Genomic DNA, 121,896 nt, shown 5'->3' on the forward strand with positions numbered 1-121,896 from the left:
ATCATTAAAATAAAAAGAATGTCTTGTTGTTATTAAGATTGAGGCCAGAAGCAGCCGCATAGCACAGGGAGATCAGCTCGGTGCTTTGTGACCACCTGGAGGGGTGGGATAGGGAGGGTGGGAGGGAGGGAGACGCAAGAGGGAAGAGATATGGGAACATATGTATATGTATAACTGATTCACTTTGTTATAAAGCAGAAACTAACACACCATTGTAAAGCAATTATACTCCAATAAAGATGTAAAAAAAAGAAAAAAAAAAGATTGAGGTCAGGACCAAAATAAGGAACTTTTGCCAGATTGTAGAACAACCAGAGGGAGGAATCACCATTTGAATTTTTTTTTTATTAGTTTCTACTTTATAACAAAGTGAATCAGTCGTACATATACATCTGTTCCCACATCCCTTCCCTCATGCATCTCCCTCCCTCCCACCCTCTCCATCCCACCCCTCCAGGCGGTCACAAAGCACCGAGCTGATCTCCCTGTGCTCTGCAGCTGCTTCCCACTATCTATCTACCTTACGTTTGGTAGTGTATATATGTCCATGCCTCTCTTTCGTTTTGTCACAGCTTACCCTTCCCCCTCCCCATATCCTCAAGTCCATTCTCAAGTAGGTCTGTGTCTTTATTCCCGTTTAAAAAGTACCCAAAGCTGGCTTTTCGGGACCACACCCAAGCCTATAAAATGCTGACAGTCAGAAAAAATAAACACTTGCTACAGATTTAGCCCAAAGGCCCACACTGAGAAGGTAAGACTACACTAAGTTTCTTCAGGGTCCTTGGAAAAAGGTGGGACAATAGGAATTCAGAGATAAGAGGATGACCAAGAATCATCACCGGCCTTCCAGTCAGCACTGCACCCCATCCCATGCCTGGGCCTGGAGGGATCCTGAAGAAAAGGCTCCGACCCCAGCCAGTCCACGTGCTTCCAATCCAAGCAGCTCCAAACTATCTGAGCAAACCCCCAAGTCAAGTTTCTACCTTCTTCTCCCTCTGTGAACTCCACCATAAAGCGTTTGCTTATCTGTTCTCAAAAGTGCTATGCCTAAGGAAAGCAAGGTGATTTTTATTAAACAAATGAAGAGAAATCCACTCTATTCAAATCCATAGTTTACAACATGGGGGCAAATGTCAGCAGCGTACAGCAATCAGAAGAGTTTGGGGAAAAATCAGGCAGAACTCTGGGTAAGCAAGTGAAATAATGGACACTGAATGTGCAGGTCCCAAAAGACAAGAAAATACAATAATACAGTTAAGCCTTCCAAAAAGAAAAGCTACACTATTTGCCCCATTAATATAAAGTCAGGTTCAGCATGTTAAAAAAAAAAAAAAGATTATTTTCAAAACACAAAAACTCTTAGACCCAAAGGCAGGACTGAATAAGATCCAATATTATGTAACAACCTAAATGGGAAAAGAATTGGAAGAAGAATAGATACATGTATATGTATAAATGAATCACTTTGCTGTAACTAACACCACATTGTTAATCAACTAGACTCCAATATAAGATAAAAAGTACCATATGTGCTATGTAATATTTTCATGCTACTATCATTGCAAGGAAGTTTATGACTTGCTAAGTAGAGGCTACAGTCTACAACTCCAGCGTTTAAAGCATATTATTTTATCATCCCTATAGGTTCTACACCACTTCCAGACTCCATCCCACCCCACCCTGAAAATAACGAAAGGTGAAAAATATTTTCCTGGTGGAAATGGAGCCACATCTTAACTAAAGCACTGGAAATCTCTCCAAGGCCCTGACATTTTTATATTTATAGACCATGACAAAAGTCTCACCTACTTTTTAACGTCATTCAGTGTCTTAAACATCTTGATTATATCTTTAATGTGCCATTTACTCTGCAATAACCCACTGTACAAAAGCCAACTACCTTTCAGACAGAGGATAAGTACATAATAAATCCGCTTGCCATGATTATTTTTCCCAGCTCATACTCACAGCGAGCTCCTAAAATTTCGTGTTACTTTGTCTTTGCAACTCAGCGGCCGTTCTTCTCCTCCTCTTTTTGCTACTCCCTCCTGTCCACCCGACCCACCCAGGCGTTGCAGTGGCTCGCTGCCCCGGTGTTACCACTTCACTCGGCCTTGCTGCCGCCGTCCAGGGAAGGAAGAGAGCTGTCAAGAGTCTTGGAGCAAGAACATCTTTCTGGAGAAAGGCTCTTGCTCGCAGGGGTAGAGGAAGGCACGCAAGGGCCTATTTGCATATGCTTTTATTCCATTTCCACACCCTGCACGCTAACGCTCTCTGGAAAGTCCCTTCTCGATTCCCTCCTGGGCGCAGAGAAGGGGGAAGAGGCTGGGCCGGAATGGAAGGTTCCAGCCTGGCAGGGTCAGCCTCTCCCTGGGGAATAGCCTCAACCTCCCTCCCGCTGCCCGCTGAGTCTGGACCCACGGGCGGAGGCCCGGGACCCTCTGCACGCGCGCTGGGGGAGCCGACGACGCGCTCGGCCGGCGCGCTCTGGAGAGTTCTGAGCAGGATGCTCGTGCTCCGCTCCAGCCTCCCCCGGGGAAGTTCTGGTCAGGCGCTCGGTCCCGGGCTTCCTGTCTGTACTCTTCGCAGCCCTGCGGGGAAACCCCGAGAGCTCTAACCGCTGCCCAACGAGCCCGTCCACCTTTCAAGTACGCGTAGCTTGAGTTTCGGTTCAAACCTCAATTTAACGTTAACCATAAATAAGTAAAGAAAGAAAGAATGAATAAATAAATAACACGTGTGCCGGCATTCACTTAAAAAGAAAGAAAAGAAAAAGAGTGAGAAGAAAAGAAAAAAAGAGAATCAGCCTTTGGGGTCAAGATCAGTGCTGCAGATACACAAGGCCTGAATCTGTTTGAACAAATGGATGCTTTTAAACTGGCTGCTTGAAGTGAGCGCTGACCTGGCAGGCAGGAGACCTGGAAATGTTTTTCCTAGTACTTTTCTCTGAAATGTGGAGATACAAAGCTGCCTCACTCAGCTAAAGATAACAATAATAGCTCAACTTTAATGGGCTCTTACTATGCACCAGGCATTCTGCTCAATGTTTCACAGGCAAGGGCTTTCCTAATCCCACAGCAGCATGTCAGGGAGCCGGTATTATGATCCCCATTTTACTGAGAAGAGAGTTTTATCTCCCAGGAGGCTAGGGTGACTTGCCCAAGGTCACACAATTAGGAACTGCTGCCAGGGGTACCACCGTTTGCTGCTCCTTTTCCCAAACTGGAAAGGCCCTCCTAAACCTTTGGAATACACAATTGCAAAGGAAGATTCCCAGACAAGATAAATATACCCTCCCTACACTGGAAATTTACCCATGGACAGAAAAGAGCCAATTTTGCTTGGCTTTTTGCTTCCAAGCAGAGTTAGTCATTTTCCCTTACCTCCCCAGAAGGTGTTTGTTGCTCACCTTGCTGGGCTCCCAAAAGATTTGTTTGCCCTTCTACTATAGGTAACTTTTTAAAAAGCACATATTTATTGAACACTTATTATACGCCAGACACTGTACATACATACAGGTTCTTATTCAGTCCTCCCAACAACACCAAAAAGTATATCCTATTATTATCCCGATTACAAATGAGGCTCAGAGAGATTAAAAACTTGCCCAAGGTCACACAGCCAGAAATTAGCAGAGCCAGGGTTTGAACTGAGGTTCCCTCTCCTGGGATCTCTGAACCCCACGTGCTGCATTACACTGCCGCTGAAGGCGACCAACATCAAAACTCTATTTATGTGAGATTCTCTCTCACGAGAAAGGAGCTCCTTGGGAGTATGGGCCTGGCCCCAGGCATCTGAGTCAGCTCTGGGCTGACTTTTAGGCATTATGTAGCATTTTCTGAAACACTGGATGGATGAGAGGAAGGATAAGGTGACCAGAAGAGTTAAGTGTACTCTTTACCCATTCCACATTGAAGTAAGGAGTAAATGACCTATTTGTGAAGCTTTTACAAAGGGTTAAGAGCTACATCATGTCAATTAGTGAGATCTTATTTCAAGAAATCTGAAGTCATTTGGATCCATTAACTGGGGCTTGAAGCAAATGGAATAAACAGAAGGAACCCAGGCCTGGCTGGTTTCTGCTAACAAGTTCATTACCCAGTTCCAGTCAGTTAACTTGACTTCTGCATTCCCAAGGGCTCCTTCACAACACCTGGGGCTCCTTTGGTATGTTTTCTAGAACCAAGCAAGTGGATGCGCAGAGCCAGGATTTAAATAGCTACATGCCACCAGCTGTATGCACCTCCATTGACTATTACCTGGGTAAGAACAGACTCGAAAATCTTGAGCCAGGTCTTCATGGATAATATAGGAATTTAGCCTCATCCTTTTACAGTCAAAATTTATATCATTTTTGTTTTATTTTGTTGAGGGGGTGGTGAACTTAAACACCATTTATGGAATTTATGTGCCAGGCAAAGTGCTAGGCACTTTAGCTACATTCTCATTTAATGCACATAAAATAGGTGTTAACATCCATCCTACAGGTGATAATGTACAGATGACTGACTGAGGCTCAGAGAAGTTCCATCCCTTCCCAGAGTTACAGTTAGAAAGGTGATGCTGGGAGGAGGGGAATTTTTGAATGAGTATGAATCTTCCTGGGTGACAAGAACACTGCCTTTCCTGGTTTGGAGCCCCAAACTAACTAAATGCCATGCTACACTCTTTACAGGTGCTCATAAACACAAAAATTAACAGGATTACTGGGCTGGACCTAGTTTCTATCCAGTTACTTGGGAGGCAATGTGTACAACATCAATATGAAAAATTTTAAGCCCTGCATTGTTTTATTTTAAATCCAAGCAGGGCCACCCTTCCTTTTGAATAACTCACTCACCCATCCCCCACCCTCTACCATTGTATTAGACATTTCTAAATGAATCCATATCCCACAGGAAATATTACATAACGCAGTCCTTGATTTTCCACAAAACTGTGTTAACTGAAACTAATGTTGATATATAACTTGGCTTAAAGTTCATAAATTGATACAATATTATGATGTTATGTTGGGGAGGCATTTAATTAAACATATATTAGCTTTGATTTTATAGTTTTCTTTTTGAATTTTGGAGCTAGCCAGTTCTTCCCTAATGAGCCCTGGAAAAGCACAAATAGGCAAAATCCAGAGTCTCTGATATGTTACCTGGTTCCATGTTTAAGAGATGGCCTTGCTTCACGGTTCATGACGCACATACACGAAGCTTGAGAATCTTGCCACTGTCTGAAATATCACAGTGTGGGCTCAGGGGTACAAAAAGGTCATACTGGAAAGATGACCTCAAACGTGCCCCTGAGTACTTTAGGGATGTCTCCACCTGAGTTCTTTGGCCCTCAGACGCTTTGATCCAGTACTAGGAAACTGTGACATAGATAGCTATGAAAAATACCTCCAAGTGTCACGATGATGCTTGTGTTTCCAGCCCACTCAGTAGCTGAGATGCTTGGGGTTCTTGAACCCAGGAAATCCCCAATAAGACAGGCTCTGTTGGGGTGAGGGTTAGAGCTGGTGCCTCAAACAGCTTATAGTTCAGCTGGAGCCCAGAATGAGGATTCAACTCACCCTCCTCTCTGCAAGTTCAAGGGAGGGTTAGCTGTCCCTGGTGGACAGCCTCTATCCAAAGGAAAACCCAATGTCACCAAGTGCCCTTCGGCTCAGGTGCCTCATACAGAGCATGTGAGCAGCAGAAGGCCTCCAGGCTGCCACACCCCAGCTTCCCATCCCTCCATCGTATCGCAGGACTGTCTGGCATGTGTGCCTTGTCCAACATTTTTTTTTGGGGGGGGGTACGCGGGCCTCCCACCGCTGCGGCCTCTCCCGTCGCGGAGCACAGGCTCCAGACGCACAGGCCCAGCGGCCACGGCTCACGGGCCCAGCCGCTCCACGGCATGTGGGACCTTCCCAGACCGGGGCACGAACCAGCATTCCCTGCATCGGCAGGCGGACTCTCAACTACTGCACCACCAGGGAAGCCCTTGTCCAACGTTTTTAACTTTTCATTTGTGCACAACTGGTCTCTCCAACCAGCTTAACACCCTTCAAGACAAGAGGGAGTAGTAGAAAGAGCCAGACCATTAGACTCCAGCTGAGAAAAACTAACTTAGCTTTTACTGACTTCTAACACAACTGGGAATAACTCCTATCTGACAGGGGTGTGTTAAAGCTTAAATTTATTTTAAAAAAGCAGTAAAGTGCCAAACATAATACATGGTCCTTGGCACGCCCTGAAAATGACCGAGCAAAAAGATCACCTATTAAATAGCTTTGTATTTCTTGTATGGCCTTTCCCCAAGCTGGACCTCCAGAGAGCTAGTGCCCAGTGCAGAGATGGTACTACACTGTGACAGAAACAGGCAGGAAGATAATAATGATGCCCATTGCATTCCTGCATTCTCAGAGGCTGTTCCTGAACCTGAAAACCAAGCAGCTCTAAGGTGGGAACAACACAGTAGGCCTAAAAGAGCAGTAGAGCATCACCATCCCCAGATGTGGAAGACTGACACAATCGGACCCAGCAAATGAAGGAAGTCATCAATAATGTAGCAAAGATTTGGCCAAACAATGCTCATGAGTAAAGCTGTCTTAACATCAAAACACTGACAAGTCTAACTGTCAAAAACAGGGAGTTGGCGAAATAAATTATGGTGCATCTACCAAAGAAGTGTATTCACTCTACTTAAAGTGATGATGCCAACCTAAATGTCCATCGACAGAGGAATGGATAAATAAGATGTGGTATATATACACAATGGAATATTAGCCATAAAAAGGAACGAAATCATGCCATTTGCAGAGACATGGATGGATCTAGAGATTGTCACACAGAGTGAGGTAAGTCAGAAAGAGAAAAACAAATATCATATAATATCGCTTATATGTGGAATCTAGAAAAATGGTACAGATGAACTGACTTGCAAAGCAGAAATAGAGTCACAGATGTAGAGAATAAATTTATGGTTACCAAGAAGGGAAGGTGGGGTGGTATGAGTTGGGAGAATGGGACTGACATATACACACTACTACATATAAAATAGATAACTAATGAGAACCTACTGCATAGAACAGGGAACTCTACTGAATGCTCTGCGGCAACCTAAATGGGAAGGAAATCTAAAAAAGAGTAGATATATGAATATGCATAACTGATTCATTTTGCTGTACAGCAGAAACTAACACAACACTGTAAAGCAACTGTACACCAATAAAAATTAATTCTAAAAAATAAATTAAAAGTACAGTGATGATGCTAAAGAATGCTTCATCACAGCTTTTAAGATCTTATATTTTTAAAAGGGAAATAATACTACAAAAAGCTGTTGTCATGTAATTTCTATAAGAAAAAGTGAAAGCAACACACCAAGAAGAGTAGTTATGTACAAAAGGGAGATGGAACTACATGAGATGTTTCTTAAATTTTCTCATCTGTGCTTCTACATTTAAAAAATAATCCAAGTGTATTACTTTTATAAAAAGAGGGAAAGTGTTAGTTTGAGAGAGAGAGAAAGGAAGAACAGGAAGGAGGAGGAGAAGGAAAAAAGGGAAGGAGGGAAGGAGGTCAGCAAGCAGGGGTTCATAAACATCTTCCCACCAAGCTGCTTCCCATCTGCAAACCTTTCTGCTCTTCTTCCTTCAAAGCTTCTGCTGAGGAAAAACAATACCAGCCATGCTGCTAGTAAAAGATGCTAGATAAAAGCCCAGGAATATATACCCTATGGGTTAACAGAGTGTAAATATTTATGGATCAAAGATAAATGCAATTTAAGGGTAATTTTAAGCAAAAATTACTCTGTCTTTCTCATGAACTCCTAAAAGCATGATGGGACCCTGAAACTGCCCAAAAGCTTTCAACTAAGTGGAATGATCCAGAGCGATATAGGAACATCATCTTCTTCAAAAAGCATCCTGAGGACTCCCCTGGTGGCACAGTGGTTAAGAATCTGCCTGCCAATGCAGGGGACACGGGTTTGAGCCCTGGTCCGGGAAGATCCCACGTGCCGGAGCGGAGCAGCTAAGCCCGTGCACCACAACTACTGAGCCCGCATGCCACAACTACTGAAGCCTGCATGCCTAGAGCCCATGCTCCACAACAAGAGAAGCCACCGCAATGAGAAGCCCTCGCACAGCGACGAAGAGTAGACCCTGCTCACCACAACTAGAGAAAGCCTGCGTGCAGGAATGAAGACCCAATGCAGCCAAAAATAAATAAATTTATTTAAAAAAAAAAAGCACCCTGAGAAAAAATACAGATTACAGCAAATAGAATTAGGGAAGTGATTTTGTGGAGCAGAACTACTTTAGATCCCAACCTGGGTCTGGTAAAAACCATGGTGTAATGTTGAAGCAGCCGGTCCAGGGCCAGACTGACTGCCTATGTTGAATTTGTTTGCTTCCACTTACCAAGTAGGCAACTTACTTGATCTCATTCTGTCTCTGTTGCCTCATCCTAGGGATAGAAAAAATAGTAGTGCCTCAGAGGGTTTTCTTTAGCACTAAATGAGTTGGTACATGTAAAATGTTTAGAACTATGGCCAACATACAGTAGGTACTCAATAAATAAATAATTGATGATTCTAGTAGGCACTTACTATATACTGGCCGCCTAGCATCCACTTCCCTTCCAAACACTGCTGGAGATCTCCTTTGTGAAATCACCACTCCCCCATTCTCAACCCCGTTATTTGGATCAATGGAATTGATCCTATGCTCCCCTCCAAAAGTGGCTACTGATTGGCTTAAACCACACTTCAGAACAATGATGATTGGTTCAGGAAAGGGCCCGTGACCCAAGTCAGGGCAATGAAAGAGAAGCAATTCTGAGGCTCCTTGAGGAATCTCCAAAAGACACCCTCTCTCTCCCCCTAGATGATGTAGTATATGGATATTGGGTCTACAGCTGCCATGCCATTTAGCTACCATAAGGGGGGTCTGGAGCTGCCAGAGGGACTCATGTAAAAGCTGAAAATGAAGCCGTCATTTAAAAAGCTCTTGATGATATCACTGGATTCCCTGGATGGGTACTCACCTGAGGCTAGCCCTACTGCTAAACAATTCAGTTATGTGAAACAATAAACTGTCTATTACTTAAGCCAGTTTGTTTTAGCTTTCTGTAACTTGCAAATAAGAAGCACTAATCGATTCCCTTTTCTGAGATGAATAATCCTTTGCATTTCTTTCCCTGGAACCATGTTCTAGGCATTCTCTACTTCAATAAAATTTGAGTTGAGTCTCAGACCCTTTCTATGAAGAAAATGAAAGGAAACAAGCCTTCAGCTGCCTTCACCCTTTCCTGCCTCAACTATTTCAACCCACCCCAATTTTCAAGGTATCCTCCCAAACCAACAACACGACTTGAAAAATGGTCCAGGCATTTGGAAAAAGAAAAACAGTTAGTCAAATGCATGAAACTCTATGTTGTGTGCATATGTATCTTTTAATGTGGTAACTACCCAAGAAGGAAAACAAGAAATATGTATGTTGTAACATACTTAATCATTTTGATGAAATTCTACTACAGAATTGATGTTTCTGGGATTTTGCGATGAGCTACTTGAAGGACAGGGCACATTATCACACAGCTTTGAATCACCCCAGTACCCAGGCCATTGTCTCCCATCTAACAGATGACAATGATCACTTGTCAAATTGAAATGCCCATCGTGTAGGCTACACCCTGCTCAAACCACAACTACAACCATTTTTTGAGCACTTACTATCCACCAGGCGATTTGCTAGGCAATTCACACATATTGGCTTAGATAATTTACTTCAAAGCACATGTGCATAGTACAGTGAACTTCCATTCCTATTTATAGAGGAGGAGACAGGGTCAATTTGTCCCCGGGCCACGCAAGTAGTAAATGATGGCACGAAGATTAGATCCCTGGCCTAATATGTAAAAGACACATTATAGTGAAACACACATCACCTGAGTATCAGTAGAAGAACAAAAGGTCATGTGGTTACAAGATGTAAAGGTCAAGGGCAAAGAAAGGTGGGAGGAAGCATGATGTAGAGGGAAAAAGAAACACAAGCTCACACTACTCTGGTATGATTGAACTTCATGAGCTTAAATAAGACAAAGAATCATTCACTTGTTTGATCAACAATTACTCGTTAAGGTCTACTATGTGCTTAATACTTAGAAAACAATAGTGAGTAGGACTCCCAAGGTAGTGCAGTGGTTAAGAATCTGCCTGCCAATGCAGGGGACGCAGGTTTGAGCCCTGGCCGGGGAAGATCCCACATGCCACGGAGCAACTAAGCCCATGCGCCACAAGTACTGAGCCTGCGCTCTAGAGCCCTCGAGCCACAACTACTGAGCCCGTGTGCCACAACTACTGAAGCCAGTGCCTAGAGCCTGTGCTCCGCAACAAAAGAAGCCTGCACAGCAGACCCGATGCAGCCAAAAAAACAAAAAAACTCACAACAACTATATTTCAATAAAAGTTATTTAAAACTTAAAAAAGAAAACAACAGTGAATAGAACAAACATGGTTCCTCTCCTTGTGGAACTTGTAACCCCATGAAGAGCTTAGAAAATGGAAAGGCCCTTCAGGTTCACCTAGTCCAATTCCCCCTTTGACAGATGGAAAAACTGAGACCCAGAGATGGGGAGAGACTTGCTCATAGTTACACAGTGAGTTATAGTCAGTGGCCGAGCTGGAGTAAAGCCCAGCTCTTCATACGACCCACTGCAGTGCTTCACAGATAGGAAGAAGATTGCAAATTCCATGGCGGTCCAGTGGTTAAGACTTGGTGCTTTCACTGCCGTGGGCCCAGGGTTCAATCCCTGGTCAGGTAACTAAGATCCCACAAGCCACGTGATGCAGCCAAAACAAACAAACAAACAAACAAATGGGAAGAAGATTAACCACCTGCCCTCACCCCAAAGCAGCTCAGATGGAGTATCTGAAAGCAGCTGAAAGACATATAAAGATGTTCATTGCAGCACTTTCAGAAGTGGCATAACACAAAGACACATATACACAAACACACATATACACTGGAAACAACTTAAATGTGCTCCAAATAGGGAGTTGTTAAATAATAAACTATGGCACAGTCATATGATGGATGCTTTTGCTATTAAAAAATAATAATAATAAACATAAGTTTTATTGGCTTGGTCAGGAGAATGGCCACGGTGCTTTATGAAGCTTGGGGGGAAGCAAGTTACAGACTAAAGAGTATAACATAATCCCATTTCTTGTTGCTTTCTTGCTTTCAAGGAGAAAATGTAGATGTATTTATAAGTTTTATATACTCATGTTTAAACATAGAGAAAGATGTCAAAAGATATACATCACTGGGTTTTCTCAGGGGCTAGGAAAGGAAGACAGAAAGGACCATTATTAATTTTCTTTATATTCAAATTATATCATCTGACTTGGTACAAGCGTGTATACCTTTTATTTTTGATCATTCTTTTTTGAATAGGTAATATATTCATATGGCTCAAGATTCAAAAGAGACAAAAGCATATAGAGTAAAAGGGGTCCTCCATCCCCCTAGAGGCTCCAGGTTCCCATGGGCTATCGCTATCAGTTTCCTCCATATCTTTCAGACATAGTTGACGCAAAAACGGAGATCTCTGTGTGAATGCATGGTACAAACACTGCATCTTGCATTTTTTCACTTGACAATGTATCTTGTATATTCTATTTTCTCAGTCACCTCAGGCTGCTGTAACAGAATACCAGAGGTTGACTGGCTTAGGCAGCAAACATTTAGTTCTCACAGTGCTGGAGGCTGGAAATCCAAGATCAGGGCACCAGCAAGGTCAGGTACTTGGTGAGGACCCTCCTCCTAGTTTGCAGATGGACATTTTTTGCCATATCCTCAGGTGATGGAGATCAGAGAGAGGAAAAGTAAGCTCTCTCTGTCTCTACTGACAAGGGCACTAATCTCATGAGGGCTCCACTTTTGTGATCTAATTACCTCCCTAAGGCCCACTTCTAAATACCATCACATTGGGGATTAGGCTTCAACACAAATTTTGGAAGGACACAAACATTCAGTCCATAGCACATATCATATCCATACAGAACGAGCTTTCTTTCCTACAGTGCATTTATTTAACCTGCTCCTTACTAATGGGCATCTAGGTTGTTGCCTGTCTTTGCTCAAATGACCAATGCTGAAAGACTATTTTAAATTATTATTTTAAAATTACATCAGATCATGGCACTCCTCTACTCAAAAATCTCCAGTGGAACCTGTTCTCATTCAGAGCAAACATGAAAATCCATCCAATGGCCTACACGGCCCAGGGAAATGTGCACTCAACCCACCACCTCTCAGCTCTGGGACCTCATGTGCTGCCATCAGCCCTGCCCTCTCCAGTGAGTGACAAAGGCCTCCTTGCTGTTCCTCAGAGCTCTCCTCCCTACAGTCTCCATGGCTCACTCCTTCACCCCCCTCAAGGCTTTGATCAGCTCTCGCCTTCTCAAGGAGTTGCCCCACATTTTAAACAGCCCAACACTTCAGTACTTCCTGTCTTATCCACTCCCCAACATTTTTTTCCATAACATTCATCACCTTCTGACATACTATATAACTTTCTTATTTAGTATATTAGCGGTCATCCGTCTTCCCCAACTAAAGTGTAAGCTCCTCAAGGGCAGGAATTTGTGTCTGTCTTGTTCACTGATGTGTCCCCAGTGCCTCAAACATAGTCACTGGCACACAGGACAAAGTTAAAGAATGTTTGTTGATAAAGAAGATGTGGCACATATATACAATGGAGTATTACTCAGCCATAAAAAAGGAACAAAATTGAGTTATTTGTAGTGAGGTGGATGGACCTAAAGTCTGTCATACAGAGTGAAGTAAGTCAGAAAGAGAAAGACAGATACCATATGCTAACACATATATATGGAATTTATGGAAAAATAAATGTCACGAAGAACCTAGGGGTAAAACAGGAATAAAGATACAGACGTACTTGAGAATAGACTTGAAGATATGGGGAGGGGGAAGGGTAAGCTGTGACAAAGCGAGAGAGAGGCATGGACATATATACACTACCAAACGTAAAACAGATAGCTAGTGGGAAGCAGCTGCATAGCACAGGGAGATCAGCTCGGTGCTTTGTGACCACCTAGAGGGGTGCGATAGGGAGGGTGGAAGGGAGGGAGACGCAAGAGGGAGGAGATATGGGGATATATGTATACGTATAGCTGATTCACTTTGTTATACAGAGCAACTAACACAACAATGTAAAGCAATTATACTCCAATAAAGATGTTTAAAAAGTTTGTTGAATGAATAAATACGAATGAATTGCCCATGTGTGTGGGCATCTTTTATTACACACATACTTTTAACAACTAGAGTGAAGTAAAGTGTAGGGGAAAGGAAAGGCATATCGTATTTGGAGGAGGGAGCAGGGGAGTTATAGGTACGGACATTGTCTTTCAAAACAAGACCTATGCATATAACCTACAGCGTATTTCATGAGATGTGTTTGTGTCACTTTACACACACATCTCAGGCAATCCTCACAATGACCTGTGAGTTAAGTACTGTTCTTACCCCCTTTTAGGGTTGAGGGAACTTGGGCACAGACCAGTGCAGTGATTTGTCTAAGGTCACACAGAGGGAAGGGGGAAAGAATTCACAGCAGGGATCCAAACGCAGAGGCCTGGTTCCCCAGCTTCAACTCCAATTTCCGCTCAGGCCAGTGGCCTTTTAATGCAAGTGAAATCCTATAAAGCCACTAATAAATCACTCTAGTCCAAACTCCTTTACTTTCACAGATGGACACAGCATCAAGAGAATCGTGCACTTGTCCAGGCTGAAGACACAATGAGATTTAAGTAACTCGTTCAAGGTCACACTGCTCTGTGCAGCGGATTTGAATCCAGACATTCCTCATTCCTGAGCTTAGCCTCCAGCACCACACGACACAGCCTGCACTTGGGCCAGAATGAAGAAAAAATAAATTGGAGAGTTGCGTGCCTGTAAACACCAAGGAGCACCCAGGAGGTTCCTTGTCCCCAAGGACTCACATCAGCCACCAAAGCCACACTGTGTGCTCTCTGGAAAGTTCTGACTTACAAGGTTCTTTCGACAGGAAGTATTGCCAGCTCAGATCTTACCTAGATCAGTGTGGTGTCTGGGAGTTCTCCAAGCCACATCAACAGGGCACAGGACAGATAACACTAGGGCCAGCCGTGAAATATTAGCTAAGAGGCAGCTGACGGTCATCCTCCAGAACGTCCAGGGGTCTGAATGATGAGCAGTGTCAGCACACGTTAGGCCCCTGAGACCCACTGACTGTTGCTCTCCACATCTACCAGGACATCGTAAACCATAGTTCCATCTGGGCGATGCATCCTTTCAGGGCAGGGGGTAGCCGACATTTAACATGCTATCAACCCAGAGCAGGCTAATGAGTCTCTTGATGCTGCCTGTTTGCATTTGTGAAATAAAAATGAAGCACTGGGGCTATATTTGTTAATGGGTATCTGCCTAGCATTTCACTTACTTTAAAATGCCACTAGTCTGAGAGTTGGTAGACCTGTGTCAAGATGATATCAATTAGTTTCTGACAGGCAGATGACATCTCTCTGGGTTTCCGTTTTTTCACCTGTCAAGTGGGCGGTTGGCGTAAGGGCTGTGAATCTGGGCTCTGCTGCACTCGGAGTTCTGACTCTGGTCAATCCCAGGTCCGGGGACCCTGTTCTTTGTGCTGCCCCATTCCTCACTCCGGCCACTGTCACAGGCAGGCTAAGCCCAGGCTTTGGGTCTCAGAAAAATGCAGGGACACCAAAAAAGGAATGTCTTAAAAGCAAAAGATACTTCAACAAAAACCACTAGGTGGTCCCTGTGGAAAAACATCTGAACTTTTTTATGTTATGATTTTTACTAATGGTGTATGGCGGGGGACATCTTTCCATGTTAACCTTCCAATCTGACCCTGTTCTAAAAATGTAGACTATTCTGACTTCCTTTCTCCCTCCCTCCCTCCCTCCCTTCGAGAAATTCCTAAATACTTCTGTACCTTGCTCTCCTATTTTTAAAAGGGGAGAAACTGCCCAGAGTTACCTCTTAACGTGTACCTCTTACACATTTACATGTAAGGGGATACAGATCATTCACCGTGAGGGCAAAGAAGTGTGTGCAAGGGTATTCTTTTTTTTTTTTTTTTTTTAATTTTTGGCTGCACTGGGTCTTCCTTGCTGCACACGGGCTTTCTCTAGTTGCAGCGAGCAGGGGCTACTCTTCGTTGCAGAGCGCGGGCTTCTCATTGCGGTGGCTTCTCTTGTTGCAGAGCACGGGCTTTAGGCACACGGGCTTCAGTAGTTGTGGCGTGTGGGCTCAGTAGTTGTGGCTTGCGGGCTCTAAGAGCGCAGGATCAGTAGTTGTGGCACACAGGCTTAGTTGCTCCGCGGCATGTGGGATCTTCCCGGGCCAGGGCTCAAACCCGTCTCCCCTGCATTGGCGGGTGGATTCTTAACCACTGCGCCACCAGGGAAGCCCTGCAAGGGTATTCTTCACAGCATTGTTTGCAATAGCAAAATAGGGGTAATAAGCTAAATATCCGTCAACATAGCACTCGTTAAGCCAATCTCAGGCACATCCTTTCTGCAGAACACTAGGTACCCTTAAAGTGACTGCAGTAGATCTGCATGTGAGGAATGGAACATCCTCCAGAACCCACTTCTAAATGAAAACAAGATGCAGAGCAATGCACGGTAGGCTTCTATTTGTGTTTCTTTTAAAGAAGTCTATATTCCCATATGCTGATTTATACGTGGAATATTTCCAGAAGGATAAACAAGAAACTATTACCAGTGGTTGCCTCTGGGGATTAGACTAGGCGGCCTGAGAGGGAACGAAACTTCATTTTCATTCTATACGCTCTTGTACGATTTAATTTTTTTTATCACTCACATGCAGAGCTTCTATTTAAATAGACAAAAGGGTTGAATTTAGGTACCATATTGTTATCAATGTTAATGATAGAAGATAATGAAAGTTTATAATCTGTCAATACCAATTAGAAAGCATCCATTCATTTGAAAGACTGATGGAGCATTTACGATGTGCAAAGTGATGTCTCTGGCCACGCAGAGATGCCTGGGAGTGGCTGTTCTCTTTAGGAGCACGCAACAGGCACCAGCTCAAGCTCTGGAGAGAGGCGGGATAGACTCCAGGTGCACCAAGGATCCACCACGTCCTTGCTGGGCGGCTGTGGGAAAATCAGGTCACCTCCTTGAACCTCTGTCTCTTTATCTGTAAAATCAGGATATTTAAAGAACCGACTCCCCGCCCCTCAACCCCCAAGAGCTGTGATGAAGACTAAAGGAGATAAGGCAGGTGAGATGTTCAGCCCTGGTCCTTGTTAATGGTGATGCGCAGAGGTCACGGTTATGACAGCTGTCTTTCTCTATCTGAACTCCAGCCACTTGTTCTCTCAAACTCAGGAATGTCTTAGTGCTTGATAACCCACTATCCCTCCCTACCCAAAGATTCTATGTGAACTCAGAAGCGAAATAGACTCAGAGAGTAAGGGATATCCTTATTCTTAAGAAGCTTAGGGCTTCCCTGGTGGCTCAGTGGTTAAGAATCCGCCTGCCAATGCAGGGGACACGGGCTCGAGCCCTGGTCAGGGAAGGTCCCACATGCCACAGAGCAACAAAGCCCGTGCGCCACAACTACCGAGCCTGTGCTCTAGAGCCCAGAAGCCACAACTACTGAGCCCACCTGCCACAACTACTGAGGCCCACGCACCTAGAGCCCGTGCTCCACAACAAGAGAAGCCACCCAATGAGAAGCCCACACACTGCAACAAAGAGTAGCCCAGCACGCCGCAACTCGAGAAAGCCCACACACAGCACGCAGCAACGAAGACCCAACGCAGCCAAAAATAAATAAATAAATAATTTTAAAAAAGAAGAAGAAGAAGCTTAGAAGAAGAATCTAAGCTAAGCCTTGCAGGTTAAGTAGGCAGATTCAACAGGTATGGGGGGTAGGGGTAGATTTCTTGCTGAGGAAGCATTATGGGTGAAAGAATAAAGAAAAAAATGCCTGAGGAATGGCCAAGAGCCCAGTGTGAGTAACTCCATCCCTGGAGACCAGTGGACCCGTCAGGGCAAGGTTTCAAACGCTGTGATGAAAAGCTTCCAGAACAAAGTAGATACTGAAAGGTGAGGAGCAAGGGAGTTTCTCGACACAACACAGAGGTTACAAGAGTACTGGCAGTGAGAACGGAAAGGAGAAGATGGACCCTGACAGACCCCAGGATGTGGACTATCTAGGGTTTGGTGACCACTTGGATGTCCAGCTGGGGAAGATGAGGAAGCAGCTAAAGGCAAACTCCAGATTCCCAGGTAACGCAATAAATCTGAGCTCTCCATAACAGTTAGAGGGAGAACTGGGGGTGCATGTGAGTTTGTTTGACGTTGCCAAACATAATTCACCCTTTCAGTTTTAATTTCCAAACTATCAGATCTGAGCCAGCTTCTCTTTAATTCATCCAATAAATACTTATCGAGTATTTATTGTACATCAAGGACTATGCTATGAGCCAGGAATCTAACAGTAAAGAAAGTACAGTGCTTGATCTCACAGGCCTTAAAATCTACCGTGCAGTCCAGGCACGGTAACAGGCAATCACAACTGTGTTAGGTCAGTTCATGGCATGTTGGGATTTCAGGTAGGGGCACCTACTCCAAGCTTGGGTGGCAGTGAAGGCTTGGGAAGTGACTTCAAAGCTGAGAACAGAAAGAGAGGCAGGATTTAAGAAGAAAAAGATCCAGAAAAGAATATTCCAAGCAGAGTAGACAGCAAACATGATGATGGTCGCCAGGTCTGGAGGCGCTGAAGAGGTGGAGCATGGCTGGATGGAGACGGAGAGGTGGGAGAAAGGAAGCCACAGTAGGACCAGATCACGATGTAAGGTATTAGGCTTGCACGCACAGGTATCACTCTCCGGGCATTTCTCAGTGCCAGCTTGATGTAGCGCAAACCCTGCCCCTGCAGCTCTAGCTTGCACACTTTGGAGAATTGCGTCCGGGTACGTGGGCCTGGGAGCGTCTCCCCAAAGCCTGTGCTGAAGCACGAGTCTGGTCAATGAGTCGGAACCAAGTTTGGATTTGAAAATGATGACTTTGCTTTTAAAGTATCAGATTTCTAAATAGGGTTTTTTTTTTTTCAGCCCCATCAATGTCATGTGCACTGAGTTCCCCCTTTCACTCCCTTTAATAAAGCAAAAAAAAAGAGACAGAACTTGTGCAAAATTCACGTGAAGGTGGATACCCTGGTATGACGAGGTGGGACATTCATAAGTATATAACCTTGTCTGCAGATTTCTCCCATCCTCCATCTGACAATAATAACAATTTCCAAGGGCCTTACAACATTATCTCAATCTCAGGACACAGAAAGTAAGAGCCTGTTTTATTTTGACGTTGGTTCTGATGCTGGAAAATATTTTCTAACTTGCCCAAAGTCATCCAGCAATTTGTGGATCTAAAGGCAGGGCAGTTTGGTTTATTCCATTTTTCTACTTATCTTTCCCATTCTCCTCCTCGCCATTCACTTTTTCTTTCCTTTCCCACTCTCAGTTGCACATCACAGAGATGTACTTGTTTGCCTTAAGCAATGGACATAGGGCAGAAAGGGCAAGGAAATTAATAAGGTTGTTCATTCAGGGGAAGCTAAGACCCGCAGTGGGGCGGCAGGAAGAGCTGGAGCGTTCCACACGCTGGCCCTGGGTCCACAGAGGCCCCACAGACACGGCAGCAGGAGGTCCTTGCCCTCAGGTCTCTGCCCTGCCATTCCTGGGATTCAGTTGCTTTCAGGGAGTGTTATTCTCTCTCCTCCACTACCAACCAGCTTTAAAACAATGCTTCTCACATTTTGGTCCTTGGGACATTAAAGAGACATGACAATTAAGTGGAATTCATGACCTCAGGTAGGGTCCCCGGCTGGATAAAGCCACTATAAGGATAACTGGTGAGATCAGAATATGGACTGAAGATGAGATAACAGTATTTTATCAATGTTAAGTTTCCTGAATTTGATCATTCTACTGTGGTTGTGTAATACAATAGCCTTCATTTTAGGAAATGTACACTGAAGGACTTAGGAGTAAAGGGGCTTGGTGTAAATTACTCTCTAATAGTCCTGGGGGGAAAAAGCGTGTTTGTTGTTGGCAGAGTTGGGGGAAAATATGGCAAAATGTTTACAGTTGGTAAATCTGGTTAAAGAGCGTTCAGAAGTTTTTACAACTATTCTTGCAACTTTTCTTTAAGTTTGAAAATACATTTTAAGTTAGGAAGCAAAATTAATTTTTAAAAAGCCCCAAAATGTGGTCCTGGACCAGATGCATCCGAATCTCCCAGGGACTGGTTTAAAAATACTATACTAGTTCCCAAACCCCAACCCAAAGTAATGGAATCTGCACCTCTGGGGCTGAGGACTGGAAATGGCCTGTCAAATAAGCATCTGGAAAGAATGAAAAGAGCATCAGTGAGCTATGAGTCCCAAGGGTGGGGGGCGAGGGGGGGTGGGCAGGAAGAAAAACTATTTAAAGAAATAATGGATGAAAATTTTCTAAATTTGACAAAAACTATAAACCCAGAGATCCAAGAAGCTCAGCAAACCCCAAACACAAGAAACATGAAGAAAACTACAGGAAAGCACATTATATAACCTAATTACTCAAAATCAGTGATAAGGGAGGAGTGGTGGAAGCATCTGGCAAAAAAAGACTTTACCCACACAGCAACAAGGATAAGAATAAGAGCAGATTTCTCCAAGTTGAAAAAAAATGCAAGAAGAGAAGACAGTGGAGCATCTTTAAAGCAGTGAAAGAAAAAGACCTGCCAACCTCGAATCCGGAATAAAAACTTTTTCAGAAATACAAAAGCTGGAAGGATTCATCATCAGCTGACTCAGACTACAAGAAATGTTAAAGTTCTCCAGGCAGAAAGGAAAAGATACTAGATGGCAATACGGATCTACACAAAGGAATGAAGAGCACCAAGAAAAATAATATTTTCTTATTATTTAAATCTCTTTAAAAGATAATTGACTGTTTAAACAAAAATAATGAGAATGTAATATAGGGTTTATAACATGTTAGAAAGTACAAACAATAGCACAAAGGGTGGGAGGGGAGAGATGGAGGTATATTGTTCAAGGCTGTTACACAATATGTGAAGTGATATAACATCACTTGCAAGTAAACGGTGATAAGTTAAAGATGTATACTATAAACTCTAAAGCCACCACTAAAAAAACAGGGTTACAGCTAAAAAGTCAACAAAGAAGTCCATTTAAAAAAAAATACTCAATCCGAAAGACAGAAAAAGAGGAACAAAGAACACATGAAATAGAAAAAAAATAAGATGATAAACTTAAACTTAACCATATCAATAATCATCCCTACAGAAAAGTTGCAAGAATAGTTAGAGAGCTCAAGGATACTCTTCACACAAATTCACCAATTTTTAATGTCATTTCATATTTGCTCTATCACTCTCTCTACATGTTTTATCTTGAACCTTTTGAGAGTATATTGTAGACATCATGCCCTTTTATGCCTATACACTTTCACATGTATTTATTTCCTAAAAACAAGGACATTCTCCTAACCACAGCCAAGTTAACAAATCCAGGAAATTTAACAATGATGCAATACTCTTACCTAAAAAAACAGTACATTTCAAAATTTCATCATTGTCCCAACAGTATTCTTTTTTTTTTTTTTTTTTTTTTTGCGGTATGCGGGCCTCTCACTGTTGTGGCCCCTCCCGTTGCGGAGCACAGGCTCCGGACGCGCAGGCCCAGCGGCCATGGCTCACAGGCCCAGCCGCTCCACGGCATGTGGGATCTTCCCGGACCGGGACACGAACCCGCGTCCCCTGCATCGGCAGGCGGACCCTCAACCACTGCGCCACCAGGGAAGCCCCCAACAGTATTCTTTAGAACAACTTTTTCCCAATCCAGGATCTCGTCCCAACGACACACTGCATTTAATGGCCATAACTCTTCAATGTGCAAATTCAACGTGCAGCCCTTCTTTGTCTTGCTTGACCTTGACATTTCTTTTATACATCTTTATTAGAGTATAACTGCTTCACAATGCTGTGTTAGTTTCTGTTGTACAACAAAGTGAATCAGCCACATGTATACATATACCCTATATCCCCTCCCTCTTGAGCCTCCCTCCCACCCTCCCTATCCCACCCCTCTAGGTCATCGCAAAGCACCGAGCTGATCTCCCTGTGCCGTGCAGCTGCTTCCCAGTAGCTATCTATTTTACATTTGGTCGTGTATATGCGTCGATGCTTCTGTCACTTTGCCCCAGCTTCCCCCTCCCCCCACCCATGTCCTCAAGTCCATTCTGTATGTCTGCAGACCTTGACATTTTTGAAGAGTACAGGCCAGTTGGGTATCTTTGTTATTATTGTTCTTGTTTAGTTTGGTTCGGTTGTGGTTCTCTGATAAAAATTAATTTTTTTCTTTTTTTTTTTACTCTAAATCCTATCACGACACTGTCCTACCTACATGGCTCCCGTGACCACGTCATTACAAGGCCTTTCCTGATCTGACCTCTGCCCTCCTCTCCACCTTCATCTCCCATCACTCTTGCCCGGTCGTGTTCCCGCCACCAGGACGGGCTGGGCTGGCTTCTCGGTCTGTTCTCACCTCGGGGCTGTTGCACACACTCCTCCCTCTTCCATCAGCCCTCATCCTCCTATCTTGGTTTACAACCACCGTCTCAGAGGCCTCTTCCCTCCTCATCACCACGTCAAAGTAGCCCTCCCCGAGAGCCAGCCCCAGTCACTTCTGTCTGTTGCCTTCAGAGCACTTACCACTAGCACAAATCACCTTGTTCACTTGCTTTCTACTGAACTAAAAGCCTCATAAGGGCAGGAATCTTGTCTGTCTTGTTCACAGGTGAGTTCTCAGCACTTACAATAGTACTGGGCACACAGGCCTTCAGTACACAGTTTTGGAAAGAAAGAAAGGACAGAGGGCACCAAGAAAGAAAGCGAGGGAAGAGGAAAGAAATGTACTTTAGAAGAAAAGAAATCCTAGTGACGTCACTAACACCTGCGGAGTTCTCCACACGCTAAGCATTCTTCTAAGCACTGTGTGTATGCACCCACTCACTCATGGGATGGTCAGAGTCTTGAGTAAGTCACTGAATTTCTGAGAACCTAGACCCTCCATTAGTAAAATGAGGAAGACCTGACATTCTGGAAACATCTGAGCAGCTAACCAAAGCCTCAGAGAAACAGGAGGTGTGCTCAGGTTACCTAAAGGGACCTCCACAGGGGGAGAACCGTGTAGAACAGCGGAGACCCATCCTGCGCGGCCAGAATAAAGGCACGAAGAGGGTAGAAGCCACCCGTCATAGTAGATGCCAAGCTCTCCTTCCGGGGAGGGGCCCTTAGAGCCACGGGAGGAGGCTCCAAACCCCCCATTTTTACCACATGATCCTACCTCCTGGACTGAGGAAATAAAATGTCAGAAAGCAGAAAGAGAAAATGAAGAAGGAGCCCAGTGCAGCAGAGATAAGAGCTGGAGGAAGCGTTCCGCTGATGTTCAAGTTCCTGGTTCCATGCCATTCATGGTCTGGCTTCCCTCCTGTCTTTGCTTTCATGAAACACCCTACAGCCTTCAAGAGTTTTCTTTACTGAAGCTAACTCGAGCTGGTTGCTGTGTCTGCAGAATGCTTGTTGATTTGGGAGGGCTGGTTTGGGGAAATCCCCCAATTAAGAGTCTTGGTGGGAAACAAAGAAGTTGAAAATGTCAGTCACTCGCTCTCCCAGTATCCCTTGCAGCCTGGATGGTCCAGCACATGGCCCAGGTGCAACCAATCAGATGTTGCAATGAAACAGGGCCCTAGAGGATTCATTTTAACGGTTGCTGGCGACAGCTGCATCTTCCATCCAGCGTCACCAGTGGCAGCAACATAAGCTGGGGTGGTTTTGACGGCAGTGGCATCCATGGCCAGGCTGGGGCTGCATCATCAACCCAGACCACTATTCTGGCTGAGGCCTCGCCTCCATTGTCACTGTTCTGTATCTCGTGCCTATTCTGTAGCTTTCCTGACATTTCTGTGGACCACTTGACGTGCTTTCAATAAATTCCTTTCCTGCTTATGTCAGCTGAGTTGGTTTCTATTGTCTGCAACTAAGAACTCCAAGGACTGCAGTTACTTTCCACAAGAGTCCTAACGCATTCAAGGATCTCAGTCTTACCTGAGTCTTCTTTAAGTGCATATTTCTAGCCTCTCGATGACCCCTCTTTTCAGCCACTAATTAATACTGTCTACTGAGCCCAAACAGGGACCAGCCTCAGGCCAAGCCCTTGGGTGGAGAATCTCCTGCTGGACCTTATATTTTGGTGTCCAAGTGTATGTTGCAAAGGCTATTACTGGCCCATGACCCACCTTTGTGTGAATTAGGGAAAGGCTTGGCCATCAACTGCGGATGGCTTGTGCAGGGAATAACCTGCACGGCCACATGAAAAGGCCCTGGTAGCACAGCTCTTGCATGGCCCTGCTGAGCTGAGACTGACTTTGCTGGATTGTGAGGGAGAGTGTACTAAACACATGTGTACAAATGGACAAGTTCTTCATTTGGTTTGGGTTCAGCAGGAAAGCCAACTTGGAAAGCATGGGCTTCATAGAAGCTTGTAAGCTGAATGAAGCACAGAATCAGTAGTTTGCCACCTGGAGTCCACGGAGGGATTTCCAGGGGTGTCTTGGAACAGCCTGAAATTTTATATAAAATGTGTGGGGACCTACATTCTTCTGGAGAGAGCGTCTATAACTCTCATCAACTTGTCCAAAGGCTCTGTGATACCCACCCCACACATACACAAACAACTTAACACTTAAAAACCACTGGTATGATCTAATCTTTCATTTTACAAATAAGGAAAGGAAGAAAGAGAAGTGTTTAGAAAGGTCACAGAACCTGTTAGTGGTCAGGCCAGAGTGAAAATCCAGGTCCACATCTCAAATGACGGAACTCTCTATGTTTTAGGGAGTAGTCGTCACATGATTATCCCAAAAAAATGTCCTCAGGAGAATTCCACCTGGTCAGGAATGTCCCAGAAGTGGCAGCAAGACCTCAGAGATAGATGTCCCCAGGACGAGCAATGCCGCTCTTCCAAACGACAGGCTCCCACTGCCCCAGCCACCTGGCCCAGCTCCACGTGGGCCAGAACAGGCCTGTCATGGTGGTAGAGTGGATCAGGGGCCACAAGGGGGAAACTCTGTCGCTCTGCCATCCCCCCCACTCTCCCCTATCCCACGCACACACTCACAGGCACCTGCACTAAGGGGCCAGGCCGAGACGCAGGAAACCTGTGGGCTGGAAAGCCACAAGCTGCTCAGTTAATGCTTTAAAAAAAAAAAATTATTTTTTTCAAAGTCCTAAAACCCACACAAATACGCTTGGCCCCCCCACTACCACCAAGGCCATGTGTAGGTGGGACGGCCTCATGCATTCACACTCACCTTTCTCAGACAAGGCCTCCCCTTCTTGGGCGTCTATAATATTCATTTCATCAGTTTTAAAGATTTTTGGAACAGGGCCACCAAATAGTTTCCCCCAATGGCTTACTTCCAGGATACCGCCAAGTTTCATTAAAAATGAGCAAATGCATCTTAGGAATTATCATAATAAACAGGAATCACTGCTAAGACATGGGCCAGGCACTGTAGTAAGCACTTGACATTATAATTTCATCTTCACAGTAAGGATAAATACTCTCACCCCTATTTTATAGCTAGAGAAACTGGGGACAAAAGAGGTAACTTGCTCAAAGTCACAAAACTTGTAGGAGGCCGAGCAGGGATTTAAATCCAGGTCTCTTGGACTCCAGGTTCTAAACTCTCAGTGGCTCTGCTATGTCAGGCTAAATTGCCCTGAGGGAGAGAGGGTGCTAGTTGGAATTTCTGAGAATCCATGGTTTTCCCCAGCCCCCTTCAAAGGTTCTAAGCACGAAACAAGAGGATGCTCACCTTAAGTCCTGGATCTCCTTCTGATGAGAATCAGGGCTTCAGAGTCTTCGACTGTTAGGTCCAGAAGAACTTCAGAGATCATCTCTTCTAACCTCCTCATTTTACAGGTGAGGACAGAGAGGCCCAGAGAGGGCAGGCAACATGTGCAGGACACACAGCTAGTAAGTGGTCCCTGGACTCCCAAGTCCAGGAAGCCATCTGCTGTACCAATGTCTCCAGAGTGGGAAACATTTTATCCACTGTTGTATGGGAGATGATTTTAGGAGTACAGATAAAGCTTTAAATAACATGGATTCTCTTAAATAGTGAGAAAAATATTCCCTTTCACTTCTCTCTTAGTTCTCTGATTACTTTACGGCTAGTCTTGGTTTGGTGTGACTCTGTCTTTAACACTTGTTAAACTTCTTTTTTTTATAGAGAGAGACTGGACCTTTGGTGGAAAACCAAAGTATAAGTACAGCAAGAATGTAGTAACATTGTTTTATTTATTTGGGTTTTTTTTATTTTTAGGTTACCCTCTAATTATGCCAAGTGATATAAGTTTTACATTTATATACTCATTTAAGGTTTCTATTTAAATATATGTATTTAATAAATAAATTAATGTATTTAGGTTAAAGAAAAATTAAATCCACTAAAGAAAAAAATTAAATGGATAGTTACCACTTGCTACAATACAAAGTAACCTCAAAAAAATTTAATGAAAATAAGACAAACGTGTAACTTCATAACCACTTTTTAAGCAAATGACTCAACAACAAAAGTAAAACTTTAAAGCACATGACTCTAATCATGGCACGTTCATGTGATTAGAAATCTGGCACACCCACTTGGGGGTCAGCTCCATGCTCTGTGACTTCCTCTCTTCAATCCCCGCCTGCCCCCTGACCACTAAGGGGCCCTCAGAGAGACAATCACGCCACCCCAGGAGCAGTGTGACATGAGGCCACTGCGAGGGGAGAGGGGAGAGGCCCAAAGGCAACTCGAGGGGAGTCGACTGGGGGAGCAGCTCACAGCCGTGGAAGAAGTACGCCGCCCCCTAGTGGACCATTTGGGGATTTATGCTGGCATTTTCCATCGTCTGGTCTGTGTACACCCGCCAGCCTGATACTCAACTGATAGGTAGTACTGTCCTTCGTATTAGATGTAAGCATATATGTAAACATAGATATATACTGCCTTTGAATTTCACTTCAGAATAGTAAAATGGTTGTTGTAAAATACTTTCTACAGAAAGGGGTGTTTGTGTCTGACAAGGCTGAGAATCACCACCCTAGAGCAGTAAGACCTGCTCCCTGCATTCAGGGCTCACAGGCAGCGCAAGTCCCTCTGGAGACCATTTCCCCTGCCTGACCAAACTCTCGCTGGTCCTCTTCTGTCCAAATCCTGCCTCCCTGCAGGCCACCCTCCTCTGCTATCAGCACACTTCACCGGGATTTGAACCAGCTCCAACACAGTGGGCTTCGCACAAGTTACTTAACCAATCAGAGCCCGGGCTTCCAACTATTAAAAACGAGTGCCCATACCTACGCCCGCTAGTGTTGCTCTGAGAGTCCATGAGACGATGCACGTGAAGCACTGAGCACCACCTGGTATGGAGTCCATGATCTGTAATGTCAGGTGGTGGCGGTAACACCCACAATCTCCTTTCCACCAATGCCTTCCCTCCAGTTTTATTTAAAGAAGTCTCAGTAAACCTGTATCGACTGATAAACACAGAGTCGGGATTTTCAGACAAAACGTAGCACACTCACCAAGCTGAGAGTGTCCTGAAGACAACATCGGGACTTGCCACCCACCTCAGCTAAAAGAACATTTCCAAATAAGAAACAGCAGACGATGAATGAATAAGAAGGCAGGAGGTGCCCTCTAGTGGCGTATTTACATATCTCGGGAAGAAAAGCAGGTTCCAGAAATGGAAAGCAGGAAGGACAGCGTAATTTTCAAGAAGGACAAATCCAAGTGTTAAACTACGTCAGGGGACAGCAGTGCCTGGAAGATAGAGCAGGAATTCACCATCTCCTCAGAGGACCCTCACGGATGCCTTTTTTAAAAAAATATTTATTTATTTGGTGGCAGCGGGTCTTAGTTGTGGCAGGTGGGCTCCTTAGTTGTGGCATGTGAACTGTTAGTTGCGGCATGCATGTGGGATCTAGTTCCCTGACCAGGGATCAAACCCGGGCCCCCTGCATTGGGAGCACAGAGTCTTATCCACTGCGCCACCAGGGAACTGCCACAATGCCTTTATTATCTGACTTTACCCACAGGAACTGGCTCACTCAAGGTGAGGTTGCTAGTCAAGAGCTGGGAATTGAATGCAAAGGTGCAGACTACAGGGTCTTCCCTGGTGGCGCAGTGGTTGGGAGTCCGCCTGCCAATGCAGGGGGCGCGGGTTCGTGCCCTGGCCCGGGAGGATCCCACGTGCCGTGGAGCGGCTAGGCCCGTGAGCCATGGCCGCTGGGCCTGTGCGTCCAGAGCCTGTGCTCCGCGACGGGAGAGGCCGCAGCGGTGGGGGGCCCGCGTACCACAAAAAAAAAAAAAAAAAAAAGGTGCAGACTACAAATCCAGAAATCTCTACCTGGGCAGCAAACCCCTTCAGAGTAGGAGCTGTGACTTATGCCATTTTACATCCTCCCAGCACTTAGCAAAGAATTATGCATTCAGTCAGTTGTTTGATGAAGTAATAATCAACAGTTTTGAAATGATCATTCTTATACCCAAAACTGTGCAAAGTGGTATTAATGCATTATTTCACTTGTTCACAATACCTGTATAAGGTGGCCTAGCTGATAGACAAGGAAACTAAAGTCTCCGAGAGGTTAAGTAACTTGCTTGAGATCACAAAGCCTGGATTCCTACCCAAGCACACTAACTCCAGAGCCTGGCCTCTTATCCACTAGTTCTCAAACTGTTTGGTCTCAAGATTCCTTTACACTCTTAAAAAGTAAGGACCACAAAGAGCCTTCGTTTTGTTTATAAGGATTATATCTATCGATATATACAGCATTAGAAACTTAAATGGGAATTTAAAAATATTTACTAGTTGATTTAAATATTGTAATAACCCTTTTAATGTTAATATAATTAACATATTTTTATGAAAAGTATTTTCTCAAATAAAAAAACATTTAGTGAGACTGACATTGTTATACATTTTTGCAGACTTTTTTTTAAAATATATGTCTTAAGGATTTTTTTTTGGAGGGGGGTCCGCATGGCATGTGGGATTTTAATGCCCCGACCAGGGATTGAACCTGCGTCCCCTACATTGGAAGCACAGTGTCTTAACCACTGGACCGCCAGGGAAGTCCCCCTTTTTGCAGAATTCCTTAATATCTGGCTTACATGAAGACAGCTGGATTCTTCTATCTGCTGCTACATTCAATCAGCTATGATATCACACTTCACATAATTTCTACAAAATTCCACTATATGCTTGTGAAAAAGAATGAAAAGAGCAAAAAACATCTTGGTGCTATTCCTGAAAGACTCCTGACCTCACACACCCCAATAGGGTCTCAGGGCCCCTGGGTCCCAGGCACCCTTGGAGAACACTGCTTTGTGACTTCCTATCTGTAGGGCAAATGAGTCACTTCTCCCCGAAGTTCATTCCACCCAAAACATTCCTACTGACTTTCCGAATGCCTTTTCTTCCTTTTTCCCTCCATTCTTCCTCTTTTCCTGGCAACTGCACATCTTCTAAGTCAATTTTTTCTCCCACTGTGCTCTGGATGTAGCCTGTCAAGGCAATAATGAACCTCGGGACAGAATCCTACAAGCAGTAAAGAGAGGCTCTGAAGACCTCCATCTGAAGACCAAGGAGCATACACGATTAATTCCTGTTATTCCATTTTTAAGGACAAGAACTTCTGAAAAATCCTCACTCAATTTCATCTAGACTAAGAAGCCTAATATTAAGAAGTGATACTCCCATTTAGGTTTTATTAAATAAAGTCATCAAGAGCAATATCCTAGAAGTCAATCACATTTCACAGCTAGAGGGAACTGTGGCCCCCAGCTGCCATCCCTCCCAGGCCTCCCACGAGCATCAGTGAAGAGGCCGCTGCTCCACTGCTGCTTCCAGACCACATGCCCTCCCTCTGTCCTAAAACCCCAGCTCGCAACCTCACGTGAACAGACTATACCATCCATTGCCTGTCTTGTTGCAAATACCTGGATCATACCCTTCTCCCCTTGAAGAATCTGACTCTTGGCTCACTGCCATTCGCTCTAAAACCACTCCTTCGTTCTGTTTATTCCTTCCAAGACCCTGCTCTCAAAATTCCCTTACAGTTCTCCTACAGTGAGCTTGGCTTCCACCTACCTGAGTCACTCACTCCTGTGGTCATCTCCTGGACACCATCACTACCAATAACTTCAAACTCTCCGTAACCTGATCCTCAGGCACCCCACTCCCCATCTTCCCAGCTCAGCACTACCCTGTCCCCAACAATCTTTTGGTCCCCCAGGGACCTACACTTAAGATCCAAACTAATTTCCATGGCTTTCAAGATTCTACATGATTTAGTCCCGGCCTACCTCTCTGGCACTGTCTCCCAATCCTCTCCTTATTACTCAAACCCCCCCTCCAGCCCTTCTGACCTTTCTGCATTTTCTCAAACATGCCAAGTCCATTCCTACCTCAGGGCCTTTGCACTCGCTCTCTCCTCTGCCTAGACAGTCCTAACCCTGGATGTCCTCAGGGCTCCTCCCTCACTTCCTTCAAATCTTTTTTCAAAATTACCTTCTCAATGTGGCCATCTATAATATGTAAAATTTCAAACCACCCACACAAAGGACATACCCTCTTCCCCACTTTATTTTTTCTATGGCACCTACCACTTTATAGCATATGGTGTAACTTACTATTATTTTGCAGATAGTCTGTTTCTTCCAGGATGAAGGCAGAGATTTGTATCTGTTTTGTTCAATGTTATATCCTTAGTACCTAGAACGGTGCCGGGGGCAGTGACCACTCAATAGATATTTTCTGCATGAAAAAGGAAACTGGATTATGCAGATTTCCAACACTAAAAATAAAAGGTTATTAAGTCATCTTCTACATAAAATTTTAAACTGCAAAGCATCTACCAATTTTTCAGAATTTATCAAGAACCATTTTTCAAAGTTTTAACAGGCTTAAAAATGAAGTGTAAGTTATGTTTATGTCACTACCACTTAGCTTTGCCTCTTTAATAGAAACACACAATACCTATTATGGGCTGAATTGGGTCTCTCCTCCCCACACCTGAAATTCATATGGTGAATTCTTAACCCCCAGTACCTCAGGATATGACTACATTTGGAGATAGGGCCTTTAAAGAGCTAATTAAATTAAAACGAGGTCCTTAGGGTAGACCTTAATCCAATAATGACTGGTGTCCTTTAAGGCAATTAGGACACAGACAACACAGAGAGAAAACCATGCTAGGACACAGAGAGCAGGCAGCCATCTGCAAGCCAGAGGAGGGAAGTCTCAGGAAGAATCAACCTACCAACATCTTGACCTTGGACTTCTACCCTCCAGAATTGTCAAAAAATAAAGTTTTGTTGTTTAAGCCCCCAGTCTAGGGTCTTCTTTTATGGAAGCCCAAGAACACTAATATAGCATCCATGTGAGGATTAGTCTTCAATTATGTAAATTTTTAATTATGCAAGGTCTTAGGAACACATCCCTCCTATAAAATTCAACAGGCCTGAGTGTGAGTGCCAGCTGGGTGCCAAGCCCTGTGTGGTGTTATGTCTGCTACCTTCTGAGTTCCCAGTTCTGTTTCAAGGTATGAGCCTGGGGACTTCCCTGTCTCTCTCCATCTGACTGCCCCTTTCAGCATCTCCCCACACCAGCCTCACCCCTCTGCCTCTTTCAGTCTTTCTGCAGGATTGAAATATAATTTGTTTGACTGCTCTAGTTACACGCCCAGTTTTCAACCAAGGAATGCACAACACTGTGCTCAACTAGCTTTTGATCTTTCCAGGAAGACCAAGATGCTTCTTAACTACGTGTCCCATCCCTGGACTACATCCCTGGGTTAGTCTCCCCACAGTGCCCCCGGTGGGCTGTCCCCACTGGTGTGTCAGTGCGAGTGTGCAGGACACCAGAAGCCAGCCAGGGCCTGGGGTCTGAGCAGCATACCAACGGCAGGCAGCTCGCACCTCTGCTGCAAGATGGGCAGGAAGTATGGTGCATGCCAGTGCCGTGGCACCCCCCTCCCACTCCTCGGGCACCAGAGGAAGGCAGGGCCTGCAGTTTGTTCCACTTTGTGCTCCGGGAAGAGAAGTGGCTCATCCATCCAGGCTCCTCTTATGGGAAAGAGGCCCCTTCATTGGGAATATAAGCACGCATCCTCCTGGGAGCCTGTGCACCCAGGGACACAGGCAGCCACTTGGCTGTCATGCTTCCTGCAGTAACTCAATCCCATAAACTGTCTATGCCAGGCATGGCTGTGGACTTGGAGACTGCAAAGATATACCACCCCTCAGCAGGCATTCACTCGAGCTAGAGAGGGATGGAAGATCTGCTATTTCATTGCTCCTGTTGCTTGAGCACATGGGGCTAAGGTCCCCAAAAGCCACAAAATGCAACATGTTCTAAAGTTCGTTCGGGGCTTGCTGAGAGATGCCAGAACCAGCCCTGGTGAGCGTCAACCATTAGGAAAGGAAAGTCTGATAAGAGTTAGCTTTTGGGGGGCTTCCCTGGTGGCGCAGTGGTTGGGAGTCCGCCTGCCAATGCGCGGAACACGGGTTCGAGCCCTGGTCTGGGAGGATCCCACATGCCGCGGAGCAACTAGGCCTGTGCGCGACAACTGCTGAGCCTGCGCTCTGGAGCCCGCGAGCCATAACTGCTGGGCCCACGTGCCACAACTATTGAAGCCTGCACGCCTGGAGCCCGTGCTCCGCAACAAGAGAGGGCACTGCAATGAGAGGCCTGCGGGCCGCAACAAAGAGTGGCCCCTGCTCGCTGCAACTAGAGAGAGCCTGCACGTAGCAACAAAGACCCAACTCAGCCAAAATAAGTAAATAAATAAATTTATTAAAAAAAAAAAAGAGTTAGCTTTTGGGTGTCTGCAGGGAAAACCCATGTCCATGGTGGGAGGGCGTGGTTCCTCCCCACCCCCACGCCCCACCCCCCGTAGCTAAGAGTACCTCTAAACAAATCACATGTGAAGATTGGGGGACCTGCAAGAAAGAGAAAGTGGCATCTTGTCCTCCAGGTGCACACCTGCTGAGCTGCAGAAATTATAGGCCCCCCTGGTGCCACCAGCAGAGCCAAGCATGGTGGGGAGCATTCTGGGTGTCTGAGAATATGGTGGGTGTCTTTTTCTGTCTTCTCACTGCACTGTGGGGAGGGAGGGGGGCTCACTGACGGGTGGGGACTTGAACTCAAACACTGGTGCCTGCACCTGGCCCAGAGATTTCTCACCTGCCAGAGTAGCCGAGGACTACAGGGTCTGAAGAGCCTCTGACGTGGTGTGCCTGGGAGACCTTCACCTCATCCTATTCTCTGTAGCCCTTTCCTGTGGAAAGGACCCAGATGGTTATTAACAGAAGGGCAGAGGCCATGGGTGGCCCCTGGACCAAGCAATAGGAGGCCCACCTGGGAGAAGTGTGGGAAGAGGCATGGCTGCCTTTCTCAGGAGGGACGGGGGTCCACAGCCACAGAGAACTGTGTGATCACACACAGCCCCACACCCAGAGCAAAGCCAGGATGCTGTTCATAATCAACATGCATCCAGTCCCACGAGCAGAGTCCCTTCTCCCTCCCGCTGTCCACCCTGGCACTGGGCTGCAGAAGGCCCCTGAGGGGCCTGGCAGCTTCAGGGGAGGGGAGGTGGGAGGAGAGCTGAACATGCACGTGCTTGAGTCCCAGCTCTAGCCTGTGCTGGGGGACAGGGAGAAGAGCTCAAAATGAGTTTGAAACTGAAGTTTTGAAACGAACAGGACTGAGGCTTACATTCCAAGCCCCAAATTCATTTTAACCAAAAGTAACGAGAGAGCTAAGGAATCTGTTGAGATTCTGTTAAGCCTCACCCATCACACCCAGCCAAGAGAAGAGGTCAACAAAACACCACTGATAGTAATTACTGAAGAAGGCAAACGGGTTCACATCTCCACCCTGACGGCTGGGAACTTCTCAGAACACAAATGATTGCCTATGCTGGCCGGGGGGGTGGGGGTGGGGCCCCCACACCTGTGTTCCGCCACCGCCTCTCTGCAGAAAACTTTGATGGGGTTAGGTTCCTCAGCGCTGACTCTGCAGGACGCTAACATTGGACACACTGCAGTCACCGGAACTCTTAAGCATCGGGGACTGAGGACATATTCATATCAGCAAATACCTGAGTACCTACCACGTGCCAGGCAAGACACAACAGCAGACAGACATCAGCCAGCTCCCAGGGTGGCAGAAGAGACAGACAGCCAAACAGACAGACACAGCTTAGCGTGGTAAGTGCCAGAAATTTATGAGTCTGGGGCCAACTGAGCACCTAGTTCAATCTTAGGGTATCAGGTAAAAGCATCTGGTAAGAGGAGTATCTCGGTGGAGAGCTAAAGGATGGATAGGCGTGAGCCAGGCAAACAGGAAGCGCTTTCCAGGAGAGGAGTCGCACCATCATCTCCCTGGGAGCCACCGAGTAGCCTTGGGAGCCACGTAGACTTTATCCAGAGGGCAGTAGGGCATCATTAAAAAGTAAATGAAATGAGGAATGACTGCATAGGTTTCTTTTTTTGGAGTGATGAAATTTTCTGAAATTAGGTAGTGGTCATGGCTGCCTAACACTGAATGTACTAAAAGCCACTGAATTGCACACTTTAAAATGGTTAATTCACCATTTAATTTTTACCTGAGGCGGGGGGTGGTGGGGAAGACACCTGGAGGGAACTTTCAATTCCAACCAAGATGGAGTAACAAGGACCAATTTACCCTCCTGCCTGAAACAACTAAAACCAAGACAAATCTATGAAACATGGTTTCCAGGAGAACAGACATCAGGCAACAAAGGACAGTGATCTCTGAGGAACAGGAAACAAATGAGGTGAGCCCTAGGATTGCCCCAGTGTATTGCTTTGAGACTCCTGAGGCCACAGAGTGGGGAAGAAAGGAGAGCCAAGCCAGCTCTCTGAGCTGAAGAGACCGAGCAGAAGTCAGGGAATATCACGGCAGCTAGAGTCTGCAGGGCAGAGCCCTGGAGGGGAGAAAGAACCCTGGAAATCTGCAGAGGGTCTCCCTCCAGTGTCCACTGCGTGCATGCAAGAAAACTACCTGAAAAGATTAGAGGGAAGAATGCCCAGAGCTCACAAGGGCTGGGAATAGCATCTGCTCCCAACAGACAGACTGTAAAACCTCGGAATTCAGGGAACAGTGAGTAGACTACTAAGAGTCTTATCATTCCTCAAAAATTAAAAATAGAACCACCATATGATCCAGCACTCCTACTTCTAGTACATATCCAAAGGATATGAAAACAGGATCTCGAAGAGATGTCTGCACTCTCATGTTCACTGCAGCATTATTCACAGCACATTATTCACAGACACAAAAACAACCTAAGTGTCCATCAACAGATGAATGGATAAAAAAGATGTGATATACATATACATATATACATACATACATACATACATACACACACACACACTGGAATATTATCCATCTGTGAGAAAAGAAGGAAATCCTGTCATTTACGACAACATGAATGGACTGTGACGGCATTATACTAAGTGAAATAAGCCAGAGAAAGACAAATACTGTAAGGTATCACTTATATGTGGATTTTAAAAAAGCCAAATTTATAGAAACAGGGTAGAGTGAGATGTTGGTCAAAAGGTATGAACTTCGTTTTAAGATAAATAAGTTCCAGGGATCTAAGGTACAGCACGGCATTATGGTTAATAATATTGTATTATATGTTAAGAGTAGATCTTAAATGTTCTCACCACAAGAAAAAAGAAGCGTAATCATGTGATGGGATGGAGGCGTTGGCTAACACTGTAGTGGTCATCTCAACGAAGCTGAAGAAAAGAAAGAGAGAGAGAGAGAGAGAGACTGGGGCCAGACAGATACGAGTTCGATTCCAGGCTCCGACAACCTGCCGGCCGTGTCACAAACTTTGGAAGGATCCATTGGATTGTTGTAAAGATAAATGGAAGAACACATGTTAAGAGAGTTTTACCGGGGCTTCCCTGGTGGCGCAGTGGTTAAGAATCCGCCTGCCAATGCAGGGGACAGGGGTTCGAGCCCTGGTCCGGGAAGATCCCACATGCCGTGGAGCAACGAAGCCCATGAGCCACAACGACTGAGCCTGTGCTCTAGAGCCCACGGGCCACAAGTACTGAAGCCCGCGCGCCTAGAGCCCGTGCTCCGCAACAAGAGAAGCCACCGTAATGAGAAGCCCACGCACCGCAACGAACAGTAGCCCCTGCTCACCACAGCTAGAGAAAGCCCGTGCGCGGCAACATAGACCCAACACAGCCAAAAATAAAATAAATAAATTTTAAAAAATAAATAATTTAAAAAAGAGTTTTACCTCAGTACTAAGGGGAAATTAACCCTAGCCCCGCCTAAAAACCTTAAAAGCAAGACTCAAGTGAATCAAACTGTTTCCAAATAACTTAACTACATCCCAGAACAAAGTTTAAGAACATTTCTAGAATTGTAAAAATACCCAGCATAAAAAAAAAAAGGTAAAATTCACATCTGACACTTAATTAAAAATTGTCAAAGCAGTAGGAAAACATGAACCGTAATGAGGGGAAAAAACAAACATATTGAAACCAACAGAGTTGACATAGATGTCAGAATGAACAGACAAAAACATTAAAACAGATTATAACTGTATTCCATATATTCAAAACATTAATAAGAGACATGGAAGATATAAAAAGAAAAGACTGTAATCAAACTCCTGGAAGTGAAAACTATAGTGTCTGAAGTTAAATGATACCATCACATTTGCTGAATGGGAAACCTCATCCTGGCTGCCGCCTAGAGAATGGCTTTGGGGAAATAATATTAAAGTAGAAATACGAAGCTATTAGAACATTCCAGGTGAGAAATGATGGCTGTCTGAATAGGAATGACAAGCACTGGAAGAATCAGGAGTTTGTGAAACATTTAGGAGGTGGAATTGGCAGGATAAGGTGACTGCTCAGGCGTGTGAAGTGCGGGAGCTGAAGGTGACGAGGTGAGATGTAAGATGAAGGGAAGCAAGCACCTCCTCCACTTGAGGTGAAGTCAGAGAGCATCAACCATGCCTTAGATGGAACCAGCAATGGGCAAAGGAAATGCAGTCCAGGGGAAATGCAGTCCAGGAGGCACCTGCCATGAAACCAGGCAACGCGTCCTGCAGGGGCCACACCAGGGGCAGGAGTGGTGCACTCAAGAACTGAAGGATGAGTGTAGCTGGCTTCAGGGGGGAAGGAGTGTGGAACAGGGGACACTGGAGGGTCAGGCAGTGCCCAGATCAGGCAGAGCCTCCAGGACCGGGGAGACAAGTTCAGATGTCACCTGAGGCACGATGGGAATCTACTTAGATTACAATCTAAGCAGGGGATTCACAATTAGATTTACCTTTTCAAATGTCACTCTGGTCAATGATCTGAATGGACTGGAAGGGGCATGAGCAAAAGCTGAATGACCAGTTAGAGGGCTCTGGTCAGCATACGAGATAACGGCTTGCATTGGAGGGATGGGAAAGAAGTGAGCAAACTAGAAACATAGAGTAGAAGCAGAACCATCAGGTTTGGTTTGGCATCAGTAAATGCCATTTACTGAGATAGAGAAGGCAGGCAAAGGGCAGATTTGGGAGGGGAGAACCAAGAGTTCTAATTTAAACGTGTTAGATTTGAGATCTCAAGTAAGCAACTACAGATAGGGGTCTTGGAGTTTAGGGGAGAGACCTGGGTTAGAGACACAAACGTGGGTTAGAGATACAAACGCAGTACAGAGGTGGGATTCTAAACCACAGCAGTAGATAAGATCACAGGGGAGGGTTTGTAGAGTGAGAAAAGAGGCCAACACTGAGCCCTTACAATCTGACATTTAAGAAAGATGTGGAGATAAGGATTTTTAGAGATGGAGTTGAGACTAGAGAAGCTGCAAAAAATAAAATAAAAAGGAGAAGACAGTGATAACTGACGCAGAGCACAAGTGAAGGGACACTTCTTTTGCAAGATGCAGGCAGCTTATAGAATAAATGATAGCAAGATGAGAGCATTCCTGACCGTTGGCAGGAGCCAGTCTCTGCAAGAAGGAGGTACAGTACCCAAGAGGCAGTGGTGCTGGGGAGAAAGGTACAAGTTAAGAGAGTAGAGAAGGTATGAAAACAGTTGACTCAAAGTGGGAGAATGAATATGAGTGTCAAACTGTCAGGCAGTGCTGTGTGCCCAGGTCAGCTCCTAAAGTTGGTTGATCCTGAATCTTAGGGATGCCAATTGGCCCAGAGGGTGGGGTTTTCTCCAGGAATGATCTTCATTTCTCAAAAGGCACTAATACCAAAGTACCAGGACTTCCTTGGTGGCGCAGTGGTTAAGAATCGCCTGCCAATGCAGGGGACACGGGTTCGAGCCCTCGTCTGGGAAGATCCCACATGCCACAGAGCAACTAAGCCCGTGCGCCACAACTACTGAGCCTGCACTCTAGAGCCCGCATGCCACAACTACTGAAGCCTGCACGCCTAGAGCCCGTGCTCCACAACAAGAGAGGCCACTGCAATGAGAAGCCTGCGCACAGCAACGAAGAGTAGCCCCCGCTCGCCGCAACTAGAGAAAGCCCGTGCACCGCAACGAAGAGTAGCCCCCGCTCGCCACAACCAGAGAAAAGCCCGCGTGCAGCAACGAAGACCCAATGCAGCCATAAATAAATAAATAATTTAGAAAAAAAAAAAAACCAAGTACCACATCCCACCCCTAGCCTCCTTTGAGGCTGTTTCAGAATCAGCTGCACGAGCCCCAACCCAAGTCACAAACCAGGTATTCAGACATCCTTAAGTATCCAGATATCTTAGGAGCAGGTATCAAGGTAAGGCTAAAACCTGATGCCCACAACTCCACAATGAGGTCTGTGGGGAATTAGCAAGAGGAAGGCAATCTCTCCAGACTCCAGGCTCTCAAGGTTCCAGAGGGAAGGGCGTTTTCTCTTTCTTTAAATGGTATAATCCTATTAATAAACAAATTTTCATAAATTTAAACTATGCTAATCTCCCGTATTCATACACACACAGGATAATCCTAATAAGAGATGAACACATAGCTTTACAGATAATTTTTATACCCCCAAATAAACCTAACTGTAATAGTAACTAAAACTCACAGAGGCTTACTCCTTGACGAACCTATTTTGGGTGTTCATGCATTAGCTCATATAATCCTCCTGACAACCTGCCCAAGGTCACAGAATAAGTTGCTGAGCCAGGATCTGATTTTTAAGGCTATACTCCTCACCACTATGCTTTCCTGTCTCATGTAAGCATATATGTATTTAAATAAAAGTGATCCTAAAGACTGTTCTATGACCCACATTGTACACCAAAAAAGTTCCATGGTTACCTTTCCATGTCTACATATGTAGATCTACTTTGTCCTTTTTAATGAGCACATTTTACTCCAGTGTTTAACTGTATCATGTTTTCCCATTATAAACTATGCAGCAACAAACAGCTTTGTAAACACACCTGGGGACACTTGTATGAGGCGTTTCCCCACGTACTGTTGATCTTTCCTGTGCCTTCTCCCCATCATTTGTCATCCTGCCAATTCCAACGCCTGGATCCCTCCTGAAGCCTTAGTCTTTTCTCCACTGTCATCTCTTCAAGGTCATTTCATCATCATCATCTTAATCTGCAACAGACTCCAAATTGGTCTCCCTGTCTCCAGAACGAGGTTCTAAAACACAAACCTGACCTTGTTACTTCCCTCCTTAAAACGTTTCTGGCAGAAGACTATGTCCCAGATGAAGGAACAAGATAAAACCCCAGAAGAACTAAGTGAAGAGGAGATAGGCAATCTACCTGAAAAAGAATTCAGAGTAATGACAGTAAAAATGATACAAGATCTTGGAAAAAGAATGGAGGTACAGATCGAGAAGATACAAGAAATGTTTAACAAAGACCGAGAAGAACTAAAAAACAAACAGAGATGAACAACACAATAACTGAAGTGAAAAATACATTAGAAGGAATCAATAGTAGAATAGCTGAGGAAGAAGAATGGATAAGTGAGCTGGAAGACAGAACGATGAACATCACTGCCACAGAACAGAATAAAGAAAAAAGAACAAAGAGAAATGAGGATGGCCTCAGAGACCTCTGGGAGAACATTAAATGCACCGACATTCGCATTATAGGGGTCCCAGAAGGAGGAGAGAAAGAACCTGAGAAAATATTTGAAAAGCTAATAGTTGAAATATTCCCCAGCATGGGAAAGGAAACAGCCACCCAAGTCCAGGAAGCAAAGAGAGTCCCAGGCAGGATAAACCCAAGGAGGAACATGCCAGAGACACAGAGTAATCAAATTGACAATAATTAAAGACAAAGAAAAAGGATTAAAAGCAACAAATAACATATAAGGGAATTCCCATAAGGTTATCAGCTGATTTCTCAGCAGAAACCCTGCAGGCCAGCAGGGAGTGACAAAAGTGAAGAAAGAGAAGAATCTACAACCAAGAATACTCTACCCAGCAAGGCTCTCATTCAGATTCGACAGAGAAATGAAAAGCTTTACGGACAAGCAGAAGCTAAGAGAATTCAGCACCACCAGACCACCTTTGCAACAAATGCTAAAGGAACTTCTCTAGGTGGAAAAGAAAAGGTCACAACTAAAAACAAGAAAATTACAAATGGAAAAGACCACTGGTAAAGGCAAATATACAGTAAAGGTAGGAAATCATCTGTACACAAATATGATATCAAAACAAGCCATTGTGAGAAGAGCAGAGCACACATGCAGGACATTGGAAATGCACTTGAAATTCAAAGAGCAGCGACTTAAAACAATCTTGTGTATACACAGACTGATCTAACAGAACCTCATGGCAATTGCAAACCAAAAATCTACAGTAGATACAAACACAAAAAAGAAAAAGGAATCCAAACACAACACTAACGTTAGTCATCAAGTCACAAGAGAACAAAAGAGGAGGGATGAAAAAAGACCTACAAAAACAAATCCAAAACAATAACAATATGGCAATTAAGTACATATAGATAACTATCTTTATAAACATAAACAGATTAAATGCTCCAACCAAAAGACACAGACTGGTTGAACGGATACAAAAACAAGACCTGTATACATGCTGTCTACAAGAGACCCACTTCAGATCTGGGGACACATACAGACTGAAAGTGATGGGATGGAAAAAGGTATTCCATGCAAATGGAACTCAAAAGAAAGCTGGAGTAGCAATACTCATATCAGACAAAATAGACTTTAAAATAAAGACTGTTATGAGGGCTTCCCTGGTGGCGCAGTGGTTGAGAGTCCACCGATGCAGGGGACACGGGTTCGTGCCTGGTCCGGGAAGATCCCACATGCCACAGAGCGGCTGGGTCTGTGAGCCATGGCCGCTGAGCCTGCACATCCGGAGCCTGTGCTCCACAACGGGAGAGGCCGCAACAGTGAGAGGCCCGTGTACCCCCAAAAAAATAAAAAATAAAAAATAAACTCAGAATGGATTAAAGACCTAAATGTAAGACCAGATACTATAAAACTCTTAGAGGAAAACATAGGCAGAACACTCTTTGACATAAACCGCAGCAATATCTTTTTCAATCCATCCCCTAGAGTAATGGAAATAAAAACAAAAATAAACCAATGGGACTCAAAAGCTTTTGCACAGCAAACTATAAACAAAACAAAAAGACAATCCACAGAATGGGATAAAATATTTGCAAACAATGCAACGAACAAGGGATTAATCTCTAAACGTTACTAAGAGCTCGTGCAGCTCGCTATCAAAAACAAAATAGTAATCCAATCAAAGAATGAGCCTAAGATCTAAATAGACATTTCTCCAAAAAAGACATACAGATGGCCAAAAAGCACATGAAAAGAAGCTAAACATCACTAATTATTAGAGAAATGCAAATCAAAACTACAATGAGGTATTGCCTCACACCAGTCAGAATGGCCATCATCAAAATAAATCTATAAAATGGGATTCCCTGGTGGTGCAGTGGTTGAGAATCCGCCTGCCGATGCAGGGGACACAGGTTCGTGTCCCGGGCCGGGAAGATCCTACATGCCGCGGAGTGGCTCGGCCCGTGAGCCATGGCCGCTGAGCCTGCGCGTCCGGAGCCTGTGCTCCGCAACGGGAGAGGCCACAACAGTGAGAGGCCCGCGTACTGCAAAAAAAAAAAAAAAAATCTATAAACAATAAATGCTGGAGAGGGTGTGGAGAAAAGGGTACCCTCCTACACTGTTGGTAGGAATGTAAATTAGTACAGCCACTATGAAAAACAGTATGGAGGTTCCTTAAGAAACTAAAAACAGAGCTACCATATGATCCAGCAATCCCACTCCTGGGCACATATCTGGAGAAAAACATGTTTCGAAAGGATACATGCACCTCAATGTTCATTGCAGCACTGTTTACAATAGCCAAGACATGGTAGCAACCTAAATGTCCATCAATAGATGAATGAATAAAGAAAATGTGGTCCATATATACAATGGAGTATTACTCAGTCATTGAAAAGAATGAAATAGGGACTTCCCTGGTGGCACAGTGGTTAAGACTCTGCGCTCCCAATGCAGGGGGGCGGGGTTCAATCCCTGGTCAGGGAACTAGATCCCACTTGCATGCCACAACTAAGAAGCCTCTCATGCCACAACTAAGGAGCCTACCTGTTGCAACCAAGGAGCCCAAGTACTGTAACTAAGAAGCTGGCAAGCTGCAACTAAGGAGCCTGCCTGCCACAACTAAGAAGCCCGCCTGACACAACCAAGGAGCCCAAGTGCTGCAACTAAGAAGCAGGCAAGCCGCAACTAAGAAGCCCACCTGCCACAACTAAGACCCAGTGCAACCAAATTAAATTTTTTTTTTTTTTTTTTTTTTTTGTGGTACGCAGGCCTCTCACTGTTGTGGCCTCTCCCGTTGCGGAGCACAAGCTCCGGACGTGCAGGCTTAGCAGCCATGGCTCACAGGCCCAGCCGCTCCGCGGCATGTGGGATCTTCCCGGACCGGGGCACGAACCCGTGTCCCCTGCATCGGCAGGCGGACTCTCAACCACTGCGCCACCAGGGAAGCCCCCCACCTTTTTTTTTAAAGAACGAAATAATGCCATTTGCAGCAACACGGATGGACCTGGAGATCCATACTAAGTGAAATAAGTCACACAGGGAAAGACAAATATCACATGATTTCGCTTATATGCGAAATCTAAAAAAATGATACAAATGAACATATTTACAAAACAGAAACAGACTCACAGTTTTAGAGAACTTATGGTTACAGATAGGGGGTGGGGATAGATTGGGAGTTTGGGATTGACATGCACACACTGCTATATTTATAATAGATAACCTGGGCTTCCCTGGTGGTGTAGTGGTTGAGAGTCCACCTGCCAATGCAGGGGACACGGGTTCGTGCCCCAGTCCGGGAAGATCCCATATGCCGCGGAGCGGCTGGGCCCGTAAGCCATGGCCGCTGAGCCTGTGCGTCCGGAGCCTGTGCTCTGCAACAGGAGAGGCCACAACAGTGAGAGGCCCGCGTACCGCAAAAATAAATAAATAAATAAAAATAAAATAGATAACCAAGAAGGACCTACTGTATAGCACAGGGAACTCTGCTCAATACTCTGTAATAACCTACACAGGAAAGAATTTGAAAAAGAGTAGATACAGGTATAACTGAATCCCTTTGCTGTGTACCTGAAAGTAGCACAACATTGTTAATCAACTATACTCCAATATAAAACAAAAAAATTTTTTTTAATTTATGGTGCACCTTGGAAACAGTATATATGATTTCTATAAGAGCATAAAGAGCTTGTAAGGACTTGAGATGGTATATACAAAAGAGCATTTCTCAATATGGGTCCCTGGAACAGTGCAGAATTTTTTTCTCTATTTCAAGGGGAAAATATTAGTGAAATTTGTATTTGCAGATACAAGAAAAAAATTAAACACATCAATAGCACAGAAAGATGATATTCAAAGTGTGTATACTGATACAGGGGCAGCATTTACCAACTAACTACCACATGTATGCTCTTTTCAATAAGTGGTTTTTGCTATATATCTTGTCATAATTTCAAATTTTTCTGTAATGATATTTAATATTTCTAAGTTTGTGTACAGTTTAAGATATATGTATAACTATTGCTGAAAATAAGTGTGTACATTTTAGTTTGCTTTATTATGCAGGAAAATACTATTAAATAAATGATAAATGAAAAACAAAATGAAACCTTTCCATGGCACCAAACACCCCCAGGACAAACTCTAAACCCCTTGCACAGTTCAAAAAGCCATATTGCCCCTGCTTCACTGTCCAGACTCCCTTGTTGCCAAACACACCTAAAGCAGGAAAAAAAACAGAATGGCAGTTTTCACTTAATAAGCTATGTTATCTTGCTTCCTGCCATCTGCAAAAGCTGTTCTCTCTGCCCAGAATGCTTCTCTTCCATCAAGTCTCCATCCACATGTCCCGCCCCAGGAAGCCTTCCCTGTCCTTCCCTAGACTGGGCTGGGGAGTGCTCCCCAACTTCTGGTCCTCCCCACCCCCACATGCATCTTCCTGTATCACAATGGCATTTGATACCTCTCTCCCCACTGGATGCCAGGCACCTGAGAGCAGAGGCAATGTTGTTACTTAACCATGGTAGGCGTAGGCTTGGTCCCTAGCACATGGGGCCTCAATAAATGTAAATGATTAAACTACTGGAAAGAACAAAGTCAACTTAGGACATTTCTGCCATAGTATTGACCCTTCTGGAACTTGGTATAGGGACTAACCTTCCTATATAGGTTAGTTCAGAATTAGTCTCATAGAGAATATCAGCATTAATATATTTAAAAGGCTTTGTGTCCCTGTTGAAGGTTAATTGGCATTTGAAACCTGAAAAATGCCAATGCAAGAATGGTTAATTGGAATTTGAAACCTGAAAAATGCCAATGCAAGAATAAGTTAGGTGTGGGACTTCCCTGGTGGTGCAGTGGTTAAGAATCCGCCTGCCAGGGCTTCCCTGGGGGCGCAGTGGTTGGGAGTCTGCCTGCCGATGCAGGGGACACGGGTTTGTGCCCCGGTCCACGTGGATCCCACATGTCGTGGAGCGGCTGGGCCCGTGAGCCATGGCCGCTGAGCCTGCACGTCCGGAGCCTATGCTCCGCAACAGGAGAGGCCACAACAGCGAGAGGCCCGCGTACCGCAAAAAAAAAAAAAAAAAAAGAGTCCGCCTGCCAACGCATGGAGCAACTAAGCCCCTGAGCCACAACTAATGAGCCTGCATGCCACAACTACTGAAGCCCACATGCCTAGAGCCCTGCTCCACAACAAGAGAAGCCACCACAATGAGAATCTTGTGCGCCGCAACAAAGAGTAGCCCCCGCTCGCCGCAACTAGAGGAAGCCCGTGCGCAGCAACAAAGATCCAACACAGACAAAAATAAATAAATAAAATAATTTTTTTTTTTAAAAAAAAGAAGAAGTTAGGTGTGGATGAACCTTACGTAGGTAAAAGCATGTTTCAGACCCATGCAGGGGAACTGTGATTGAAAGAAACTTTAACCCTACGGTATTACCGCTTGGACAGATTAGATTTCCAAACAGGGCTTCTTATAAGCTTTCTCAAGTAATGAAGCCAAACACATGCTACTTAATAAACTGTTTACAAACAGCAACAATACCCACAGAAAGAATTATCTAGATTAATGGAAAATCATCTGTTTAAAATTCTCAAAGTCAACAAACATTAAGCACTTTGCATATTGACTAACAGCAGTGAAGAGAAGATCACCTGTGCCCAGGTCTGACCAAGGACAGTAACTAACTGGGAAAGGACTGACCAGCTGCCTCGCTCCCAGCCCTTTGTTCCCTCCACCACGACAAACCACTTTCCAAAGTCTCTAAATATATTGGAGGGTATGAAAGTCACTCAAAACTAGGCTTTGCTTTTCAAAGTGGCCCTATTATACCTGAGGATATAAGGTCTAATCCTCTCCCATAAAGTCAAGTGCCGAGTTGTCTTATTTTACTGTCTTTTAGAAGTCTTTCTACTCATTTCAGAAATCCAGACTGGTTCAGCTATGTTTACAGGGTCAAAGTTTGAAAGTCAGGGGACTTCCCTGGCAGTCCAATAGTTAAGACCCTGCACTTCCAATGCAGGGGCACGGGTTCAAGCCAGGGTCAGGGAACTAAGACCCTGCATGCTGAGCAGCACAGCCAAAAATTTTTTTTTCATTTTTCTTAAGTAAATAAAACTGAAAAAAGAAGTTTTAAACTCAGGATCAGAGTCTATATGTGTTCCTAGTGTTTCATGCCTAATATCTTGCAGATTCCTCTAATAACGATGGAAAAGAAAAGGCTCACGTTCTAACTTGACTATAGATGCTACAGATGTTTCAGGAGAAAGCCTTCCTATGTAAGTTAGTATTTAGCAAGGATCAAATTCAATTGGCTGCCTGGCCCAGGCACGTTAAGTGAGTTAAATAGGCTGAGTCACAGAAGAGAGAAAGAGGAATACACTTCAGTTCTCCCCTCAAACCATCTCACATAGGGTTCAGAGGACAGAAAACCCACACGCCACATAAAAGGCAGCCACTCTACCAAGTGTTGGAAACAAGGGCCTACTATAAACAGGTCTGCTTTTCCAAAAGAAGCTCTAAAACCAAAGATATGTGAAACTTTTAATTTAAAATGGTGGCAACAATTAATTTTTTTTAAACATCATCCAGCCCCCCTGCCCAAAAGAAAAAAGAAAAAAAAGAAAATCCATGAGCAATCTGATATTTTGATTCCAATCTCAGTTATGGAATCAAAATACCAGTTCTATCATTTTCTAGCTCTTCGTGTCTTTGATATATCAGTGAACTTCTGAGCTTCACTGTCCTCATCTGAAAAACAGGGTCATGAACATGAAACACGATAATGCTTATTTAAGACTTAAAAACAATTCCCAGCACAGAGTTAGCAAATAAATAGAGTTTCCTATAGGTAGAAAGTGGATCTTACTATCAGTAAATTATCTGCTGTGGTTTTCAAAGAACCCAATTGAAGAGCTCAAGGAGGCAGAATTCTCAGGAGATTCAGAGCCTTTCAAATTCTGATCACTGAATACAGAGTATTGAAGGCATTAGAAACTAAACAGAACCAGCAATAAAGAATGCCTAGCAACAGACACAATGAGCTGGAAGTAGCTCTTCCTATTAAGAGATCTAATAACTGTCACTAGTTAGTGGCCACAAAAAGGTAGTAAAGTACACATGGAGGGGTATATGTTTCAGCGAGAACAGTGGCAGCTTCTAAAATAAGCTGTTAAAACAAAGCAGAGGCTTTCAGGGAAAGTTTTTTTAACTCGGACAAACTTCTATTGTCAGATTGTAGACTTCTGTTAAACACATCTACTAGTTTTCATACTGTTTTAAGCAAATTCCAAACAATATCAACCACAATATTAGGAAGAGTTTGTTAAACAAAGAATTGCTTTATTAATACAAACTATTAATACATACCCACAGACTATAAAGTGCTAAGAAATTTAAATATCTAAGTCATAGCAAACAGGTGGCAATTCAACATCCAGGGTCGACAGAATGCTTGAGGGAGACTGCAACAGATCTAGAAAACAGGAATTTCTTGTTCAATATCTGCAAATCCTCGTGTCCATCAACACACACACTAGTTGTCACTCTTAATCATGAATTCTTGTTTTTCCCTTTGTCTAATGAATCTCTACCCCTGCCCCACCTACACACACACATACCCGCTCTCACTTATTTCTTGGAATGTGGCTGTGGCCACAGAATTAACCTTCATTATGAGATAAATCATAGAAGTACCCGAAATTCCATCATCCTTAGAGACCCAAGTAAGGGCCAACAATTATCATTAATGCAATTTAGCAAATAGTGTGAGGTATTCCATCAGAACAAATAGAAAACATACTGATGATGGCTTTTGACCACCAGTTTGAACCAAGACCTCAAACCTTCTGCAGTAAAGGTTTGCCAATCGATGCTATTACGTGGGTCTTGATCCTACACGAGCTTTGGGTGTAGCTTGGAATTCTCATTCCAAGCAAGTTTATTATACTTCAGCTTAAAACCTAAGAAGTTACACACTAAATTTCCTCTGGTTTCGCTTGTATCTAAGACTGTCCAGATTCCAGAATGACAATTTTACTCGGCATTTGGGACTAAAAAGCAGTACCAGTTGAGAATAGTTTTCATTATCCTGAAACCTTATCCCTGCAGTCTGAAGGATAGAAATGACTTACAGGCTAACCTTCTGCACAACCTGTCCCCATGGTAATGGAAGTGTTATGACACAGATTGTTTACAGACCTTCTAGAAGGGCACTCGTTCACTTACTAGACTCCCACGGTAGAGGAGGCATCTTCAGAGGTGAAGGGGGGCCCAGGTGTAACAGCTGTTCAAGCTCCCTCTCCTCATCGAGAATCATGAGAGGCACTCCATTCAAGGGCATGTGTGCAATCTGGTGCTCTTCAGGCAGGTCGAAACTCTCGAAATCTGCCACGGAAAAGTACTTTGTCAGGGCAGCATTCCTCAGGGTAGTCAGCTTTCACAGGGCCCATGAGCTCAAACTATTTTTTATAATAATATTAATACCTTTTTCCACTGTGCTGACATTTACAATGATGGTCCAAAAGCAATGGTGTTTAAAACTGCTGTGCACGAATCAAGGCAGTGGCAATAAACTATGCTTAGTAGTCACTATATTCCTCGCTGCCATTCACTTGCAGTAAAAATGCGTTTCACATAATGTTACTTTACCACATGAAGTAAACAGTATTAATTTTATTAGCTCTCAACCCTTGAGAACATGTCTTTTTAGTATTCTGTATATGATGTGAAGTATGCCATAAAACACATCTACCACATACTGAAAGACCATGGTGTTTTCCAAAAAAAAAAGATTCGTGCAATTATTTGATTTGCAAGCTAAACTAGAGGCCTTATTCCTGTACACAATTTACTTGAAAGAACTGAAAGACAAACTGTGGTAACTCAGCCTTGGATATGTGTTGCACATTTTTCTCCGAGGAATGAAAAGTCTACCACTTAAAGGGAAATGGTATTTGTTGCCAATGATAAAATTCACAATTTCAAGGGGAAAAAAAAACTGGAATATCAGTAAACTTATCTGTAATCATTAGCTTAAGACCTTCCTAATACTGAAGATTTTTCTGATGAGATCAGCGGTGGTATTAATGAGGGTGATTTTGATACTTCATAATAAAAACATTTCAACATGACCTACATTTCCCAGTGTACCAGTATTTCTAAGTGATCAATGGTGATAAATGCAGGATAAAAGATACCTTCAAAATGCAAAACAGACCAATGGATTTTATTGTCAGAGCACACAATGTTTACTGAAATGGTTTTGGATTCCACATTGCAACTATGCCTACAGAAACAGCCACTTGTTGAATTTTAGTGTAATGGCAAAGAAAACTATCTATACTTATCTAAAAGACTTAAAATGCTTCTCTTTCCTAACTACATGTCTGCATAAGGCCAGATTTTCTTCATATACTTCAACCAAAACAAGATGCAACAGACTGCAGAATCCAGCTGTTTTATGTTAAGTCAAATTAAGCAAATTTTCAAAAATATAAATATTCTTCTCACAATTTTTTTTTTTTTTTTTTTTGCGGTATGTGGGCCTCTCACTGTTGTGGCCTCTCCCATTGTGGAGCACAGGCTCCGGATGCGCAGGCTCAACAGCCATGGCTCACGGGCCCAGCCACGGCTCACGGGCCCAGCCACTCCGCGGCATGTGGGATCTTCCCAGACCAGGGCACGAACCCATGTCCCCTGCATCGGCAGGCGGACTCTCAACCACTGCGCCACCAGGGAAGCCCCTTCTCACAATTTTTACATGTAAAAAAAATTTTGTTTCAAGCTATGTACATTAATGGGTTTGTTTTTTAAACAAATTAATACTTTTTAAATTTCTCAATTTTAATTTCTAATATAGAATACATAAACAACATACAAAAGTTCTTTGGGGTCTTCACTAATTTGTAAGAGTGCAAAAGTCCTAAAACAAATTTAAGAAACGCTGTTTTAGGCAACATTTCTTCTTAAAATCCAAGTGCCTTTCAGATTAGGAATTATTTTAAAAAAACTAATTTTTCTTGACAGTAACAAAAGTAGGATTAGAGTCTTGCCTCTTTTCGAAGAGGTAATTCAACGGACAACCTAGAAAAAATGGATAAATTTCTAGAAACATTCAACCTGCCAAGACTGAATCAAGAAGAAACAGACAATTTGAACAGACCAATCACAGTCATAAAACTTAATTTGTAATTTAACAAAACTACCCAGGAGGTTAATTTAAGCATTTTCTCAAAAGCTAAGAACAAAGATGGAGGGAGAACCATCATATTCTGAAGTGCGAAAGTTCTCTAAAGCCTAAATACTAGGAATTAGTCTATTCTTTTTCAAACCTGATAAAGCCCAGAATTCAAAAAGGAATTGAGTGATATGTGACTACTTAATTTAAACACTGAATTGTAAAGGAAAGCATAAACAGACAAAAGACCCCAGAGGAAATAAGTCTGCAACATACAGGGCTAATTACCTTTATCCACAGAGTTCTTTACACACTTACACACACACACACACACACAGTGTAAGTCACAAAAATCAAGAGAAAACAAACAAGATACAAACAGAAGATAAAAACAGAAGATAAAAAAACTATAAATGACCCATAGTCAAATATGCTCAGACACACTCATATACCCCAATTTAAAACAATAAAATACCAATTACCTTTCTGATAAACATTAGAATTTTAAAACATTTGCGGTTAGATTACAGGGGAAGCAGCCATCCTCATCCACTGAAGGTGGCTTCAATAATTTATGCTCCTATTTTGGAAGGCAATTTAGCAATATCTCTTTCCTCCAACACAGCATATCGTAGTCCTCTTTCCTGGTCAATATGCATAAATCTACCTCATTTTCCTGAATGGTAATTATTAGAACGGATGTACCACATTTTATCAAAAGTTAATCACACAGCTTTGAGACCCAGCAATCCTTCTTGGAGTTTACTCTCCAGAGAGACTCACAAACTCTAAACAATAATTGCATAATTGTTTTGTAATATATAAAAGCCAGAAACAACCTAGATGTATACTAGTGGAATGACTAAATGCTCTTTGGATCAAAGGGCAAAAAATCCAGCTCAGAAATCTCAAAGGACCTGTGTGATTTGTCCCCACCCCCTCACCAATACTATCCTTCACCTCTGCCTTTCAGCTTCCCAGAACCACTCCAGTCCTTTTTTCTGCCTCAGGATCTTCGCACACACTTTTATCTGCTACAGTGCTCTTGCCCTGCCCTATCCTTTCTTCACCCAACTATCTCCTTATATCCTTCAAGACTCCACTGGGTGTCACTTCCTGAGAGAACTCTTCCCTGCTCTTACAGGCTAGGTTCAGTCCCCCTAACAGGCCCTGTGTTTCTCCTTGCTCACACTCAAAGTGAGATGATTTGTTCAGTGTCTGACTTTCCCTCCAAATCATGGACTTCTCAGGGTGGGGCCTGTCTTGTTAACCACTGCATCCCAAGCTTATTCGTGCCTGGCGTATGGTAGCCTCTCCTCAAATGTGAGTAAATTAAAGCTTGAAAAGCTGGTTCTGTAACAGAAAATATTTCAGATACGTATAGCAGGTTGAAGAAGTAAAAAAAAAAAAAGCACGTTTTCACTGGCTATGGATTTTTCAGGAATTTTGGGGGGTTTTTTTTAGAAATATTTAATGTGCTTGTGGAGAAACAGGACAAGCAAGGGTTGGATTCACAACTTGTATATAGTTAGTATTGCTGACTAAATGCTTTAGCTTAGAAAGAAACTGTTGTGTTTTTTTTAATTAATTTATTTTTTATTTGATTTATTTTTGGCTGTGTTGGGTCTTCGTTGCTGCACACAGGCTTCCTCTACTTGTGGCGGGTGGGGGCTACTCTTCGTTGCGGTGTGCAGGCTTCTCATTGCAGTGGCTTCTCTTATTGTGGAGCATGGGCTCTAGTCACGCGCGCTCAGTAGTTGTGGCTCAAGGGCTCTAGAGTGCAGGCTCAGTAGTTGTGGTGCATGGGCTTAGATGCTCTGCAGCATGGGGGATCTGCCCGGACCAGGGCTCGAACCTGCATACCCTGCATTGGCAGGCGGATTCTTAACCACTGAGCCACCAGGGAAGCCCTCAGGCATTGTTCAGTTTGACATAGAGCCCTCTTTCTAAATGGTTTGCTAAGAAGACTGTACTCTATCATTGAACAGGTCTAATCTCCCCCTAGGTGGTTAGCTTTTGAGGACAGGAACAATGTTTTCCACATTTTAGCTCGGATTCCTCTTCTGACCTAAGATTATACCTTACAAATAAATTCACAACAAGTGTATTTGTTCAAAGCAACCCAGATTCAGACAGCCTTGTTATAGTCTTGGATCACGTCTTATTCATAGCTATATCAAGTTACAGTTGAATTGGATCCTAAGAGAAACTCAAGGCTAAAGCATTTGTGCGATACCAAAAGATATTACCTAATGGGTTGAAGGGAAAGAATTTTTCTATTTCTGGATAGGTGTCATCTGAGGCAGGAACAGAGCTTTTTGCTTTCATGGTCTTCTCAGTCATCTAAAACAACCCAAGAAAACATACATTAGTGAGAGTGGAAGCCTTGTCAACTGATTAGTACAAGAGATCATAGGGCTTCTTTAAGACATGTGACTGCTTCACATTTTAAATTGTTTTTAATTTCATGCTGACTTCTAAGAAACCATAATCCTTCATTCTCAAAATTACACACAAATACAATTCAGCAAGCAATTCTAATATCATGGCTCAAAAGTTAATTCTAAAATATAAGTATCAGCACCTGTTAGCATAAGTTATCAAAATGCAGAGTGGAGTTAATTCAGAACTAATTGACTCAATCACCCAACCTAACAAAGGAGAAAATAGGCATGAATCACCCAGAATAGAAGCTAATCCTGGAAGCCATTTTTGGCTGTTGGAAATATAATTTTCCGTTGGTGTGTCCATCAGTGTTACCTAAATTATTTGCTTGGCTAATTTTAAAAACCAATTTGTGTTCCTCAAATACACAGAGTAAGAGGCAGCCAAAGACAGCTAAGGACTTTAGAAGCCCACAGTGGATATCTCCTAGTCTGGAATTGGCAGGCAGGCCACAATGGTGGGCCAAAATGGAAGCCTGCATAGTCTTGACTTATGCTTACGTCACATGTGCATGGTTAGAGGAAATCCCTAAGGCAGGGTTTCCCACATTTCAGTTCTGTCAGATTCTCATCACTTTTGCTATATCCTTGCAATACTTGCCTTTAACATTTCTCTTACTCAACTCAGTTTTTTTAAAAAGACATCCTTGTCCTAAACCCACACATGTAAGTCTCAGTTTGAGATCAAGTACTAGTTGTTTTTTCCTAATACACATTAAACAAAACAATTAGTGAAATGAAGTGTTAATCCACAGGCTAAAGTTATCTTTCATAGCCAAGTCCTCTCAGTCTAGGATGCACTAACCTACAGTTTGTAAACACACATACCAAGGTCAACATGCTACCACGTTATGACCTAAAAAAGTGGTGCTTGCTCTGGAAGGAGGGGAGAAGGATGGCAGCACCTGAGCTGTTATATTAGCAACGTGACCTCTTGCAAAATACCCTCCCTCTCAGTACTTTTTAATCTGTAAGTACATTCTACCAATCAATCTGCTTCAAGACATTCATTAAGGGCAGGTGAGGCAAAAAAATTCACCAGCTGCTACTGAGACATGTGATCTCGAGTTACAGGGGAAGTCCACAAAGACAGTATGATGATTCTCTTCTGCTCATCTATGTCTGCTAACCTCTATTTCTTTCTATTCACACAGGAGAAAGTCGGGTAGGATGCCAATAGTCATTTTAAGAGTCACAAGTGCTGAAGTGTTTAAACAGCATCTTTATTTAGAGCCAACACTTACCTTTTTGGTAGAGAAGGCTGTCTGTTTCTGTTTGAGGGGTCCATTAGTCTTTATTGACTTTTCTGTAGCTCTGTTAACAGTTCCCAAAGCCTTTCTGGCAGCTTTAGGTAAAGCTGGTGGAGCATCAAACATTTTGCCAACATGTGGTGTTGAAACCTGAGATCTCCCATCTAAAGCTTTCACTGCTAAAGAAAAAGTCTTACCGTGAGATTATTCCAGCAGTAAACGCCTGTGCAACTTGAAGGCTGACCTTGCCTATAAACGTGGCCTAATTCTCACACCCAAACTTAACCCCTTCTTGACAGTGGCATGTTCCTATGCCTAACAGTACTTCAGTTCAGTACCCTCTTAAATAATCTCATTAAGATACTGAACATGAAAAAGAGACCCATAACAAGAACCTGGCAGTAGCAGTATTGGGTAAACCTGGCTCCAATTGCCGGCAAAGTATACTAAATGCCTCCCCCAGCTCCAGGCCACACCCACCACTGATTCACAATACCTGTGTACCTGATTGCCGCCTGTATACTTACAAGGCCCAGACCCCAGCTTCAGCCCGTCCTTAGGAGCCACACGGGTGCCTGGTTCTCCATTTTCCTTGTCAACATAGATCAGAGTAGCCATTCTGGATTACCTAGGGGTGTGAAATACTCATTAAACCCTGGGAGTTAAAGAAGATGAAAGAAGCTAAGGCGTAGCACAGACCCAACTTTCTACCCTGGGCACGTCTATGCAAAAACAAGAGCTAAGTAGAGGGAGAAGCCCGATCTTGGGCCGACAGGCACTTAATCCAGCTCTTAACTCTTGAAGCCTGAGTCAGGGGCCCTAAATTCCAGAAGAGTTGGCGGTTTGGGACTGGCACAGGCCCTGCTACCCATCGGAACCGAACCGCCGTGGGTTGCGGACGCAGTCCAAAGGCCGTGGCTCAACCGGTTGGGCGCTACAGACGTCCCGGGGTTAGTCCCAGCCCCCAATCCCCAGCCCCGGCTCCCAGACATAAGGACCCCGCTTCCCAGACCCCCACCCTAGCCCCGCTTCCTACCCCGCCGGACCCCTCCCGCCCAACCACTCGCGACCGCTCCATTCACTCACGTTGGGAACAACTGCCAAACTCTTCCGAGACACGGTCTCCAGCGGTCGCGCGGGCCTCGGCGTTTAAATCACAACTTACGCCGCTATTGGTTCATCCGTCCAGGAGGCGGGGCAGGAGTGGGGAGGAGGCTCCCGGGAAGAACCAATGGTAGGAAAATAAGCTCCCTGGGCTCCGCCCCGAAAGCTTCCCCCGGCAACTTTGTCGCTTGTTTCCTGGGAGGAGAAATATCAAACCCGCCGACACCTTGATCACGGATTTCTAGTTGTTTTTAACCTGCTCCCCGCAGAAATAGAAGGGGAGTAAATATGGTCTCCACTTCCAAGAAATAAATAATTATGAGGATTATTCTAATACCAAGATACAGAGTTGGTTTTTGGAGTTTTTTGTTTTTTCCTGAGACACTTTGGTGTCCAAGACGTTTTCAAATGAGAAGATTGTGAAGTTCAAAAAGTCAAGGTGAGGTAATGACAGAACTATTTTCCTAAAGTCTTCAACTAATCAACTATTTTTCCAGAGAGTAAATAGAGCAGATCAAATAAAAAAGAAGGGGAAGCACTGGAGGAAAAGCATTGTAGTCATCGGGAAAATGACGAAGGGAGACGGATACATATAGTTGTATTTCAATTAGAGATATAAAAAATACATATACAGTCAATATATAGTCAGGTGGGGGGGAAACCATATTAGGTCTAGTGAATTCTAGCAGGGCAGAATTAAAAATTAAGAAATGAAAGTACAGGTAGATAAAACGGCAGTGTTTGTATCGTTCTGTGGTGCTTGTGATGAAGACGGACTGATTCTGAAACTAATATAATATAATAAATCCATTATACTTCAGTTTTTTTAAATGGACTGATTATTTCCTAATTGCAAGACTATCATCAATATTTCAGGTTAGGACGCTGTCTCTGTTATACAGAATCTGACTTAGGAACAAAATAATGACCTAATGAGTACATAATTCAGGCTTCCTTTAAACTTCTATCATTTAATAGGGACTTTTTTTGTTTGTTTTTGGCCATGCCGCATGGCACGCAGGATCTTAGTTCCTAGACCAGGGATCGAGCCGTGCCCCCTGCAATGGAAGCGCAGAGTCTTAACCACTGGACCGCCAGGCAAGTCCCAATAGGGATTTATTTTAAACTTTTAACATCTCAACAATATATTCATCAAAGCCGGTGGGGGAAGGACAGAGGGTGAACAAGAGAAAAAGATCAGAGGAATAATAAAGATACACAAAAGGAATTCCAATTTCCAAGATATGGGGAGAAATTGTGCTTGAAAAAGTTGGTGACCTTTTCCTTTCTACAGTAGATAGAAATATATTGAACAAGATAAAGGAATCAATTCAAAAGACCAAGGGTGACCTGTGTCATCCAAACCGTACTCCCAACAGGTCACCAGATACTTTTTAACTTGCAGGTAAGTTGGGAGAGAGGAGTTGAGCCTACATTACTCTTTCACAAAAGGCTTAGCACTACACCTGGCATAGATATGGTGCGAAGTATATGCCAGTTCATTGTCCCATCTTCCCTGGCATTTCAGGATCAAAATTGATTGAATGACTCATTCATTCAACAAATATTTACTGAATACTTATTAAATGCTGGACATCAAGAAGAAAAGAGGTAGGACAAAAAAATGCATACCTTCTTTGCCCCTTCTCTGTCCTTTCTCCTTTATCCCTACCCCTCCCCTTATCTCCTCCCTGTATCTCCTTCTAAATGTCTCAGCTCCATATTACATCATCAACACACAAAAGTGTTCATTTTGAAACCAAATCTGCACGACACTGTCAAAAAACAAAATTCAATCAAGTAAACTTTAAGATCTAATTGGCTTTATTCAACAACTCATTAATTAGACAGCATCCCACCTAGCAACCAGAAGCATGCTCCAAGGGGTTGTACAAACTGAAAAGTTTTTGTAGGAAGAAGGGTGGGGCATGGAGCTATTAGCAAAATAATAGAAAGGATTATTTTTAGGCTGGGACATCTTTGGGGGGTGGGGAAGGGGGCAAGGAACAGCAAGTTTTTTACAGCTGATTGCCTCTTCTTCCTCTGAGAGGTAGGGTGGGGGTGAGGGGATGATAGAAAGGGTCCACGTGACATATTACCTCTTCAGTACTGACCAGGAAATTCCAAACTGGTTGATTGGATTACATTTCTGGGGATTACATTTTGAAGTTGTGATTAGGTTAGGTGTTACATCTAGGTTTGGTATCATGGGCTTTAGCACAAGTAACACCATTTTGGGCCTGTGGCTTTTATCTTTAACAACACCTACAGCTTCCAAGTGGGGATTCTTTATCTCCTGAAGTTTTGGGGCGCAAGGTTTATATCTCCCTAGGGTAAGTCTTCCCCCTACAACAGAAAGCACCGTGTCACCCAAGGTCATGCAGTAACTGTAAAATGCACAACCACTCCCTCTCTGAGTAACCACTGTTTCCTTACTAATGATACCCCAAACTGCTATACCCCAGACCATTACTGGAGATACCCAATTGCTAAACCATCCTCACCTTATATCTGCATCTAGATCCTAATCAATCCCAGTTTGTCAAACAGCAACCCATCCAGCATTGATCCCTGCTTCCCTAGACCCTCCTCAGAATCCTCCAGGGGGAAGCTGAACCTTACAAAAGGTTCTTCTCTCTTGTCCAGCACATTCTATAATTCCTCTGAGAGATGTGCTCCCTGGCTTGTGCCTGATAGTTTTAACTAAATACACCTTAACACTTCCAAGCAAATTTTGGGAATTGTTTTAAGGAGATAAAAGCAAAGTGTGAGACTTCCCTGGTGGCGCAGTTGTTAAGAATCCGCCTGCCAATGAAGGGGACACGTGTTCGAGCCCTGGTCTGGGAAAATCCCACATGCTGTGGAGCAACGAAGCCTATGCACCACAACTACTGACCCTGCACTCTAGAGCCCACGAGCCACAACTACTGAGCCCACGTGCCTAGAACCCGTGCTCCACAACGAGAAGCCATTGCAATGAGAAGCCTGTGCACCACAACTAAGAGTAGCCCCCGCTCGCTGCAACCTGAGAAAGCCTGCGCGCAGCAACGAAGACCCAACGCAGCCAAAAATAAATAAATAAAATATATATTTAAAAAAAGCAAAGTGTGAGTGATTCACAACTACTCACTTTCAGACTATTTTCTGACAACTTCTGTCCCTTCAACGATTGCCCTGTAAAATCAAAATTAATATTTACATTCCTATGCTAGGCACTGAACATTCTTAATAAGAAAAAATAGATTATGATGAGATCTCTTACTGAAGCAAGGATGTCACTCTGACATTTGAAAGCAACACATACTGTTTTGAAAAATAAAACGTGACCGGAACAGAGAGGATAGGACCAAAAAAAAGGGGGGGTGGGGGGGGGTGGGGAATTCTACTCCAAAATTAATATTTTCCAGTATTTTATTTCATATTATACTTTAAAGGAAGGTTGAGATGTCATAAATATTACTGTTTTCCAAAAATGGAAATCGTTTTATAGTATTTTTTTCCTAATGGTACAATACAATATCACAATGGGGCGAGGTATCACAATTACGGAATAGTGCCTCATGTTCTCATAGCACCTGTTATACCCTTCATAGCGGCTTTCTAGAACTATACATTTTTGAATAATTCAGTGTCTTTCTCACTCCGTATGATGTAAATTCGAGGAGAGGAAGACACTTTGTGTTTACCTTGTCCCCAGCGTGTTACACTACCTGGCTACTAATTAATGCTAATTTTAACTTTTTTTTTAACTTCACGCACTTCCCCCTTCATTTCACAGCGCTCTGGTGAGGCTTAAGCTGTTGTCAGCTCTCTACTAAGTTTTTCTTTGTTTGTTTTGTTTTACGTCGTATGATGCGGCGACTGTTAAAAAAAAAAAAAAAAAGTTTCAGAGAACAGAGCGGAAAAGAAGCTGCTCAAAGCTAACCCACTCTATAGACCCACAGTAGAGAAAGGGACACAGCTCAACATCTCGCGAGACCAGCTGCGCTTGGGAGCCTGAGACTCAAAGAGTTCTTAGCGCGCATGTGTGGGTCGTCCGGAAGGTGCCGCAGGGGCTGCTGGGAGAGGGAGGAGTTCAGGAAGTAAACAGAGAGGGTCGGCTTCCTTCATGTCCGGCTGTCTTGGGGTTAGCAGCGGCGGGACCGGGTAGGGAAATATTGTGAGAACTTGAAGAGGGAGGTGGGTGAGGGTGAAGAACCCCGAGAAGTGGACCAGAAGCTCCTAACTGTTACAAATATCCTCACGAAACTGAGGAACGCCAGGTTGAGGAGGGAACGGGGACCTAGAAGGAAGCCGCCGTCCTAGGCCTCAGTCATAGTACCTGTGCCCAGTCAGACCAGGACTGTGTCTTTAGTGGTTTTTGAAGTAAGAATTTTAAGATGCCATTGGGGCTGAACTGTCCAGTACAGTAGCTGTTAACTGTTGTGGTTCTTAAGCACTTGAAATGTTGGCTAGTCTGAATACGTGTAAAATCCATATTCAGATTTTAAAGACTTAGTTTTTCTAAGTCTAAACAGATTTTTTCCTATGTTGAAATGATAATATGTTGGGTATATTGGGTTAAATATTGCAAAAATAATTTTACCTGTTTCTTTTTACTTTTCTAGTATGGCTGTGGAATATTTAAAATAACATATAGGGCTGGCGTTATATTTCTCTTGGACAGCGCTGCATTAGAGGGTATTAAGCTTGGGTAGTGGACATGATATGATCAAATTTGTGTTTTGAAAAACTAACATTGCAATGTGGAAAACTGATTGGAGGGAATTGGGAGAGACTGGTAGGGAAAAGTATTAACACCAAGGTTATTGACAGAAGTAGATGAATTTGAGTGATATTCAGAAGGTGAAAATAACATTACTTAGTGATGAAATAGATGTGGGAATTAGCTGGAACACTTATGAAAAGGGATGGATGGTGGTGTCTTTCATCAAGAGAGGGAACAGTGGAAAAAGATTAGATTTCGTAGAGAAGATTATGAATTTTTTTTTAGTTGAAGATTATGAATTTGAATTAAGATTTGTTGAGTTCAGGTTTCTCAGAGACATTTAAGTGGAGGTACTTTGAAGTAAGCAATTGGAATGTATTTATTGGAAGCTCAGACAAAAGGTCTGGAGTAGAGAAATAAATTGGAGAGCCAGCAGTTGTATATCGTGGCTATCGAAACCTTGGAAATAGATGAGCTGTCCTCTGGTGGAGTTTAAGAGTGATGAAGAAGGCCCCAGGATTGACCCTTGTGGAATCCAAAATAAAATAACTGGGCAGAAATGGATGAACTTACAAAGGATTCAGGAGAAGCAGCGAGAGGGGTACAAGAAAAACCAGGAGAGTATAGTGTCACATAAGCCAAAGGATAAGAATATATCAAAAGGGGAAGGAACAGAACTGAAAAATGTCCAGAGGACTAGGCACATTGATAACTTAGTGGCATCTTTGGAGTGGGGGGAGGGGTGTGGGAGCTAAATCAGAGTGATTGAGAAGGGAAGCAGAAGATGAGGAAATAGAGACGATGAATATAGGTAAATCTTAAAGCATCCAGTCTTCAAGAGGAACAGAGATAGGACCCTACGTACTCATTAAGGGTTAGTGTGGTAGAAAAGTTTGAGACGCTTACGTAGAGAGGAATTCAGGAATATATATGAGAGAAAGAGTCTTATGAAATTTTAAATACATGTGTATGTCTCTCTCCACTTATAACTTAGAGTTGAGAGAAAAACTGCAACAGTATATAAAGACTTTTGTGGAGGGGAAAGAGACCTTTCCCTTACAGATACTATGAAGAATAAGACATAAGTTGAAAAATAATTGATATTACAATTACAAAGGTAGTCTATACAGAATCTAAGAATAGAGATATTGTAGTGGGAAGGTAGAGACAATATGCTTGTTATCTCTATAATAAAAAACAATTAAAAATAAAATAATTTATATTAGAGTGAAAAAATTTCTAACAAAGAAACTAAAAATAGTGATATAACTAAAGGGGGAGGAGAGATTTAGGAAGATAGGGACCTATGTTAGTGATTAATCTTGTATCAGAGCAAGAAGTTAATAATGTCTAGAATATGAAACATTCTGTATAACACACAGTATGTGTCATTAGAGTGTACTTTTGATAGTTTCACTGGTGAATTCACCAAGGGCTAGTTTATACTAATAGATATTTCTTCCTTTTCATAGAGAAGGCCAGATAACCATGTCAGCTGCAGCCATGGATGCAGGTAATGCGGCCACCCTTTCGGGGTCCAAAGAAATGAGTTTGGAGGAACCAAAGAAGATGACCAGAGAGGACTGGAGAAAGAAGAAGGAGCTAGAAGAACAGCGAAAATTGGGTAACGCCCCTGCAGAAGTTGATGAAGAAGGAAAGTAAGTACTTTAATATTTTTGCAAGATCTGATCAGAATTCAAATTCATGTCTACTTGGTTTACCAATTTCTCATCCTTTGCCTTGACAGGAAGCCATCTTTAATATTTACATCATTTTTGTTTTTATTTATTTTATCAAACTCATATGTATAAGGTTTAGTAATCAGATAATAACGAAGGACTTGTAATGAATAGCGGTAGTCCTTTTCAGTTTTCCCACTCCCTGTCCTACTCTACACAAGTGACTATAGTTGACCCTTGAACAACACAGGTTTGAACTGTGTGGGTCCACTTATACTCAGATTTTTTTCAATAACTACGTGCAGTACTACACAATCTGCCATGGGTTGACTCCTCGGATTCCAAACCATGGATACAGAGGCCCGACTGTGCAGCTTGAGCATCCGCAGGTTTTGGTATCTGAGGCAGGTCCTGAACCAGTCCCTCTCAGATACCGAGGGATGACTGTACTTGTCACTGTTTTGAGTTTTTCTGGTTGATAACCTCCACATCTCTAAATAACATACCTATACCATTATTATAATCAACTCTAGACATTATTAGTTAACTTCTTGCTCTGATACAAGATTAATCTAACATAAGTCCCTATATTCCTTCAACAAGATTAATCTCACTAACATAGGTCCCTGTATTCCTTCATCTCTCCTCCCGCTTTAGTTATATCACTATTTTTAGTTTCTTTGTTGGAATTTTTTTCACTCTAATATAAATTATTTTCTTTATTTTTAATTGTTTTTTATTATAGAGATAACAAGCATATTCTGCCTCTCTCCTCCCAGTACGGTATCTCTATTCTTAGATTCTGTATAGGCTACCTTTGTAATTGTAATATCAATTATTTTTCAACTTCATTCTGTTAAAAAAAATTTATTTTATTACAGAGACATCAATCCGCATATTCCTCAGTATATTTCTTCAGTGCCATGGTATATTGATCCATCAAAAAGGCCTACTTTAAAGCATCAGAGACCACAGCCAGAGAAACAAAGGCAGTATAGCTCATCTGTAGACTGGTACAAGAGGGGTGTAAAAGAGGTATGTATGCAACTTGTATATATGCATGTGAAAATGGAGATTTTATTTTAAGAACTTAATATAAGAACCTCTAAAGCAATACTATATAAAGTAGAAACAGATTATATGACCTTTTATGTGGTATTAAAATTCACAATACATACTACTTTAGCGTCTATATTTTATAAATTTGATATTGCTGAAGTCTTTAAACTTTTTCATTTATAAAAGTGGAGATTCTAACTGGTTTTCCTCTTAATGAATAAATCATTTCACTAGACAATATAGGAATGAGAGCCAGTTATTTTTAACTTATTCAGATAAATAAAAATTTTCCTTGTTTTTCTTTACATCCATTTATAGAATTCCATAACTACTAAGTACCGCAAAGGAGCATGTGAAAACTGTGGAGCCATGACACACAAAAAGAAAGACTGCTTTGAGGTGAGTTCACCTTTGAGAATTTTGGAAACTGTTGTCAGAGAGTCTCTTTCTTTATTCCTGTCAGAGAGCTTCATTCTGTTTGTGTTTGTTTGTTTGTTTTTTCAGTTTTTAAAAAATTTTATTGACGTATAGTTGATTTACAATGTTATGTTAATTTCTGCTATACAGCAAAGTGATTCAGTTATACATATATATATTGTTTTCCATGTTCTTTTCCATTATAGTTTATCACAGGATATTGAATATAGTTCCCTGTGCTATACAGTAGGACCTTGTTGTTTATCCATTCTATACATAATAGTCTGCATCTGCTGATCCCAAACTCCCAGTCCTCCCCTCCCCCTCTGTTTTTTTAATTACCTATATTTAGGTACAAGTTAAATAAAAATTAATTTGAATGAAATTAGTTTAGTATCATCAAAACCTTTTGCTGGAAGGCTAAATGATAATTGAATAAACCATAAAGTCCCATGGTATGTTCACACCCACTCTGTAAAGATTATATGAAATTTTCCTCTGGGCTATAGATATTTAGGAAAAGATTTAATCTTATTCTGTTTTCCAGAGACCTAGGCGAGTTGGAGCAAAATTTACAGGTACTAATATAGCTCCAGATGAACACGTCCAGCCTCAGCTGATGTTTGACTATGATGGGAAGAGGGATCGGTGGAATGGCTACAATCCAGAAGAACACATGAAAATTGTAGAAGAGTATGCGAAAGTTGATCTGGTGAGCACAGTTCACTGCTTTCCTGCTATCCTTAAAGAATGTACATTTTGCTGTATCTCTAATTTAGCAACTATTTTTTGAGTCTTCAAGCAGTATAAAAATGATGGCATTTTTGTTATTGTAGTAGTAGTAAGCCTAATTGAATAGTGAAATAAACAGTGTGCTAGCCCTATTTGGCAGCAATTTCTTTTTATTTCATTCTTATATTGTCCTTTACTCCATGACTTAGGTTGCAAAAAAATACTGGAAGCATTAGAACAGATTAGTGTCCAAAGCTCTTTCCTTTTTTTTTTTTTTTTTTGTGCGGTACGCGGGCCTCTCACCGTCGCGGCCTCTCCCACTGTGGAGCACAGGCTCCGGATGCACAGGCTCAGCGGCCATGGCTCACGGACCCAGCCGCTCTGCGGCACACGGGATCGTCCCAGACCAGGGCACGAACCCACATCCCCCGCATCGGCAGCCGGACTCTCAACCACTGCGCCACCAGGGAAGCCCTCCTTTCTTTTATAAACTCTTGGCCCCCAGACTATATCTTGCCTATGGGCCTGTTTTATAGTTGTCTCACATAGCATTTCAGGGTGGGGGAAGGGGAAGAGGAGAAGTCGTTTCAGAAAATTGAATTTTATTTTAATTTCACCTGAATTTTTTCTGTTATGATTTCACCTACTCTCTCCCATTTTTTAAACACCATAGTCACATTGCTTTTTTTGTTTTTGTTTTTAAGTAGAGTTAACATTTAAAATCATGGGATTTCACATAAAAATCTGAATTTTATCTTTTCTTGAACAGTGGAATATGTGGTAATCCTGGGCCAGCCTGGAGGGGTCAGTCATCTCGAGTCAGGTGGCACCTCGTCAGCAGGGATTGTTCTCTGCAGTTTACCCCTGGTGGTGTCTAACTCAGTTTACATTAATTCCTGGTTCAAACAGGATTTTGTAACTCCTGTTTAAATATGGCTGATTGAATCCAACTCATTTTCATTTTTTGTTTTTTGGGGGGTTTTTTTGAGGATTTTTTTTGTTTTTTTTGTTTTTTTAACTTAATTTTTTTATACAGCAGGTTCTTATTAGTTATCTGTTTTATACATATTAGTGTATATATGTCAATCCCAATCTCCCAATTCATCCTGGTTTTTTTGTTTTTTAATTTAGTTTTTTTTTATTGAATGGAGTCATTAAATTCTACAGTGCCTTACAATTTTCAGAAGTTTCACACACATGATTTCATATAATCCTATAATAACCCCCCCTTTTTTTTAATTTCCTACCCTTCTATTACCCCTCCCCCCTTCCTCTATCCATTGGTAACCACTAGTTGGTTCTCTATGAATGTGCTTCTTTCTTGTTTTATTCAGTAGTTGTATTTTTTTAGATTCCACATATAAGTAATATACAGTATTTGTCTTTCTCTTTCTGACCTATTTCAGTTAACATAATGCCCTCCAAGTCCATCCATGTTGCTGCAAATGACAAAATTTCTTTTTTTTATGGCTAAATATTCCATTGTATATATATTCCACACATCTTCTTTATCCATTCATGTTTTTTTTAATTAAGTTTTATTGGAGTGTAGTTGCTTTACAATGCTGTATTAGTTTCTGAGGTACAGCAGAGTGAATCAGTTATACGTATACATGTATCTACTCCTTTTTAGATTTCCTTCCCATTTAAGTCACCACAGAGCATTCAGTAGAGTTGGGGGGTTTTTTGTTTGTTTAGTTTTTGGCCACACCGCATGGCTTTTGGGATCTTAGTTCCTAGACCAGGGATCGAACCCAGCCCCTCGGCAGAGAGAGCGCAAAATCCTAACCACTGGACCACTAGGGAATTCCTTGTAACTCCTGCTCTTTAGGAGCCAGAGGTCTGGAGCTACAAAACATGACCTTGTCCAGTGACCTTTACTGAAAACAATAAACTTACACTTTTTACACATATAAAAATTAAATGTTCATTTGACTAAGTAAATTTCAAATGTTTCTTTTTTCTTAGGCAAAACGAACGCTGAAAGCCCAAAAACTCCAAGAAGAATTAGCCTCAGGAAAATTAGTGGAACAGGCTGTAAGTAAGAAAAATGATCATTAAAAAAAAATTCAAACTCCTAGTAAACAAAAAATGAAGATTGAACCAAAAAATTCATTTTATATCTCTCCAGTTAGAAAAGATTTTAGGGAGAGAGAAGTGCTATTGAGGGGAAAGAGTAAAACTGACTTATAGGGTTTATGAGACTATAAATTGATGCAATCATTTTGGAGAGAATATTGCCATAAAACATTTATATACCTTTTCTGGAATTAAATTAGTAAATCCAGCCATCCTAAATTTTTTCTAGTATTCAGAAAAGTCATTATGCACCAAGATGTTCATTGCAGTACTTTTTACAACAGCAAGAAATTGACATAGTTTAATAGGGAATTAGTGAAATGAGCTATCCTTCCTCTGCACGATAGAATGTAAAATGACTTTTATCAAAACTTTGTAACAACACTGGCTAACACTTATATTTTAATGATACATGTAAAATATTACAATATTACCACACAGGGAAGACGACCAGAACACCAGTTCTCATTTAATATAGAATTAGTGAATTTTTCTTTTTATTTATTTATTTTAGTATATCCCACATTCTCCGTAATGAACATGTAATAATTTTATAGCTAGGCAAAAAATTTTCAAACTAACAAAAAAGATGTATTGCAGACAGGTTTTTTCCTTTTTTTTTCTTCCAGTCAGTCAGCTTAATAGAGTATATTATACTTATTAGAGTTGTGAAAATTTCTTTTAACAAATTAATGGCATAAGTAAATAATAAACATTCTCTAGTTGTCGAGTTTAAACTTCTAAAAGGGACCCTTAGCAAGTATAATTACAGAGAAAACACAACTAGGTAAGTTAATCACCAAGTGAGCAGTCACAGAGGCTACCTATCAGGCAGGTTCAAAGCACAAGTTAACAGACAGATAATGTTAAAACCCAGCTCTGCCCCTGACTAGCTCGGTGGTCCTAGAAAAATTAATTTGCCTCTCTGAGCCTCAGTTGATCATCTCTAAAGCAGAGATAACAACACCTACCCCCGCCAGGAGGTTTAGCATACATATCACAGAGTAGATGGGTATTTGTACAATATCCAACACTAGATTCTTATAAGTCTTTATATAATAGACATTTTTTCTTTATGATAAATTCCTGAAAGTGTAATTGTTGATGCACTGAATATGTATATGTAAAATTTGATGACTTATCACTTAGCTAGCATTCAGAAAGCCTGTACAAATTTTTGCTTCCACCAGTATACCATATATATATTTTTTTATACACACGTTTCCACATCTCCCCACTAATGGTATAAGGTATTCTTTTGAACGTGTGAAGCCTTTTTAAAAGGACATGATGAAGTACTGAGCACTTCGCTCTCGGCATTTTGTGGAGTTAGAGAATATCATGACCAACTGCTAATGAAGAAAGAGTGTCTTTGAGGCAAGGATTTCGCACGCTTCTTAAATCACAGCGTGTTGTCACCTGAGTAGATTTCTTCATTGCCTAAATTTTACAAAGGCTGTTTTGGCTCTAAAGATACTTATTACATGATCCTGGTAACTTTTCTTTTTGGCCTTAATAGAAAAACGGTGAAGTTTAATGAAAATGTTATGTCTGAAAATTGAACACATATGAAATGAATATTTATTAGGTATACTGATCAACTTTAATCTTTCTCTTCCGTTTGTGTGATTATAGTCCTATCATCAGTGAAACTTTTGGATTTGTAGACAGCCTCATAAAATTATTCACAATGACATACTTGTATTCAAAACTTATGTGCTCGCTACAAGTGAGAAATATGAGAATTTGTTCAGTTAAATTTGTTATATTATTTTAACTATGTTTTTAAAGTGTTAAATAATCAGTTGGTTCAGTGGAATACAATTACAAATTCGTTTCCTTCTTTTGTGACACAGAATTCTCCAAAACACCAGTGGGGAGAAGAGGAACCAAACTCTCAGACGGTAGTAAATACGTGCCCTATGTGGATATTCAGTAAAGTTTTAAATTTCTGATGGCTAATATTAATAGTAATCTGTCATTCATAATAATAATAGGTTTAAAGAACACAGTGAGTAAGGGTTTGGTTAAAGGGAAAACAAGAACTAGATGCTTCTGTTTTTTTCTTAAAAAATTTTTTTCCCTCTCTCTTCCTCTTTCAGGAAAAAGATCATAACAGTGAAGATGAGGATGAAGATAAATATGCAGATGACATTGACATGCCTGGACAGAATTTTGACTCGAAGAGACGAATTACTGTCCGGAATCTCAGGATTCGAGAAGATATTGCAAAAGTAAGCCTTGCCAACTCAACATACATATTCAAGAAATATTTGTCTTCCCAGCCTAAATTTTGTCTGCTAATATGGTATCTCAGTAGTATATGGGTAATATAGTCAGTCATTCCAAGGTTAGGTGTCATTCCGGTTTTCTTTCTCTTCACCTGTACTCCAGACATGCACACACACATTTAATTGGCTCCTCCTACTAGTCTGCTGAAATCTTCTTTGATGAAAGTAAACATTAACACAGTCTTAAAATATTTTTTTCCTTCTAGTATTTGCGGAATTTAGATCCAAATTCTGCCTACTATGATCCCAAAACTAGAGCGATGAGAGAGAATCCCTATGCCAATGCAGGAAAGAATCCAGATGAGTAAGTGCCAAGTTCAATGTAAAGATTTCAAGGTAGGGGAGGGGAGCTTTTATTCATAAACCACAATCTGAATTAAAATGAGCATCACCTATGGGCAGGTCAGAAAAGAATTTCCTTAAAGAAATCAATCTCTGAAACAGTTTTTTTTTAAATTTGTGTTTACAGAGTGAGCTACGCGGGGGATAACTTTGTTAGATACACAGGTGATACCATTTCAATGGCTCAGACACAACGTAAGTGTTTTCTCCATGTCAAGGTATTTTATATCAGCTCATAAGAAATTTAGGGGCATTTTTTAAAGCTTGTTGCCAAGAAGCATGAAAACAATGTAGGTGACAGCTCATTACGATGCTTTTAATTACCCTAGTGTTTGCTTGGGAAGCCTATGACAAGGGGTCTGAAGTCCATCTGCAAGCTGATCCTACAAAACTAGAGCTGTTGTATAAGTCCTTCAAAGTCAAGAAAGAAGACTTCAAAGAACAGCAGAAAGAAAGCATCCTGGAAAAGGTAATTCTGACCAAACTGCTAAAGGAAAACATTTCTTAAATAGAAATGATCAGTTAATAAACATTTGATTTACATTTGGAATACAATATACAGTCTATTTTAATCCGTCAGGCTTAGTCCTGTCCTTCCACTGATGCAATCAATTGGTATACAGTATCAGTGTAGCTATATCAGTGAGCTTTTGCAGCAAAACAGCTCACCTCAAAATGTAATAGTTCAAATAAACATTTCTTATTTCTCACCATTTTGTATGTCAGCTGGCTCTCCTGGTCTGAGTCTGCCTATCTGAAGTTGGATGATCTAGAATGGCCTCACTTTGGTTTCTAGCAGTTAGCAGCCCTCATCTGTCCTGAGAAGGCCTCACCTGGAACAGCTCATCTCTGCCCCACATGGGTTCTTATCGTCTGATAGGCTAGCCCAGCTTCTTTACATGGCATTCTCAGGATACCAGAAACTAGCAACAGAGTGTGCCCCAGTGCACAAGTGTTTTTCAGGTCTGCTTACATCATATTTGCCAATGTTCCATAGGCCAGAAAAAGTAGCTTGGCAAGGCCCAGATTCAAGGGAAGGAGCAGCAAAGTCATGTGGCAAATGGGCATGCACACAGGACAAAGGGAATTTTATGAGCATTTTGTAATCTACCACACTCAACAGATGAATAGCCATTGAGACATCTTTTATTTGCCTATGAAAATTTGGTGACATTTTTTTCACTGTGGTTTGTATAACAAAGCCCATGAAGAATAGTCCTCTAATCTTTCTGATGGGAAATAAACCCTTCAGTAGACATTAGAATGCAAATCTTTGTAAAATGTATTTAATAATGTTCAATGTCCTTTTAGTACGGTGGCCAAGAACACTTGGATGCCCCTCCAGCTGAACTGCTTTTAGCTCAGACCGAAGACTACGTGGAGTACTCAAGACATGGGACAGTCATCAAAGGACAGGAGCGGGCTGTTGCGTCCTCCAAGTATGAGGAGGATGTGAAGATCCACAATCATACTGTATGTGTTCAACCAGAATTATTTTTGTGTCCTTGTTAGCATTTTGCTCTGGATTGTATTTTTCATTAGTAAGTCGTTGTGTTTCATTTTGTTTTTTGCATTTTAACTTTGTCTTATTTTTTAATACAATTTTTAAAGGTTATACAGCATTTACAGTTATTACAAAATATTGACTATATTCCCCGCATTGTACATCCTTGTAGCCCGTCTTACACCCAATAGTTTATACCTTCCACTCCCCGACCCCTGTATACTGCTTCTCCCCTCCTCCCCACTGGTAACCACTAGTTTGTTCTCTATATCTGTGAGTCTGCTTCTTTTTTTGTTATATTCACTAGTTGTATTTTTTAGATTCCATATGTCAGTGATATCATACAGTATTTTGTCTTTCTCTGTCTGACTTATTGCACTTAGCATAATGCCCTTCGAGTCCGTCCATGTTGCTGCAGATGGTAAAATTTTGTTCTTTTTTATGGCTGAGTAGTTTGCCATTGTATATGTGTACACCACATCTTTATTCATTCATCTGTTGATGGACATTTAGGTTGCTTCCATATCTTGGCAATTGTAAATTATGCTACTGTGAACATTGGGGTGCATGTATCTTTTCGAATTAGTGTTTTTGTTTTTATCAGATATATACCCAGGAGTGGAATTGCTGGGTCATATGGTAGTTCTATTTTTAGTTTTTTTGAGAAACCTCCATGCTGTTTGCCACAGTGGCTGCACCAATTGCTGTTTTATGAAATTTTCCCAAAATGTGAAGGAATACTATTATTTTCACTCATACACCCACCATCTAGATTCAAATTTTTTTTTACAGATCGCCATATATGCTTTGTCTAGGAGAGAGAGAGAGAGTGTGTGTGTGTATGTGTATAACTGTATATTTTTTTGACTGAAACATTTGGAAATTACAGATATCATAACATTTCACCCATAACACTGTATCATGTATCCTAAAATTAAGGATGTTCTCCTATATAACTACATTACCATTATCACACTTCAGAAAATTGACATTAATGCCTTAATATCACCTAATCTCTAGTCCTTAACCACATTTTCCAAAATATACCCCAAAATGCCTTTAAATAACTGTTCGGGTTTTTTGGTTGGAGTGGGGATAGTTGTTTTGTGCGCGAGTGTGAGACACAGAATCCAGTCACAGCTTACGTTTATTTTGTTATTGGTTGTTATCTTTTTTCTAGCATGTATCTCCTCTTTATCATGACAGTGACTCTAACAGATCATGCCAGTTATCTTGTAAACTGTCTCATATCCTGTATTTGACTGATTCCTAGTGATATCATATAACTTATTCCTATGTTCCCTGTATTTCCTATAAACAGGAATTCAGATCTAAAGACTTGATTAGATATAAGTTAAATATTTTGACAAGAACACTTCATAGGTGATACAGTATATGTCATACTGCAACGCATGATAAAGCATATAATTTGCTGTACTTTAAGTACCCAAACTACACTTGTCTCTCTAAATAAGAGTCAAAAACCTAGCTACCTAGTAGGAGCTAGGCCAGTAATCATAGATGAGTGAAATGAGCCAGGCAAGTTTTATAAACTAGAGAACACAAGCCCTGTCTAATAGGGGCATCCACTGGTTGGCAACAGCCAATTATTGACAAGTGGGAATGTGGGCGCAGAATTTCCCAGTCCTCAATTTTTCAAGAGAAGTCAGATAGCCTAAATTTTTTAATTTTGGGGGGGCATAGAATGTAAGACCGTTGTAACCACACCTTCTCCCTGTTAGCTAGCCCTAGCATCCCCATAATTTTCCTCCTTTTATCACCAGTATATAAGAATAACCAACAAGGACCTACTGTATAGCACAGGGGACTATACTCAATATTTTGTAATAACCTGTAAGAGGAAAGAATCTGAAAATGAATATGTGTATTTTTAACTGAATCACTGTGCTGTACACCTAAAACTAACATGACATGGTAAATCAACTATACTTCAATTTTTAAAAACAAATTAATTAATGATAGAATTAAAAAAAAAGAAAAACAGTATATGAGAGACCCTAGTTTCAGGTTCATTTTTAAATAACCTCTCTCTGTCTCTCTGCAGTATATCTGGGGCTCTTACTGGAAAGAAGGCCGTTGGGGATACAAATGCTGTCACTCTTTTTTCAAGTATTCCTATTGTACTGGAGAAGCTGGGAAGGAGACTGCTGTAAGTCATTGTCCTCTAGTGCTTAAAAGTGAACAACAGCCAAAGCTCTTAAGTCAAAATTTATATGAAACATATATTTTTATGTTTAAAATTTTAACTTTTTCTTAGATGACTGGTAACTATGACTCTCAAGTTAGATTACATATATTTTTCCACAGAATTCAGAAGAGTGTATTATAAATGATACAACTGGAGAAGAATCTGTGAAAAAACCTCAGACCCTCATGGAGGTAAGTCCATGATCAGTTGTCCTGAATGTTTAAGTCTTGGAGGGAGGACTTTAAAACTTGTGCTAGAACTTTGTTTTTGCATTAACAACACTATATTTGCATCCTCGCAATCAGATGCATCAGGAAAAACTAAAAGAGGAGAAAAAGAAGAAAAAGAAGAAGAGGAAGCATCGAAAGAGCAGTTCAGAGAGTGATGACGAAGAAAAGAAACATGAAAAATTGAAAAAGGTACTTTGTGAAGGCTAAATAAATAGTAAAAGTGACCACAGCATTCTTTATTTGTAGGGACCTTAGGAAATTATCTAGTCCTATTTACAAGCTCATTTTAAAAATGAGCAAATGAGCCCCTAGTCTGGGTGATTTGCTGAGGTCACCTATCAGGTGTAGAATATGAATAGAGATTTTGTGTGTCTCAGTATTGCCTGCTTCTTGAACTATTTGTTGAATATCACTAATGCACAGAAGAAAAATGCTTGGTATAGTTGCTATTTTAGAGTTATGACATGGTCACCAGAGAGACTTGCCATCTGGCTCTATAATTTGTAAGTTTCAGCAAGTCTTGGGAAAAGTCAAAATTGCAGTCTCCACCAAAAAGCATCAGTTGCCGGCTTCTGTCAGTAAAATAAACCTCATTCAATTTTCGTTGTTAAATAAAATTTCTTTGAAATTTCATTGAAAATGTCATAGAATGTTTTGTGCTCTGTGAAAATGTATGAGCCAAATGGTGATTAGTTGTAGCTTGACAGCGAAAGGGCTGACTCCCAAGTTCTTCCAGGCAATCTAGGTTTTTGATGTAGTAGTTCATACTCAGTGGGGTCTTCTGGTACTCTACCACCTTTGCACAAAAGAGATCTGATGTAGAGCCACGGTACTAATTTCTTTCTTCTCACTATAGGCACTGAATGCAGAGGAGGCCCGTCTTCTTCATGTCAAGGAGATCATGCAGATTGATGAGAGGAAGCGGCCTTACACTAGCATATATGAAACTCGGGAACCCACTGAAGAGGAAATGGAGGCCTACAGAATGAAGCGTCAGAGGCCAGATGACCCCATGGCCTCCTTCCTCGGACAGTAGTAACTGGTCACAGATGGTCACCGAAGATAGACTCTGCTGATACATTCTTTTAGATTCTTGCTGATGATTATCAATGGAAAAATCTGTATCTACTCTCCTTGCTGCCTGACTTTAAAGCATCCAGAAGACTTACAGTAAATTCATTCCTTTCCACACTGAAGAAACAGAGAAGAAAAAAAAGCTGTATATTAAGTGCAGATTAAGATTTTATTTCCAATTTTATATTCGTGATGTGGAAAAAGGTCTTGGCTCTCCACCTATCACAAATATCTTAACATTTATTTATTAAATTTCAAACTTTATTTCCCCAATTTTTATGGCCCTTTATCTAGTGTTAGCACTCATTTTGAAGGCAGTTAGTTACTCTTTCTCAAAACAAGGGCTTCATTTTTTTTTAATTAGGAGTAACTATAACTGTAGTTATTTGATAATCATTTCTTTTTGCCTTCTCGGATTTTTCTGACCTGAAGCTAATATCCTATCTTGAGCTCTGGGTTACTGAAAGGACTGTAGAACGTGTGAAAACTTTATCCCTGATGTCAGTCTGCGTAGTAATAATTCTGTTTTCCACTTGGTTATAAAATTTTGATTTTCACAACATTTCCTTGTATCTTATACTCAGAACTAAATGCGTTAGCCTTTGCATGGAAAAAAAACTATTTTGTCACTCTTGAGTCAGTGTTAGTACTAGGTCTTTTACCATTCTAGACATGAGTGAGCGTTTAGACACAGAAATCCTTTTCTTTAGCATAGAGGATATGGTCTGTGATACTAATTGCTGTTTTAATTGTGATGCCTTTATATAACAATCATGAATATTAGATTTTTAAAAGACTATAGAATAACTCTTATACCTAACCTTCATAGCCAGCAGGTGTCTTTTTGTAAAATTTGCAAAAAGCAAAACCTGAAGTTGAAGGTTTCTTCAAAGAATTACAAGTATAGCTTGTAGGGCTATTAGTAACTGAGATTGCTGCGATTTTTAGCCTTCTTCTAAGAACACTGTGAAGATAATACTGACAGTGAGAGTGGGATCAGTGAAAACAGCCTGTTTAAAACCCCTGACACAAGGACATTGACTTTTAACAGTTCACTGGCTTTTCTAAACTACCAAAACCCACTAGAATATTGCATTAAGTTAGCATCTCAGAAATAGTGCTGGTGGGAGAGTAACTGAATCAAATTGTCAAGTTATGTGGATATACATGGTATCTAGATTCAGACCAGTATGAAATTAAAACAGCAATGCAAATACATCGAATTCTTACCTACTTTAAGAATGTCAAAAATTTCCATTTTCATATTCCTACCTTAACATAGGATGGTTCAACATAGTCTGATATTAGTGTCTATTTTGTATTTTATTTATCTTTTGTTGATAAAGATGTGTAACTGAGAATACTTAACTGTGAGTGGTTTGTAGCATTACTTCAAATATTTGGGGAGGGCTTCCCTGGTGGCGCAGTGGTTGAGAGTCCGCCTGCCAATGCAGGGGACACGGGTTCGTGCCCCGGTCTGGAAAGATCCCACATGCCGCGGAGCAGCTGGGCCTGTGAGCCATGGCTGCTGAGCCTGCGCGTCCGGAGCCTGTGCTCCGCAACGGGAGAGGCCACAACAGTGAGAGGCCCACATACCACAAAAAAAAAAAAACCACATATTTGGGGACTTCGCTGGTGGTCCAGTGGGTAAGACTCCACGCTCCCAATGCAGGGGGCCCAGGTTCAATCTCTGGTCCGGGAACCAGATCCCACGTGCATGCCACAACTAGGAGTCCACATGCCACAACTAAAGATCCCACGTGCCGCAACCAAGACCTGGCACAGCCTAAATAAATAATATTTAAAAAAACAAAAACAAATACCTGGCAGACAAGTGATCTATAGGACTGGCAGGAAGCCTGGGTTAGCTTCTGTGCGTTTGAATTAGAAAATTTCAGGAGGGACTTCCCTGGTGGTCCAGTGGGTAAGACTCCACGCTCCCAATGCAGGGGGTCTGGGTTTGATCCCTGGTCGGGGAACTAGATCCCACATGCATGTTGCAACTAAGAGTCCACATGCTGCAACTAAAAAGAAGATCCTGCATGCCGCAACTGAAGATCCCGCGTGCTGCAACTAAGACCCAGCACAGCCTAAATAAATTATTTTTTAAAACAATTTCAGGACTCTTTAACTCTAAAAAATGTGTCACCTAACATTTCTGTTGGGGCTTCTGTTCCCTCTTCTTGAAACCTAATTTACTCTGATTTTGGGAAGAATTCTATAATATATGAAATCATGTCTTATTTCTGTTTCATTTTGGATAAAAGGTAATATCTAGGACATTACTCAAGATATGAACTTTGACTTTATTATCTCAATTATAGCTGCCTTTTGAGTGCTGGAACTATGTAATGTAGTTTTCACATGTTATCTCCTCAAAAGAATTTCATGGGGTGAGTAATGGATGATAACCATATTTCACAGTAAGCATAAGGACTTAATGAGTCCAGGTGGTTTGCTCAAGTCCTAACAGTAAAAAGTGTTGGGGCCAGAACATAAACTCAAGTCTCTGACTCTAAAGCCTACTCCTTTCTCTAGCATTTAAGGCCCAGGTTTCTGGACCAAGCTGGTCTTTTGCAATTTCTCTCATTGACAGAAACTTTAAGCAGGCTCTCAATCTCTTTATCAGGTTCACCCTCAATACCTGAAAATAAAGTATCTGTCCCACATTCTTTGACACTTCCCCCTCCCCCAGCCTTGTGGGATGCTTCTCCCAAGACTAACTATACAAAAATAAGTAAAATGTGATTTCATTAAATACCTTCAAAATAGGAAAGAGGGCTATATTTAGGTTTGTTTCTTTAAACTTTTTCTCATTTCTACTTTAGGGTTTTTCTCTGCAATCTCTCTAATATGGGTTTATTTCTCTAGGAGTCTGTTGTTAAAAAGAATTTTAAATAAAATTTAAAATCGTTTCTCTAAGATGAATGATGATTCTTAGCAAATTCATCCACATACTCTAATTAATGGGAAGTGGGGGGAGGGCAACGTGCATGGGCGAGAGGACACAAGCTCAGCCTCCACCATTAGTATGTTAATGAATGTACAGCTTGTCCCATTTGCCTGAATGTTTAATTTGTAAGTAGAATGCGCTCCCTTCTCTTTTTCCTCATTGATTCCACATAGAAAATGGTTAATTATTGAAGCTTTACAATCGCCAAGCTCAAAGCCTGACTTAAGATAAAATTTTATCTGCAGTGCTTTAGAAAGTAGAACTATGTGGGTTTTACAGGGCCTTCCATTCCCGAGATTCTACGATTCATCCTCTCTGGCAGACACAATAAGCAAAAAATCCCCAGCTCCAAGTCCCCCATCTGAAAAGAAAACCAGCGCGCGTGCTTCTTACTCAGGGTGGCGGGGCCCTCAGCCGCTTGCCAGTGCGCCTGCGTGCTGGGATCCGCCTCGCCCGGTCTGCGGGCGGGAAGCGCCCCCACCCCCACCACGAGAACCCGGATGGAACCCCGGGCGGCTAGAGCGGGGGATACCGCAGGCGCTGCTGTTTCACCGCGCCCCGCAGGGTCCTGCTCGAGAGTCGGACACGAGGAACCGCCACCTAGACTGGTTCCAGCGCCCGGAGGCTGGGCCCCAGCCTGAGCGGAGAGCGAACTGGAGCCTGAAACGGGCGCCTAAAAGAAGCCCGAGCATCCCCTTGGGCCTGCTCCTCTGGCTCGGAGACGTCGGGTGGAGACCGAGCAGAGTCTTCTTCCCGCGCCGCCGGCGTCCTTAGCTCGCCGGGCCGCCTCCTAAATGCTCCGTCCTTATAATACACCAACAGATCCTACCAGTACAAGCTGATGTTGTTTACATGCATTCTCATAATTAAACTTCCCAACAGCCCTATAAGGTAGGTACCATTGTCCTCCCTGGTTGAGGGACTGAAGCTTGGACAGGTCCCAGCCTAAGTGACAAAGGCAGGATCCCAGGCGTTTGCCTCTGGCGCATTTGCTCAGCTATTGCATTCCCGTCACTTCTCTCCTGGCTTTTGCTCTTAACGATGTAAAATGTAATGATTCAATCCTCTGCCTCCCTGGACACCGGCACCTACCATGGACGGGCATAGGCGGTGGCCAGGTACAAGTTGGATTGTGTTTGGTTTGGGGTTTTAGGTTTACAACTGCACTTTAGTATTGTCACTGCTGAAATAGATGTTTTACGCTTCCTCACGTATTTCTGTTACGTTAATGTTCCCTTGTAACTGTTTTTTCTCTAAATTGTGATGCTTTTTCGTATCTACCCTTCATAAATTTGCAAAACATTTTACTCTGTTACATCTGGTCTTTCATTCTGCATCTTCAGATAGCTTTCAACAAACTCTCAAAAGAATCATTCTAAAAACTAATTATGTCTGTCTTAATAAGTAAACCTTTTTGTTTATTTTACTGTTTATTATGGAAATTTTCCAGCATACATAGAGTGAGAATGGTGCAATGATGTGTACCCGTCATCCAGCTTTAGCAGTTACCAACTCAAGGCCAATCCTGTTCTGTTTCCACCCTATTGTGTGTGTGTGCGTATGTGTGCTAAAGTACTGTATTTCAAAGGAAATCCCAGACATCATTTCACTTGTAAATAACTAAGTCTGTATCTCTAACAAATGAAGACTTTTTTTAAACACAACCATACCATTATCACAGTTTCAGTTAACAATAATTCCTTAATAAGATGATGCTTTTTTAATGTTTACATATTTTAGGATATTGTGATTGCTAAATACCACAAAGGAGCAAGTGAAAATTGTGAGTTTCTAAAACACAAGAAAGCCTCTTGGGCAGTAAGTTCATCTTTGAGGATTTTGAAAATTCTTGCCACCTATTCTCCCTTTTTGAGGGGGATGAATTTTTCTAAAAATTATTTTCCAAACAGGTTAATCTTCAATCAGAATATACTTGAGTAGCATGAGTAGCATAGTCAGAGAGGGGAACAATGGCCTCTAAACTCATCCTATGATGATTTCTAGTGAGAAATCATTTGAAGTAAAGCTTTTTCCTTCACTCCCTCTGTTCCCCAAAATATACATAACAGAATACAGAAAGATAAGCATTTTTTATGCTTATGTCATCATTTTGTTATCAGTTAGGAGAGGTTCTAAACACAGTTGGCCCATAGTCTCATCACTTGATAAAGGAACGCTTAAGATCAACTCTAAACTTTAAACTGTCTTTACTGACTGGCAGACATCTTCCGATTTTAAACTCACTGATAACAACCATATGGCAGATCAACTTACTAGTTACATAGAAGTGCATTTTACAACTAGTCATTCTTGGCAGAGCCTCTAGAAAGCTAATGCCTTAATATTCTTGGCTTACTTACTGTGATTTTTTTTAATGGCCAAAGTGGGCATTTGGATTTAAATGTACTCCTGTTACATTATTTCAGCCACATTCTGTGGCACAGAACTCTGGAAATTTAGGGGATCACTTATTTACGTGGGAGATAGAAATGTTTTCTAAGGTGTATTTGAGTCTACCTGTAGATTACACCTTTACTCATTGCTCAGGAGGGAGAAGGAAAAAAAGCATGTCTTTCTTTTTAGGTCCCTCAACTTTCTTTTTTTTTTTTTTTTTTAATTTAAATTAAAAGTTTTTTAATGTTTCATTTATGACTTTTTTTTAGTTTTTATTGGAGTGTAGTTGCTTTACAATGTTGTGTTTCTGCTGTACAACAAAGTGAATCAGTTATACATATACATATATCCACTGTTTTTTTAGATTTCCTTCCCGTTTAGGTCACCACAGAGCACTGAGTAGAGTTCCCTATGCTATACAGTAGGTTCTCATTAGTTATGTTTTATACATAGTACTGTATATATGTCAATCCCAATCTCCCAATTCATCCCACCCTCCCTACCCTACTTGGTAACCATAAGTTTGTTTTCCACATCTGTGACTCTATTTCTGCTTTGTAGATAAGTTCATCTGTACCGTTTTTCTAGATTCCACATATAAGCAATATTATACGATATTTGTCTTTCTCTTTCTGACTTCACTCTGTATGACAGTATCTAAGTCCATCCATGTCTCTGCAAATGGCACTATTTTGTTCCTTTTGATGGCTGAGTAATATTCCATTGTATATATGTACCACATCTTCTTTACCCATTCCTCTGTCGATGGATATTTAGGTTGCTTCCACATCCTGGCTATTGTAAATAGTGCTGCAATGAACATTGGGGTGCATGCATCCTTTCGAATTATGGTTTTCTCCAGATATATGCCTAGGAGTGGGATTGCTGGGTCATATGGTAGCTCTATTTTTAGTTTTTTTAAGGAACCTCCATACTGTTCTCCATAGTGGCTGTACCAATTTACATTCCCACCAACAGTGTAGAGGGTTCCCTTTTCTCCACACCCTCTCTAGCAGATTTGTAGATTTTTTTTTTTTTTTTTTTTTGTGGTACGCGGGCCTCTCCCATTGCTGAGCACAGGCTCTGGACGCGCAGGCTCAGCGGCCATGGCTCACGGGCCCAGCCGCTCCGCGGCATGTGGGATCTTCCCGGACCGGGGCACGAACCCGTGTCCCCTGCATCGGCAGGCGGACGCCCAACCACTGCGCCACTAGGGAAGCCAGATTTGTGGATTTTTTGATGACAGCTATTCTGACCAGTGTAAGGTGAGGTATAGTTTTGATTTGCGTTTCTCTAATAATTAGTGATGTTGAGCATCTTTTCGTGTATTTTTTGGCCATCCATATGTCTTTTTTGGAGAAATGTTAGGTCCCTCAACTTTCGTAAGAAGTTGTCATCAACTCAGAAAACATAATTGCCTGTTAAAGCATTTAGTGTTTACTTAGCAACCTAGAACATCTGTAAGCTAGGAATTGGCCCGAGGATATGTTTCATTTCTCTAAATCTATGTACTAGGATGTGTATCAGAATCACCTGGACAACTTTATTTTAGATTCTTTTGTCCTACTTTTGGAGATGATGATTTATTAATTCTGAGGTGGTATAGGGACATGTATACTTTCAAAGGGGCTCCCAATGATTATGATAGGCATCTCTTGTTAGAGATTACTGTTCTAGGTACTATTCATGAGAATTATCTAAAATGCTTATTTAGAATACAGATTTGGGGCCCCTACTCCAGAGCTAGGGAATCAGAATATCTCAGGTTGGGGTCCAAGAATCTGCATTTTAGCAAGAGACTTATATGATTCCTCCATTTACTAAACTAGAGAACCACTGCCTTCTACATCCTGTCATACTGTCATTAAGGCTTTTCTTCTATGAGAGAGCCTTTTCTGAAGTTTCAGTAACAAGAATAGTTGTGTTTCTCCTGAGCAACTTGTTCTGCTTTTTTATATGGACAGTGTGAATCATGGACTGATAGTGTGTATCCTACTTCTGTGTCAAGGGTGGCTTGGTCAGACCTGTTTGAAATTCTCTGCTTAAGTTGGAGTCAAAGCCACTCAAGGATCAAATAGTTTTATAGACCTGTTTAATCCTTAACTATTAGAAAGAACTGGCCACCATTTCAAAATCTGCCCTTCCTTACAGTATTTAGTGAACTACTCCCTTCTCTATTCACTAGTTCATAACTGGGGGTGTGCATACATCCTTGGCATAAGATGCAAAGAAGGGGGTGGTAGTGAGATGCCTTTTCTGGGGATACAAAATGTACCAGATTTGTTTGGAACATACATCATTGAAAACAAATTAAGCCATAACTGCAATTCATCAATAGAGAATTTATGGGTAATCACCATTTGCATAAGCCCTAATCTCTCGTATATAACTTGCTGGCAAGGTATTTATTCCAGAGCTTTAGCTGTGAGTTTGCTAGGTTTAAGTTGGACTGTCATGCTGTCATGGCTTACTTTGAACTGACATGTTGCAGGATATTTCTTGACATGTACACTGATGACAGGATGGCATGTGATGTGGCTTTGTTTTAATTCAGTTAGCCACTGGTTTTTAATGTCTGGGTTATATTTTACTTCCAAAGCAAAAAGTCTGCGACACCTCTGGAATACTACGTGAGAATTTTGGGGTGCCATGTCGAAGAAACGCAAATGGGACGATGACTATGTTCGTTACTGGTTCACCTGTACAACGGAGGTTGATGGAACTCAGCGCCCACAGTGTGTATTGTGTAACTCTGTATTTTCAAACACTGACCTCCGACCATCAAAACTGTCTGACCATTTTAACAGACAGCATGGTGGTATAGGTGGGCACGATCTCAATAGCCTGAAACATGTGCCAGCACCATCTGATCAGAGTGAAACCCTGAAAGCATTTGGAGTTGCATCACAGGAGGATACCTTACTACAGGCATCATATCAGTTTGCGTATTTATGTGCCAAGGAGAAGAATCCTCATACGATAGCTGAAAAATTAGTGAAACCTTGTGCACTGGAAATAGCACAAATAGTTTTGGGACCAGATGCACAAAAGAAGCTTCAGCAGGTATCCTTATCAGATGATGTGATCCATTCTAGAATTGATGAAATGAGCCAGGATATCTTACAGCAAGTTCTAGAAGATATCAAAGCCAGTCCTCTTAAAGTGGGTATTCAGCTTGCTGAGACAACAGACATGGATGACTGCAGTCAGCTAATGGCATTTGTGCGATACATAAAGGAAAGGGAGATCGTAGAAGAATTCCTATTCTGTGAACCATTGCAGTTAACAGTGAAGGGAAAAGCTGTGTTCAATCTGTTCAGAGACTTCTTTTTGAAGCATAAGATAGCACTCGATGTATGTGGCTCTGTTTGTACTGACGGTGCCTCTTCTATCCTAGGAGAAAATTCAGAATTTGTTTCCTGTATGAAAAAAGAGGTACCTCATATCGTGATCACACATTGTTTATTGAACCCTCATGAACTTGTCACAAAGACATTGCCTACAAAACTGAGGGATGCTCTTTTTACTGTGGTGAGGGTAATAAATTTTATCAAAGGGCGAGCTCCAAATCATCGCCTGTTTCAGGCTTTTTTTGAAGAAATTGGAATAGAGTATAGTGTTCTCCTTTTCCATACTGAAATGAGGTGGCTTTCCCGAGGCCAAATACTTACTCATATTTTTGAAATGTATGAAGAAATAAATCAGTTTCTTCACCACCAAAGCAGCAATTTAGTTGATGGCTTTGAAAACAAAGAGTTTAAAGTTCACCTAGCATACCTTGCAGATTTATTCAAACACCTAAATGAACTTAGTGCATCTATGCAAAGGACTGGAATGAACACAGTATCAGCTAGAGAGAAGTTGTCTGCTTTTGTTAGGAAGTTTCCATTTTGGCTAAAGCGAATTGAGAAAAGAAATTTTACCAACTTTCCTTTTCTTGAAGAAATCGTTGTTTCAGATAATGAAGCATTATGCATTGCAGCTGAAATAACAGTGCACCTGCAACAGTTGAGCAACTTCTTCCACGGATATTTCTCTGTTGGAGATCTTGATGAGGCAAGTAAATGGATACTGGATCCATTTCTTTTTAATTTGGACTTTGTCGATGATGGCTATTTAATGAAAAATGATCTTGCTGAATTACGAGCTAGTGGCCAAATCCTAATGGAATTTGAGACAATGAAGCTTGAGGATTTCTGGTGTGCTCAATTCACAGTGTTTCCAAGCCTAGCAAAGACAGCTCTAAAAATCCTTATACCGTTTGCAACTACATATCTTTGTGAGTTGGGATTTTCATCACTTTTGCATTTTAAAACAAAGTCCAGAAGCTACCTGAATATGAGTGATGACATCCGTGTGGCTATTTCAAAAAAAGTTCCTCGTTTTTCAGACATCATTGAACAAAAACTACAGCTGCAGAAGTCACTGTAAGCTGATAGACTTTTTTAATGTATAATTTTTAATATATTCTTAATTCCATTGTAAAATTAAGTTATAATTCTGTCTCTTTTATATTTATGATATACCAAATCCTTTAAAAGTTTAGCATTTTTAACTTTTAATTTTCACATAAGACGTGAAAATATGTTTTGAGAATAAAAGCACAAGCAGCAGAAAAGATTAAGTGCTGCTGATACATAGGATTCTTCTAAGTATCTGCTTAACCTTTTGATGTGATACATAAAAAAAGACACTCGAGCGCCACAATATCCAAGCTAAATGGTACAATAGGCTACGAATAGAGCCAAGAGAAAAAGACCTCCCAGAACATGCATCTCATGTTAAAAGTCAAAGGAAGAAATGACAGACTGAGTCCTCCCATGTCCTTGAGGGCTGTTTTGGGGAGGTTAATGAAATCAGAAGAGGATTATGAAATGTTATAGTGAGAGAAGGGATGGTCCTAGTTAATGTAAGATTTTTTTTTTGTAAGATTTATTTTTAAATGTATTCTTTGGAGTTAGTCTCACAATGTCCATTCCTCTTAGTTCCTATGCTCTAAATTCCATGACATTAATAAACATCCTAATATCCTGTCAGTCACTCTTTGTCTTCTTTTAAATTACATCCAGACTCCAAGTCATCAGGGCTGCTAAAGAGGAGATCCCAGAGCCCTATTTGAGAGATTCTAATTTAACTGGTCTGGACAAGATCAAGGATCTTCATTCTTAACCAGCTTTCCATATGGTTCCGATGGATTCTTTGGTCCTCTCACCTCATCTTATTTTTCCTACACTTATTTTTCCTTTACCCCAGTTTCCTCACTTATTTTACACCTTATGCTGTATGCATTTTTCTAAGATAGTTCAAAACTTTTGAATGGATCAGAATATAAATAATAAAGAAATTGACATGAAGTCACTGTAGTAATTCAGGGCCACCAAAAAGTTCCCCATGGGGGGGGCTTCCCTGGTGGCGCAGTGGTTGAGAGTCCGCCTGCCGATGCAGGGGACACGGGTTCGTGCCCCGATCCTGGAAGATCCCACATGCCGCGGAGCGGCTGGGCCCGCGAGCCATGGCCGCGGAGCCTGTGTGTCCGGAGCCTGTGCTCCGCAACGGGAGAGGCCACAGCAGTGAGAGGCCCGCGTACAGCAAAAAAAAAAAAAAAAAAAAAAAAAAAAAAAAAAAAGTTCCCCATGGGAATCTAGGTTAATATACTTTCCTGGATGATAATTTGGCTAGATTTATTTTTAAATGTAAATAAACTAACATTTTTTATTTCAAAATTTAATGTTTTATCCAAGTACAATATGCTCAAGGCTGGAGAAGAAATGAGTCCTATAATGAAAAGCCACAGTCCCCTTCCTACCCAATTACCTTAACCATTTCTGCTTTAACATTTTGTGGTCCCACCCATATATCTAAGTAATATGTTATACCAAATACATAGGCCAGTTTTGATTTATCAGATTTAGAAGTTATGTGTTGACTCCTCTAGATAATAGGTAAGGACTGAATTTATAAAACATCCATCTCCTCTCCTACTACTTCCAATTTTTTTGTTATGATATTACTAATTTTCATTCCTCTTGATTCTTCATAGCACTTTGATTGAGGATTTTTCCCTCTAGGAATTTATCACATGGAAAGAATCAGGGGTATCCACAAAGTTTATAAGGTGGGTAATCATAGCACTTTTGAATTTTTTTTTTTAAACTTGAAGGGGAATGAAGTCCAACTATCAAATTTAGATGCCACTTGAGTACACAAATTGAAGCTTATATTCCCTACACAAAACTAAACTTTATCACTGTCCATCAAAATGCTTTATCAATAAATATAAATAAATACATGCCTTCTTTTCTATAAAAATATAGTTAGAAAATGTAAGTCCTAATTTTTCCCAGTATAATCTGACATCAAGAGCAGTGGAGGAAATTTCCAAAGCTAATACAGGAATAAATCTGGAAGAGTATGTATAAAGTTTAATATGTATGCATATCTAAAGATAGGAAGGAAGTAGGAATGGGAGCAAGGGTATGAATGAAACCTGGGACCTTACAATACAATAGCAAGATTAGGATGAAATGCCAAAAGCAAACGACCCTGAGATAGCCAGTCTTTTGTTAGGTCCACTACAGTTTTCTCTTAGACTGAATTCGTTAGTTTCTGCTCTGAAACAAAAACCCAAAGGACACTTTAAAGGAAATGGCTAACCGAGTTTTTAATTCTTTTTCAAATTCTACAACAGTTCATTTTCCCCTGATCAAATGAATGAGACTGCTGTGTCTGATAAAATGAAGAGGAAACTTAGATTTTTTTTTAATTTAAAAAGTCTCCCACAGTGGTACATATATTGGCATATATAAGTCCTATGTGTTCATTTCTTTTTCTTCCAAGGAAGACATAATTGTTTTTCTTATATTTTCAAAATATGAGGTCGTCGATAAATTGCAAAACGGAGTCAAGACAATATAAATAATAATCTTTATGACCAGCAGATGTCACTCTCACTTCATGACTGGTTGAAAGCAAACTTACTCTCATTACAGATTTTCCCAAATACCTGATTTTAAACATCTCTAGAAAAGGGATTAGTAGCTCAAATTTAAAATGCCCCACCTGAGCCTCTGGTGGTGACAAAATTGGTGACAACTCTCATGGAGCCAATAACTACCAGACTGCAAGAAATCATTGAGAAACAGTGGGAAAGAGAAGATAAAAAGGGCTTTTTGCCTAAAACTGACTTGACCACGTGGATTTTTGACATCTTGGCTGCTTTCCTAAGACACCAAAAGCCACTAGAAGTGAATGAATAGGTCAGTGTTTTCAGACAATCCAATGGGAATCAAAACCAAATAAACATATACTTTTTTTTTTTTTTTTTTTTTTTTTTGCTGTACGCGGGCCTCTCACTGCTGTGGCCTCTCCCGTTGCGGAGCACAGGCTCCGGACACACAGGCTCCGCGGCCATGGCTCGCGGGCCCAGCCGCTCCGCGGCATGTGGGATCCTCCGGGACCGGGGCACGAACCCGTGTCCCCTGCATCGGCAGGCGGACTCTCAACCACTGCGCCACCAGGGAAGCCCTAAACATATACTTTTAAAGGGTGAACTTTATGATATATAAATTACATCTCAGTTTTTTTTTGATAGGGTCTGGATATTTATAGTTTAAACTATAGTTTAGTTATATTATAGTCTTCAGCATTAAATTATACCAAAATATTGTAAGCTTGGCTTTAAGGAAACAGCATCACTAGGGCTAGATGAACAAGAAAAGAGGCTGGCATTATTAAAATGTGAAAGCTTGGATGAGGGGTCCCTTGGAAGTGAGACTCCAGTGTCTGAGGAAGAGGCCCTGCCTGACTGGTATTACTGTCTTAGGAGCTCAAAAGTCTGAAGAATGGGTGCCAGCCTGCTGATGCTGCCGTCTCTGAGCATGTAGGATGAGGCGGCTCTGGAAGTGTGAAAACACTGAAAACTTAAACCAACTGCTGCTCCTAAACTAACTCTCACTGCCAGGGTGAAGAACCACTGCAGGGAGGATACTGTCAGCAGTAGAAAGCAAATGAGGAGGGAGTAAATCCCTGGTCCTTCCAATACGTTTCCACCATGTCTCTCACACCCCTTATTTGCAGAGCCTAACAGAAAGCTAGGTGATAAAGAAATGTACTTTGTGAGGTCCCAGCCCCAGCATGACAAAGCAGACTACAGGACATACAGAGGGTGGGTCTGAGGCTGAAAGACAAGAGCTTAGTAACCAGCACAGCCCATCTGTTTGGCCAGTCATCCTTCTATCCATAATTGAATTTCTATACAATAAACATAGGTTTGTGGTTCTCTTAAGAGGTAACTATCCTCTGTACAAATAAAGATGCTCTTACCTTCTCTCCAGAATGAGGAAAACACAGTCTCAGCTCCTCAAATTTAGTAACAGTGCCATTAACTATTCTGTTGCCTAATGACTAGCCCCAACCACCAAGGTTTGGGTTTTTTTTTTGTGGGATTGAGGGGGTATAGAAGAAGTCTCCAGGTGTAAGTCGCATCTATCTCACTGTTACAGTAAACAACGATAACAAGTTGATACCACCCTGAAACTCCTCAGGTACACAGTTAGAATGCGACACTATTCATCAGGACATGCCATGCCTTGACCAGACCAATTTCAGGCCCACTGGCATTAACCCCACAGCACAAGCCAAACACGGTCAGCAGCAGTATCAACTCCCAGTTCAGTGGAAACACTGTTACGTCCCTTGGTGAAAGCATTCCTCCCTCGGGAACCGAGACTTCCAAAATATCAAGAGTCACAGTCACAGCAATGGGAAGCAAAAATTCTGTGAATTATTAGGTGCCCATCCCTTGATTCCCAGACCAATGTATTCTGGCTTGGGGGATTAAAAAAAAGTATATTCATAGGTTACCAATTCAAAGCACATTTGCATCCTACAAGATAGAACTATAGAACTTTATCTTTTTAGATTCTTGTCTCCCAGTTGCAAGTAACTGAGTATTAAGTAGCTCATTCTATCATTCTAACAGACTAGGTGCCTCTGAGTGAAGTACATGACAAGACCAATAAATTCCACAGGTGTCAGTTTGTTGCCACACTCTGTTATGAACTGAATGTCTGTGTTCACCCCCAAATTCATATGGTGAAATCCTAAGCCCCAATGTGTGACATCTGAAGATGTGCCTTTGGGAGGAGGTAGTTAGGTTTAGATGGAGTCATGAGAGTGGGAGCCTGGCCCAGTGGGATTAATGCCTTTATGAAAGGCTTGCTCTCTCTCTGGCGCATAAAGAAGAGGTCATGTGAGCACACAGAAAGGTGGCGGCCTCCTACAAGCCAGGAAAAGAGGCCTCAGAATTAAACCTACCTTGCCACACCTTGATCTTGGATTTATCAACCTCCATAACTGAGAAGTTTCTGCTGTTTAAGCCACCCAGTCTATGGTATTTTCTTATGGCAGCCCAAGCAGACTAACATACACTCCTTTGCACATTAGAAACTTCACGAAGGTAGATGAGTCCCTGACTTTTTATGAGGTTTATTTCCCACTCTGACTCACGCATTTTACCAAGGCATCTAATGTACTTGCTTCTACCTTCTTATCAGATGCCATCTCTATGTCATCAGTGAAGTGGACAAATTTGATGATCTGTGAAATGTCAAGATGATCAAAATCTCTGCAGATTAGATTATCACAGACATTAAGTCTATGTAGCCCTAGGGCAGAACTGTGAAGGTGATCTCTTGGTTCAGCAAGGTGAAAACAACCTGCTTGCGTTATTCACTGAAATTGATATAGAGGGGAAAAAAGTATTTGCCAGATCACTAATGGTATATGAGTTGCCAAGGGTTATGCTGACTCTCTTTCGTAGATATACACATCTGGAACAGTAGCTGCAACTGGAGTTATTATCTGTTCAGTTTACAGTAATCCATAGTCAATCTCCAGATCCAACAACCTTCTGCACAGGAAAAGCAGGTGAATTTAAATGGGGATGTGACAGATATTAAGCCTATGATGGTGGTACTAATCCCTGCAATTTCCTCCAGGAATGTGGTGTTGATTTTGGTTTACTACCCTGGTAGGGAAGGGAACTTCTAGGGACTTCTACTTGTCCCTTTTTACCATAATAGGCCTCACTCCATGGATCAGAGGGCAAATCTGGGGGTTCTGCCAGGAACTGAATATATCTATTCCAATTACACATTTAAGAACTAGAGATATAACCACTGGGTTCACAGACCTACTAGGCTGTCTGTAATTTTAGCTTGGGCCAATACTCCATTCATTATCTGACCACCACCAGTTCTCACTTTGTGACTGGTGGACCATCGTAGTATTTTGGTCCCAGGAATTAGCATCAATTCAGGGCCAGTGCCTATTATTTAATCCCTAAAAGATCTGAGGCTTTCCTTTTTTCATAATACTAAGTCATCTATTAAAGACTGCAGGTTTCTGGGGAAGTCTTGGAGGAAGTCTCTAGTATATACTTGTGGCAGTGTCGTGGAGTTCTTAAGGGAACTCAGCATGTCCTTCAATCAAGGGGCTCTGGATCTGACAGCTGGCTTAGGTCTGGAAACTGGAGGAGAGGTTATGACTCTCTCTGTAGTGACTTTAGTCAGATTTCTGGGCACCAGCCCTAGGGTTTTTCGTTACATAGATCAAGCAGTGTTTTAGTAGACTGCCTATCTATTCCATTCCTAGATCTACTGTACCATTTAGCTACTGTATTAGGGTTCTCCAGAGAACAGAATCAGTAGGATTGACTGATTGATTAGAAGGAATTGTCTCACATAATTATAGAGGCTGGTAAGTCCAAAATCTGCAGGGTGGGCCAGTAGGCCAGAGAGCCAGGAGAGCCAATGCTGCAGTTCCAGTCCAAAGACAGCCATCTACAGAATTCTCTCTTGCTTGGGGGGTCGTCATTTTGTTCTATTCAGGTTTCCAACTGATTGGATGAGGCCCACCCACATTTTGGAGGGCAATCTGCTTTACTCAAAGTCCACCACTTTAAATGTTCATCTCATCCAAAAACATCCTCACAGAAACACCCAGAATAATGTTGGACCAAATATCTGGGCACCTGATGACCCAGTCAAATGGACACATAAAATTAACCTTCACAGCTACTACCAACAATCCCTGTGGATCAAAACATTCTGATTTCCATTTGTCTCTGCTGGGCACTAAGTGCATCCATCTTCTCTCTCATGACTGAACACTGCCACTTGGCCTCGGCTACTCCAGGATCCTATCGACCCCGTGAAATCAATGAACTCATCTCAGTGGCAGCATCTTCTACCATCATACAAGCCCACAGAGAAAAGCCACCACAGAGATTTCCAAGGATATCGGTGATCTCCTCACTAATGTATTGCTCAATATCTCAGGGAATGAGTGTCCTCTGGGCCCTCTTCAACCATATAGTTGGGGGGGGGGGGTAGTGGGTGAGGGAAGTTCAAAGGTCACCACACGTGATAAGCTTAGCAACATTTCTATCTCCCCAAGTCTTTTAATTCCTTTCTCTACATTGTGCCAGCGAAGTTCTGGGATCTCAAACTCATTATATGTAGGTCACTGCTGAGTTCAAGTTATCCAAGTAAGTAAATTCTTTTTTTTTTTTTTTTTTTTGCGGTACGCGGGCCTCTCACTGTTGTGGCCTCTCCCGTTGCGGAGCACAGGCTCTGGACGTGCAGGCTCAGCAGCCATGGCTCACGGGCCCAGCCGCTCTGCGGCACGTGGGATCTTCCCGGTCCGGGGCACGAACCCGTGTCCCCTGCCTCAGCAGGCGGACTCACAACCACTGCGCCACCAGGGAAGCCCCAAGTAAGTAAATTCTTATATGAGCTAACATATTAAATCCAGAATCCCTGATACATACACCCATATCAGTAAATTTGGCTTGTTACATTCTGCCTTTTTCCATCTAATGCTCTTAGAATCCCATTCCCACATATATTCACCTGGTTTCTGCCTATATAAATTAGAAAAATCTTGCAGTTCTTTCGGATTATAAATTCTTCCCTCCAGGTTCAGACTTTGTACTTGTTCCCTTGGAATATGCTGGATCTGACCCTAGTTATGGGTCTAGTGGCAGCAAGGAGTGGTGGGGTAGGTCTTGAAGAGTACAGGCATCTCCTTGAAAGTCACCTGCCTCAGGTGAGAGTATTACAAGGACTTCAAGCAAAGGAAACCTAATCTCAGACACAGAAGGTGAAGGCATGGAAGGCTCAGAGTGACTTAGGGGTTCAGATTCTCAGTTTCATCTGTGTTCACGCAGATGTCCTCATTCCAAGTCCTGGGGACACTCCCAATCCTCATCCTAACTTTCACTGAGAGACATAGGCTGTGAAATCAATTTACATTAAATTCTACAACCTTCACAATTAAATCTTGTGTCTGAATTTGCAGCTCTAACAGATTTGCGATACTTTTAGAGCTACCATAGAATCTCTCTAGTTCTCTGACCTGGACTTGGGCTGAGACTTTAAAGGGCTGAGTGTGTTGTTTTCTTTCTGTACACCCTCCAGAGCACTCAGAAGGAGGCATCCCGCCCCACGGTCCCTGTAGTCATCGTTCCCAGCAGCCACTTGGTCCCCCAAGGTACCTGCTTCAGGAGGTTCTTGATCACAATAATCTACAGCCAATAATTAGATTGATCAGGGCCACTCCATGCCATGAGTTACTAGCATCCCATTTCCATGACAAGGAGCTCAACATTGTGTTCAAGTCTAAAGACAAACCCAAACACCTGAAAACAGGGTCTGTTTCCTGAGACTCCTAGTTCCAATTTCTGTATCCGTCAAGGTTCAGTCAGGAAACACAAACTCTACCAGTTACTTTTGCAGAGAAAATTGAATATAAAGAACTGTGAACCAGGTATCAGAGAACTGGAAAGGTAAAAGGAATACTGTATAAACACAGAAAGCAGTTACCATCCCTAGGGCTGGGAGAAGAGCTCGGGATTAATAGAATTTAGAAGCTTGGACGAAGGGTCCCATGGAGCTGGGTTAGAGAAGGCATTTGCCAGCTGATGCAGGTATGTCTGAAGACTGGAAAAAATATAAACCTAAACCAGCTGCTCCTACAGGAAATAACTTTCATTCCCAGGGTGAGGAACTGTTGCTCGGGCGAGGCTGAGAGTAACGGGAAGCAAAACAGAAAGAAGCAAGCTCTTTGTGGCTCCTCTAGACTTCCAGTTCCCTTCTAACGCCCCCTATTGGCAGACTAACAGAAGGCTCGCTGGCAAAGGAGAAATGTGATTTGCAAAGTCCCAGCCCTGACATCACATAGCTGAGTTTGAAGGTAAGACTATAGCTTAATAACCAACTCTGTTTTGTGTGTGTGTGGGGGGGGGGGTGTTCATGTGTGTGAGTGTCTGTGCATTCATGTGTGTTTTCTGAACCATTTTAAAGTAACTTCCCAACACCATGTGTCTTCTCCCCTCCATACTTCAGCATGCATCTCCTAAGAATAAGGACATTATCCTATATAACCACAAAACCATTATTCACACACAAGAAAATTAACAATAATTCCCTAATATCTCTAATAATCACAGCATATTCAAAGTTCTTCCAATTGCCCCCAAAATATCTTTTATTCCTAATGTTTTGAACCACCTTTTAATATTTCCATGACATTTAACATTTTAAAGAATGTCCCACTCTCTGAATTGACTGTTTTCTCCTGTGTTGTTTAACTAGTTTCTCTATTCCCTATACTTTCTGCTAATCAGAGGTTAGGTGTGAAGGCTTAATTATATTCAGGTTAAAACCCTGGCTGTATCGTATAATGTCAGGTTTTATGCCCTTGGTAATGCTAAATTTCCCTACTTGGTTAACAGAGGGGCCGCCACATCTCTCCATCATAAAGTTACGTTTTTCCCTTTGAGGTTTTTTAAGAGTGTGTTTTATTTTTAATATGTAAAACAGGCATCTGGTAAATTGAGAGAGTACAGTGAAGGCTGTACCTCCCACCCCATCTCAGCTCCACAGTTCTCCAAGAGGCAGCCAAGGCTACCAGGCTACATGTCTTCCAAGTGTGGTTACATATAAATGTGTGTGTGTGTCTGTGTGTGTAACCTTTTTTCCTCATAAGCAGTAGCACGGTAGACACACTCTTGTATGCTTTAATGTTTTTAATTTTTTATCATACCCATAATAAATTAAGTGGATGAGACATGTAGAGTTAAGTGTCTTCTGAGTATTATTTAAAAGAAATGTGTAGACGTCTTTTAAAGTACAAGATTTTGAGAAATTAGTCTCCTTCCACTTCACAACACCTAACAGATAAAAGGTTTCTTTTAGCCACTAGCTAAATCTTATTTATGCAGTTTCATCAAGCCTCATTTCCTCAGTCTGGGATTTCTGCTTTTCGTCCCAGCCAAAAGGCAGGGATAGACCCTACATTTCTCATATCCCCTCCCAAAATTATGCTGGCAAAGCATGGCAAAGCCTTCATTTCTATACTCATTCATAGGTTACTTTCTCTAAGCTTGATTCTACAAAGCACGAGCCTCTAGATCTTCTTAGCAGAGCATCTCCCTCAAATCAAATGTCTGTTCATTTCTGATCCACATACTGAGTTGAGAAACCTTATCAAGAGAGGTTTTTGCATGAGATTCCAAAATGAAGTCTCTCCAACTGAAGCCTTTCAAGCTACATCTGGAAACGGGTTGGATCTTTTCTGGGTCATTTCCCCTAGAATACAAGTGGTGTCTATTTTGGTCTGACTTCATTTGCTCTGGGATTGTAGCTGTCTCAAGGCTTTTAACTCTTCCAAAACCTCGGGCCAGAAGAGCTTCTTATAACTCTCTGGTTCTTCTTTTCCTTCCCGTGAAAACTACTCTGCTTGTTGAAGCCCTCTGCCCAGCTAAACACTGTCTAGAAGAAGGAACTTATGCCTGGGCGAGATCTGAGCTCTCATTCCAACTTGCCCCTCGCCCACTGTGTAACCTTGGGAAGATGGCCTTGCTTCTGGGCCTCAGCTCCTTCGACTGTACAATGCGGAAAATACTTGTCCCAAACTTGGAAGACGGCAAGAGACTGCTCTTTGAAAATGTTTTTTTAAAAAGAAAGTCTATAATTGTTGGGGGTTTATTAACTCCCTAAACTCTCTGCCACATCCCCAGATCTGGTTCATCCATCAGAGCAAAGGAAGAGTTTCTAAAAAATGCAATACAGCATTTCCTTATTTTTTATTTTATTGAGGGGAGGAGTGTTGAGTAAGTAAAAGATTTCCATTGTTTTAAAAATCAAATTGTTCAGGCTTCCCTGGTGGTGCAGTGGTTAAGAATCCGCCTGCCAATGCAGGGGACACGGGTTCGAGCCCTGATCCGGGAAGATCCCACATGCCGTGGAGCAACTAAGCCCGTGCGCCACAACTACTGAGCCTGCTCTCTAGAGCCTGCGAGCCACAACTACTGAGCCCGTGCCTAGAGCCCGTGCTCCGCAACAAGAGAAGCCACCGCAATGAGAAGCCCGCGCACCACGATGAAGAGTAGCCCCCACTCACTGCGACTAGAGAAATGCCACGCAGCAACGAAGACCCAACGCAGTCAAAAATTAATTAATTAATCATTTTTTAAAAATCATGGTACCAGTTTTCTTTAAAAAAAAAAAAAAATCAAATTGTTCCAAAAAATCTAAGCGAAAAAATACGCCTCTCTCTTACTGCTGTTTTCCAGTTCCTCTCTCCAGAGACAACATCTGCTGTTGCAATTTTTTGTATATCCTCCTAGGGATAAATTGTGTTCATACATCCATGTGTGTCTGTGTTTTCCTCACCTCTTCTTTTTTTTTTTTACGGTACGCGGGCCTCTCACTGTTGTGGCCTCTCCCGTTGCGGAGCACAGGCTCCGGACGCGCAGGCTCAGCGGCCATGGCTCACGGGCCCAGCTGCTCCGTGGCATGTGGGATCTTCCTGGACCGCGGCATGAACCCATGTCCCCTGCATCGGCAAGTGGACTGTCAATCACTGCACCACCAGGGAAGCCCCCACCTCTTCTTTTTTTAATTTGAATGGTAGCAAACTATACACACTGTTCTGCTTCTTATTTTTCTCACTAAACAATTTGTCTTGAAGATAATTCCATAATAGTACAAAGAGTTCTGCCTCTATGTATGTATGTATAATGATTTAATTAGTCCCCTATTACTTGGCATTTAGATTGTTTCCAGTCTTTTATTAGTTCAAACAAGGTTGCAATGGATATCCTTATGCACACTTTCAAGACAAATTACTGGAAATAGAACAGCTATATTAAAAAATAAGTTGTGGGACTTCCCTGGTGGCGCAGTGGTTAAGAATCCGCCTGCCAAGGCAGGGGACACGGGTTTGCTCCCTGGTCCGGGAAGATCCCACATGCCACAGAGCAACTAAGCCCGTTTGCCACAACTACTGAGCCTGCACTCTAGAGCCCAAGCGCCACAACTACTGAGCCCATATGCCGAAATTACCGAGCCCGCGTGCCGCAATTACTGAGCCCGCGTGCTGCAACTACTGAAGCCCGCGCACCTAGAGCCCGTGCTCCGCAACAAGAGAAGCCACCACAATGAGAAGCCCACGCACAGCAACGAAGAGTAGCCCCCGCTCGCCACTAGAGAAAGCCTGCGCACAGCAACGAAGACCCAACGCAGCCAAAAAAAACCAAAATTGTGTATTTTAAATTCTTATAAACCTGCAAAACTTTCTTTACAGTTCAACTATCACCTTGTTTCAATCTAAGTGATATAATACACAGAGCAGCCAGCCTTCACTCCAACATCATGCTCTTTCCATGCAAAGGCAGCAAGTCCCCCTACTAACGGCTGTCTCCCAGTGCTGCCACATTAGCAAGACCCCATCTGAATTATCTCATTCTGGAGACTTCACAGCCCCAAAGTCCCTTGTTGAAAGTAAGCACTGACAACTTGCATCTTGGCCATTAGCAGTTTGGAATGATTCAACATCGTTTTAAATGCTCTTTTGTACCAAAACCAGAGAAAGGAAAGGTTGAAAAAGACATACAGGAAGGCTACGAAGGCCCACATTTTACTAATGCACGTAAGTCAAAAGATCTTGGACTTTGTCTTGACTCCACAACTGACTACTAAGTCACTGAAGGTCTCTGGACCTCTTTGTCCTTGTGTGTGAAATGAAGACCATGGACCAGATTATTTCTCAGGACCCTTCCTCCTTTGAGATTCTGAAGACTCACATGCAGCGTATGTTGGGGGCACTTGTCTTCCCAACCTCACCATATTCAAAAAGCAAAAGATGTCATGAATTAGTACATGATTAATATCGAAATGGGTGGTACAACTGAGAAGATTTAGACAGTAGCGCGCTGGTAAACAGGCTGAGGTGGGAAAAAGAGAGCCTTGATTTGTAGCATTTGCGGATTTCTGTGGTGTAATTATTCTCACTATGATGATTTCAAATGGCAGCATGATGTCACTAAACTCAAAGTTGGGAAGAGAGGCACAGAATTGGTTTCTGGCTCCAGAAAACCAACAATTATGGATTCAAAGCAAGCATTTTCTTCAGACTGTCCTGTGTTGAGAGGATTTCATGAAAGAGGAGAGATTTGAACCAAGCATTGAAGGAAATTACATTAGGACTCTTTCCATAGTAACTGACGGAAACAATCCAAACTAGCTTAAAGAGAGAGAGAGAATATAAGAATGTGAATGCTTTAGCACAAGTCTCTGAACTAAGGGCTCTAATGATGTGCTCACAGAACTCTCCCTCCACCTCTCAGTTCTTCTTGAATCTGCTCCTACTTGTGTATTGATGTCATTGTCTCCTGCCATAAGCAGGCTCTCTCCAAATGGCAGGCTCCCTGCCGGTGGCAGCCCAAGGCTCTGTACTTACAGTTAACAATTCAGAACAAAAGAGTGCCCTGTCATGGAAAGCCCATGGAAAGACTGGCTGGCTCTGCTTGGGTCTTACGTCCACCATCTGGGCTCTTAACTGGGCACAGGAAAGGGTACCTGGTTCATACGCCTGGGCAGTCAGAGCACTCTTCCTCTACCACTGAAAACACATGAGTCATCCAGTACACATTCCCCAAAGGACAGAGGGATGCTGGGCAGAGAAAAGCCATGCATTTCTAGTAGACATATGGGTAAGGCTTTGTGGAAGAGCAGGTAATCGTTAGAGGGAACTGCCTAAGGGGAGGTACAGAAACATAAAGGTGCATTCAGGAGCCAGCAAGAAGACCACCTGACCAAAGGAGGGCTACCCACGGGGCAGCAGTTCCCAAAGGAGGGCAGTGTTGCCCCTCTCGGGACATTTGGCAATGTCTGAAGATATTTTTGGTTGTCGCAACTAGGGGCAGAGGCCTAGTATTGTCATCTAGAGCAGCGGTCCCCAACCTTTTTGGCACCAGGGGCCAGTTTCGTGGAAGACAATTTTTCCATGGGCCGGGGCAGTGGGCAGAGGGGGATGGTTCAGGAGGTAATGCAAGCGATGGTTCAGGCGGGAATGGGAGCGACGGGGAGCGGCAGATGAAGCTTCACTCGCTTGCCCGCTGCTCACCTCCTGCTGTGCGGCTTGGTTCCTAACAGGCCGCAGACTGGTAGTGGTCCGTGGCCTGGGGGTTGGGGACCCCTGATGTAGAGGGTAGAGGCCAGAGGTAGAGACTAAACATCCGACAAGGCACAGGACAGTCCCCACAAGGAAGACTCATCCAGCACTAGATGTCAACAATGCCGAGGCTGAGGAACGCCGTCACACAGGAAAAACAGGAGACATGTCTGGGAAGACGTCAAATCATAGAGGTCTTTCAGTTAGTGAGGCTACAGAAAGGCTACAGAGTCGAGGCATTATCCTATGACTGTTACACAGGGAGCAGTAGGAAGAGGCTGAGATAGGTTAACGTAGCTCTCGTACATTCCGCTCCTTCTGCTGACGCCTCTCCCCCTCCTCTTCTGCCACCTTGGCACAGCTGGCCCTTTTTTATCCTTTGTGGCTCACCTTAAAAGTTACCTATTTGAGCGATCACCCCAGATCTCCCAATCAAAATAAGTTCTCTCGCAGACTCCACACCGTCATTCTCTCCCACAGTTCCGTCTTCTTTTCCTTCATAACTCTTAGCACAATTTTGAATTCTGTGTTTGAGTGCTAGTAGAACGTCTGTCTCTGCATAAGCATCATGGAGACAGAGACCCTGGGTATCTGTTCATGACTGTGACCCCCAACATCACAGTGCCTTGTACACTGCAGTTGTTTGATACTTAATCAATTAATTTATTTATTTGAAGGTTGATTATAGGATCGAAGAGGGGCTGAGGGTAGGAGGTGGAATTGAAAGAGGAAGAGAGGAAAGAACAGCGGTCCTCTGGATTTCTTCCCTGCTTGTTCTGCTGTGCACTCATCTCCCTTCTCTGACTTTTCCGGCACCTATAGTTCACAGCATGACATATCAATTAGGGTTCAAGTGAAGAGACAAAACCCTTCTAGCTCTTCTAAGCAGACACGGATTTAATAAAGAGAATCAAGTGAGTTCAGAATCAGGGCAGAGCACGTTGTGCCTGGGCCTCCAGGAATGATTCCTAGAACATCACCCCAGTACTGACTACCTCCCCTCCCCATCCCACCCACAACCTGGAAGAGCTCAGGGAGCCACTGGCCCAGTCTCTGGCTACCGGAACACACCACCTTAGGTGTAACCAGAGGACCGGGAGCTACTGCCAGAACTCCAGAGCCGTGCTGTACCTTTTGGGTCAGCCCCAGCAAAATGGAGTCCTCCCAGGCCGCTGTCTCCTCTCCACCTAACTCAACTGGTTTTTCTTCCTAACTCAGTTTTGAGTTCAGGTCTTGCACAGCACACAGGACTAGCTAAACCTAAATCTTAAACAGGAACCCAGCAGCAAGGAGCCTAGAAAACAGATTTTTAGCGTCTTGGTCTCTGCAGTATAGGAAGGCACACTCAATGAGAGGCGTGGAACAAGCAAATCTACCCCATCTGGCACGTGGCTGCCCCTGCCAGACTGTAAATTCTCTGTGGCCATCAATGTCATAATGTATCCATGTTCTCTAAAATGAATGAAACTGTGGAATGAACTGAAATGAATCAAAGGGGGAAAGACTTCTCATTTTTTTATAACACACTGTACCTTTCCTATGACACGTATTGTATTTTGCATCTTACGGTAATTCGTGCTCACATTCATTTTCCCTGTAGACCAGAAGTTCATCTCCTTGTCTCCACACTCGTAATAGGTAATACGTGTTTGTGGACTGAATAAAAGACATAAACAGGCTACTGGGAAGAAGTCCTGAGCCCCGTTCCAGCTTGAAGCAGCTCCTGAAATAGCCATTTCATGAGTATTTTGGATTTCCTGCTCTGTGATGCCATCACCACTGCAAGGATCCATAGGACAAGGCCCCAAGGGGGAGCTTCTGGGGATCTGGGTTCCAGGACTGCTCCAAAAGCTGGAAAAACATCGGTTCCCATTCAGCCAGCCAGTAAACATTTATTTACTGGGTGCTGAGTGTGGCATCACTGCCTTTCCCTATACTGTTCATTAACCTTCTTGCCAGTAAGGGCATGCCAGTGATTTCAACTTGTGTCACAGTGGAGTCCCATGGGCAACACATGGAGATTCTTACTCTACCCTAGGAGAGGGGCTTTCCTGAGCCCTTTAGATTCTGAATGGCCTCCTGGCATCCTAAGCCGAGATCCCTCACCTTTTCCATTCCTGACACATCCGGGAACAGACCAAGGTACCCAGAGAGGGTGGTGGACAGAGGTCCCCTTTCCAGCCACCTGTGAATTGACACACTAAACCCCAATGCACATGTCATCTTTCAGTCATGTTTAGAGCTCTCACCCTCTCCCTCAGGCTCAACTGGACATCTTTTCCCCAGGCCTTCCCCTGGCCTCCCAGTTTCATATTCAGTGTCTTCCTCTTCTGCAACACTTATTTCACATGAAACCACTTGTATCATCCTCACTAGACTCTAAGTTCCACGAGGCCAGGCACCAAGCCTATTTGGTTTACCTCTAGATCCCCAGCACCTAGCCAGGGGACTGACACGTAATAGATGCTTATTAAATGTTTGCTGAGCCCACTAACTTTCATCCTCAAATAATATTTATGTAATATTAATAATAATTCTCTACATAGTTTGATTACTTACCAAACATCTCTATGAGTGAGTGTCCCAACTCTAGGGGGAAAGACAGTGCAGGTAATATAATTATTATTCTTTCTCCTTTTCAGAAATGAAATACCACCTATGAGATAACTAACTTGTCTACGGTGGTGGAACCAGCTTGAGAATTCTAATGCATATCTGCATTAAAATTCTGACTATAAACCTTGGGTCATATACCATCTGTTCACCTGATGCTCTGGCAGCCAAGTGAAATACTGGTAGCTAGTGGAAGAGAGCAGTGGAAGGAACAGGGAGAAGCAAAACCCAGGCCTCTGATGACTTTTCTTTCCTCTAGTGTCTGCTTGCTACCTAAACATGGTCACTCTGCCCATCTGGGAGCTGGGGTCCTCGAGCAGGGGCATGTCTCTAAATGACCTGAGGCTGGGCAGACAGTTAGTGAGGCCAGCGAAGCCTCATCTTCTGGGGAGGAGGGAGATGAGGGCTGGGACACAGGGGAGCCTGTCCATTATTATGTATGTGCACACTCATATTATGGACCAAATCCACACCAAGGCACGTATACATATAAACATATACAGAATGAGCCACCGCACAAACAGGTGCCACACAGCATTATGCACATATACACTGCTATGAAGTTACTGCCGACTCATACACACATTTAAATGTGCACCCAACACATGTATCCAGCAACTACTGTGTACACACTGAAACTGAAGTACACTTCTGTTGCACACCAAGCTGCAAGCTTGGATATGTGCGTATATATGTGCAGACACAGCCCTGATGTATGTTTGGGCACATGCACTTATGCATGCACACACACACAAAACTAAACATGTACACACGATTCCTAATCACTCTCAAGTACACGCACGTTCAGTACACAGGAAGAGGTACTCTGTTATAAGCTGTCATGCCCACAGCACAACCCCTAGATCCACAGCGAGATGAATGCTCACGTACAAGCAACACACATGCCTCTTCAGACACATGCACACATACCCACACACTTGCAAACGCCTGGGTAACAATCACTCTCGTGCACAGAAAATTTCAAATGCACTGACAAGTTCTACGCACAGAGCGATGCATCGACACACTCAAGTTGTCACCGGAGCTGAAAGGTTTTTCCCAACCGATGCCCAAGAGAGCGCGCCTCGCTGCGGGCCGGCCCACGTGACCGGGCGGAGAGCTCTCCCGCCCATGACGGGATGGGAAAAGTATGCCCGGGGCGGGCGCCTGCTGGGCTGCAGCTACGGAAGGCGGGACGGCCCAGAGCTTCGTGGCTGCAGACCCGTCTGGACGTGGCCGGCGGCGCTGAGGGTAAGTGTCTGCGCGGTCCGCCGAGTCCGCACCCCCGCCACCCTCCGGCAGGGATGGAAAGTGCGGGCGGGGAGGGGGGATACGCAGTGCTGGCGCGGGGAGGAGGAGGTTGGGAGGGAGGGTACTGCCAACACCCCCTCTTTGCAGGCCGGGCAGCCTTATGAATTACATGAATTGACATTTATTCAGCGCTTACCGTGTGCCAGGCTCTGTGCTCAGAGGTTTTATCGTTGATAGTAATAGCTCGACCATTTGTCCTGCACCTATTTTGTGCCAGGCCCTGCCAGCCCTCCACTTAAGCTCTTTCGTTTCTATGACAACAGGTTATCACCACCTGCAGAAGGGGCACCGGGCTCAGAGACGTTAATGACTTGCTCAGGTTGCACAGCTAGTAGTTGGTGGTAAAGGGATTTGAAGCCTGGTAAGTCTGAGCCCAATATCCGAGCTAACCATCATAGTTACTTATCAAGTGCATTATCTAATTGACTCTTGACAACATTTCTTTAATCAAATATATCATACAGGCAGGCAAGCTGGGATTTGCACCCAATCCTTCACAACCCTCTTCACTCTCCCTCCCCACGACTTGCCTCCAAGCCTTGTCTTATTTCCTTTGTTCTTCTTTCTCCCTCCCCACTGCCACTGCCCCACTCCAGGGCTGTTCCTCTCAACTAAACGGTTGCATTGGCTCCCTGCAGCCTCCCGGCCCAGGTCTCTCCCCTAAAGCCTGAACCCTTTGCACAACTTCAGTGCAATTGTCCTCTACCCTTTGACTGCAAAACTCTCCTGCGTGGAACCCTTCAAGGGTCACCTCCTTAGACTGGCCATCTCCCAGAGACCCCACCGAACCAGCAGCAATAGCAACGACAGTGTCCTATATGTGCCAATCCAAGGCTGATGCTCAGTGAGTGTTGTTCCAAGTCCTCTCTGCTCCTCCATTTCTGCCCTCCCCTCTGCACGGCTTTTCTCTGATTCATTCCGTCATCTGGTAATCATATCCAGGACGCTCACTTTCAACTGCCGCTCGGCAAACCTTCCACACTTTTCAGAACCTCACTACTGTCCTTCATTCTAATACATCCAGTGCAGCACAGGCTTCCTTTCTTCCCAGATGTCTGACTTCTCCCCATCCCCTAGCAGGGACACAGCCTTGACCGTCTTCCAATCCTTAAGCCTTCGGGTTACCTTTTGTTTTAAATGATACAAAACTGACAATGCTTACCTTAAAAAATTCACACAGTACGAAAAGGTGGAAAGTGAAAAGTAAAAGGTCACACACTCCTTCCCAATTCTGGGAGGTGACCCCTTTAACAAGATGCGTGTCCTTTCAGGAATTTCCCCCACAAACCTACATACACATCTCTATGTATCTGTGTCTGTCTTGTTTAAACTCAAGGAAGAATCATACTTGACATGCCCTGCTGCAACCTGCTTTTTCACTTAACAGTGTACATTGGCCATCTTGCCATATGTGCGTGTACTTTGTTCCTGTGTATAGCGTGTCATTACACAAGTGAATTGAGATTTCTTTCACAAGTCTGGGGCATCTTCAGACCCACTCGGCCTCCATCAAATATTCAGCGAATTTCCTCAAGAAGTTACTTCTTTCTGTGCAAATCCCTCCATTCTTCCCTATCTTGCTATTCCTCCTCTCATCTTCACCTGCAGATCGGACACAGATGACTGGACCTTCTTTCCTACAGTCCCAGTGTCTGGTGCTTTCTACTCCTGAATGTTCATCATGGGGCAACACAGACCCTGTATATACTCACAGCTTCCTCCACTCCTTCCTCCAGGTCAGAGGCCTGCCAAGCTGGCTTTACCTCCATGAGGTGAACTCCTGCATAAGTCAGATTTCTGTTAACCAAATTCTAACCTATGGGCTTCCCTGGTGGTGCAGTGGTTGGGAGTCCACCTGCCGATGCAGGGGACACGGGTTCGTGCCCCGGTCCGGGAGGATCCCACATGCTGTGGAGCGGCTGGGCCCATGAGCCATGGCCACTGAGCCTGCGCGTCCGGAGCCTGTGCTCTGCAATGGGAGAGGCCACAACAGTGAGAGGCCCGCGTACCGCAAAAAAAAAAAAAAAAAAAAAATTCTAATCTAGGTTTACTTTTGAAGGGAATTCTATGCCAAATCTTTTTTCAAGGAAATAATCTTCCTTTGGATTTGTGCATTGCTGTAACTGGCTTACTTCTATAACACACACACGCAGCTGCCCTGTTAGTTAAGGCTTTATGTGCGTGGGTCTTGTGCCCAAGCAGAGGGGCCGTGATAGAGGGGCAGGAGCCCTGGGCCCTGAATCAACAGGCTTCGGTTACATCCCAGCTTTGACCTGGGAAAAATGACTTCACTTTTCTGAGTTCTGTATTCTCTCCTGCCAAATGGGGATGATAGCATTAGCCTCTTAGAACTGTGGGGAGAATTAAAGGAGAAAACGGACATCAGAGCTTTGAAATAAGAACACACAACATACATGCAGAACAAACACATGGAGAATACCCTCTTCCTCTAGATCATATGCCAACAAAGGCTGTGCATGATATATAAGTGAACAGGATGCATGACATTTAGGAGTGGTGAGGACTGGACACTGAAGAATATAGGTCCTGTGTATTAGTTTGCTAGGGCTGCCATAGCAAAGTAACAAAGACTAGGTGGCTTCAACAACACAAATGTATTTTCTCACAGTTCTGGAAGCTAGAAGTCCATGATTAAGAGGATGGCAGATTTGGTTTCTTCTGAGGCCTCTCTCCTTGGCTTTCAGATGGCCACCTTCTGACTGTGACCTTACATGGTCACCCCTTGGTCTAGGTGTCATGTCCTAATCTCCTCTTCTTATAAATATACTGGTCATATTGGATTAGGGCCCATCCATATGACTTTGTCTGACCTTAATTACCTCTTTAAAGATCTCATATCTAAATACAGTCCCACTCTGGGGTTCTGGGGGTTAGGACTTCAATATATGAATTCTGGGGAAACACAATTCAGCCCATAACACCTTGTCCAAGAGGTAGCCAATTGGTGCCCTGCCAGAATGCTGCCAGATCCTCCAGGTTCTCAAGAAAAGCTGGAAATCTTTTTTTTATTTGAAGTATAACTGAGTTATGATATTAGTTTCGAATGTACAACATATTCAATATTTTTACACACTACAAAATAGTCACCACAGTAAGTCTAGTTACCATGTCACCATATAAAGTTATTACAATATTATTGACAATATTCCCTATGCTGTACCTTACATTCCTGTGACTTATTTATTGTATAACTAGAAGTTTGTACCTCTCACTCTCCATCTGTTTCACCCATCTTCTCCCCTACCTCCCCTCTGGCAACCATCTGTTTGTCCTCTGTATCTATGAGTCTGCTTCTGTTTTATGTTTGTTCATTTGTTTTGTTTTTAAGCTTCCACATGTAAGTGAGATCATATGGTATTTGTCTTTCTCTGTCTGACTTATTTCACTTGGCATAATACTCTCTAGGTCCATTCTAGGTCCATCCATGTTGTCACAAATGTCAAGATTTCATTCTTTTGTATGGCTGACTGACATTCCATTATATATATCTTCTTTATCCATTCATCCATAGATGGACACTTAGGTTGCTTCCATATCTTGGCTATTGTAAATAGTGCTGCAATGAACATAAGGGTGCATGTACCTTTTCAAATTAGTGTTCTTGTCTTCTTCAGATGTGCATTTTCCCAGAAGTGCAATTTCTGGACCATATGGAATTTCTATTTTTAATTTTTTTAGGAACTTCCTTACTGTTTTCCATAGTGGCTGCACCAATTTACATTCCCACCAACAGTGCACAAGGGTTCCCTTTTCTCCACATTTTGGCCAACACTTATTTGTTGTCTTTTTGATAACTGCCATTCTGACAAGTGCGAGATGATATCGTGGTTTTGATTTGCATTTCTTTGATGATTAGTGATGTTGAGCATCTTTTCACGTGTCTGTTGGCCATCTTTAGAAAAATGTCTATTCAGGTATTCTGTCCAATTTTTATCAGGTTTTCTTTTTGCTGTTGAGTTGTATGAGTTCTTTGTATGTTGTGCACATTAACTGTTTATCAGATATATTGTTTGCAAATATCTTCTCCCATTCAGTAGGTTGTCTTTTCATTTTATGGATAGTTTCCTTTGCCGTGCAGAAACTTTTTAGTTTGATGTAGTCCTATTTGTTTATTTTTACTTTTGTTGCCCTTGGCTGAGGAGGCATATTAAAAAAAATATTGCGAAGACCAATATCAAAGAGCATACTGCCTATCTTTTCTTCTAGGAGTTTTATGATTCCAAGTCTTTAATCCATTTTGAGTTTATTTTTGTACATGGTATGAGACAGTGGTCCAGTTTCCCAGCATCATCTATTGAAGAGGCTGTCTTTGACCCATTGTATATTCTTGCCTCCTTTGTCATAGATTAATTGACCATACAACTGTGGGTTTATTTCTGGGCTCTCTATTCTGTTCCATTGATCTAAGTGTCTCTTTTTGTGCCAGAACCATACTGTTTTGATTATTGCAGCTTTGTAGTATTGTTTGAAATCAGGGAGCGTGATACCTTCAGCTTTGTCCCCCTTTTTCAAGATTGTTTTGTCTACTGTTTTGGGGTCTTTTGTGTTTACACACAAATTTTAAAATTATTTGTTCTAGTTCTGTGACAAATGCCATTGGTATTTTGATAGAGATTGCACTGACTCTGTAGATTGCCTTGGGTAGTATGGTCATTTTAACAATATTAATTCTTTCATCCATGAGCATGGTATATCTTTCCATCTGTTTTCTTTCATCAGTGCCTTACAGTTTTCCAAGTGCAAGCCTTTTACCTCCTTGGTTAGATTTATTCTAGGTATGTTATTTTGAAATCTTGATTTTAACATAAAATCTCCCAAATTTTACATTGGCAACAATATCAAACGTTAAAAAAAAATACAACAAGAGGGCCTCCCTGGTGGCGCAGTGGTTGAGAGTCCACCTGCCGATGCAGGGGATACGGGTTCGTGCCCCGGTCCGGGAGGATCCCATATGCTGCGGAGCGGCTGGGCCCGTGAGCCATGGCCGCTGAGCCTGCGCATCCGGAGCCTGTGCTCCGCAACGGGAGAGGCCACAACAGTGAGAGGCCCGCATACCGCAAAAAAAAAAAAAAAAAAAAAATACAACAAAACCAGAAGCATGGTGCAGTCTGTGGTTTGCATAAGGCCATTGATAAGCCAGCTGGTCACCCCTTGTCTAGGTTATAACTTCCTCGGTGGCAGGACCATCTTCCATAGTTCTCAGCCAGAGGTCCCTGCACATTGCAATCTTAACAAAAATCTGATCTCTGAATGACAAAATTCCAATTTTACATCCTTGTTTAAAGTAGGGCACACCCATAGAAATCCTGCACCTTTGCATTCATGCCTCAGCTGTTACAACTGCCTTCAGTGCCATTTATCCCAAAGCTCACAACTGTTCAACTCCTCACAAGCTCACTGTTCTCACCATTTTACAGATGAGGAAACAGCAGACCCAGGTCTGCTCATTATTCCTTCTCCCATTATATCTCTCATTGTTTTCATACAGTGTAATTATATCAGAATAACACTACTACTACTGAGTGCTTACTGTGGGCTGTTTACTGAATGATCCTATTTAATATTCACAGTTACTCTATAATGGAAGTATGAGCAATCAAATTACTGATGGAGACATTCCTAAAGACCTCAAATAATTCAAACTGGTGTAATTCAATACAGCTGAAGGATGGCAGGTATTTCTGTTTCCCCATGAGAATTTCTGCTTACCTATTAGAATAGCCTTGCAAGGTTCTTGACAAACGTTCACACATAAAGTGAAACAATAAATATTTTTATACCATGCTATTTCAAATTCAAATGATTCAAATAAGACGATACGCATTGCTTTTCCCATTTCACAGACAAGAAAACTGAGGGATTAAATAACTTAAGAGGTCAAACAGCTAAAAAATGACTCTTAACCATTACTTAACCACCAGCTCAGCTCTGTGCTCTCGAAGGCTAGCGTTGTGTCAGATCTTTAGAGTTACCCTGAATGCCCATTACAGCCTGACCGGAAGTGACTCCATGGAAACCAGCAAGCCCAGGGAAGTCAAGGAAAACTTAGCTTTTTCTCCCCAACTCTTCAGAGTTCAGACTTTGTTCCTCTCCCTCAGTTCCTGGATCTTCAAGCACAGTCCTTTCTACATCTTTCCAAGGAATCATCTAGCCCCCAAATTTCCTTCCCCTGCCTTCTGTATGGCCCTGGATGCTCCTCAAGGGAGCCTGTATCAAAGAGAAAGGAGGAGCAAGGCTTGCTTTCCCTCCTGGTATAGGTAGGCCAGGTGGGACCCTCAGTATAACCAGATGGTGTGCCCTATAAAGGCAGCAACCACATCTTTTCATCTTCAGATCCCCAGTATCTGGCCTCCAAGGCAATAAGAATAAGCCACACCATTTATTAGGCAGCCTTTCCAAGCCATGGTACCAAGTACCTGCATACGTGATAGCGCATTTGGCCTCCTGTCACTTGATGAGGTAAACACTCTCCCATTGATTCACCTATCTTTGTACTGTGGAGCCTGAATGTGCCAGGTGGATTAGGGATATAGGGCCAAGCCAGACACCCGCATCCTTCCCTCAGGACGGAACGGCAGGAGTGAAGGCCAAGCCTCCCTAGGAATCGCCTCTGGTAGCAACAGACAGAAATACAACTCAAACCATCTTACCTGAGAATGGAGAATTTATTAGGAGCCTACAAGGGCCTCCACCTGAAATGCCACAGGACTCATGGAGGAGGTCAGGATAATTTTCCGTTGGTTGAACTGCTGTTGGTGACAATTTTAAACAGGTCTGAATTTTTGTATCATGTTTGGCTTTCAACATCCATCATCTTGTTTGCTTTTCAGAAGGACAAATAATAGCTAATGCTTTTATACCTCTTCCATATGGCAGGCCTTACTCTAGGAAAGTTAAATCCTCATAAAAACCTTCTAAGGTAGGTACTATTATTATTGTCCCCATTTTGGAGAGGAAGAGGATGAGGGAGAGAGGATAAGTAACTTGTAGAAGGTCCCACAGCTAGTTGGTGGGATTTCAACTCCAGCAACTCTGCTTCCATCTACTACAGTAGCCACCGTGTGGCTGTCAAGCACTTAAAACGTGGCCAGTGCTGCAAGTGTGAGATACACACTGGGCTTCGAAGACTTAGTGGTACTTAAAGAATGTAAAATGCCTCAACAATGTTTACATTGATTACATGTTGAAATGATGATATTTGAGATATACTGGGTGAAATAACATATGAAAATTAATTTCACCTGCTTCTTTTTACCTTTTTCACGTGGCAGTGAGACTGCTTAAAATGACACATGCGTCTCACATCCTCCTCCTATTGGGCAGCGCTCTGGTCAGCCACTTGGAGGTCGGCCCTCAGGAGAAGCTGGATACAGGGCTCTGAACACCCTCGGGCCTCCTCGCCCGTCTTCACACCCCACACGTCAGCTGCCTGCTTCTCTCACAGCGGTCCTTGGTCTCCAGGGCGGAAAACAGCTGTGGGCAGGTCCAAAGCTTGACGGCTTTGGCTTCAGCCGCCCGGGAGCCTGGCTCTGGCCCTCACTTAGAGGACAGCTGAAGTCCCACGTGAAGCAGCCAGGGACCCAGAGGGTGGGCTCCACGCCCACCACATCACATGCCACGCGTGTTGGTGTGTAAGAGTTTCGGCGTATCTGTCAGAAGCTAGAACTCGGTGGCGGTAACGCAGGGCCCGCCAGGCTGACTTCCGCGGTGCCGTCCGAGTTCCCGCTGAGACAAACCTCGCGCGATCTTGGCTCCTGCTCCGTCATTAGGTCTTGCTTTGGCGTTGGACCTCTTTCTCTAGACTGAGCCAAAAACAGGGGCACAGGGGTGGGGGAGGAGAAAACAGCAGATCAAATATTTTCGGAGGCCTCTTGACAAGTGGGCCCCATGACTTTTAATCCTCTGTATTTAGACTCAGTGCTGGAGTGTTTCCAAACGGGCATCGGTCTCCAGCTCCCAGGAAAGGGGGCTGGTTCCGTGAGCACTGCGGGAGGAGCGGCAGCCAGACCCTTTCTCCTCCCATCGGCCTCTGTCAGCTTCTCAGAGAAGCTGTTTCCAATTTGCTTCCTGGAATTCAGGGAGGGCATGGGGTGTTTACATCATGGAAGTTTCACTCCCATCAAAGCGAATTTTCAGCGAGCTTCATCTGCGAGCAAGCGTCACCCCAATCCCATCACCAGCCCTTTCCTTTTAACTGCAAACACAGGGAGAATTGCCCGGCTGTGTCAGGCTCAGGTGTCCTCCACCTGAAACACTCCAGGGGCTCCTAGTGGGAGGTCAGGACTGCACGCTGTTAGTTCCGCTGCAGTTGGTGGCAGTTACGATTTTAAACAAGGCTCTAACTTTTGTATCATGTTCTGCTTTCAACATTGGTTATCTAGTTTGATTCTCAGGAGAACTCTGTAAGGCAGATGGGGTGAGGGTTATGATCTCCATCTTATGGGTGAGAAAATGAGGCCTGGCTAGGAGGAAATGACTTTTTCCACATGACCAAGTGAGTTATAAAACCAGGCCTGGGACCCACATGTTCTGAATCCAAGACCAGTGTTCTCCTCGGGTTTCCCTCAGCAGCCAAGTGTGGTTTTGTCATCCTTTTGCTCCCTTTGCTCTTTTGTTACACAAGTGACCATTTCATTCAAGGCCGTTGAACAGCTGTGAGTTGAGCTCTTATTGTGGGCAGGGCAGACCCCGTGCTAAGCTGTGCTCGTAACAGAGAGCAAGACAGTCAGGGCCTCTGCATTCCTGGACCTTCCACTCCAGGGGGAAGACAGACAACAGAAAGTTAATGAGCCAAGGAACAAAAAACGTATAATCACACCTCGGGCCAAGTGCTTTGGAAGGAGGACCAGGGTGGTCTGAGCAAACAGGCAGGGGTGGGCCTCTCTGAGGAGGTACTAGCCCTGAGACTTGAAACATGGGGCAGGCAGCTATCTGACAGCCTCTGAGGGAGAGGGTTACTGTGTCACATTCGGGGCCAGAAGCTTTGAATACATTATCTCATTATTCCTGGGTGAACTCCGTGAGGTAGGTATACTATTATTCCCATCGGGTAGTTGAGGAAACTAAGTGGCTGTGGTTCCCACAGCTCTTAGGTCACTGAGTGAAACACCATCCCTACCTGTGAGTGTGTCACAACCTCATAACCAAGAGGCCAAATTTATCTGAGCACAATTTATGTCTTCCGGTCTCCAAGGGAGATTGTGCAGAACTCAGGCTCAGCCGCGTTGCTCAAGGCCCAGACAAGTGTCCCTGGAGTTTCCACATTCAGGTAGAGGCATTGAGAGACCCATAGCCGCACTGCTGGCCCTTCTCACATCACAGTCTGAACGGAGGGCCCTTGGGAGGGACCCAGGGGTTCATGTCCTGAGAGCTAAGGGAAAGAGCAAGGAGGAGGAAGTCTCCGCCCCTGACAGGAGACCTCAGGCTGGGGCCCTTTAAGCACCTAGTGTTTCCCTAGAACACTTGTCTTTATGAATCATGAGCTACTTAACTCAGAGATGAGGAGCCCAGGGACTGGGTAAATTAAAACCAGACTGAAGAACTTCATCCCAGCTCAGCACCTCATGATTCCATTTTGAGGGTTGAACCAGCTAACATTTTTTTTCCCTTCAGCAGGAAGACTACCATGCAGCCTTCCCTGGTCAACTTACACCAGCAAGGACAATTTAGGAACTAAGATAGTTTTTTTAAAGGTGAAGAAGGACTAATGCTTATTTTTTTCTTATCAATTGAACAGACATTTATGGAGTACCTGCTGTATGTAAAATATTCTGCAAGCCCCCTCCCTGGAATGGGGGTAGGGGCCCTGTGCTCTAGGAGGTCAAAGGAAGGAGGGATTAGAATTGGATCGGGTTTGGGTTAGAAAAACTGGGGAAAGGAGAAAACTTCTTTGAATCCAGGGGTATCAGGGCCCTTTTGGATTTAGGCCACAGCCCTGTTTTCTCTTCACTGTGAATTTTCTTCAGGGCGGAGTCTGGGTCTCAAACACGCATTAACCAAGCAAATATTTCTTGAATACCCACTATGAGCAAAGAAGTTGGAAGCCCTAGGGATATAGCTGGTGTCCCTGCTCCCAAGGGGCTTCCATTTTAATGAGAGAGGCCCAGTAAGTGGGCAAGCAGACAAATGCAGTGAATACGGGTGAGATGTAAGGGCTGGAAAGACAGGACAAGGAGCTGGGCTCCAAAGGGAGAGCTGTCTGAGAGGAAGGCCTTGGAGGAAGTGACATTTAAGCTGAAACACAATGGATAAAGAGCCAGCATGCCAAGAGGGTGGGCCCCCAGGTTGCAGGCAAAAGGGTGAAATGGAGCTTGGCCTGAAAGGGGGGGAAGTGCAGGAAGAGAGGGGAAGAACCAGGGTGAGGATGGAGGCAGGGGGGCATTTCCTTTAGGGCCACATCAAGGGTTTGCGATTTGCAGCCACCAGCCACTGGAGTAAGACCGTCCAGGAAGTGATGTGGCTGAGTTATGTTTATAAAGGATCTCTCTGGCTTGGGCTTGGAGAGTGCCAATGCAGGCAGCAAGAGACAAGGCTGGAGGCTCTTGCCAGCTCTAAGCAAGGAATGAGGTGATGGGGCTGAACAGGAGGTGCTTTGTGCACCCTGGTCTTTTGGTTCAGCCCCTGGGGACACCCCATTAATACTCCAAAGGGGCATCCCAATGGTGGGATGTCAGGGCTCAGAGGCTGCCCCCCATCGCCTTGGCTAAACCACGTGTGGGCCTCTCAAAGGACAGGAGGTTTCCTCAAGCATCAATCTCAAGTACCCTGAAGGAGAAAAAGCATCACTTTTACATTTTCTTAATCATGTATTTTATATGATATAATAAAAGATGAGACATCAAAGAAATTTCTCTGTTGCTGTGTGTGGCTTTGGCCTATGCTTCAAGGTCTCTTCTGTAATTTGGGATATTTAGGAAGAAAAATCCAAAAAACACTGACATAATGGAAAGCATTTGGGCGTTAAGGTCTGCCAAACCCAAGTTCACATATAACTTCTGCTATGAACTAGTTGTATAAACATGAGCAAATTAACCTCTCCAAGCTTCAGTTTACTCTTCTATAAAACAGGAAAAAAAAATAGCAGAGAAAGGAATAAGGCATAGTACAATACATATAGTCTTCAGAGCCCCTCAGACACACGTTCGAATGTTCTCCCCAGTACTCGAATTGTGTGATTTGGGGTAAAATCATTTCACTTCTCAGAACCTCTGTTTCTTTTCTTTTTTTTAAATATTTTATTTATTTATTTGTTTGTTTATTTACTTATTTATTTATTTTGGCTGCATTGGGTCTTAGTTGTGGCACATGGGATCATCGTTGAGGCATGCGAGATCTTTCGTTGCAGCATGCAGGCTTCTCTCTAGTCGTGGCGCGCGGGCTCCAGTGCGCGCGTGCTCGCGGTTGAGGCTCACGGGCTCAGTAGTTGTGGCGCGCAAGCTTAGCTGCCCCGCGGCATGTGGGAACCTAGTTCCCCGACCAAGGATCAAACCCACGTCCCCTGCATTGGAAGGCAGATTCTTTACCACTGGACCACCAGGGAAGTCCCTGAGCCTCTGTTTCTTCCTCTGAAAAACGGGACAATAATTGACTGCCTTCATAGGGTTTATTGTAAACTTCAAATAAAATAATTCCAATAAAGAGCTTTGCACAGAGCCTGGAAGTTTGTACGTGTCCAGTTAAGTCAGTGTGCTTCTGCCTCAGTTTCCCTGTCTGTAACCAATGAGGTTGACTTAAATGGCCTGTTGGGGCTCTCTTCAAGTTTGTCATTCTAAATTTATTTTTAAGCCCCAGCAAGAGTTCACCTGTCTGGATGCCTTGGGGCCTTGGCCCCCCTCCAAGCCCTCATCCCCAGGTTTTTCCACCACTGTGGTGTGGAGAGTCGGCTGGGAGCAGGGCTACTTGGAGCTGGTTTTTTCCGAGGTGCCCCAGAGGCAAGGAGACACTGCTCCCTCCCTCTAGGTTGGAACCAGAACCTAGTCTCCCCGCCTTTATTTCCAAAACAGTTCCTGGCTGGAGCTGCTTAGGGAACCTCCAGGCTCCAGCTCTGAGAAATCCCTTCCTCCCTGCGTGTTCCAGAGCCTCCGCCCAGCCACTGAGGCCCACCCTGGGCCAGCATCCCTGAGCGGGATCACTCAGTGAGCCCCCCTCTCAGCTCACTTCCTCCTCCCTCCCTCCCTCCCTTGTCCCAAATATTCGCAGGTTGCAACTTTCCAAACTATTTCAAACCTGCTTTGAGAAGTCGGTTTCTCGTCTGGGGCCCCAGATGTGTCCCAGCTCACAAGTAACACTAAGACACTGCCCCCTCCACTAGGGAATCCACTCCCAGGTAATCTGCTCTTCAATCTTTGTTCAAAGGTGAGACTTCTTCCTGTCCCCCAGCGCAGGTGTAAGGCTGGCTGGACCACCTGCCCCCCTTCTCAGCTCACCTCTTTCCAGGCTGAAGGAACGAGGGGAAGGAGAAGTAAAGGGACAGACAGCAGGGGGATTCTTGTTTCTTGGCAGGAACAGGGCTAAGCTTCTCGGCCGGTCTGGGCCTGGCAGACACGGATGATGTCTCTTTTGTTGGAGGCCTTCTGTGGGCTCCTTGGCGGTTCCCAGGTTGAGCCCTCTGACTGTAACAACCATGAAGCGGGCCACCACACTTTTTTTTGCAGGCAAGTCCAGGCCTCACCCTCAGCTTCTGGTTTTCGGGCATCCACCCTGCATGGTATCACTGCTGGGCCCCTCACTTTCTGTCCTGGGGCCTCCAGCTCAGGCCAGCTGGGGCTGCGGAATGTCTGGCATCTTCTGTTTACCAGAGAAGGTGAGAAGGCAGTCAGCCCACTTTCTGTGAAGCTGAGAGCTCTCTCTTCCCCCTTTCATGCAGCAACCAGCCACTTTCCCACCCACCAGCTTCCAGAGGCAGGCCTCAGATTCATTTCCACGTCCCTTCCCCTACCCCACCACACAGGTTGCATTTTATTCAGTAAAATCCAAGAATGCCCAGAGTCATGGAATGAGCTCTCAAACTATTCCTTTGTCATTTCTTCACTTTGGCCTGACCTCTCGATTGAACATGCAGCCTCTCGTGTGTCCTGGTGCTCAGGTGAGAATTTCGATTTTAACACCCTCCTTCCCTGACCCACTAAGTCTTTCTCTGCACCTTCTCCCAAGGGCTAGATACCCAGAGCTAACCTGTGCCCCTATCAAGTCCCTTTCTTTACATTGCGCCACAGGCCTTCCTTGCATCCTAGCAGATGCTCTGTCCCAGGGTCCCTGGTGCTGTGGTCCTGTCTGGGGGTCTCCAAGGTTTCCATGCTTATTTGTGGAGGCTTGCTCAAAATTCTTTAATAATGGGTGTGCACTGCCACAGAAGACACTGCTCTTTGTGGAAAAGGGATATTAGAAAGGGGTAGAGAGGCATGAAAAATGTACTATCACCCAGCTGAAACTGTGTTTTCTTCAATTCATCAGGATTACAGAAACTGAAAAGACAATAACTTTGTTACTGTATGATGTCGTGTTATTTAAGGCAGTATCTGGTACTAGATCATCTCTACCCAGCCAGGGACACCTCTGGGACATTTATTCTCTGAGGTCCAGAGAAGGAAAGTAACTTATCCAAAGTCACCAGGTTGGTGAGCCTTGGAGCTGGAACTAGACCAGGCCCCCGAGTGGCAGCGCAGTGCAGTGCTGCGGTCTCCCCTCTTCTCCCTGGCGGGGGAGGCCTGGTCTTCTCTCCCCTTCATCTGTTCCCAGAGTTAAAGATTTGGAGGGGTCAGGAGGAAAGATAGAATCGGCCTGTTTCCAGAGGTGGCCCAGTGGTCTGGTCAGGCTCCCAGGCCTCAGGCAAAGCAGCATGTGAAAGGAAGGGAGGTTGAGGGCCCAGGAGGGAACTGTGAGCTCCAAGGGTGAGACCTGAGCAGTGGTCCTCCCCTACTGCCAGCGCCACGGCTGCGGGGAGCCCCCTCATGCTTGAAGGCTGTGATGAGGCAGCTGAACGCTGTGCGGGAACGGAGAAGCCAGCAAGACTTCATATCTAGTAAGAGAGGGCCAAGTGGAGCCTGAAAGCCTCAGTCAGCATCAGAGGTGAAGGGGCTTAGAAATCATCTAGTCCAGCGGTCCTCAAAATGGGTCCATGAACCGACAGCATCAGTGTCCCTCACATACCACATAATAATGCAAATCTTCCAGCCGCAGCGCAGACCTAACGAATCACAAACTCTGGGGGTGGGACCCAGCAGTCTGGGTTTGGACAAGCCCTCCAGGTGGATCTGATGCATGCTCGAGTGTGGAAACCAACCCCTTATTTTTCAGGGGGGGAACTGAGGCCCAGAGAGGGAAAGGGGCTTGCCTAAAGTCACAAAGCCAGTTACCACTTCAGAGCTCATCCTAGAGGCAAGAAGTCGTACCTGGAATGTTCTCTCTCCTGGTTTCATTCCAGGGAGAGAGGCTGTTGGTCACAAAGTGACTGAGCCAGTTTGTTGAGAGATCTTGAACAAGTGGCTTATTTCTGCTCTGGCCCTTGGCTTCTGCATCTTCCCAGTGAGGGGCTGGGGGTAGATAATCTCTGGGCACATAACACTCTGGTCTCTGGTGTGATCATGCCCCAGCCTTAAGGACACGGTGTGAAATTAAGACATATTGAGGCTTGCAAATTGTCCCAAAAAATTACAGCACACACACCTTTTCCAGGAAGCTATTACACCAAATGTGCCACCAAAATGAGAGAGTGAAAAAATAAAATAAAATAAGAGAAAGACATGGGATTCGTAAAGCAGGAGATACAACACAGGAGAGAGGCAAAGACAATCGCTATGATGGTTATAAAGGAAAATCCTGGGATGACAGCTTAGCATGTACAAAGGTTGGAAAAGGAGAATGGAGGACTCCAGGACTTATGTCTTTAGGAAAATAACTGGAAGACGTAAATTATCTGATACATTTGATAATGTAGAAAATAGTGGCGTAGAGAACTAAGCAAATAAAATTATTAATATCTCCAGTAAGAAAAGTGTGTATAAGAAAGGAAGTATAGGGCTTCCCTGGTGGCGCAGTGGTTAAGAGTCTGCCTGCCGATGCAGGGGACACGGGTTCGTGCCCCGGTTCAGGAAGATCCCACATGCCGCGGAGCAGCTAGGCCCGTGAGCCATAGCCACTGAGCCTGTGCGTCCGGAGCCTGTGCTCCGCAACGGGAGAGACCACGACGGTGAAAGGCCCGCGTACCGCAAAAAAAAAAAAAAAAAAGAAAGAAAGAAAGGAAGTATAATTATAGTACAGTGCTTAGCTTAGCAGTAAATAAGACATAATAATTCAGAGTGAATTTTGATTCAGTCAAAAATTATATCTGAACTGCATGAGGAAGAGAAAACAGGGTCCTAGAGTGATGGAAGAGGGCTGAATCCTCATCTGTCATAATAGGAATTCAAAAGGAATTGTCCAAAATTGATAAAAAGAAACCATGTAAGCATATTATCTTTTAATGTCAATAAATGCCAGAAGAAATACCCAAAAGAGTTTGGAGCGGGGCGGGGGTGGGGGTGGGGTTGAGGGGTGGGTATGAAGATCACACACAATTTTTCATTATAAGCTTTATGGTATTATTTGACTTTATAACAATGTGAGTGTATCATTTTTATTATTTTTTAACTGGGGGAAAAAAAAAAAAGCAGTGTAGCCTGAAGCAAAGCACACAAGCTCTGGATTTGCACAGCCTCGTTCAAATCCCAGCCTTGCCAACTGCTAACTGCCTGACTTAGTCACATTGTGAACTTCTCTGAGCCCCCATTTCCTCTCCATATCTATTCGGTAAGGATGCTGTGAGATTAAGTAATGTGTGGAAAACTGTTAGCCCAGGCCTGGCGCACAGGGAGCCCATGACAGAGGAGCTGTGCCCACGGCCCACCAGTGCTGCTCAGGCTTGGGGCACCTTTGCTCAGAGCTGACACCTCACTTCTCACCCACCAATGTGCTGCCCCCAATTCTCTGGGAGAGGCAGCCTAGTTGCAAATCACCGCCTGCAGTTGGAAGTATTGATATTTCTGTCCTTGTAACTTTCCATTCATGCCACATATTTGAATGAAACCATGGATCGTTTCTCTCCTCCCCAGCAGCTGTCACTGGACTGTCAGTCCTGCCACTCTGGAGCGCGACAGTGTGAGGATGTGTGCCTCCCCCGCAGGAGCCCTCCCAAGTGTATTCTGAGTCCATGACTCAGCTCATCCAAATATGTCCTCAAGATGTGATGACACTGGCCAGCTACTTGTATGTGATGTGGGAGAGAGGAAGGATCCGAAATGTAACTGTGTCTCTCCCAGATGCCCTCTCCTCCTCTTCCTCCTCTTGATGCCTTTCTGATTGACCCCCAGTGAGCTCACAGCTCTCTTGCCTCCCATAGGTGACCACCATGATCCCCTGGGTGCTCTTGGCCTGTGCCCTTCCTTGTGCGGCCGACCCGCTGCTTGGTGCCTTCGCCCGCAGGGACTTCCAGAAGGGCTCCCCTCAACTCATCTGCAGCCTGCCTGGCCCCCAGGGCCCACCGGGCCCCCCAGGATCCCCAGGAACCTCAGGAATGGTCGGAAGAATGGGCTTTCCAGGCAAAGATGGCCAGGATGGCCAGGATGGGGACCAGGGGGACAGTGGAGAGGAAGGTAAGAAGCCCAGTGCCTGTCTCTCCTGTTCCCACTTGGGGTTGACAACATCTGACACGAAAGGGGTTTGCAAAGTTATGAAAACTAATGTGAATCCCATTTCATTGTAAACCAAATTAATGTGTCTTTAAAAAACAGAGCAGTATATTCTCTGGAAAGGAACAGTGAGTATCAGATCTGTTCCTGCCCCAGCTGCACCATTGATTTGCTGAGTGACTTTAAGCAAGTCTCCTGAAATATTATTCAGAACTCTTTCTGTCGCAAGCGACAGAAACCCAATTTATAGCCCCAAATGGAATTTATTGGCTCATACAACTAGAAAGTCCAAGAGCTGAGCTTCAGGAATAGCTGGGTCTAGGAGCTTAAATATTGTTGTCCAGGCTTTGCTTCTCTCTGTGTGTTGGTTTTGTTCTCACAAAGGTTGGAAGTTGGGCTTCCCTGGTGGTGCAGTGGTTGAGAGTCCACCTGCCGATGCAGGGGACATGGGTTTGTGCCCCGGTCCGGGAAGATCCCACATGCCACGGAGCAGCTGGGCCCATGAGCCATGGCCGCTGAGCCTGCGCGTCCGGAGCCTGTGCTCCACAACGAGAGAGACCACAGCCGTGACAGGCCCGCGTACCGCAAAAAAAAAAAAAAAAAAAAAAAAAAAAAGGTTGGAAGTTATGAAATGCCCACTGGTGGGCTCAAGCGTACCTCCTCATGGCTTGATCCACAGAGCAATTCTCAGGATGACTGAGTCTCCTTGATCACACATGCATCCTGGACCAATCCCTTTGACTATGGAGGTGAGGTACCACCATTTGCTAGGACTGGGTCAAGTGCCCACCCCTTGGTGCGTGTGAGTGTGTGGTGAGGGCAGTTGGCCACTGTGACTGACAGCCTCCCTAGGACCACGTGAAGTAGTAAAGGGCAGTTTCCCGAAGGAAGGGGTGCCAGGCAGGCAGCAGACAAGTTGGATACTGTCTACAGGCCTTCTCATCCTTGACATTCCTTATATCTCTGAACGCTCACCCCAGTCACCAAGCACTTTTCAGTGTCAGCGGCATCCCAAAATGTACATTTGAAGCATTAGTGAAATCATAATTTTTATTTGTATGACATTTTAACATGGACAAAGCACTTTTGAGTATGCTGCTCATTTGCTGGTACAGCAATACCATCCTATGAATGAGGTATTCTTATTATCCCCATGTTACAGATGAGGACACAAAGTCAGAATGATTAAGTTGAGAACAGCACGTCGTAGCTGCAAGAACTTAAACTTTGTAACAAACCTGGATACCAATTTTGACAAATTACCTCGCCTGTCTCCAAACCTTAGTTTCCTCTTCTCTAAAATTGGGATTATAACAGGACTTCCCTCACACGGGTGCAGTGAAGATGAAATAAAATAACATGTGAAGCACCTGTCTCAGAGTAGACATACAATAAATGGTAGTTGCCCCTTAATAGACTTGCTGAGCTCACACCACAGGCTGGTAGCAGACTCCAAATCCAGGCCCTTTCCTACCGGACCAAATTAATTCCTCCAAAAGCACCTCCTTTCCAGAAGAATAACTATAAAAATAATGATAATGGCTTTGACTTAAGGGGGGTCAGAGTATGTCAGGCACTGGACAACATAGTTCCCATTTCCTGACCACAGTGGTCAATTCGGGTCTGAGCGTGTGCTCCAAGCAGAGCCAGCCAGAGTTTGCATGACATTTTATGACATGATCCATCATCCTTATGAACCCTAAGAGAAACAGGATATCTCTGCTCTTGACTTTCCCCACCGTGATTAAGAACTCTGAGGATGTAGGTTTGGGGCTGTTTTGGCTGTCTCTTCTGCCACGTATTGAGTCTCTGCTGAGCATTAAGCCAACACACCAAGGAAGGCAGTGTTGACAGATGCAGAGTCCTGACACACATAACCCAGATAAAGCTGGGTCATCCTGGGACCAGTCATAGGACAGGATAATCTCCGACCACCCTCCGCCTGACATACACATACAAACCCACCTCCAGAAAGGTCTTGACAAGTAAAAGTCAGCTTTTCCAGAAGTTTCTCAAAAAAGGAAATCAAGAAGGAAGCACACACCATAACACGTCATAAAACTTCCCAATAAGCTTCCTTATCTATTTGTCTTCCCCAAAAACTCCAATCCAAAATGACCCTGTCTTTATTCCTCCTCTTCTCACGGTCCTTTCTCCCACCTTTTATTTATTTTGATTTTTTCAAAGAACAGCTTTTTGACCTTTCTTAGTTTTATTTTTTCCCCATTCCTTTTATTTATTTTTAATTACATGTATAATACACAAATACATTTTCATTGTAATATATTCAAACAGTATAAATAAAGCAAGATTTCTTCTGAATTCTTACCCCTCGTCATCCTCTGTTCAACCTCCAAAGGTAACCACTATTAATTGGTTAAATGTATATCCTCCCTGGCCTCTTTTATATATTTACATGTATGTATAATAATACCAAACACTTCCAGGCACTCAGCATAAGCAATCCGTTCCTGGAAACTAGATGTTCAGTGAGAAAATGCTATTTGGAAATCTATTTCCCGGTTACTTAAAATAGGAAAAATTTAAATGCATTACACGTTAGCACAAAACTCTAAAGCACAGAAAAATCCCTGTATGTGTACATGTAAGGAGCCAAGTACCTTGTTAGGATGTAAAATATCTGCAACATTACCTGCTGATCACCCAGTTTGTAGGATGGTTAACGAACACTTGCTTTGTGTGCTGTGATGCTAAGACACTGCTTAGCACCTGGCAACCCCTACAGCAGCAGGCTCCCTGACTGACATCTGGCATGCTTTCCAAAACAACTACCCACAGCTCTGCCAGTCTGCCAGTTGTATCAACCATACCACCATTGTGTTTGCATGTGACTCCAGTTGTTACCCAGATACAGTTTGTTTAAAATGTTGTCTTGAGTTTGGGGGACATAAATATAAATGTTTCCCACATAATCATCAGCCAAAAAATATTGTATTGAGAGAAATGCACATTATTAGAGTATGGGTATTAAAAACCCAGAGGTGTTCTACAGGCACATATTACTGTGAAAATGTAATACTGTGAAAATATTCTGCAGGCTATACCAAGTGTATTTAGCAAGTGTTTACTATGTGCCAGGCACTTAAATGGGTATAGAAATAGCGTTGTGGTTTCCTCTGAGCAAAAAGAAGTTTCTGCCACCTGCTTGTTCCTCTTCACAGTGTAGTTTAGAGAATTTTTCAAACAGTGCACGTAAATCTGCCTCATTTTTTAAACTCCTGCAGAGAATTGCACATAATGGATGGACCATCATTTTTCTCGTTATCTCCCTTTGGTTGGGCATTTAGTTGTTCCTAGTGTTTTGCTATTGTAAGCAATGCTGCTGTAAAAACCCTTGCCCATGTGGGCAGGGATCTTGGACACTGGGCAGGGAGTTCACTAAGGTCAGTGGTTTGAAGTCAAGAGGCTTCTTGCAATTCTTGTCTCAACCTATTACCAGCACAGCAGGGGGAAGGACTGACCTGGCAGACAAATCAGACTCTTCCTTAGAAGGCAGGGCGAGGGGAGGGCGTGAATTGTTACAAGTTATTTTTGCCCTGATCCACATGATTCTGGAAGGTATGTGTCACATTCGCATTTTCCAGATAAGAAGGGAGAAGTGCCCCTGGTTGTACCATCAGGGTTTGCACCCATTTCTATGCGACTCCACAGCCTTCATGTTCTTTCCCTTATCCAAAGGCTTGTGCTCTAAGGATGGAAAGCCCAGGCCATCGGCCTCTGCCTAGTTCTCTGAGGTCCCCTCCATAACACCAGCTGCTCTGTCTTCCAGGTTCACCTGGCCGGACAGGTAACCGGGGAAAGCCAGGACCAAAGGGCAAAGCAGGGGCCATCGGGCGGGCCGGCCCTCGCGGCCCCAAGGGGGTCAGTGGTGCCCCAGGAAAGCATGGCACACCGGGCAAGAAGGGGCCCAAGGGCAAGAAAGGGGAGCCCGGCCTCCCGGGCCCCTGCAGCTGCGGCAGTGGCCACGCCAAGTCAGCCTTCTCCGTGGCAGTGACCAAGAGCTACCCAAGGGAACGGCTGCCCATCAAGTTCGACAAGATCCTGATGAACGAGGGCGGCCACTACAACACGTCCAGCGGCAAGTTTGTCTGCGGCGTGCCAGGGATCTACTACTTCACCTACGATATCACCCTGGCCAATAAGCACCTGGCCATCGGCCTGGTGCACAACGGCCAGTACCGCATCCGGACCTTCGACGCCAACACGGGCAACCACGACGTGGCCTCAGGCTCCACCATCCTGGCTCTCAAGCAGGGTGACGAGGTCTGGCTGCAGATCTTCTACTCTGAGCAGAATGGGCTCTTCTATGACCCATACTGGACCGACAGCCTCTTCACGGGCTTCCTCATCTACGCCGACCAGGACAACCCCAATGAGGTGTAGACAGGCCAGTGCTGGGTCACCGAGGAGGGCACCAGCTCCTGAACTTGGGCTTCCAGAGCAAGACCCCTAAACTGTCTGCTGGGGACTGAAAGTCGGGAGCTTCTAACCTCTGGCCGACCTCCTCTGCCCCTCCGTTCCTCCATCATTAAATCCAAGCTTTTGTATTCATCCTTTCAGCTATCCACTTGCTAGTGTTCTTAATATGTACTATGTGGCGGGCACTGTGCTACACTCCAGAAGGTACCTCAGTGAACAAGACAGACAGTGGTTCTCTCCTCATGGGGCTTACATTCTAATGGGAGAAACAATTTACAAACAAACCAACAAATAGTATAATTATTGTGGCAAGATGGAAATGCACATGCCATGGTTGAGAGTAATAGAAAGAACAGGAGACAGAGAAAAGGGTGAAATTGT

The 121,896-nt window shown here is 43.3% G+C and overlaps 4 protein-coding genes and 1 long non-coding RNA gene across 9 annotated transcripts; 4 read left to right on the plus strand and 1 right to left on the minus strand.

The window, feature by feature from the left end:
* Nucleotides 1-45,830: 45,830 nt before the first annotated feature.
* Nucleotides 45,831-54,343, minus strand: PTTG1 (PTTG1 regulator of sister chromatid separation, securin). Of its 2 annotated transcripts, none has more exons than XM_060092610.1 (7): nucleotides 54,259-54,343; nucleotides 53,700-53,800; nucleotides 53,167-53,348; nucleotides 51,728-51,821; nucleotides 47,528-47,686; nucleotides 46,670-46,775; nucleotides 45,831-46,051 (listed from the first exon to the last, which is right to left on the minus strand). In XM_060092610.1, the coding sequence occupies exons 2-6, from the start codon at nucleotides 53,788-53,790 to the stop codon at nucleotides 46,696-46,698; spliced, it is 606 nt and encodes a 201-aa protein (XP_059948593.1). In that variant the 5' UTR covers nucleotides 53,791-53,800; nucleotides 54,259-54,343; the 3' UTR covers nucleotides 45,831-46,051; nucleotides 46,670-46,695. The 2 variants fall into 2 exon arrangements, with proteins under 2 accessions (XP_059948593.1, XP_059948592.1); XM_060092609.1 differs by having other exon boundaries at nucleotides 53,167-53,351.
* A 1,458-nt stretch (nucleotides 54,344-55,801) lies between these two features.
* Nucleotides 55,802-57,331, plus strand: LOC132485980 (uncharacterized). The gene is made up of 3 exons (XR_009531428.1): nucleotides 55,802-55,887; nucleotides 56,548-56,609; nucleotides 57,028-57,331. It is a non-coding gene; the product is annotated as an uncharacterized LOC132485980 (long non-coding RNA).
* A 1,017-nt stretch (nucleotides 57,332-58,348) lies between these two features.
* Nucleotides 58,349-73,932, plus strand: SLU7 (SLU7 homolog, splicing factor). 3 transcript variants are annotated; one of them, XM_060092611.1, is made up of 16 exons: nucleotides 58,349-58,422; nucleotides 60,457-60,642; nucleotides 61,545-61,698; nucleotides 62,041-62,121; nucleotides 62,687-62,851; nucleotides 64,840-64,908; nucleotides 66,807-66,854; nucleotides 67,053-67,184; nucleotides 67,448-67,545; nucleotides 67,711-67,778; nucleotides 67,913-68,052; nucleotides 68,895-69,056; nucleotides 71,153-71,257; nucleotides 71,416-71,487; nucleotides 71,602-71,715; nucleotides 72,383-73,932. In XM_060092611.1, exons 1-16 carry the CDS (start codon nucleotides 58,385-58,387, stop codon nucleotides 72,560-72,562), a joined length of 1,812 nt encoding a protein of 603 aa, XP_059948594.1. In that variant the 5' UTR covers nucleotides 58,349-58,384; the 3' UTR covers nucleotides 72,563-73,932. The 3 variants fall into 3 exon arrangements, with proteins under 3 accessions (XP_059948594.1, XP_059948597.1, XP_059948595.1); XM_060092614.1 differs by having other exon boundaries at nucleotides 58,379-58,402; XM_060092612.1 differs by lacking the exon at nucleotides 58,349-58,422 and adding an exon at nucleotides 58,429-58,641.
* Nucleotides 73,933-76,039: 2,107 nt separating this feature from the next.
* Nucleotides 76,040-82,974, plus strand: FAM200C (family with sequence similarity 200 member C). The gene is made up of 2 exons (XM_060092615.1): nucleotides 76,040-76,444; nucleotides 80,547-82,974. The coding sequence occupies exon 2, from the start codon at nucleotides 80,597-80,599 to the stop codon at nucleotides 82,376-82,378; it is 1,782 nt and encodes a 593-aa protein (XP_059948598.1). The 5' UTR covers nucleotides 76,040-76,444; nucleotides 80,547-80,596; the 3' UTR covers nucleotides 82,379-82,974.
* Nucleotides 82,975-100,268: 17,294 nt separating this feature from the next.
* Nucleotides 100,269-121,672, plus strand: C1QTNF2 (C1q and TNF related 2). Of its 2 annotated transcripts, XM_060092616.1 has the most exons (4): nucleotides 100,269-100,330; nucleotides 100,654-100,751; nucleotides 116,787-117,039; nucleotides 120,866-121,671. In XM_060092616.1, exons 3-4 carry the CDS (start codon nucleotides 116,796-116,798, stop codon nucleotides 121,477-121,479), a joined length of 858 nt encoding a protein of 285 aa, XP_059948599.1. In that variant the 5' UTR covers nucleotides 100,269-100,330; nucleotides 100,654-100,751; nucleotides 116,787-116,795; the 3' UTR covers nucleotides 121,480-121,671. The 2 variants fall into 2 exon arrangements, with proteins under 2 accessions (XP_059948599.1, XP_059948600.1); XM_060092617.1 differs by lacking the exon at nucleotides 100,654-100,751 and having other exon boundaries at nucleotides 100,289-100,330; nucleotides 120,866-121,672.
* Nucleotides 121,673-121,896: the final 224 nt, after the last annotated feature.

Source organism: Mesoplodon densirostris, chromosome 3, assembly GCF_025265405.1.
Source record: "Mesoplodon densirostris isolate mMesDen1 chromosome 3, mMesDen1 primary haplotype, whole genome shotgun sequence".
Lineage (NCBI taxonomy): Eukaryota > Metazoa > Chordata > Mammalia > Artiodactyla > Ziphiidae > Mesoplodon > Mesoplodon densirostris.

Excerpts from the sequence above, each read along its gene's own strand:
- PTTG1 (XM_060092609.1), bottom strand. The coding sequence starts at position 53,790 with ATGGCTACTCTGATCTATGTTGACAAGGAAAATGGAGAACCAGGCACC. Across the intron at positions 53,352-53,699 it reads GAAGCTGGGGTCTGGGCCTT|CAGTGAAAGCTTTAGATGGG; the intron begins GTAAGTATACAG and ends CTTTTTCTTTAG. Across the intron at positions 47,687-51,727 it reads CTTTCCCTTCAACCCATTAG|ATTTCGAGAGTTTCGACCTG; the intron begins GTAATATCTTTT and ends TTTCCGTGGCAG.
- SLU7 (XM_060092611.1), top strand. The coding sequence starts at position 58,385 with ATGTCCGGCTGTCTTGGGGTTAGCAGCGGCGGGACCGG. Across the intron at positions 66,855-67,052 it reads AGGAACCAAACTCTCAGACG|GAAAAAGATCATAACAGTGA; the intron begins GTAGTAAATACG and ends TTCCTCTTTCAG. Across the intron at positions 71,488-71,601 it reads AACCTCAGACCCTCATGGAG|ATGCATCAGGAAAAACTAAA; the intron begins GTAAGTCCATGA and ends CCTCGCAATCAG.
- FAM200C (XM_060092615.1), top strand. The coding sequence starts at position 80,597 with ATGTCGAAGAAACGCAAATGGGACGATGACTATGTTCGTTACTGGTTC.
- C1QTNF2 (XM_060092616.1), top strand. The coding sequence starts at position 116,796 with ATGATCCCCTGGGTGCTCTTGGCCTGTGCCCTTCCTTGTGCGGCCGAC. Across the intron at positions 117,040-120,865 it reads GGGGGACAGTGGAGAGGAAG|GTTCACCTGGCCGGACAGGT; the intron begins GTAAGAAGCCCA and ends TCTGTCTTCCAG.